Source organism: Equus asinus, chromosome 6, assembly GCF_041296235.1.
Source record: "Equus asinus isolate D_3611 breed Donkey chromosome 6, EquAss-T2T_v2, whole genome shotgun sequence".
In the NCBI taxonomy this organism is placed as follows: Eukaryota; Metazoa; Chordata; class Mammalia; order Perissodactyla; family Equidae; genus Equus; species Equus asinus.
In genome coordinates, this window is record NC_091795.1 from 86336465 (window position 1) to 86480643 (window position 144179).

Genomic DNA, 144179 nt, shown 5'->3' on the forward strand with positions numbered 1-144179 from the left:
GATGGTTTGATAGAAAAATTATATGCTTAGTGGAGCCAGCTATATTTTTATGTTGAGATCGGGAATGAGTTTATCAAGAACACTTGAAGGTAAAATGTGTCAGTTCACCTCCAGAGGGGAACCAAGACAAAGCAAAAGCAAACTACAGCTTGCAGACCCCACAACGAAAATTTTCTCCTGAAAGTGTCCCACTTGGCATCTTGCTACGAATGCAGCAGTGGTGGCATTGTACACATCTCCCATATAGACGCGTGAATATGTTTTCCACATTTTTTCTCTTTTTTTTATTAAGGTTATGAAAGTTAACATCCTTGTGAAATTACAGTTGTACATCGTTATTAGTCATGTTGTAGGTACACCACTTCACCCCTAGTGCCCTCCCCCCACCCCCCTTTCCCCTGGCAACCACCGATCAGTTCTCTTTGTCCATATGTTAACTACCACCTATGAGTGGAGTCATACAGAGTTCGTCTTTCTCTGTCTGGCTTATTTCACTCAACATAATACCCTCAAGGTCTATCCATGTTGTTGTGAATTGGGGCGACTTTGTCCTTTTTTATGGCTGAGTAGTAGTCCATTGTATATATATATACCACATCTTTATCCAGTCATCAGTTGCTGGGCACTTAGGTTGGTTCCATGACTTGGCTATTGTGAATAATGCGATGAACATAGGGGTGCATGGAACTTTTGGAATTGCTGATTTCAGGTTCTTAGGATAGATACCCTGTAGTGGGTTGGCTGGGACATAAGGTATTTCTATTCTTAACTTTTGGAGGAATCTCCATACTGTTTTCCATAGTGGCTGCACCAGTTTGCATTCCCACCAACAGTGTATGAGGGTTCCCTTTTCTCCACAGCCTCTCCAACATTTGTCACTCTTGGTTTTGGATATTTTTGCCATTCTAACAGGTGTAAGGTGATATCTTAGTGTAGTTTTGATTTGCATTTCCCTGATGATTAGTGATGATGAGCATCTTTTCATGTGTCTATTGGCCATCCGTATATCTTCTTTGGAGAAATGTCTGTTCATGTCCCCTGCCCATTTTGTAATTGGGTTGTTTGATTTTTTTATTGTTGAGCTGTGTGAGTTCTTTGTATATTATGGAGATTAACCCTTTGTCGGATAAATAACTTGTGAATATTTTTTCCCAATTAGTGGTCTGTTGTTTTGTTTCAATCCTGTTTTCCCTTGTCTTGAAGAAGCTCTTAAGTCTGATGAAGTCCCATTTGTTTATTCTTTCTATTGTTTCCCTCATGTGAGGGGTTATGGTGTCCGAAAAGATTCTTTTGAAGCTGATGTCAAAGAGTGTACTGCTGATATTCTCTTCTAGAAGACTGTTTCAGGCCTAATTTTTAGGTCTTTGATCCATTTTGAGTTTATTTTAGTAAATGGTGAAAAAGAATGGTTGATTTTCATTCTTTTACATGTGGCTGTCCAGTTTTCCCAGCACCATTTGTTGAAGAGACTTTCTTTCCTCCATTGTAGGCCCTCAGCTCCTTTGTCGAAGATTAGCTGTCCATAGATGTGTGGTTTTATTTCTGGGCTTTCAATTCTGTTCCGTTGATCTGTGCAGCTGTTTTTGTACCAGTACCATGCTGTTTTGATTACTGTAGCTTTGTAGTATGTTTTGAAGTCAGGGATTGTGATGCCTCCAGCTTTGTTGTTCTTTCTCAGGATTGCTTTAGCAATTCGGGGTCTTTTGTTGCCCCATATGAATTTTAGGATTCTTTGTTCAATTTCTGTAAAGAATGACATTGGAATTCTGATTGGGATAGCGTTGAATCTGTAGATTGCTTTGGGTAGTATGGACATTTTAACTATGTTTATTCTTCCAATCCATGTGCATGGAATGTCTTTCCATCGCTTTATGTCATCATCGATTTCTTTTAAGAAGGTCTTGTAGTTTTCGTTGTGTAGATCTTTCACTTGGTTAAATTTATCCCAAAGTATTTTATTCTTTTTGTTGCGATTGTGAATGGGATTGAGTTCTTGAGATCTTTTTCTGTTAGTTCATTGTTAGCATATAGAAATGCTACTGATTTATGTATGTTGATGTTATACCCTGCAACTTTGCTGTAGTTGTTGATTGTTTCTAATAGTTTTCTATGGATTCTTTGGGGTTTTCTATATATAAGATCATGTCGTCTGCAAACAGCGAGTTTTACTTCTTTGTTGCCTATTTGGATTCCTTTTATTTCTTTTTCCTGCCGAATTGCTCTGGCCAAAACCTCCAGTACTATGTTGAATAAGAGTGGTGAAAGTGGGCACCCTTGTCTTGTTCCTGTTCTGAGAGGGATGGGTTTCAGTTTTTGTCCGTTGAGTATGACGTTGGCTGTGGGTTTGTCATATATGGCCTTTATTATGTTGAGGTACTTTCCTTCTATACCTATTTTCTTGAGGGTTTTTATCATAAATGGATGTTGGATCTTGTCGAATGTTTTCTCTGCATCTATTGAGATGATCATGTGGTTTTTGTTTCTCATTTTGTTAATGTAGTGAATCACGTTGATTGACTTGCGAATGTTGAACCATCCCTGAGTCCCTGGTATAAATCCCACTTGATCATGGTGCATAATCTTTTTGATATATTGCTGTATTCAGTTTGCCAAAATTTTCTTGAGAATTTTTGCATCTATGTTCATCAGTGATATTGGCCTGTAGTTTTCCTTCTTTGTGTTGTCCTTGTCAGGTTTGGGGATCAGGGTGATGTTGGCTTCATAGAATGTATTAGGGAGTGCTCCATCTTCCTCTATTTTCTGGAATAGTTTGAGAAGGATAGGTATTAAATCTTCTTTGAATGTTTGGTAGAATTCTCCAGAGAAGCTGTCTGGTCCTGGACTCTTAGTTTTGGGGAGGTTTTTGATTACTGTTTCTATTTCTTTACTTGTGATTGGTCTATTCAGATCCTCTATTTCTTCCTGATTCAATTTGGGGAGGTTGTATGAGTCTAGGAATTTATCCATTTCTTCTAGGTTGTTCAATTTGTTGGCATATAGTTTTTCATAGTATTCTCTTATGCTCCTTTGTATTTCTTTGGTGTCTGTTATGATTTCTCCTCTCTCATTTCTAATTTTATTTATTTGAGACTTCTCTCTTTTTTTTTAGTGAGTCTGGCTAAGGGTTTGTCGATTTTGTTAATTTTTTCGAAGAACCAACTCTTTGTTTCATTGATCCTTTCTACTGTCTTTTTTGTTTCAATATCATTTATTTCTGCTCTAATTTTTATTATTTCCCTCCTTCTACTGACTTTGGGCTTTGTTCTTCTTTTTCTAATTCCATTAGGTGTCGTTTGAGGTTGTTTATGTAAGATTTTTCTTGCTTATTGAGGTGAGCCTGTATTGCAATGAATTTCCCTGTTAGGACTGCCTTTGCTGCGTCCCAAATCATTTGGTATGCTGTGTTTTCATTTTCATTTGTCTCCAGATAATATTTGAGTTCTTCTTTAATTTCTTCAATAATCCATTGTTTGTTCAGTAGCATGTTGGTTAGTCTCCACATTTTTGGCCTTTTCCCAGCTTTGTTTTTGTAGTTGATTTCTAGTTTCATAGCATTATGATCAGAAAAGATGCTTGATATTATTTCAACCCTCTTCAACTTATTGATTCTTGCTTTGTTTCCCAAGATATGGTCTATCCTTGAGAATGTTCCATGCGTGCTTGAGAAGAATGTGTAACCTGCTGTTTTTGGATGAAGTGTCCTATATATATCTATTAGGTCCATCTGATCTAATTTTTCATTTAATTCTATAATTTCCTTGTTGATTTTCTGTCTGGATGATCTGTCCATTGGTGTTAATGGGGTGTTGAGGTCCGCTACTATTATTGTATTGCTGTTGATGTCTCCTTTCAGTTTTGTTAATAGTTTCTTTACAAATTTTGGTGCTCCTGTGTTAGGTGCGTATATATTTATAAGTGTTATGTCATCTTGGTGGAGCGTCCCTTTTATCATTATATACTGCCCCTCTTTGTCTTTCTTTATCTCTTTTGCTTTGAAGTCTACTTTGTCTGATATAACTATGGCAACACCTGCTTTCTTTTGTTCATTATTAGCTTGGGGTATTGTCTTCCATCCCTTCACTTTGAGTCTGTGTTTGTCTTTGGGGCTGAGATGTGTTTCCTGGAGGCAGCATGTTGTTGGATCTCGTTCTTTGATCCATCCTGCCACTCTGTGTCTTTTGATTGGAGAGTTCAATCCATTCACATTTAGAGTGATTATTGAAATGCGGGGGCCTACTGTTGCCATTTTATCACTTGTTTTCTGGTTCTTTTGCATTTTGTCCTGATGGAGAGCTGCTACTTTGTGTTATTGTCCTTCTGCTTATCTCCTTTGTTCTGGATTTTGTAACCCCTTTCCTTTCTTTGATTTTTCAGGAATGAGGTCCTTCCTGATCATTTGAAGAGGAGGTTTTGTGGCGATGAACTCCCTTAACTTTTGTTTATCTGGGAACGTTTTTATTTCTCCATTGTATTTGAAGGATATTTTTGCTGGGTAGAGTATTCTTGGTTGCAGGTTTTTGTCCTTCAGAGTTTTGAATATTTCATTCCAATCTCTTGTAGCCTGTAAGGTCTCTCCTGAGAAATCTGCTGATAGCCTTATGGGGTTTCCTTTGTAAGTTATTTTCTTCTGCCTGGCTGCCCTTAGTATTTTCTCTTTGTCATTGACTTTTGCTAGTTTCACTACTGTATGCCTTGGCGTTGGTCTTCTTGAGTTAATAAAGTTTGGCGATCTATTGGCTTCTGTCCCATGAAGTTCCATCTCTCTTCCCAAGTTTGGAAAGTTCTCAGCTATTATTTCTTTGAACAGGCCTTCTGCCCCCTTCTCCTTCTCTTCTCCCTCTGGTATACCTATAATCCTTATGTTGCATCTCCTAATTGAGTCGGATAATTCTCGGAGAGTTTCTTCATTTCTTTTTAGTCTTAGTTCTCTCTCTTCCTCTGTCTGCATCATTTCTATATTCCTATCCTCCAAATTGCTAATTCTGTCCTCCATATTATCGACCCTGCTGTTCAGAGAGTCCAGATTTTTCTTAATCTCCTCCATTGTGTTCTTCATCTCCATTATTTCTAATTGGTTCTTCTTTATAGTGTCAAGCTCTTTTGTGACATAGCTCCTGAACTCATTGTCTATTTGAATTCTCTTTTAACTCGTTGAGTTTTTTAATAATGGCAATTTTGAAATCATCGTCATTTAGGTTATAGATTTTGTTGTCTTTGGGATTGTTTTCTGGGTGCTTATCATTTTCCTTCTGTTCTGGAGATTTAATATATTTTTTCATACTGCTTGATGGGCATGGATTTGTGCCTCCACATAGAGTTTAGTTGCTGCTTCCACTTGTTGTGACTGGTGGGGGGGGGGGGCAGCTGTTTAGACTGCACCAACCAGGAACCCTGTTAACTGTTACTGACTGGACCTGGACCCCTCCTTATAGTTAAAGTGGTCCTGTGGGGTCCCTCGTCGGTTGTGGGGGCAATCACAAGGGGGCCTCAGGCTGCTGGTGCCTACTGTTGCAGCCCACTTAGATGTGCTCCCTCCTTGTGGTCTGCAGCGGTGTTGTGGGCTTTCCCAGCAGCCAGGAGCAGGATCACCTATAATCGCTGCTTTGTCCCTAACAGAGCCCACAAGATCACACTTGTCCACTATAGGTCCCAGCAGAGCTATGGGTATCTTCTGCAGTCTGTCGTTAGCTCACCTAGCTGTGCTACTTTTGCCCGAGGGCCTTCCTGCCTTGCTGTTGCCAGTCGGGACCTCTCCACTAGTGCTGTGCAGAGGCTTTTGCTGAGGCTGCTGAAGGAAGCTGGAGTTCCGCCCTGGGCTACATAGCCATTTCACCGGAGCTCCACTCTGCCCCACTCCACTCTCACAGGATCTCTGGGAGCCCCTTGCCTCGTCTGGGACACGGCCAGAGTCCGTGGGCCTGGCGGTGGCTTGTACGCTGCTGCCTTGTTGGGAATTCTGCTCTAGGGAGCTTCCTGGTGTTCCGAATGCTGGGCGGGGCCTGCCAATGGTGAGCAGAGGCCCTCCCTGCTGGGGGCGTGTGGGACCCTGGAGTATCCCCCGGGGCCGCAGAGCTGGGTGTTGGAGCTCCACCCAGTCCCCAAGCACGTCCACAGGAAGTCCAGGCACCCCCTGCGCCGGAGACTGTGGGCCCAGCAGCAGCTGGCGGTCTGGTGCAGTGCCAGGGAATCCACCCGCCGGGAGCTTCTCTTTGTTCTGGATTCTGGGTGGGGCCTCCCAGCTAACGGCGAGCAGAGGCTTTCCCTGCCGGGGAGGTGCGGGACCCCGGAGCCTACCCCTGAGCTGCAGAGCCGGGCACTGGAGCTCCAACCCCGTCCCCAAGCACGTCCATGGGAAGTCCGGGCACCCCCTGCACCGACCCGTGCGCTGGAGACCGTGGGCCCAGCAGCAGCTTGCGGTCTGGTGCCGTGCTGGGGAATCCGCCCACTGGGAGCTCCCTTTGTCCTGGATTCTTGGCGTGGCCTCCCTGCTAATGGCGAGCAGAGGCTTTCCCTGCCTGGGAGGTGCGGGACCCTGGAGACTACCTCTGGGCCGCAGAGCTGGGCGCTGGACCTCCAACAGTGTCCCCAAGCTCGTCCACGGGAAGTCCCAGCTCCCCCTGCACCGACCCATGTGCTGGAGACCGTGGGCCCAGCAGCAGCTTGCGGTCTGGTGCCGTGCTGGGGAATCCGCCCACTGGGAGCTTCCCTTTGTTCTGGATTCTGGGTGGGGCCTCCCTGCTAATGGCGAGCAGAGGCCTTCCCTGCTGGTGGGTGCGGGACCCTGGGGATTCCCCCTGGGCTTAGGTGTAATCACGGGGGCCATGAGTAGGGCTCTTGTCACCTGTTTCCACCGTCGCTCCGCTGGTGAGTGCACACTCCCGCCCTTGGTGTGTGGCGATGCTGTGGGGGAGTCCGCTGGAAGAGAGCCTCCTGCAGGAACTAGGCTGTCCGGGGTTCGGGGGTCAGGGGTGGGAGTGTTTTCACCTATTTCCACCTCCTCCCGGGAGGAAGTCTATCCGCCTTCTGATGTATAGTAGCACGAGACTCTTAGGCGTCTTGAGATGCTATCTGGATATCCTTAGGTTGGCTCCCGCTTGGCCAGCTGAGAAGCTCCGCTGCTCCCAAAGGTGGCTTTTTTCCTCTCTGGCCGGAGTTACTGCCTCTTCTGCTTTCGTCAGGACTGTCCCTTGTTGTGGGGGTTCTTTTTATCCAGTTTTCAGTTTTCAGTCCACGGTGATTCTTCCTAAAATTGTTGTAACCTGGTTGTGTTTGTGGGAGGAGGCGAGTTCAGCGTCTGCTCACAGCACCATCTTGATGAGAACTCCTGTTTTACACATTTTTTAAAGGGAGAACATTATTTGGCTGCAATCTCACTTTTAGGAATACCTATTGCCACCCACCACCATCAAAATAAAGAGTGAACGATGAAAAGAGCATAGTAGTACGTGGGAGCATACTCGGTTTTTGGTAGTGGAAGGTGGTTTACTGATAACTGTATGGCTGTAGAACGTTTCAGAATCAGGGATGACTTCTGTGAGCTAGGTCTCACTTTGTTTCTGTATAGAAACTGAAATGGGAGTCTCATAAGAGATCCATCAGGTTTTCTTAGTTGTTATTGTTGGTTTAATTCTGTTGTTCTCAGTTGAAGATCATGCTAAGCAATGTTTAGATACTAACCAAACTGTTATTAGCCCTTTGCTAGTGATGGGATTACATCAGCATTTGAACACAGTCAGGACTCTGACCTGGTGGGGTTCCTTTTAGGGTTGGGGGGGGTGCAAAGGAGTTTGCCCACAACCCACAGCCAAGCCCAGTGGCCCAACAGGGCATTGTACTTCCCCTGGGGTGGGAATGAGGGGCCATCACTACCTCTGCTCACTACTTTATTCAAAGCAGGTTCGTCTCCTGGAAAAGGATACAGGCCTTAGACTTAACAGAGAACAGTCACAATGTGTTGATCCCAATCATTTCCCCCAAGGAAGGGGAAAAATTTGTGGTGGTTAAGGGGTCATTTTTCCAGTAGAGGGAAATCTGTTGTCACATAACACTTAACTGTCCTAATAAGTATGCCAAAATTGTTTGCCTTAAAACATTAATTTTCTTCCCTCTGCTAGTGCTAGAGAAAAACTTTAGTAGGTTATTTAGTGTATTTGATTCTAAAATTCAGGTAAAGATAGCATTGAAAGATAATTGTTTACCCTGTTTTTTAAAACATGAAGCAACTTCACCTTAAATGAGTAGGTGATAAATTTCACTATTCTGTCTCCCAAGTTTGACACTCCCTCCATGTTCCCAGAACACGTCTTAGGAGGTACTGATGCCCTCCTAAATCACAGAGTCCTGTTAGCCCCTCTAACTTCCATTAGGTTTTTATTATTCAACATTGTTGACTACCCAACCTTAAAAGTCACTCTTGGCTTTCAAAATATTTTATTGAGGTTTGCCTGTCGTTTTAATCTATTCTGCTTCCTTCTATAGATCTTTTCACCTACATGTACTTTGGTCCATACCATGCTGTATTCTGGTTTTGGCCCTCTTGTTTCACTTTCTCAACTTCACCACTATGAATGAGTGTAGCTGCAAAAGTTCTATCAAGTTCCAAGTGTTTCCAAGGCTTGTTAAACAACTCAAGAGTCCTGGGAGGCCCTTGTTCCCAAAATTGAGCTCATGGGAATGTGTGTTCTCCCTGGCATCTTTAGCATATTTGCTGTAACAGAAAGAGCGTGGCTTTAAGGATTTTCTGTTGGATTCAATACCCAGTTCACCCTCTGTGTAACTGTAAGCAAAAGTTTAATTCAATTCAACCAGTATATTTTGAGCATATGCTTTGTTCCAGGTGCAGGAGATGTAGTGATGGGCAAAACAGTAAAAAAAATTCCCTGGTCTCATTTTGGTGGGGGGTGAGAGATGATTTAAAATAAACTATACAGTAAGTGATAGAACTATGGAGAAATGGGAAACTAGAAAGGGGATTGGGGATTGGGCGGGTGGGGAGGGGTGCAGTTGTAAACGGTATCAGGAAAGGCCACACTTGATGGCTAAGTGAGGAAGAACATCCCAGGCAGAGGGACCTGCAGGAGCATGCTTGGTGTGTTCAAAGAAGAGCGAGTGTGAGTGAGTGGAGAGGGAGAAGAGTGGGGAGTGGTGGAAGGTGAGCTCAGAGAGGAATTGGCCACTGTAGGTCATTATGGTGACTGTTTCCTACTCTTAGTAGGGTGGGAAGCTACTGGATGGTTCTGCACAGATAAGAGTCCTGAAATGACTTAGGTACGACTTCTCTGAACCTGCTTTCTCATCTAGAGAAGGTCTGATAGCTCGCAGACTTGTAAACAATAAATGATAGAATTCATGTGCAGACTCTAGTGCAATGCCTAGCACATAAAAAAATCAGTAGATACTGTGAGGCAGGTTGTGTAGGGGAGTTGTTGAGAAATCAGATGTTGGATTCAAACTTGCTCTTAAATCTCCGTTCTGCCACTGATTTACCACATAAGTGTGGCTAATTTCACCTCTAAACTTTAATTTGCACAATAACTTCCTAAGATGAAGACCGTGTGTCCAGTGCTTAGCACAATGGCAGACTTGTAGTAAGTACTCAAAAGGATGCATCTGTATGTATGAAATACAAGCATGCCTTGGAGATGTGGGTTTGGTTCCATACTACTGCAATAAAGCCAATATTGCAATAAAGTGAGTCACACAAAACTTTTGGTTTCCTAGTGCATATAAAAGTTATGTTTATACTGTAGTCTATTAAGTATGAAATAGCATGTCTAGAAAAACAATGTACAGTTACACACCGCATAATGATGTTTTGGTCAACAATGGACTGCATGTATGACAGTGGTCCTAGAAGATTAGTACCATATAGCCTAGGTGTGTAGTAGGCTACACACATCTAGGTTTGTGTAAGCACACTCTATGACGTTTGCACAGTGACAGCATTGCCTAATGACACATTTCTTAGAACATATGCCTGTTAAGTGATGCATGACTGTACATACCTTAATTAAAAAATAATTTGCTAAAAATGCTAACCGTCAGCTGAGCCTTCAGCAAGTCAGGGTCTTTGTGCTGGTGGAGGTCTTGTAAAAAATGCAATATCTGTGAAACACAATACAATGCACAATCAAATACAGGGATGCCTGTATTTTAAAATATTACTTAAAAGAAAGTTTTAGTAAATTCTGTAAATTGACCATTCTCTCCTTTGATCACTTGGCAAATGGGCTTTCAATGAATTTGGAGAATGATCTGGTGAGTTGGCCTGCTTCCCTTCCTCTCCCTCCAGCATCTAGGACGTACCTCCATTACAGCTCGTGTTATATTGTATCTGTGTCCCTGTTAGTGGACAACGTGGAGATAAGGGCGGCTGCTCTTTGTTCCACCTACATCGCTTAGCACAGTGATCCACACGAAGCTGGAGAGGGGAGAGAGGGTGTTGTAAATGCTTACTGGATGAAACAATTTGTCTCCACTCCACAACTTTTACACTAATAGATTATTTTCAATATAAATTGGGTATCATCTCAATGTAGGGTATAGCACACCTACATTTAAAGGCTCTTGAAATATGAAACCAAGATATCCATCAATCAGTTGTACGTCTTCTTCCCTCTGGTGATGTCCTAAATCGCTCTGTTTTTCAGGCTGTGACTAATCGTTCACAGTCGTCATGGAACTTAGTTTGTTTTAAGTCTAATTGTTCCAATGTTCCTTGTAGGCAAATGATAGATTTGCCATTTTCAGAATTCCCTTTGCTTTCAGAGAAGGAATGTGTTGTAAATAAGCCCAAGAGTGGACCCAAAGAAAACATCGTATGTTTGCTTTTCTGAGGTTGCTTTGTTTTTCTATGAAAGTCGTGACTTCAAGTATGAGAAAATAATCTAGAAGTAAGATGAATGTTGCCAAATAACATGGAATTCAGGGACATGACAGAGGCAGCGTGGGGCTGGTGGAATGAGCACAAGATCTGGAGTCAGAAGATTGAAATTCAACGCCTAGCTCCAGCGAGCTATTACTCCCTCATCCTCGGAAATTTAACTGGGATCTGAGTTTCAGTTCCTGCATTTGTAAAATCAAGAAGATGCAAACCCCTGACCTGCACACTTCTTGGAGTTGTTCTTAGGATCAAGAGAGGTAACAGCCATGGAAGGGTTGGCAGCTGTAAAGCACTGCAAATATTATCATGAGAGGGTGTGTGAGCAAGGAATGCCTGGAGGAAGGACTGAAGAGGGAAAAGAAAAGTATTTGACCTGGAAACCAGAAAAAGAGTAACTGTTTCTGGTCTGTTAGAAAGGAGCTTTGTATCTGTCACCATTCAGTTATGTAGCTTAAAATCTGGACAAGGCATCAGGAAACCGGATTTCAATTTCTGGCCCTCCCACCAGTTGAGTGACATTGGTAAATAACTTTGCAAATGAGTGGCTGACCAGATTCCTTCTTGCTCTGACCTTCTGTGACTCTTAGTTTTGGTTAAACAGTTAATTATCTCTTGAAGAGAAAAATAATTTTAAAATCTACATATGTACCATTTAGTGACCATTTCTGATGCTCTTCATTCGTTTTGTAGATCCACGTTTCCATCTGTTACTATTTTTCTTCTGGAGAGGATGTCTTTTAACATTTTTTGCAGTGTGGTTCTGCTGCTGCTAAATTCTTTTGGCTTTTCAGTGTCTGAAATGTCTTTATTTAACCTTTGTTTTCAAAAGGTATTTTCCTTAGTTTGTCAGGGATTTTTTCAGTCTTACTTTTAAAGATGTTGTTCCACTGTCGTCTTGCACACAATGTTTGTACTAAGAAATTTGCTGTCATCCTTAACTTTGTTCTTTTGTAGGAATATCTTTTTTTTCCCCTTCTGGTGATTAAGTTTTCCTCTATCACTGGTTTTGAGCAATTGTTTATGATGTTCCTTGATTGCACATTTTTAAAAATGTACAATGTACATTTAAAAAATGTAGTTCCCTCCCCCCACCCCCGTGTTTGTTGTGCTTGGGGTTCCCTGACTTTGGATCTGTGGGTTTATAGACTTCATCAACTTTGGAAATTTTTTCAGCCATTATTTCTTCAAAGATTTCCTCTGCCTTTCGTCCCTCTCCTTTGGGGATCATGTCTGTGGCAAGATAAGGATAAGCTTCCTATTGTGAGATGATTTGAGATCGGCCTTGAGAATTAGACAGGATTTGAACTGGTGGAGTTGTGGGTAGAAGACTCGGTAACTTATTGAACATGAGGGGATCAAGAGAGCAAAGGACATCAAGATTTCCTGCCTGTGTGGCTAGGAGAATACTGGTGCCATTGGCAGAAATGAGGGATGAAAGAGAGGAAGTTTATTAAAGAGGAAGGTGTTGAGTCCATTCTTGGATGTGGCTGAGCCTCAGGTGCCTTTGGGACTTTTGAGGAGAGAGTCCCACAGGCAGAATAATTAATGTGGGTCTAGTGCCCAGGAGCAGGATTGGGACAGGAGACACAGATTTGGGAATTACCACTAGAGAGGTGGTAGCTGAAACCACACTAGAGACAGAGATGCTATACAAAGGTCCAAAGAAGGCCTAGTCAGACATTCCACTTCTAGCAATTTATTCTAGGGAAAGAATAATAATTTGCAACAATTCATAAATGGAGATTCATTGAAGCACTGTTTATAATTTAAAACAAGTAGAAACTAAACGTCCCACAATAGACAATTAGTTAAATAAATGGAATGTACAATGGAATACAGTATAGCCATTAAAAATGATGTATTAGAAGAATAGTTATAAGAGAAAAATGTTCTCTATACATTGAGTATAGAAAGCAAGTTACAAGACTGCAATGTACAGTGTGATCTCATTTTTAATAAAATGAATATGAATAATCAAGCACAGAAAAAGAGAACACCACATGGCTTATCTTTGGGGTAGTGTTATAGATGGTCTTTGTTTTCCTATTTTTGCTTATCTACATTTTCTAAATCCTCTACAGTAATATTACTTTTACAGTAAGGAAAAATCTACTCTAATTTTTTGAAAGCTGGCCTAGAAAAAAGCCTATGCATTTCCAGACTGTGTGGAGCGTGGAAAGTGGCAAAGGAAAACAGCAATTCATGTATAATCAAGATTACACACCAGCCCAGCAGGAAGGGCTGAACCTGGGGCACCTGCCAATAGTGGAGCCGTCTCAACTCTGAGAGAGGCCTTTGGATTTGGTAACCTGAGTTATTAGTGACCCCTCTTGAGAAGTGTGGTGGAGAGAAGGAGCAGAGAGGGCAGTCACTCCTTGGACCAAAACGTCTCATGACCATGTCCCTCAGCAAGGCCCGTTTTGGACAGGGTCGCGGCCCCATCACGACCTTCCCTGCTGGGCGGCCATTTTCTTGCACCTGCCCTTGCGGTGGGCCCCAGTCTAGGCCTGATGCAGGACATTGAGAACTCCCCCAGCGTGGCAGTTGCCTCTAGAGATTGTTAAACGCAGATTCCTGGGCCCAGTCCCAAACCATCTGAATTATCTGGGGTGGGGGCCCAGGAATGTGTTGTTTAAAAAGCCCCCCAGGTGATTCTTACCTACCAGTAGGCAGACAACCTCCGCATTAGGGCGCGTGTGCAACGGGCCTCCCTCCCTTAGGTTTCCTTTGCACACAGAGCCAGAGAGGACTGAACCTGCGAGTTTCTGTAAAAGCACGACTGGTGCTTTGGTCACGAGTCTGTCAGTCCAGGATGTGGAGAGAGTATCTCCTGGAATCCAGCTCACCACACGGCCTTGCATGTGTCCTGGGAGCCTTAGGGAGCGGGGCAGCGGTACCCAACCAGTGGCAAGAAAGCGTTCGGCTCCCTAGAGACAGCTTTCAGTCACCGTCCCACCCGGCCTGAGCTGAGAGCTGGTGCACTCCCGGCCTCACGGCGCCACGGCAAGAACAGAGAAATCAGCCTCCGCGGCTCTCCACCTCCGGAGCTGGAAAGCTGTTAGAAAGCGGTTAGGATTAGATCAGCCAGAGCGAGGGGCCTCTTCACGAGAGGCTGATCAGGATTCAGACACCAAAGGTTCCTCTTGAATCAAGAGAGGAGACCTCAAGTACCTATCTGTCGCATTATAAAAGATGTATAAATAAATTGCACTAGATCGTATTATGGTTTCCAATGATTTGCTAGTCCTCTCATAGAAGCCTTCTATTCCCCACCCACTGATAATCAGGCTGGGCCACGTGACATGCTTTGGCCAATCACACACAAGTGACTTGGACATAAGCCGCTTCCTTGCAGAAATGTTAAGATACCTTCGTGTGGTTCCGCCATCTCTCTCTTCTTTCCTTTGCTAGGAGACCAGCATGTCCCAGATTGGGGCTGCCCGGTAAGTCTGGGTACCAGAATGAAGGACATGTGAGAAGAGTTAACAGCTAACCTATGAAGGACACATGACAGAGGAAGAAATAAATCTGCGTTGTTAAAAGATCCTAAGATTTTGGAGTCATTAGTTATCATAGTGTAATCTAGCCAGAGCTGACTGATAAAGAAATAGTCTTTAGAATTGTAAAAAAAAAAAAAGTATTGAAGTGAATTTTAAAAGAAAGCTACCCATAATTTATTCCCTAGCCTAACCAAATAGTTTTAATTTTTACATGTGCCTACATGCCATTGTGCTGAAACAGACCATTGAACGTTATGTGGCTTCTCCTGAACTTCTTCAGAGAAGGAGCCTGGTGATGGAGGAGGACCAGCTTCCCCACTAGAGGAGGCCAGAGGAAAGGCCTGTCTGCGGAGCCAATGCCCAGCACAGAGCTGTCTGTTGTCAGGCAGTGAAGCGAAACTGAGCAAACCCAGTTCCTCAGCATCATTCAACTCTTGGAAAAAGTAACCCGAAGTTCTTTTCCTACCAACACTCTATCATGCCTGTATGCTATCCTGCCAAGGCAGGACTAAATATCAGTCCTGTTCTATGATCTTCCATTTCCTATGTCTCAGTCCCACCATAGACTCTGAACCTGCATGTGGTAAGGAATTCAGCAGAGAACAATGCAGGCATCAGCTCTGCCCTCCTGAAGCCTGCAGTCTAGTGGGGGTATAGAAATAAATATATTTAAGATACAAAATAATTGCAAATTAAATCCCACAAAAGAAACAAACAGGATGCTGAAATAGATCGGAAAGGCAGAGACAGTAGGAAAGAATCTATTTGAAACACGAGTTTTTCAAACTGCTGACTGAGAAACATTAGTGAATCATGAACTCTATTTAGATGTTCATGATCAGATCTTTCTTTTAAAAAATGAAATAGAACAGAATGGAGGTGAATGAACTAAAAGACATTAGCTGCATCACATGTGATAAGTATAAATACTGTTTCATGAAACTATCATTTCTGTTGTCTATATGAATTACATATTTATGTAGCTCCTGGCTCATAATATAAAAAGCAGTTGTTACAGTGGAGAGTGGTAAAAATAAGTTTGAAAAAACTAATGAAGATATGACCTCAGGAAGGCTGCTCTGAAGAAGACATTACATGGATGACCAATGAATTGGTTGATTTGATATTTTATCTAGTGAAAAATTTTAACTAGTGAAACTTAATACTCATGCTTAAACCTGTACAACGAAACAATACAAATTAATACCAATCTTTTATTAAAAGAAGCCAAGTTGCTATGAGTTGCTCTTTTCAAATATTAATTCTATTATTTTGCATAGAAATACATCTTGAGTTCTAAATGTTAATTAATAGTAGTAGGTCATTAACAGACCTCTTCAGAACTTATTGGCAATAATAAAAATATGCTACCTGTGTTTCAAAAATAGTCCTTTTCTTTTCCAGAGCAGCCAACGTTGCTTTCAACCTCGTCTCATTCTCAAGCAACTTGCATGTAGCTAAGAAGCTGGTTTTAAACAGTGGCACAGACATTCGAACATACAGTTTAGATTTAGTTCCCACGTTTTCTGCTGATTCTCGAAGATTTAATAGAATCATGACCACTCCACAATCATTACCATGTTAACCCGTACAGCAATTAAAAAATGCAGGCAGCAACGGAACTAGCAAGCCATTGAACACATTCATTTTTGTATATTTACTTGAGTTTTACTCAGGTGAATTAGCAAAAAGCCATACAGTAAGTAAGCATCCTATACTTTCCAGAAAAGACTTCCACCTTGGACTTGAGATGTTTTTGGGGGGAAAAAATTGTATTTGTTCTTCAAGTACTTGGTTGCACATTTTCTTTACCAGACTTAAGATGCCTTGGGACATTTTTTGGACAATATTTTCTCCAATCCATCCACAGAATCCAAGACATTTTCATCTTGTTCAGGGGTAGCTCTTTTGAACCCTTGGCCTCTTTGTCTAAAGTTAGAAACATATGTCTCTTTCAACAGAACGCTCAGAGAATATGCATATGTCAACATTTTTAAATATTTAAATGTGCAAGTGCATATATATTCCAGATACTGGGAACAGTGGTACTACTACAGCGGGGACAAGTGGAGTAGGGGTAGTTCTTTTCACTGTATATCTGTGGCAGATACCACAGATTAGCTCTGAACATCCATTCCAATCCAGTTTTCCTTTGCCTTCCTCATTGTAGACCTAAAAGCTCAAAACTTCCAAGTCTCCCTTGCAGCCAGGGGTGGCCATGTGATGTATTTCTGGCCAATGAGATATTGGCAGAAAATTACATTTTGCCCTTTGCTCTCGGGCTTCCCTCTTCCTTCAGCCCTAAATGGCAACACAATACTCAGAGGTCTAGCAGCCTTTGGGACAAAATCCACACACTAAGGGTGGCAAGGTGGGAGAAAACTGGTACCCTGAACAGCTCACAAGACTTACACTACAGCTGGAATCCTAATTAGATGAGAAAGATAACCATGCCAACACATTGAATCCTTTGCATATCAGAAGTGATGCAAAGCTCAAAGTATCCTAGCATTTGGTAGATGTTTTTGCCTTTCAATGTTTGGACCAAGTGCATGCATGACCTAGTCAAAAAATAAGAAAAAAATTAAAAACAATGCAAAGTATATGTAAGTCTTCATTATTTTTATTTCTTTCATTTTCTAATAGCTAAAAAAAATTGTTTGGCTTTTTCACTACCTAAATCTTTAGATTATCAAAAAAATTATTCTAGTTTTTTCCTTGAGCATGGCTAAAACCTGGGCCATACTCAAGACCAGCAGCCAATGAGGTAATGACACACCAGAAGCCCCTGGGGCCACTTGGACCCTTCTGCCAGAAAAGCTACCTTTGTTTTATTTTACAATCATTGGATCTCAGTGGTAAGAGTGTGAACTCTGTTGGGAAGAATTCCAGAGACACCAACTTATCAGACAATTTCCACCTCATTCAACATGGTGTAACACATATATGGGCATCTGGAATCATCTGAATTATTGGCAACTGTGACCAGCAACATTTGCCATGGGCTGAGATTTTTGATTTATTTTGAGCTCTTTGATACAATTCCCCCTAGTGGTACTCAGAGGAAAAAATTATAAAATTAAGGCAGCATTCTTAGTTGCAAACAGAACTCACTCCAGCTAGAATAAGCAGAAAAAGGATATATTAAGGGTATTATCAGCCCCACCACTAGCCCAAAGCACAAATGAAAAAGCCATCCATTCCTCATGATAACTCACTGCCATTTATTGAAATGGATTTCCAATTGTTATAATAAACATATAGTGACTGTGAATGTGAATAATGCACTCCCCAAGTGCAGCTCTGGATATTATGTGGCTCATATAACTTCTGGAAGGGGGTGAGAGTCAAGCTTGGAAGCCACACCAGTCATGAAACACTCCCAAACTATATTTCAGGCTCTAGGGACACCCACAGCTACTCCTGCTGGGCACAGACACCACAGCTCACTCTGCTTTCCTGGGCACTGGCACTCCAGCTGGATCCTCTCTGTGGCTGCTTTGGAAGCTAGATGTCTTCCCGCCCCTGTCAGAATGATGTCTGCAAAGTGCTTGCTTCTTCTAACCACTAGCTGCTGAAACAGAATTGCTGAGGCTCCTCTGATTGATGAAGTCTGGGTCACTTGCACATATCCTAGATGCAGGATATGCTGGGGAAGCAAGTTGCTGGATTCTACTTGGAGAGGTGCTGACTCGTGAGGTTGGAAATCCTCAGATTTAGTAAGGGTATTCAAAGACCCTGAGGATCATCCATAAAGCATGACAAGTGCCCCTGAGTGCTGGCAAATATTGTATTTAGCATTCCCTTCTCTCCTTGGTGTATCTTCTTTCAAACTTCTTAGTGTCCCCTTCCTATTATCATAAAATTGTAGCTTCTTCTAAGATCCTTCTGAATTGGTGAATCTCTCTGGGAGTTTCGAGGGACATTTTCTTTCACTATGACTATCTCTGCCCTAATAAATCACTCCCACTGATGCTGATGGAGTGTGTTGGTTCTGTGAGATGTGATGGGGTGAGAAAGTGAGAACCACTGCTCTAAGGGGATGAGAGCGGAGTGGGGTGTGGTAGGGTGGGGGAGAAGATGGAGGATGGGAAGTGGGTAGGCTAGGTGCCAGGCCACAAGGCGGGAACAAGCTTGTCCTCCAGGTTAGGGGGAAGGCTAGTGCGGTGGATGCATGGAGAACAGAACACAGTTCCAGGTTTGGTCAGTGCGGTAGACAAGGTGGCCATGAAAAGGAGTTTGAATTTTGCTGGAAGCGAAGTTGCAAGGTTTAAGAAGAGAAGTGATTTTAAGGTGTGGAGCATGGATTTTAAGGGCAATAGTCTGGAAGCAGGAAGACCAGAAAGGATCTGTTGCAACTGATGTTCATTACCCTGTTTTAAGATCCAGCTCAAATGTCACCTGCTTTTCGAAGCCTGCCTGATTTCCTCCGGCAGAGCCAGTCTCCCTTTCCTAAAGTCACCATGTTCCCTTGGACAGTCCACCATTTATGCTTCTTTCTCTCCCAGTAGGCAGTGAGTTCCTGGAGGGTCCCCTGAGCGCCTCCAGCCCTATGCTGCCATGATGGCTCTTCCGGAGAGGAAATGGGATGTAGGGAGAGCCTTTGAAGCTTCTGCGGGTACATGCTGTCCTTCCCGTTAACAGGGCTCTCTGGGGAATGTATGCTTGGCTTTCTATTCTCAGTAATATAAGTACAAATGTTTGAAGCTCGGCTGACAGCATTTCTATTCATGCTGCTAGAATCTGTGAGGCTTTTCTTTTTTTAACGGAGAGCCCATAGCAAAACTTGGGTTACTTGGCTGGGGAAAGGAATGCAGTGTGACGACCAAGATGAAAGCTCGCGGCAAGCACACCTGGACGAAGCGGGATCACAGAGGCCGGGGCCTCCTCAACGGGGATCCCGGGGGTCAGGCCCTGCGGGGGGAGGAGGGAGAATGGAGGAAGAGTAGCGGGTCGGACAGGCTGCGGCCATGGACAGGCCCAGGCCCTGGGTTCGAGAGAAGCAGAGCCGGGCTGGGAGGCGCCAGTGAAGCCCACCCAGACGAGGCCGGACGGGCGCCGCAGACATTCGGTTTCCGCCGCTGGAATGCGCGGACAGCGCTCCTTGTCCGCCCGGGGCGCTAGGGCGGGCTGGGTTCCCGAGTGGGCGCGGCCCAGGGTGGGCGGGGTTCCTGGGTGGGCGGGGCCCGAGGCCGCGGGACCTTTAAATCGGCCGCCGGGGTGCCGCGCGCAGGCCCGCGAGCGAGCGACGCCCAGACGACCCACACGGGAGCCGCCCCGAGCCCGCCATGCCGCGACCCTTCCCGGGACTGCTCCTGTTGCTCTGGCCGCTGCTGCTGCTGCCGCCGCCCGCCGCTCCCGGCCTCCCGGCGCGCCCCGGCTTCTGGAGGCTGGTGCCCCGCGGCCCATTGGGCAGCCCCGGGCGCCGCTCCGCTCCGGCCGCCCCCTCCGGCGCGCCGACTCTGGGGCCCGGTCAGCCCGGCGGGGCGCGCGGCGCAGGTACGGCCCAGGCGGCGCGGGAGAGGGACTCTAGGCCGAGAGGCCGCGAAGGGCACCCGGGAGGGACACCTGGCAGGAGGGAGGGGGAGATCCAGGGCCGGGGCCGGGAGGGAGCTGTAGGTGGGCAGGAGAATCTGGCATCGAATGAGGAGGGGAAACCTCGCTCGCCTGCCCAGGGATGTGTTCCCTCCATCCCAGCCTGAGCTAGACCGTGGTGAAGAGAAAGAATCCCTCCTGTTGAATCCCGTGGGGAAACTGAGGTCCAGAGAAGGAAGGGAGATGCTCGAGGTCACTCATAGTCAGGGCTAGAATTTGGGTCTCCCGAAGCTCCAAACCAGCCACTTCGCTCTGCAATTTGGGCGGGGAGGATAGGGCAGCTGTGGGAGCGCCTGGGCGCCTCCCAGCTCCCTGTCCCAGTCCCTACCTTTCGGTTCGGAAGAATAAACCCTTCCTGAGATTCTGCTTTTAGTTCTGGAAGTCACTCCATCTCCATCACCCCAGATCGCCGTGTGACCTTCTCTGCCTGACCCCAGCCCTCAGGTTGCCTCAGTCCCATCTGGGATCTAAGCCAGAACTGGAACTGGAAGGTCCAGGGTGGGGGTGTGAGGTCAGGAAAGAAACCTGAGGAGCCTCCCGGATGCCCCAGACCTGTCTTGTAACCATCCTGGTCTCACCCTCTGTTCTCCTGCCCCTGACCAGATGTTCTGCTTGAACTGATGGGCTTCAACTCCAGCCTGTGCTCTCTTCCATCCTCCAACACCCAAGACACTTTGGTCTTTGGTGAACAATTCCATTTCCCTTTTGGGTTAGTAGTTGGTTCCTGTGGTAGAACAAAGCTCCTGGAGCAGCAGAGCTGGAAGGTCATCTGACACAATCCCTAACAGCATGTGCAGGGAAACTGAGGCTTATAAAAGTGAAGGAACCCAGCAAATCAGTTTCAGAGCCTGGAGTAAAACTCAGGGTTCTGATAGCCCAAGCAAAGGTCTTTCCGCTGCTCCAAGCTACCAAGCTCTTAATATGGTTTACATAAGATTTTTATCTTAATTACCAAAAAGTCCAGCTTCAGTCTTGCTAAGGAGAGGCTGCACCAAACCATTTTCTTGGTGTCCTGTCTCATCTGGCCAGTGATGCTTCATGCCTGAGATTGATTTGTGTTGTCTATCCCTTCCTGCGCCTTTCTGAATAGTGCTGAGAAAGGGTACAAGGGATTCTTTCTTGCCCTAGCCCCTGCAGGCTGGATTTGAAATGATGGCAGCATTGTCATTGAGCTGGGAAGTGCCAGGATTCACGCGGGTTAAATTCTGCTTGTACCCAGCTGGTTGCTCCAGGCCAGGAGAAGGGGTAGGGGAAAGCTTTTCTTCTAAAAGTTAATCTTACCTCTGGTCCTGATGCTCCTCCCTCAGGGAAGGGACTGGGAGAGGGAGGAGAGATTCTGTATGGGGTGGCCATGTTCCCCTGAGCAGCACTGGTCCTTTATTACCTGGCATCGAAACCAATATTGAATGATAATCCTTTAATAAACACCACATTCCACCATTTTCCAAATTCCCTCCTTTTTGCAACCAGACATCACCAAGCTTTGCTGTGGGCTTTTATTTCTAGCAGGACTACCAGAAATTGGCGATATTGTGAGTATGGAAACATTTTAGGAAATTTGGATTCTCACTTTCTTGGTTTCTGAGACTCAGAGTGCTGCCATCTAATAAAGGAGAGTGAGATTCAGAAACAGATGTTGCAAAGGGGTCCGAATCAGGAAGTAACCAGATGCTCACAGAATTTCCTGCCATCCGGGTCAAGCCTCCTGTATTAGTTTTCCATTCCTCTGTAATAAATTACCATGAACTTAGTGGCTTAAACAACGCACATGGACTTGAGAGATCTGTAGATGAGAAGTCTGACATTAGTCTCATTGGGCTACAATTAAGGTGTCAGCAGGGCTGCATGCCTTTTGGAAGGATCTGGGGGAGAATCGGTTTCTTTGCCTTTTTCAGCTTCTAGAGGCTGCCCTCATTCCTTGGCTCATGGCATTTTCCCTCCGTTTGTCAAAGCCACCAAAGGCGGGTGGAGTCCTTCTCACATGTCATCACTCAGATCTCCTTTTCTGCCTCCCTCTTCCACTTTTAGGGGCCTTTGTAATTACATTGGACCCACCTGAATAATCCCGGATAACCTCCCCGTCTCAAGGTCTTTAACTTAATCACATCTGCAAAGTCTCCTTTGCCATGTAAAGTAGCATACTTACAGGTTCCGGGAGTTAGGACATGGACAGCTTTGGTGGGGTGGGGGTGGGGGTGCCCACCACACCCCCGTAGCCCCCCACGGAGGAGTCCGTGTGAAAAACCAACCAGACAAGGAAGGAATCATGCACATTTACTTATAAGACCACAACCTTGATATTGGTAAGGACACCATTTGGGTGTTAGTGAAAGCACTGTCAAATATGGGGTTCCTATTCACCATGCATTTTTTCTTTTACTCCAAATATGCAAAAATACTAGATCCATCTCCAGGAAGGATTTTCAGGATGGTTCTTCCTTGCTCCCGATGCATGGTAATCAGGGAAGAAATGAAATTCTAGAGTCGTTGTTTTAAAAAAAAGACAATTCCTTTTTTTTTTTAGATTGGTACCTGAGCTAAAACTGTTGCCAATCTTCTTTTTCTTCTTCTTCTTCTTCTTCCCAAAGCCCCGCGTTACCTAGTTGTAGATTCTAGTTGTGAATGTCTCTGGTTGTGCTGTGTGGGACGCCACCTCAGCATGGCTTGACGAGTGGTGCCATGTCTGCGCCCAGGATCCGAACCGGCGAAACCCTGGACCACCAAAGCAGAGCACGCAAACCTAACCACTCGGCCCTGGGAGTGGCTCCTAATTCTTTTGACTTAATTAAATACATGACATACAGCATATTTGAGGTTGATGGCTCAAAGTCAACAAGCAAGGTGTTTACCAGGTACATGAGATAATGTTGATTTTGTGGTGTAAAATGTTGCCTCAGAGAGAGGCAACCATGCACTGAAAAGCCCCTTTGGGCTGAGAGTCAGGAAACTCGGAGTCCCATCCATGTTCTACCACTTTCTAGATCTCACGCCTCCCTGAGACTCAGGTTTCTCACTTGTAGAATGGGCGTAAAAACAACCTCTGCACTTCTGACTTCACAGGGCTGTTGTGTTGGTACCCTGTGATCTCTAAAGTGTTATTGAAAGTAAGATTATTTATTTTATGAATTGAATACCTCCAGGAAGCAGGATAAAACCAAGAGGATAATTTCCAGGGTTTTTTTCTTTTCAAAAATTTTTTTCTATTTTATTTTTTATTGAGGTTATGATAGTTTACAACCTTGTGAAATTTCAGTTGTACATTATTATTTGTCAGTCATCTTATAGGTGCACCACTTCTCCCTTTGTGACCACCTCCCCCCTTCCCCTGGCGACCACTGATAATTTTCAGTTTTTTTAAGATTTTATTTTTCCTTTTTCTCCCCAAAGCCCCCTGGTACATAGTTGTATATTTTTAGTTGTGAGTCCTTCCAGCTGTGGCATGTGGGATGCCACTTCGACACGGCCTGATGAGCGGCACCGTGTCCGCGACCAGGATCCGAATTGGTGAAACCCCCGGCTGCTGAAGCGGAGTGTGCAAACTCAACCACTTGGCCACGGGGCCGGCCCCAGTTTTCAGTTTTTAAAAGAAAACTACAGAGGCATAATTCTTGTTCCACATAGGACTTTTTCTGTTATCAACTACTTAGCCTAGGAATTTATTTTCCATCCATCTTTCTTCACTACTCACTGAGCACATTGCCTTTTTAGAGTAGCATCAACTTCCAGCCCCCTATTAGGAAAGGAAAGAACCCTGATTCACACTTTGTGCTCAGGAATGATCTCATTTCCATTGTACAACGTGTGTGTGCGGCCCCTGCGTGTGCAAGGAGAGAAGGGGGAATGATTTGAAAAAGACGTGATAACTGGCTTCTCTCATAGCCAGTCCTGACTTTGGGATTTGGTTTTGCTGGCGAGGAGAGGGAGGAGTGTAGAATGAGACTGGGGGGAAAAGGATAAGAAGAAGAGATGAAAACAAAAGTTTACTGTGTTACTACAATGTGCCAGGTCCTTTTGTGGAGGAAAGATATGAGTTCCTTGAGGAAGCAGGAAATCTGGCTTATTGGCTTTTGTAGCCCCAGAGCTTAATACATGGTAGACCCTCAAAAACATATTTGGTGAATGACAAAATGAAAGAGAGCTGCCTGAGAGAGTTTGTCGGGGGGGGGGTGGGGGGGTAGGGGGGGTGGGGCGGGGCAGTAGGATAGATCCAGGTGGAAATCACTGCTTTTTAAAACAAGGCACACTCACAGAGTTGGAAGTAATCATGGATCTGATTAAGTTGTCGATCCTCTTTCTACTTTACACTAGCTCAGGCTATTTGGGCCCCAAAGTTCACGAAACATGAGTGAGTGACAGATGGCGGGAGAATTTAGGGCTGCTCTGGAACAGTTTTCTCCCCTTTGGAAGTGGAGTAAAAGAAAGAAGCCTCCAGAAGAGCACTATTGTGCCTCGCCTCAGACTCAGCCGCTGTCCGAGGGGTCTGGAAGGCCTTGTAGGGGAGTGTGAGTGAGGCTGCCCCAAGTTCACCTTTTACACTGTTCAGGACACTTTGTCCCATTGCCTCAGATGGTCGAGGTGCCCAGGAAAGGTCTGGAGTCCATTCATTCCTGGAAGTCAAGAGGAACCTTGGGGACAAACCCTTAAGCAGAAGGGTGAGGTTCTAAGTGAAATTCCAGGGCTCAGCAGCCTGTAGGTGAGATATTTGAGGAAACTGGGTGCCTCGATGTGAATTCTCACTAGGGAATTCTGAAGGCCTTGGTGTTTTCAACATCCAAGGGCAGGATGGTCTTCAGGAAGATAGCAGACAGTGGGGTATTTGGGGATGCTCCCCTGCCTGGCCTCTAATCCCTGAGCTCTCCAGTGTGAGGATTGCCCCATTTCTGATTGCTGTCTGATCATTGCTTAGTCTTTTCTGTTCCCCACACCCTTCTTTGCAGGTGTTTGCAAGAGCAGGCCGTTGGACTTGGTTTTTATCATCGACAGTTCTCGAAGCGTCAGGCCCCTGGAGTTCACCAAGGTGAAAACATTTGTCTCCCAGATAATCGACACTCTGGACATTGGGCCGGCGGACACGCGAGTGGCAGTGGTGAACTATGCTAGCACCGTGAAGATCGAGTTCCATCTCAACACCCACTCGGATAAGCAGTCCTTGAAACAGGCTGTGGCTCGAATCACACCCTTGTCTACAGGCACCATGTCGGGCCTGGCCATCCAGACAGCGATGGATGAAGCCTTCACAGTGGAGGCGGGAGCTCGGGTGCCCAGCTACAACATCCCGAAGGTGGCCATCATCGTGACAGACGGGAGGCCCCAGGACCAGGTGAACGAGGTGGCGGCTCGGGCCCGGGCGTCCGGTATTGAGCTCTACGCCGTGGGCGTGGACCGGGCAGACATGGAGTCCCTCAAGGTCATTGCCAGCGAACCCCTGGACGAGCACGTCTTCTACGTGGAGACCTATGGGGTCATTGAGAAACTTTCCTCTAGATTCCAGGAAACCTTTTGCGGTAAGTCTTTGCTTTCAGCTGAAAAGGAATGTTATATTCAGACGTTGTGTAGCCCTTAAAAAAAAGAGATTTATTTTTTATTTTTGGTAGAAATTTTATGGAAAATTTAAATATAAGCGATGCTTTTTTGTGTTTTTTACCAACTTAAACACATGTTGTTGGTTTAGAAATATTGAGCTGCCTTATGTATAACTTGGTTTGCTCATAAAATCTTCATGTTTGCATTAGAAATGCGAAGGTCTGGAAATATCCAGGATAAATGATCCTGCTGTTCCTTCATGGGGTCAGAAAAAAATAAAAATAAAAAACGCAAGACACCTCTCTTCTCCCCTCTGCCCACCACTACATTTTTTCCAGATATTTTCTTTAGCTTTACCATCTCTAGATTTAACAGAACTCGGCTTGTTTTCCTGCAGAAGACAGGGAGCTGTGTCTGTCCGTGGAAGGATCAGCTGGCCTGGATGCCAGCGTAACTGTCAGGCCGAGTGTCCGTTTAGTGAATACTCTAGTTTTCAGATTTGGCTCTTTCTCTGATTATTCTTTGTGGGGGCACAGCATTAGGAATCAGGGACGTGGGGATTTCAGTTCACTTGAGAACAGGAAGCAGGTTTTTTTTTTTAATCATTCTTTCATCCTTCTGCTCCTTTCTTCCTTTAGGATGGAGTTGGAATATGAACATGCTAATTTAATTAGAATTTTTTAGCATAAATTAGCCAAATCCATGAATATGAATTCATTCAAGGCTGATGTTTAGTTTTAGTCACTGATCAGAATTATGAATTTGTGGACTCATACTTTATTTTTATTTTTAAATTTTCTTATTTGTAATTTGTATCTGGCTACCTATGTTTATTCATGCTTTAATCTTTTATCATTTGGAGGTAATCTTTCAAAGCCCTCTATGGAATCATCCAAGTCAGTGTGGACAAATTTCTAGTCCTAGAGAGTTTTAAAACATAGGTCACTTTTGCTGTAGTATATCTATTCCACATTTATTTATTCAACACACATTTATTGATCCCTGATGATACAAAGACAAAGGTAGTCCCTCCCTACCTTCAAGCAACAGTCTAGGGGATGAGACAAACAAGTGAACCGATAATTATAACTGTAAATTTCAAGGAGACTTTATATCTAAATTAATGTGAAACTCAGCAGTCGCCGGTTTGTCAGGAAATGGGAGATGAAGTCTTGGTCTGGAGCAAAGTTTGACCTCATCTCAGCCAGACTTGGCAGGTCCCCTTGTCTTTCCTGTCCCAGAACACTGGGCCTTGACACGCCGTCATTGGCTTTGGTGGTATCTACGTAACATTCATTAGTTTCCCAAAAGAAAATGGCTTTCTTTCTCCCAGGAAACCCCCCTGTGCTTGTGGGTGAGAGCTTTTCCATAGAGATGGTGGTCTGTGGCAAAGTTGGGTCTCAAAGCTAGCACCTGGGTTGGGCTTGAAGGCCATAAAAGTAACAAGTGGTGAGTGGCAATCTTTTCCTTCTGGTACAAAAGACCTGCTTGTTCTGGGGGGAAAATGTCCTCTCTATGGAAAAAAGACTGAGGGGCAGCTTGTTGTAGTCAACGGGCTGGAAAGATCATTCCATGAAAGGGCCCTTCTTGGGAAAATATTAGCCTTGTCCTGTTGCCAAAGCAGTGGAGGCTGGGTTACCTGCCACGGGGGTGCCAGCCTCCTCCAACAGGCCTCCTTGGTTTCTCAGAAATGACTAAATTCATTGATTCTCCTTTCAAAACATGTCATAGGAAAAAAATCCAATGAGATGTAAACAGCTCCAGGAGTAAAAAGATGGGGATGCAGTTTAGCGAACGTAATCTCATCTATTTTGTTCTTCTTTTTCTTTTTATCTGTTTGTATATAGCATATGAGTTTACTCTCCTTGCAGACGTTAAAGGCTCTGAAGTTGCATACTATCCATTGGGGCTCCAGAACCCCTGCTGCATGTTTAGAAGGCAGCTACCCACGTAGCCCTCCACCATATGCATGTTCAAATATGTATTGCCGCCCGAGAGTGAGTGAGTTCCAGGCCTAGAGGGACACCTGAGGGTGAATTTTGTTTAGAATTCAAACTACAGAACCCTTGGAAACTGGATTCTGACTGCAGTGGGACAACTAGCTCATAGACCTTCAGGAAGCGCATTATTCTTCTCCTCATTTCTTAGAGTTGGGAAGCAAAAGTCTTTTTCTTGGGCAGATTGATAAGTTGAATAAAGTGTCAAGTTGCCTGACCCATGTGAGTGTTTGGCTTCAGGTCCAAATTCAAAATTCCCTTTCTCCTTTGAGAAAGTCAACAACAAGGCCTGTGATTTTAAATTAGTATCATTACTAGTTTAAGAGTGGTGTTTATTATTAATAAGCCAGGGGCAGAAATCAAATAGCCGATTTTTACAGTGAACTAAAGATCGAATCGGAGGGGAACCCGGAGAGCGATGCCTTTTCGACTTGGGAAAAAACTACCTGCAATGCTTCTTTCGTGTCGACACTGACTGTTGTAAACTTCTTGCACAGCTCCGGACCCGTGCATGCTTGGCACACACCAGTGCCAGCATGTATGTGTGAGTGACGGGGAAGGCAAGCACCATTGCGAGTGCAGCCAGGGCTATTCCCTGAATGCCGATGGGAAGACGTGTTCAGGTGAGGCCTCCTCAAGGGGTGGTGCTGACTAGAACTTATCTGGGGACTCACTCTCTACGTTTTGGACTCGCCTTATGTTTTTCTCCTAACTGCCTTTTGGCTGGTTTACTGTTGTCTAGCAACAATTTTTCTTGAAAAGAACACGAGGAGAAAAGTGAAATAATACACAAATCAGCCTATTACAAACTTACTACTAGTTTTAGAGAAAAAGGTTAGTAGGAAAAAGTGCTTACTGGCCCTTACTAGCCTTCCTTACTAGGAAGGGGGCCAAAACTCTTGGTCCTTTGGAGGATTTGGAATTTTTCCTGGATTTTATTTAATTAAATTCAAGCTACCCCTTTGTCTGTATGACCATAGATGCTCATGGAATCTGGGAGTGGAAGAAAATTTAGAGAGGTCCTCACTCTTCTGGTATATGAATGCTCACATAAAGTCAGTGAAGAATGGAAATTAGATCCACTTTTTTAAATCCTAGAGAAAGGTTTTGAGAGGAAGAAATCTTAGAGATCATTTAATTCAACCTACTGATTTTAGAGATAATGAAATTGAGACCCAAAGAAGGAAAAAGACTTACGTATGTCATGAGGTCTGTTAATGAAAGAGTCAAGACCAGGAAGTTGGTTCGCAACCTCTGGTTCAGTAGCCTTCCTCTTGTGCCAAGCTGCCCCATTTCATTAGAAGTGTGTGTGTGGGTGGGTGTGTGGCCTGTATTTATTCACCACATGTTTCCTATGTGTTCACACTGATAGCTATCGATAAGTGTGCTCTGAATACTCATGGATGTGAACACATCTGTGTGAACGAGAGAACTGGCTCCTATCATTGTGAGTGCTACGAGGGTTATACCTTAAATGAAGACAGGAAAACTTGTTCAGGTGAGTTTAACCTGTGGCGGAGGATTTTCTCTTTCTCCCTCCTTCCCTAGCCAGCGTTGGAGGGGGAGGTCACGTTGATGGGGAACTTGGTCTGTTTTCCTCTCTTGCCACCCTTGGACTTTTCCCATTTCTAAGTCTTATTAGAAAAGTTAGAAATGGCAGCATGTGTGTATCACGGCCCACATGTGTAGTGTGTTATTCATTTCCTTCTCTGTACCCAGCTAACAGGCCTTTCCAAATGCTAAAGTCAATTTAGTAAGTTAAGATCAAAGAACATTCCAGAAGATACTTACTACTTACAAAGGGAAAAACAGTAACTTCACAGTGGAGAAATCTGGCAGACGCCACTTTAACCAAGTGATCAAAGTTAACATCACCAGTAATGACATATAGTGACATTGTGTGTCTCCTGACATGACACAGTGAAGGCACAACAGCTCCTCTGTGGTATTCTTGCTAAAATTTCAGAATCCTGAGGAAACATTAGACAAACCCAGATTGAAAGACATACTACAAAATAATTTTCCAGTACTTTTCAAAAGTGTCAAAGTCATGAAAGACAAAGACAGACTGAGGAAATGTCCTAGATTGGAGGAGACTAAGGAAATGGGACAAGTTAATGCACTGTGTGATTCTGGATTGGACCCTGGACCAGAACAAGGACGTTAGTAATGGAACAACTGGCAAACTCTGAATGATTAGAGTAGTAGATTTGTAATGAATGAATCTGTGGATTCGTTAATAATATTGTATCAGTGTTAATTTCATTTCCTGGTTTTGATAATTATATGGTTATATAAGATGTTAACATTTGGGGAAACTGGGTGAAGTATAGTACTTTGTACTATTTTTGCCTCTTTTATAAGCCTGAAATTATTTCAAAATGAAAAGTTTAAAAATAAAAAATACTTAAAAAATATCATGTCAATGCAGAGAAAAGCTCACTGAATAAAAATTTGAGTCTTGAGTTCTGATGTTGGTCTGAATCAGTTGGTCTCCTTTGGACTCAGTTTCCTGATTTATAACAGGAGAGGGTACAACTATAATTTCTCAAAGCTGTATGTTTTTCTGAATCTTGTGTAATTAGCCTCAGCTCTTAGAATCCCTCTGATTCGGTACAAATACAATAAACCTAAAAGGAATACTTTAGAAAGTATTTACGAGATACTTAGATGATAAAAACTCAATGTAGATGATTTTGAAAAGGAGTTGGAGAAAGTAGAAGAATAATTATTGTGTGCGTAAGATTTTGTTTAACTCAGCTACTTCTAGTAAGAGTAAATATTACTGATGGCTTTGAATGGTTTCTAATAAGCTTTCCTCTTATATATTTCTATCCGCAAATAAGAAAATATCTATCTATAGGTAATAAAAGACTTCACACTTAATTTCTTTTCTCCTTGACTTTGGTTTGGCAGCTCAAGATCAATGTGCTTTTGGTACACACGGCTGTCAACACATTTGTGTGAATGACAGACCTGGGTCCCATCACTGTGAATGCTATCAGGGCTACACTCTGAATGAAGATAATAAAACGTGTTCAGGTAAGTCTTCACTCAACACATTCTTTCATACTTGGCTCTTTCTATTGCAGTGAAACCAACTTGCAATTCACAAGGCGAGAGATTCTTTTTTTTCTCCTTTTTTTAAAATTGAGGTTATGATAGTTTACAACATTGTGAAATTACAGTTGTATATTATTATTTGTCAGTCATCTTATGGGTGCGCCCCTTCACCCTTTGTTTCCACCCCCCACCCCCTTTCCCCCTAGTAACCACTAATCTGTTCTCTTTGTTTATCGTCCACATATGAGTGGAATCTTAGGGAGTTTGTCTTTCTCTATCTGGCTTATTTCATTTAACATAATACCCTCAAGGACCATCCATGTTGTTGTGAATGGGACGATTTTATCATTTTTTATGGCTGAATAGTATTCCATTGTATAAATATACGATGTCTTCTTTATCCAGTCATCAGTTGATGGGCGCTTAGGTTGCTTGCATGTCCTGGCTATTGTGAATAATGCTGCAATGAACATAGGGGTACATGAGTCTCTTTGAATTGCTGATTTTAAGTTCTTTGGATAGATACCCAGTAGTGGGATGGCTGGGTCATATGGTATTTCTATTTTTAATTTTTTGAGAAATCTCCATACTGTTTTCCATAGTCGCTGCACCAGTTTGCATTCCCACCAGTAGTGGATGAGGGTTCCTTTTTCTCTACAACCTCTCCAACATTTGTTATTTTGTTGTCTTGGTTATTATTGCCATTCTAACGGGCATAAGGTGAAATCTTAGTGTAGTTTTGATTTGTGTTTCCCTGATGATCGGTGATGATGAGCATCTTTTCATGTAAGGCGAGAGATTCTTAAAGGTAATTTAAAGAAATGGGCTTTAGACATTCTATGGTGCTGTCAGACCAAGGCTCACATTTCTCAGAGGGCAATGAGCTCATTAGATTTTGCGAACATCACTCACTTCAGAAAATTACTGGAAATGGGTAGGGAGTAGGGGATATGAGAAAAGTGAATTGAATGTAGGATCCCTATTCAGGAAAATTTTATAGCTCTGTACACTGGGGACTTGTAAAACAAATAGGAAACTTTGGAGGAAGCAGTTGGAGAGTAACTGGTGTGATAGGCTGAACTGATCTTTTTCCAATTAAAACTTGGCCTGGAACTTCTCTGTAGCGTTAATCTGAAAGCTGGATCGTTTAGTAAAGGGGACTTTGTAAATGACTGAATTAGATCTTCTAGTGAGTTTGAAGCAAGTCCTTCCTGACAGTTTCTAGATGACCAATCTTCAGTGAATCTGAGCCTACGCCTTGGGTAATAAGCGCATGCCAGTACTGCTAATCCTCATTAATTTGATTTAAACACACTGGCAGAGCAGGGTGATATTTATAATGTAAAAAGACTCCTAAGAGAAATTCCTAGCTTTCCAGGTGGTGTTTAGTTTGGCCTATTGAATATTTTCTAAGATTGTATGTGTATTTTCCTGTCTCTTGAGGAGATATATTATGTGACCTTTTCAAGAGAGATTAAGGGAAATGGCATATCACCAATTCTATTTTTTAAAAAAATGAAATTAATGAAAGAGTACTGAACACCTATTTTGTCCCCAGGACTGTGCTAAGCGCTGTGGAGCATATTTTCTGCCTCTCAGCCACTTACAGGCTGGGTGCAAAGAGAACCAACGCCTTAGGAAAGCAGAGACTAAGTAGCCAGGGGGAAGGACTGCCAGTAACTAAGGGCTGTGGAGGCAGGGGGGGTGGGACTGGAGATGGGCCTCAGGGGATGGGAAGGTTTAGGTGGAGGAGTTTAGATGGGGAAGGTTTAGATGGAGCACAGGCAAGGGGGTGGCTTCTGTTGTTTTGTTCAGGGGGTAAGACTAAATCAGCTAGGGTGGGAGGACTCAGGGCTGTGCTACTTAAACTGCTTACAAGGATCCCACTTAGTACTGTAAGCTGCCAAGAATGTTGAAGAGCTTGGGAAAGGAAACGAAAACAAATTTACATTTAAACTAACAGATATTATGGAACAAATGGAACATTTTATTAAAAAAACAACATAAAACATCAAAGAAGAGTTTCAATTAAGGCGGACTACTCCAGGCAATACCAGATACCAGGCAGGTACCCAACATTCTTCAATGCCTGCTGTATGCCATACACGAGTTTAGAGACAGTCACACAGCTAATGATCACAGAACCTTATGAAGAAACTGAGGCACAGACAGATTAAGTAACTTGCCCATGGTCACTTGGCTAGTGAGTAGCAGAGCCAGGATTTGAACACAGGCCCTTGCTCTGGTGGTTACGTATGCTGTTAAACGGTAAGCCATACTAAGCCATACTGTCTCACGGTGCAAAGCACCACAGAGCTAAGGGAGATAGAAGAGAAATACAAGAGAACCCACAGTGTTGATAGACTTTAAAGTAATAATGATTACTGTTCCCAAACTGAAGTATATAACATGGGTCAGAGCCCCCTAATGATCTGCTTTCCCCTTGCTGGGTAGTAGGAAGTCTTGTAAATTAAGTGTGGAGCCCCAGATCAGAGGCCGGGGGTGGACGCATGCCCAGCTGGTAATTCTAGAGTGGCTGCTAAGCTGGGATGAGGGAAAAATGAAACGTTCTGCTCTTAGACGTTTTACTGAGACAATCTGAATTGTAGTGATGAAGGGGGATGTCAGAGTTTAAGTTGGAAAGACACTTCATGGGTAGATTACAGAGGGCTTTGCATTTCACACAAAGCTAGTTTATAGGCAATGGTGAGCCATGGAAGGCTTTTGACCATGGATAACACTTGAGAGTTAGAGGGGAACAAATAAGCTGGTTTGGGCCCTGCAAAGGCAGAAGAACCTGTGTCTGCCAGGAAGCCTTTCTGGGTTTACTGAAGGAGCGTTGCTGTTTTCAGTTGTCCTGGGCCAGTTGGGTCATGGGACTAGAATGCCACTTTTCTCTGCTCCCCACTCAAATTTGGGCAAACTGTCTTCCTCTGTGAAATGTATTTACTTGTGGCAGGTGATAAATACTTCACCATCCAATTGTCCGCATCATCATCATCATCATCACCATTATTGGTTATTGTTTTTCTCTCTGTCTGCATGCGTGCATGTGTGTGCATATGTGTGCGGGTGTGTGTGTGCCCAGGTCACTGTTTTCTGCCCTACTTCTTGGGCCATGTAGTCCTTTTTGTGCAGCATCACACTTGGCTCTGTGTGCAAATAGGTCCCTGATAAGTTATTTATGGTGATGGCAACGCTGATCCACATATAGCTGGACACGTTGGAGGCACGGATGGTCAAGACTCAGTGCAGCCCCAGTGCTGCAGGTAGGGAAAAAAAGGCACCCCCAGATATCTACAAAAAACAAAAAAGGAAGGAGTGTACACAATACAAGGTGAGGCTAAAGGGATGTGAGATGTGGAGTGGAAAATAGACTTTTTCCTTCTGGAACATGAGAGACTTGTTGCTGACAACTGAGGGATTTCTTCTCTGCACTTTTTGGGACCAAAGTGAAGCTTTTTCTCCCAAAAGTCTGTGTTTAGCTTCCTGTTGTGATTTGTGAATATTTTTTCCTTGCGCCCTTCCTGGTTAGTTCGTAACAGGTGCGCTCTGGGCTCTCACGGCTGCCAGCACCTGTGTGTGAGTGACGGGGCAGCGTCCTACCACTGCGAATGTTACCCAGGCTTCACCTTGAATGAGGACAAGAAGACGTGTTCAGGTAAAGACTGTCCCTTTAAGCCTATTTCGTTTGGTGGGGAAATCTTCTAGGAGTAGCTTTCCTCTCTCCAAGTCTGAAGCACAGTTCTAAGGCTTTCTCCGGGTCAGAATCCTGGAGTCGTTCCCAGCTGTCTTCAGAAGGAAGCCATTCTACTCCTCCTCCAGGCATTCTTCCCTCTGTGATCTGATTCCATCCTTTCTCAGTGGGTTTTTCTTGCTAATTTCGGTCTCTTCTTATCTGAGTCGGGTTTTTTTTGTTGTGGTGATAAAATACACACAACATACAATTTGGCATTGTAACCATTTTAAGTGTACAGTTTGGTGGCATTAAGTACATTCACGTTGTTGTGCAACCATCACCACTATCCATCTCCAGAACTTTTTTATTATCCTAAAGTAAAGCTCTGTGCCCATTAAACAGTAACACTCCATTACCCTCTGTCCCTGTGCCTGGGAGCCACTCTTCTTCAATCTGTCCCTACATTTGCCCCCAGGTTCCCTCCTTCTCCCCAAGTCCTGTGGTCCAGCCACCTGGACTATTTGAATTCCGGGAGCATGCCCTGCAAGCTCCTGTTTCCATCCTTTGCTGTGATCCACTTCCCTCACCACTTTTACTTGTCAAAATCAAGAACCATATCCTTGCCAACGTTTGGTTTTGTTGGATTAAATTTTTGTCAATCTAGTGGATGTAAAGAAGTATCTCCCCATTGTCTTTATTTTTCCATTTCCTGGTTACCAGTGAGGTTAAGCATCTCTTCTTATGTTTATTGGTCATTTGAGTTTCTTATTTGGAAATGCTATTTATGCTGTTTTTGTATTTTCCTATTGGGTTATTTGTATTTTTCTTATGGATTCATAGGAACTCTTCACATTTATGGATATAAATTCTGTGTTGTTCTTATGTGTTACAGATATCTTCTCGTAGATTGTGTTTATCTTTACTTCTTAAATGATGTCTCTGTAACAAAATTCATGATATTTTAATTCTTAAGTAGTGCAGGTTTTTTAAATTTATTTTTATTTTTAGTAGTGTTTATTTTTATTATGCTTTATAACTTACATAAGTGTTCTATAAACTACTTTGCATGAATCAAATATTACCAAATAATGTTTGTTTGTTTCTTTTCTAATTTCCAGGGCTAGTTCAGCTTTCACCCCCTCTACCAGAGTTCCCCTTATCCTTCTATTGAACCTTATCCTCTCTTTCAGCGCCAGACACCTTGTGTGGTGGTGGTTACTTGTGTGTGTTCCTTCAATCATTCCTTCATCCATTCAATATATATAGCACCTACTGTGCTCTAGGCACTAGGTATTCAGTTGTGAACAAAACATGTACGGTCTTTGCTAACGGTATAGGGGAGAAGGACAAGTCAAAAGCAAAGTTATAAGTTAATAAGAGCAATGATAGAAACGAACAAGGTCCTGAGAGAATGGGAGTTGAAGGAACCTACTTCAGGTCGGGAGTGGAAGAAGAGACATTTGAGACTCGTGGATCAGCCGTAGTTAGGTTGAGACTGGAGTGCTGGGAAAAGAGGGAGGGAGAGCCATGCCACGTCCTGTGTGGTGGCTTTAACGGGGAGAGGAAGTGAAAGGCAGCTGGTATGATGGAAGCACGATCAGCCGGGGGAAGTGTGGTGTAAGATAGTTTGGAGAGTTAGGCAGGGGCCAAACCATGCTGATCTTCTGGCTTAAGGGAAAGGAGTTTATTTTTTATACTTCGGGAAATGGGAAGTCATTGGAGGGTTTTAAGCAGTGGAGTAACATAATTCTGTTTATATTTTTAAAAGTCACTCTAGCTGCTGTATGAAGAGCAGACTGGAGAGGATGAAGAGCAGAATGGGGAGAAGAGTTTGGAGGCTATTGCAGTGGTCCAGGCTTGGGTTAGGATGGTGACAACGGTGATAGAAGTAAACGGATTCAATGAAGGAGGTAGAATGAACGGGGCTTGGTGATATATTGGACATGGGGGATAAGGCAGGGGAGGAATAAGCATGGCTTTCATATTTCAGACTTGAGCAACGAGGAGGATGGGGTGTCTTTATTGAGGTGAGGAAGACTGAGGGTGGAGCAGATTTGAGGGAGAAAAGTCAGGGGCTGAGTTTTGGACTCATGTTATGCTCCTGCAGATTGTAAACCCCAACCCCCAAGGGCAGTAGGTTTTGTCTGTATTCCCAGCATCTACCATAACACCCCACGGTTACTCAGTGGATATTTCTTCACTCAAAGTAAAGTATGGATCAGTTTCTTGGGGAGGGTGGGTCTAAGAAGGAGCAGCTTCCTTTTAGAATTTGAATTCGTCTGGCTACCGTCACTCTACCTAAGTGTTCAATCTTCAGAAATATCAGTCTTGGGCATTTTTTCTTCTCCTGGAAGCTGGGGAATCCAGCATGATTATAATGGTTTAGGCTCTGACCTCATTTGTTTAGCCATTCACTTACTGATTTGCTCAGCAAGTATTCATGGAGCTACTGTTCTATGTCGAGTATCCTATTAGGTCCTGAGGAAGGAACGGGAGACAATGAATGTTTTGTCATTTGCAGGGCACAAGTCTTGCACTTCTTTTGTTAAAATTACTCCTACATATTTTATTCTTTTTGATGCTATTGTGAGTGGATCCATCTCTCAACTTTCAATTGTGCTACATTCCAGTTTTCCAATTTTCTATGTTTTAATTAGAATATCCCACTGAGGCCCCTGCCCTCACAGGGTTTATAGTCTATCAGGCAAGACAGACACTAGAAAAGTCTCTAATGTATCCATTTTATCCTCTGTACAGGGATGCTGGGCATGTCCTTGATATTCAGTAGATACTTTCTGGCATACTGACTGATTGAGATGGGATTTGAGCTGGTTGTCCCCAAAAGGTTCAACAGGATTTGGATAGATAGATTATATTCAATCAAGTGAATTTACAGTCTAAGTGCTGTATCATATCTTTATAGAATGTGGGAGAAAATGTAGGTGCAAAGGACCACTTCCTGTCCTCAGGCAACAGTGCTGGAAGATTGTGCAGACATTAGTACGACTCAGTTGGAAGATTGTTCCTCAGTCTGCAGACCTGGGAAGTTACTCTTACTTCTGTCGGGCAACTTTCGGGGCTCTGGTATTGAGTAGGAATAACTGCACTGAATTAGAGAAAGCAATGGGAGTCAGCATTATCATTCTCCCAGCTTCTTTGCTTAAATGTCAAGAACACCTAAATTTTTGGTTTCAAAGTATTTATGAGTGAGAACTAGAAATCTCAATTCAAACCATTCAATAGACTAGTAGTCTGTATAGGAAATCAGGGATTATCTAGTTTTAATCCTTGAAATATTTGGCTGCACAAATAGAGGACTGTTTTCCTCATTTTCATTTCTCAGTGAGGACACAGTATCACAAGGTTAATTGATTTAGCTCTACATTCTTGGCTTCCCCCTACACCATCTTTTTAAAAATTTACTTCGTATCATGGAACATTTCAATGACAAAAGTAAAGGAAATAATATAATGACCATCACCCAGGTTTGACAACTGTAATCTTTTCCCAGCATCTCCTAATACAATTTCTTCTGTGACATTAACATTCCAAAGTATTTTCTCCTCTTTCTGTGTATTCTTATATGCTTTTACCTCTCAGAAAAATGCACTTAGGTAAGTGTCAAAAATGGAAATATTGGGACTGGCCCCGTGGCCGAGTGGTTAAGTTCTCGTGCTCCACTGCAGGCGACCCAGTGTTTCGTTGGTTCGGATCCTGGGCGCAGACATGGCACTGCTCATCAAACCATGCTGAGGCAGCATCCCACATGCCACAACTGGAAGGACCCACAATGAAGAATATACAACTGTGTACTGGGGGACTTTGGGGAGAAAAAGGAAAAAAATAAAATCTTTAAAAAAAATAAAAAAAAAAAAGTGGAAATATTAAGGGCCAGCCCCGGTGACCCAGTGGTTAAGTTCGGTGTGCTCCACTTTGGTGGCCTGGGTTCAGTTTCTGGGTGCAGACCTACACCACTCTTCCGTCAGTGGCCATGCTGTGGTGGCAGCTTACATACAAAAAGAGGAAGGTTGCAGCAGATGTTAGCTTAGGGCAAATCTTCGTCGGGGGGGAAAAAAGGGAAAGATCGAATCATAGATTTCCTGATTTGCTATGATGTCTAATTAGCTATCACATTTTGTGTACTGTCATTGTCATCAGCCATTGAAGAAGCGCGAAGACTCATCTCCACAGAAACAGCTTGTGGGTGTGAAGCCACACTGGCATTCCAGGATAAGGTCAGCTCCTATCTGCAGAGGCTGAACACCAAACATATCCTTTCTGGAAGGTTTTCTGCTTCTCCTTGAAGCCAACTAGGTACTATAATTGAGCCAAACATTTTAGGATATTCCACAGGATAAGACCCATGTTAAGTTTTAAGATGAGCAATAGTATTACACAGCTTTTATTTTTCAAATTGAGTTCTTTTAAAATGTTTTAATAGACCATTGCACCCATTTAATACTTACATGTAAAAGCTGCCCAGCTATTTCTTTCTCGTGCTTTTCCATGGCAGTACATGCTCCTAACTGAGCTCTCAGTAACACATGGAGCTATTATGCTGATTCCTCCATGTGGCCTTCTTAGTTCAGAATCTGTACTGTACAGAAGGAGTCAGCTGATTGGTGGGGTGTGACAGCTCAGATGACACATAATTATACACTTTGGCTACCCACGTGGTCAAAAAGCAGATTTCAAAATATAACATGGTACCATCTCAGAAACTTTCAAAATCAGTTCTTTAGTCAAAGGAGTAATTTAGGAAAAGTACTTTTTCTTAGCACAGCTCAAGTTAACAATACTGTTCCTAGGGACTTTAGAAGAGTGCCAAATTGTGATGGGGACACCCTAGGAGTAGCAGAGACTTTCGGGGGGTACACAGAATATTTTAAAGGAATCTGTTTTCAAATCCTTCACTTCCTTAAATTGATCTGCCTAAAATGCTACTTGGGGTCAGCTGGCATTCTTTTCGCATCTCTCACTTCAGGACCACCATTCTCCTAACTTTAAACATGAAAGGCATACCTGCCACATAGCCTGAGTCTTACCAAGGTGAATTTCTTGGAAAAGTACAATCTCCAGAGAGCCAAACAAAGGGACAATTCAACAGTTTTTTTATTCAAGCCTTCATAAACACTGCTCCCCTATTCTGTCCCATTAAGATATCTTTCCAATTAAATTTTACCTTTTATTTTTAATGATTTTATGTCAAAATTTGTAATTTGTTTGTTGTTCGGATCAATTATGTGTTCATCATAGTTGTAATGGTAACTCAATCCAGATGATTTAAAAAAAAATTTAGGGCCTTCATGGTCAAGAAAAATTAATTTAAAGGTAATTTCAATATAAATGTGTATGTGCTTGTTAATGTATAGTTTACTTCAGAGAAGTACAATGGCGTGCTCAAGAAAAGATTTCCAAGATTCAAATCACAATAAAATTCTGAGGAGAAAGTAGAAAGGAAATAGAAATTCATGGAAATACAAATTCCTTTATTTTAAATATTTTATTTTAGAAGAATGATAGTAGGTATCAATTCAGTATGTTATTAATATTACACAGGACATATTTGAAAGACATTTAAATTTTACTTTAAAGATTCAATATTTATAATGTAGCAGAAATTGCACATTTTGTAACTAAAGCTTATGAAAACTAAATATAATTTAAATATGCATGACATCACTTATTTGTCAAAATTATTTTAGAGGATTTATGAGCAAAAATGTTTGAAGACCACTGCTTTATATCGTGCTCTCTAAAGAATAGAATTTCTGGAGTTTTAGATTAAATGAGACTTTTGGGACAAAACAATTTCACTCTTTTTCTTTATTTACAATAGAAAGTAATTATTTTCTTTTATCTTGTTTTGAGGTGTTTGAAAGTATGTTTATGTTTTCTAATGTCTGAAAATAAATGGTGTTGGCCTTAACAACTAGCCACTTGATGACATTTTGGAGAAGCTGCAAGCAAATGAATACGGACAAATACATCGTTAAATTGCTCAATTTTTTCACCTGGAAATATGGAGAGCTTGGTGTATTTAATACTTTTGCATACTCCAATGTTCCTGCTAATAATTTGCCAATACAAATGCTTGAATATTACTGGATAAGTAGTATGAGGATCTTCTGGAGAATCAGCACCATTTTTCTAAGGAAATAAATGTCCAGATCCTTATTAAGAACAAACTTTAGTGTCTCTAAGCTCTGACTGTGAAATGGTTGGTAGAAATAGAATGAGAAGTATAATGTTTCTTTCCTTCTTTACTAATTGAGCCATTTTATTTTTAAATGTTCATATTAGTAAGATAACCCTACTTACAATGGGAACTTTTGATCTATTTTCTTTTGATAGTATTTATAGAATAAACCAGTCTTATTACTGAGAGTGTAAATTATACAAAGTATTTACACATACAAAAATTCATATAATTAAACTGAGATGAATATCATTTAGAAATGTTTGCTTAACATTTTTGTTTTTTTACTAGAGTATTATTGAAGCTGTGATCAGGGGTTGTAATACACATATCTAAAAATAGTGAATACAGATCAAGTGAACATCACATTGCCATTTTTAATTCATTTTGATGTTACAAAGAAAAACACAACTAAAGACTTTAGTTGTGAATTAAGAGTGTTATAACCTTTTACAAAGGACAAAAAAGCCTAAATTGACTTTATTGTTTTACTTTAAGATCCTATCAATAAAATTATATATTTATAAATATTGCTGTAACAAGTGACAAAACCTAATGTTGTCTTTTGAAATGTTAGTGATAAGCCTAACCTTTTTTCACTTATATATATGATACACATAATTTTTTTGAGCTTTAAAGCCTATAACTTTTAGAAGAAAATAGTCCTTTAAATTGTGTACTAGTCAATTCTTTTGGTTTGTATGGTCTTTAGTATAATAAAAAAGTTAATATCTTTACATATTATTGTCATGCCTTTTTTTGGTGACATATCAATTTTGTCTATTAACATATTTCCTTAAACTGAATTAACAATTATTCTGAATATATAACAGCTTCTTGTCAAAGGACAAAATGTTGTGACTCTTCCTATAATTTAACCTCATGCTGTTAAGGTTAAAAATGTAAGTTTAGGTTAAATAGAAAGGCTTTAATCAAGAATGTTGTTGGAGAGGGAATAAAACAAAATTATCTAAATTTAGATGAAATAATGATGAGGGTACATTAATATATGCACCTGAGAAGCAAATATAACCTACAGAAGTAAACCCAGAAAACGGTAAAAAGTCTAAAATATAAACTTTAAAAGGAAGAAATGAAAAATACATCAAGGCAGTATATATTATATGAAACATATATTGTTATTTCTTAACATTTTTGAAAAGACATGACATAGAGTAGTATTATTTTCCAAACTTAATTCGAGCACAGAATCAGTCATACACATTAATATATCACAGAGAAATGGTGCTACAGAAGGAATACATGAGAGCTCACGGGCAAGAACTAGGGAGAGGTATTTAAAGAGATGACTTTTTAACAGTGTGACCATCAGTAACTAGCTTCAGCTAATCAGGTCTTAAACCTGACCAGTTGATTGCAATCCCCTGGCTTAGATAATACTGATTTGTTTTATGAATCCAGTATAGGGAGCCCATGAGCAGGTGCCAACATATTTTAGGAATTTACAGTTTGGTGCTGAAAAAACAGATACACATACATTTGAAAAGAAAGAAATATATTATCTGAACGGGACGGGGGTTAAGTTTGGAAAGAATTTCTCAGGGAGACCTGATTTGTGTGTTTGGCTAGGCACATTGGCCAAGAGGATATGTAATCATAGGATATGTAGAATAGTCTTGGAGTGGTAGGATGCAGAAAGCATATTGTTTTGCCTAGAGTAGGGACACCATAGTAAAGACATTTTAGGGTCGAAGGAACATCTGCTTTTAGCTGGGGTTTAGGTTTCAGAGGAAAGGCACTAGGATCATTTCAATTCTTGAGTGTGTTGGGTGAGGCACATAGACTCAGGTCAAAAGATCTGAACATCTGCCCGGGTTGGAGAAAGAAGCTACCACTGCATAAAGTCTATGCCAGATTATACAAATCAAGTGGTAGCCACAGAATATGGTAAAAGGAAAAACCAGAGAGAAATAAAAAATCGGTGAGACTAAACAATTTCATGGGAGTTCCTGCCCTGTGCCTAAAATTGTGGTGATTTGTAACTCTCCAAGCTTTCAAAAAGAACAAAGGAAAAATGAAGAAAGAAATAAGGTAGTAAAAGAAGAGAATATTCAACAGGCGAGAAAATAACGAACACCCTCAATCAGTATTTAAAAATGGAAGGCTATGCCCCAATGGCAGTTACATGCTGTAATAGCCCAAAGCTCATACATGTTCTTTTTATAAGGACCCTTAGGCTGCAGTAACAGCTTAAACTGTTAAAAAGTTATGAAACAAACATCATAAACACAATCTCCTGTCCCCAAACTGCTCTGAGGGTTCTCCAACTCCCAAAGGCGCATGGGAAGGTTTGTAAGCACTGAAAACGCACGTTTGCTCTTTCTTTAGGCCGACGGCGCCAGCTTACCAAATACAGTAAATGACTTTTCCCTTTCAACAATGTTGGGACTTCGGGGCTTCCAAAATACCCAGTATTTGTGACCTCATTTGAATGGGCGCCTGTCCTGAGTTCATACTGACACCGCAGGCAAGTTCCATCTGCATCATTCCAGGTGTGGCGTGTACGCCGAGCCCGCTAGCACTGAGGCGACCCGGCCCCAGGCGAAGGGCAAAAGAGCCCAGAAGCGAAGAGACCACATCCAGCCACACTTTCGGCCCTGCAACCACCGCTCCTTTAATGTCGCCGACGTCCGCGCAGGCGCACGAAACCCGGAGCCCGTGCGAGGGCGACACCGGAAGTGCCCACGGCGCCCCGGATGCGACCGCGCGGCGGCGGTTGCCTGGGCGACGGGAGCATCTAAGAGCCGCTGATACTCACGGTTGCTGACTGAAAAGAAGTTTCCTGTTGCGGGGCCTTGACGGCTGGGGTCGTCCTCTCGGGGTTCCCAGGATGTTCTTTTACCTGAGCAAGAAAGTGAGTTTCTCTGGGGTCTCCCCCGCTTCTCCTCCGTTCTCGCGTCCTGCGGGCGATGCCCGCATCCTGCCGGGGAAGCCCGGCGCCTGATCGCGGCTTTGCCATCCTGCCTCCAACCAGCCTCGGACCTCTTCCAGCCGATCTCCCAGTCTCACATAGTTCTTGGCGAGAGTGGGGTACCCCTCTCGGACGACTGTCTCCCATTCCTGCCCCAGGCTACGTCGCTTTGGGGGGGCCACCAGGACAGATCACTGCGTCCTTCCGTCTCTTTCCTCCTCCACCTGTTGCTGATCCAAGTGACTTAAATTCTTTGGATCATCACGGGCCGCTGGGCAAGAGAAAAGTAATAACGAAAGGGTAGCCGAAATGTTGTGTGTGGAAAGGCGTGTGGACTGATGGTATGCATTTATTCCTCCCTCCCTCCTTCTCCCCTTGAGAAATTCATCAGGTGACTCCCGCGTTGGGTTCCTCTGCAGTCACTGCCCGTCTCTCCTGTCTGCTTCTTTCTCTCTCCCATCCGCTTTCTTCCTCCGCAGATGGTAGGGCCGGGCACTTCAGGGAACTGTTGCCATATCATAACAGCTCACACTTCGGTAAGGGTGACCGTTTTTCTTCTTGGGAGATTTTCTTCAGCCTTCATCTCCTGTAAACTCACTCCTGAACTCCTTCGTGAAAAGCTGTGAGAGTCGCTGTGGTTGCTTTTCAGATTGCCATTCCCAATAACGTGAAGCTGAAATGCATATCTTGGAACAAGGACCAAGGATTCATAGCGTGTGGTGGTGAAGATGGATTGCTGAAAGTTTTGAAATTAGAGACACAGACAGGTAAATGAGTGCAAGCCCAGATGTTTGAACTTGATGGGAAATTGGCTTGTGTCATTTGTTCAAAGGTGTTTGCTTATGGTATTTGTCATTATGCAATTCTAATTCTTTTAAAAGGAAAAAAGCAAAATCGCCATCATCTTGTGATATTTTTCCAGATTATTTTTGCAATAAAGTTCAAAGAGTATTGAATGTAAACATCAGACGGCTTTTGCTGAAGTTATGGAAAGGGAAAAAGAATGAAGAATGAAAATTAAGTCACTGTGTTGTGCTCTGTCTCTTTGTTGTGCTGTATTGTTAGGAGTCTAATCCTAATCCTGCCAATCAGTGTGTTAGTAAGGTCACAAAATCTCATATTTTGGCTGATTATTTACAGGCCTAACTCATCCTTTCCACTTAATAGATGTTTTAATGATTATACACCTGATGCCCAGGAACAGAAAACCGGATTAAAAAAAAAATTTTTTTTATGAATAAGTCTCCTGTCTTTATAGTTTAATTTCTATTCTTCTAGTTCTCTGGAATCGGAGCAAATAGTTTCACATTTCTTTAGCATCCCTGGTGTTGCTCTGGATTGGAGATCTACATAATCCTCCATCTAAATTGTAGATCTAGATAAGGAGATGGGGGTTGGAATCTCAGCTCTGCCCTAAGACCGCTGAATGGCTTTCAGCAAGTTGCTGAATATCTTTGGGCTTTGGTTCACTCTTGTTAGGTGAGAGGTTCAACTAAATTACAGTTTGAATTCCTTACAGTATTGCTTCTCAAACTTTATCAGGCATGAAATCATCTGAAGAGATTGTTAAAGTGGACTTCGGGGCTCCAGCCCCAGCGTAGACCTGGGATGGGGTCTGAGAGGTTGCATTTCTAGTGATGCTAGTGTTGCTTGGTTCTCAGGTTCGTAGCACTGCTTTACAGTTTTGAATGCGGTACGGATCATAAATATTTACTGAGCATTTTTTTTGTAGGGGGTGTTTAACCTTCACGGTCTCATTTGACTTTACAGTAATCTTGAGCGGTCAGTACTCCAGATGAGAAAGCTGAGGCTCTGCTCAGTTAACTTGCCCAAGGTCACACAGCCAGTAAGTGGCAGAGCTGCCATTTGAAACTAAGTCTGTCTCATTTTTAAGTCCTCGTTTGTAACCATTACACAGAGGGCTCGGTGGACAGCCTAAGCAAAGAGAAAATAATTGTTTTCATGTGCTAGATTAATTATATGAATAAAAGGCAGGTTTGGAGGGTAGATACTTATGTACCAATTAGAGTTTGGCTTCTGATGTTTATAATTTAATCTTTCAATGCTTTAATTTTCTTAACTGTGTTAAAAGAAAATAATTTTTCTCTCCATTATGTTTCTCAAATATATGTGTATATATTCATGTTTTTTATTTTGCTTAAAATATGTAGCAAGTTTTAGTTACATTAAGAAATGCATTCATTATGTAAAACATTGAAGGCTTTTCCAAAAAAATTTGCTTTTTTCCGTGCTTTACGCTTTTGATGAAGTGTAGGGTATTCTTTGAAATTAGTGAGCAAGATGGAAAATAAATTCTTGAGAGGTTTGGAAAATGGAGTAAATGATTTGTTTGGAACTTATTAAATGTAAGTCATTTGAGAGAGATAAATACGAGAAATATGGCTGGAAGATTCTACAAAAGTGAGTGTATTGTATCTAATAATAATAATGATGTGGCAGATCCCTCCAGTAGCACATTTTTACTATTAAAACAACCATATCTTGTATCTAAATCTTTGCATGAACCTTTAACTACATTCTAGGATAAATTTCTAGAAATGGGATTCCCTGGCTCAGAGGGAATGTACATTTATAAAGGTTCTTAACATCTCTAGCCAAAGTCCTCCTCTGGAAGTTTGCACTAATTTGCATTCCCAGGGGCAGCATTCCCAGTTTTCACTCCCTTGCCTTAGAAGGAACGGAACTAGAGCCAGCCTTTGCCCCCATCTTATTACATCCAGTTAAATCGGGAGGTGGGTAACTCTTCTTATCTACAGGCCAACTGCCACGTGTTTTGCTGGAGCCCCCTGCTCTCACCTTCTCAGGGACCTGGCTACTAACTTATCCTCTCTCTCTTCTTTCAGCATCTGTCTTCTTCCTCCCTCGTCTCTCTCCCTCACCAGTGACTTTTGTGTTCCACATCTAATGGAAAGCCTCTTTTGGTTCTTATCAGCTTTTGACCTTTGCTTCTGTCTTGAAACATTATTTTTCAAGACAAAAGGAGAATTCTGATGCTTTAAATTCTTGCTGTAAAGCATATTACTCCTGCACCCCCTTCCTCTCTAGTAAATTCTCAGTCTCTTGACTAGGCTCTCTTTCTCTTCTTTGGAATTTCTAGGAACTTGGTTCTGGGCTCCCTCTCCATTTTACATGCTCTCTAGACATATTCTTTCATTACCATGGCTTTAAATGCCATCTGTGGGGTGATGACTCCTAAACTTATATCTCCAGGCCAGTCCTGATTTTTCAGACTTGGATGTCTCCGCTGGAGTCTTTCACAGGCGTCTCCTACTTGCTGTGTCTAAAGCTAACTCTTAATCTTCTCCCAACTATCTTCTTTCAGTTATCTCCATTTCAGTAAATACCTTAATTTCACCCATTTGCTCAAGCTGGATAACCCCTCTTTCCCTCCCTTAATATCACTGTCATCAATGACCCCATTCCTGTGCCTACCACTCCTGCCTCATCATATGCCATTCTCCCCTAGTTCAACCACATAGGCCTTTTGGTTTGTGAAAGACTTTAAACTTCTACCCCAGGGCTTTTGCACTTGCTGTTTCCTAGCTTGCAATTCTTCCCCCCACCTTTCCCTACTTCACTTGGCTATCTCCAGTTTATCCCTCAGTCAGCTTGAATATTATTTCTTCAGAAAGCCTTCCCTGGTTCTCCTTTCTTCCAATTTAAATTAATCCTCCTCTGTTATTATCTCTCATAATGCCTTTACTTCCCCAGTTTATAATTATATATATAAGCATAATATATATTTTTGTGTGTATATATTTAATATATGTCCCTTTCTTAGACTATAAGCTCTCTGAGGGGAGAGGCCTTAACTATTTTGTTCATCATTTTATATCCAGAACCTTCCACAGCGCATAGCACAATGTAGGCATTCAATAAATATTTATTGAATGAATGAATATAAGATTTTGCAAAATCTAGTAAAAACTAGTTTCCAGAGTTTTTGCTTTTTGATCCCTCTTATGCTTCCGAGTCTTTAATCTATGTATCATAAATATTTTTGTGATCTTTTGGGAAGGAATAAGTAGCAGTAATAATTACTAACATATTTAATGTAATGAATGGTGTTCTTTTATACATTTTACTTTATTTTACCAGCATAATATCTTTGCAAGGAGGTATGTATTAATGTCCATGTTTCCATTGTGAAAAAAATGGATGAGATTAAGGCATCCTTGAAAGAAATTGTCTTCCAAGAATAGGAACTTTTTTCAAAAAAGCTCGAAATGTCAAAATCTTATAATCTGTCAGTTTTATATATTTGCCATAGTATTTTTTGTTTTTCTAGATGATGCAAAATTGAGAGGTCTTGCAGCCCCTAGTAACCTTTCTATGAATCAGACTCTTGAAGGTCATAGTGGTGAGTCATGTAATTTTTAAAATCATATTTGAATAGTATTATCTTTAAGTATTTAGAAACCATCTACTTAATGCAGAAATGCCAACATTTTAAATAATGGTAATGTTTCAAATAATCATTTCTATTGAACCATAATTAATACAGTCTAGAGTCATTCAACAACTTTTACATGATTTAGCAACATTTTCAATATAAAGGACATTTTTTTGACAATTGATGAATACGGACTGTGAGTTAGATGATAACATTGTGTCAGTGTTAAATTTCCTAATTTGTAATATGGTTATCAAAGACAATGCCTTATTCTCAGGAGATAGATACTGAAGTATTTAGGGATTAAAAAAACAAAAAATTAATCAGTTCATATAACCCAGAGGTTTAAGAGAGGCTCAAGAGTGTGTTACTAACAGAATGAAGATCAAGGGGGTGGGGAAGAGAGATTAGGGGACATATCAACCCAAATCAAACAACTCCCCTCTGCCCCCCAAAAATCCTAAGTACTTAGTATGTTGCAGTCCTTTGGGCATTATAATCCTTGGGAGTCAGGCCTGTTGGGTAAATCCTACTTACATTTGTTTCTGTCATCAGCTACATGGCACCTCTTGCAGCTGACCAATAGGTGCCTTTGCTGGCATGAAATGGGAGCAAACTGAAAGATAGTATTATGCATTGTTGTAGAAAACGAATGATAATAGTAACTGGATCCTATGAATATTTTTGAGTAAGTTAAAGACTGGTTAGTTGCACAGGAACTGTACTGATTTTAACATGCTCTTGGTATTTATTGTAAAAATCTAAATTTGAAGTTAATTGTACCCTTTTTTTAGTTTCTAAATTGTTTTTTTATTTTTTAGGTTCTGTTCAAGTGGTAACATGGAATGAACAATATCAGAAGTTGACTACCAGTGATCAAAATGGGCTTATCATTGTGTGGATGTTATATAAAGGTGCGTTAGGAGAGCTTATTTACTCTTTCACAGATTAGGGTCTGGATTACAGTGTTTGAATAGGGAAATAACATCTTCAAAATAGACGTCTTTTAACCAGCAACAGGAGTTCATCCTAACTGCACAGGGATAATATTTCTGGATTTCTTGCTGCCTCCTTTTCACTTTAACTTCATTTCCTTTGAACTGTGAGCTGCGTTGAGAAAGTGAATTAGGTGACTGTTGCTTATCTCCAAAGGGAACTTAGACTCTTACTAGAATAGTTTCTGCTTGAGATAGCTCTTTTTATCCAGGTTTCCAAAAAGAACTGGTTTCCATGTTGTCAGTGGCTGGAGTTAGCTCAGTAGATAACAACATTTATTAAGAAGTCAAGGCCATGGTTAATTTCCTTTATTGAGTCAGTTCACTTCCTTTTCTTTCATGGATGCAGATTTATCTCAGCTGTGACTCCTGGCTCACAGTTATGCCTTTTGCCCACAAGAGAGAGAAAGTGAGAGAAGCATTAATATAGATGCATCACTATTACCAGAAAAATAACTCATAGTACATGTTTCCCTGAGGCCTATAGCCATTATCTTCAAATGAAAGGGTACCTTAGTTCATGTGTGTTGTTTTGAAAATATTCAGGGTATACCATTTACAATTCTTCTTCTTTTTCTTTTTCTTTTTTTTTTTTTTGTGATGAAGATTGGCCCTGAGCTAACATCTGTTGCCAATCTTCCTCTTTTTGCTTGAGGAAGATTGTCATTGAGCTAACATCTGTGCCAGTCTTCCTCTATTTTTTTATGTGGGATGCTGCCACAGCATGGCCCAATGAGTGATGTGTAGGTCTGCGCCCAGGATCCGAACCTGTGGACCCTGGGCTGCCAAAGTGGAGTGCATGAACACAAGTACGACGCCACTGGGTCAGCCCCCATTTACAAGTTCTTAATTACAAAATATACTGAGCACATGAATTAATTTTTTTAATGTTGATGCGTGTGTGTGTGTGTGTGTGTGTGTGTGTGTAGGGAGCAGAATGTGAAGTACAGGAGATGACAGTAAACTTTGTCTTCTTTTTATTTCTTTTTTTAAGGTAGATCTTCTCTGGGCCTCAGTCCTGACTCTGATGATACCCTGCTCTGACTAGTTATTCCAGATGATATGGTTATTGGTTTAGCTGCAGGCCAGAGATCCCTATATCAGAACGGAGTAAAGCTTTTAAAAACAACCACAAAACAAAATAGCCTTGTGATTTGCTTCACGTCTGTTACACAGTGAGACAGGCCACATCTCACTCCAGCCCTGTGCACAGCAAGAATGGTTTTGTCACTCAGCACTAATGATATGCTGTCACTAATGTGTTATGAAAAGTTTTAAATTTTTTTCAAGTTTTTACTGAATGTGCTTTTATTTAATATGCTTATAATTAATCATTAGTTTATGCATAAATATAAAGTTATTGTGGTGGTTCTGAATTTTCCTTGGTTATTATCTGAAGTGTGTTCAAGAGGGAAAAGTTAAGCTTTAAGAAAAGTTCATTTTAGCCCTCTAAAAGCAAATGAAGTTTTATTTTTTAATTGACAGAAAGAAAGGAAGAAACAGAGAGAGGAGGAGAAAGAGAGAAAAAGAGAGAGAAAAAAAGATGGGCATTTATTGTGTTTTCTGTGATAATCTTTGAAGCAATCATTAGTCGGCCTAAGTTAATTTTTCATTTTGTTTAAGTTGGATTTGAAAGTTATAGGGCTTAATGTCTCAGGTTGTAGAAAACAGCAATTTTTCTCCCACAGTGGAGTTTATGGAATATTTTCAGCTCTTACCTACCATTTAACAGATGTGAAAGTTTTGACTTGTACTTTTTTTTTATTTGTGAAAATAGGCTCTTGGTATGAAGAGATGATCAACAATAGAAATAAATCAGTGGTTCGAAGTATGAGCTGGAATGCTGACGGGCAGAAGATCTGCATTGTCTATGAAGACGGGGCTGTGATAGTCGGTTCGGTGGACGGTAATGCACTGACTGCACCGCGCTGAGTGCACAGAACGAAGATCGAGACTTAGCTGACATTTTTATCATTAGGAATTTAAATTAATTATATGTTGGCATCCTGACAGAAAAATAAACATAAAAAAAGAAAACTTCTGATATACAATTTGATGACATTCCAGAGCCATTTAAGTCTATTCAAGGGGAAATATCTATTTTTTAAAAATTTCCTACATTGGCACTGAAAAAAAGTGAATTAACTTTTCGGTATTATTTTAAATATGTCCACCTAATTATATAATTTATCTTTATACTTGTTAGCCTGAATAAATATGTAGATTTTAGTTTCAAAAAGTATATAGAGTTATAACAATCTCTGGTCCTTTTTTAATAGAGTTAAGTATGTCATTGTTATTTGTGTTTTGTAGCCTTAAAACCTGTTTTTAAAATTCTAGAACATAGATAAATCTGGGTCTTCTGAGAGCCTGGACCTTTGTTTTAATGAAAAGTCTGTATATAGAGAAATAATTTAAGATCCTTTTCTTTTCTTTTTTTTGATATAACTTTGTGTAATCCATGAATGTTTCTGAGAGCCACAAAGTCACAAGCTGTAGTCCTCGGCAGTGGGTACAGCAATGAAAAGTGTTCCAGACCTAATTCAGGAGAGATGGATCAGTAACAGAGCAATTACGGTGCCTGGAGCTCAGTGCCTCAATACACGGAGATGTTTGCGAAGCTGGGAGGGGTCAGATCGGAGGGGAGGTGGAGGGCTTGGCCTTCCACGGTGTCTGCTTTTGAATTAGGGGGCAAAGCAGAAAGGAGAAGTGTGCATTCAGTTATGTTCTGCATGTTTGAAAATGGGAATGAGGGACTTCTTTTGTGAAAGCTTTTGTTTTCTTTTCAAAGTGGAAGATGAGTTCATCGGCTAATCGGCAGTGAGGTCCTGGGTCAGAGTTTAGAAGAGAAGGGGGAAGGTTTGAAACAGCTGCTGTTTCAAATGTTTAGGAGGGCGTTTGGCACAGAGTAGATGCCTTGCAAATATTTATTGACTGAATGAGGTGAACAAATGCCTGAATGCTGTGAAGAATGTGAGAGCTCTTTAGGGAGACAAAGACTTTTAGAGCAGTTGCTGGAGGATCATGACCTTGAACTTTTAATGGAATAATTATGTTTTATGTTTTGTTTTAGGGAATCGTATTTGGGGAAAAGACCTGAAGGGTATTCAGTTATGCCATGTAGCCTGGTCTGCGGATAGTAAAGTCTTACTCTTTGGAATGGCAAATGGAGAAATACACATTTATGATAATCAAGGAAACTTTATAGTAAGTAGTTATATATATCCATTAGTTTTATTTATATAATTTATATGATAATTTTAAATATCACTCATATGTATACACATTTATTATGATGGTTTGTGTAATCAAGAAAGTCTTCAATTTAGGTTTTTTCCCAATTATCTAAGTTTTTTTCTTAGTTAAAAAAAACTTCTGGGTTGCTTCAAGGTAAATGAATGTAACATTTAGAGTATAGCTTTTTGTCTGATTTTCTGGAGGCTGGCCTGGACAAGAGTTCAGTGTATGGAAGCTGAGGGATGATGAGTAGGTTGAAGTGCAGTTCAGTCTTTGTGTCTTCTAATCCCACAGCTGAAGTTTACCTGAGGTAGCAAAGATGTTTGTGTAGCAAGCGACTACAGGTTGTTTGTAAAAAGAAGGGAAGACGAACAGTGAGGGAGAAAAATCAGGTCCTGGAAAGAAGGCAGGCAGAGAAGGCTCAGGTGGCATAATCGCAAGGAAAATGCTGGCTTTGCAAGATTCCCCTATGGGAGATCTCTGATCTTCCTTAGGGGGCAGTTTTGGTTTTAGTGAGAGTTAGGGCATTACACAAATCCACCCATTGGCGGAAGTGATAAAAGCCAACTTTTATCTGACATTTGCTATTTTCAAAGTACTTTCATGTATCTCTTGTTATTTGAGTCTCATAAAAACTCTGAGTGTTTCTTTTTATCCTCATTTTGCAAATGGGGAAAACGGAAACTCAGGTGAAGTGGTTTGTTCGGGGTTGGTAAACTAGTGAGTGATGGAGCTTGCGTTGGAAACGAGATTTTTAAAATTCCATTTCAGTGTTCTTTCTACAAAACTCCATTCATACTGATCTATTTAGAAATATAAAATATTAACCTAACTAATTTTATTTAGATGAAAATGAAACTGAATTGTTTGGTGAACGTCACCGGAGCCATCAGTATTGCGGGAATTCATTGGTACCATGGCACCGAAGGCTACGTGGAGCCAGATTGTCCTTGCCTTGCTATTTGTTTTGACAATGGGAGATGCCAAATAATGAGACATGAGAATGACCAAAGTATGTAATTTTCCTTTAATGTGGAGAATTTAAAAAAATATTTAAACATTGTTCTTAAGGTTAGAAAGCTCTCTAGGCTAAGTATTTCACCACAGTTACCTCCTTTTTTCTTCTTGACCAGATCCTGTTCTGATTGATACTGGCATGTATGTGGTGAGTATCCAGTGGAACCACACTGGCAGCGTGCTAGCTGTGGCAGGCTCCCAGAAGGCCGTCGCTCAGGATAAAGATGTAAACACTGTGCAATTTTACACTCCATTTGGTGAGGTAAACATATTAAAGATTTTATCTTTCTTTCCATTTAAATATGCAGTGAGTAAGGTAGGGGAAAAAAGAATGGAGGAAAAGGTAGAAACTTGTCACTATTTTTTAGGGACATTTTGAGTAAAAATGAGGCATCAGGTGCATGTCTTTGAATAACATCTTCATATTGTAAGTCTTCGTAGTTGTTTTTTATCATGGAATTTATCTTATAATCTGTACTTTTAGAAAAACAGATGTTTCACATAAGAAATCGCTATGGAGTAGTATTTAGAATATTTTCTCCATGATCTGAATGTGCATCTCTTTTCACAGCTGGCTTTTGAGTTGTTTTTAAGTGTCATTTGTTGTTTCAGATTAATTTTTATGATTTTTAATGTGATATATTAAACACATAGATACTAAGTGTACCTATCTGTCTGTCCTTCCCCCAAACTTCTAATGGTTTCAGTTTGTTGTGGAGTAATCAATTATTTTAAGAAAATCTGTCTTAATAATTAATCTAGGTGATGCTACCTTAAAATATAAGCATTGTTTTCATAAATTCATGTATCTTTCTCGATAGTATTAATTTAATTTTTAAGGAATTTTTTTGAGGTGGCATTGGAAAATATCAAGTAGGAGAATTGATATATTGTGATTTCTAAAGATTTTAGAAAATGAGAACTTATTAATAACTAAGCTTAATAAATTTGTGCCTGTTTTATCTTCTAACCCTAGACTATATTCAGTCCCTTTTGGATAATACTCTGTTGGTTTTTATGAACTCACCATAGACTTCAAGAATCTATATTTTTGGCTACACAAAAGCCTTCACCAGTTATTTTAATATTAACATTTTTAATATATTTTACTAATTTCTGTAAGGATAAGAAATGGTGTCAGCTGATGCTTTTGAATCGATCTCTCAGTTCCCCACTAGAATGTGCTGTAAGGAACAGGTGTTCTCTGTACATTGTCAGCTAACAATAGTCGGGTAGTTGTAAAAGCTAAGGAAAAGCAAAAGCAGAGTTCTAAAGGTTCCTAAATAGTTAAAAATTTGAATTGTAGTTATTTCGATGTTTATAGCCTCCTCCTTAATTCATGTTCTTTATTGGTTATTTTTGTTTGTTGCCATCGGCTTATTTATCATTATATTGTTTAATCTGTTTATTTTTGTTAGTTCAGCCTTTTCCAAGTAGAAGAACATGGATTCTAAGGCCTATTTGCGTTAGCTTGCAAAGCAATGTGTTATGTGTTAAATTAAAAACTGTAAGTAGTTTTGGTGTGGCTGTAATTTAAAGTATCGAGCTTAGTTTCTCTGAGTATATTCGTCACTTAATATTTTTTGAATGAATATCTGGGGGATTTATTTTTGGATGTAGGTTATTGTTGAGATAGGGGCGATAACTTGGAAGGAAGTTATCTGAAGATTTAAACCTAGGGATTCGCTTTTGCTCCTGAGGGCTGGCGTCTTCTGCTTTTACACCGTGCTCTTCGCCGTGGCAGGGGGTTGTGGTCAGGTTGAGCTGTCTTTGGCTTTGAATTCCGTTTCCACAGTGTAGTTGGACTTAGAGAAGCTATTTAATTTCTGAGACTCAGTTTACTTATTTTCTGAAATAAAGGTAATACCTCACAGTGCTGTTGTAAAAATTAAAGAAGATAACAATGAGAAAATGCCCGCCACAGAGCTCAGTGCGTGCTTCCTACAAGGCGGTTTTCTCTCCTCGTTGCTGCCACCACCTGGCTGGTTTGCGGCGTTGGGAGGTGGCCTTGTTCTCCCCACAGTGTGGGTTGTCAGTACCAGGAGCGCTGTTGTGAGCTCCAGCTTGTTCCCGCTGGTTTCATACAGGCAACAGGACAGATAGAACGACCCTCCCAGGTTTGTTTTTTCCCCATTGATTTCCTTGGAACAATGGAGTTTAATACATTAAATTTGATTTTAGAGCATAGCTGCTTAAGAACAAGGGATACTAGTACAACTTATTAAAATTCTTGGAATTATAGTGTTGTGTCAAATAAGTACAGATTAAAAATGCTTTCCTTTTATGGCCACATTAAAAAAGTCTTTGCGTTCATTTATTCACTCATGAATTTAGCCATAAAATGTACTACGTTTGTATATAAAGAAATTAATTTGAATGCATGATACATTTATTTAGTTAATACCTGTTTACCAAGCAGTCTATTAAGGGATAGGGAGATAAATGTGAATATAATATACTTAGTGCTCTCAAGTAGCTCACTGTCTAAATTCTCCGGAACCACAGAGGGAGGGAAGATGGCAGGAAGTACTTTCTGAATTGTATCTTGGAGGATGAATAGAAGTACTCCAGGAGAACAAGGAACATAGGCCAGGGGAGGCCAGGGGAAGGGAAAGGAGGATTTCAGGCAGAAAGGATGTTCTGTGGGCCAAAGGTGTGGGGGCCTGGTAGTTCCCTCGTGAGTGAGAACACAGTAATTATGGCTAAATAGTTGGGTATTGAGCCAAAGAGTTTAGTTTTGGGTCAGATGGGAAAAGGCATTGATTACTCTGCTAAAGAATGTATTGGTGGGGAGCTCTTGATTTTTTAAAATTATTGAACATTTTTTAAAGTAGGGTAGCATATATGATCGGATTTGTGTTCCAGAAAGCTAATCATGACAGTAGAATGGAGCTGAGTTTGCGGGTAGAGGGTGGGAATGAGGAAAGAGATGAAGGTAAAGCTTGCAGTTAGGAGGCTATTCCCATAGTTGAGTCAGGGAAGGAGGCAGCCATCGTGGAGGATAGACAGGAGTGGAAGCAGTCGGATGTGGTGGCTGGTTGCTGTGGGGCGAGAAAGGGAGAGGCAAGGCCTGAAGATTCAGATTACTGCTGCAGTCATTCATTGATTCCACAATTTTTACAACTCTAAAATTGGGATGCATTTCCTTATCAAAGTGGTCCTGTTTTAATTAGCAATGTGTTTTTTTTTTCTTAGTAGTACGTAAAAATAAAGATGCATATTTACATCTCTGACATCTTAGATTTAACGAAATTCTATACTGAATTCTTTGGCTATAGTTTGTAAATTTCTCCTATCATGTGTATGTTTTTCATTATAAAAATTCAAGGAAAATGATTTTGAAGTGAGTAGCAACCTTTCACAAAATAATTTTCATACCACTTTTGATCTCTGTGAAGTGGTTGGTGGGAATTTGTATTTTATTTAATTGTGATACTTTAGGTTCAATATAATTGTTTTTTCAGCATCTAGGTACTTTGAAGGTTCCTGGAAAGCATATGTCTGCACTATCTTGGGAAGGAGGTGGACTGAAAATTGCACTAGCTGTTGATTCTTTCATCTATTTTGCAAATATTCGACCTGATTATAAGGTGAGTGATATGAGCAGGTGTGAAGAAGAAAAAAAAGGAAGCTATTTTTTGTGGAATAATTTTGTTATATCTCACAGTATACTATCTGTTCCTCGCATATATTCATGGCTGCTTTGTTTTAGAAACTAGCTGAAAGGAAGCTTTCTTAATGTGAAGACCTTAGGACTAGTAAACTTTTCTAGGATACTATATAAAATTAGTAAAATTACTCCAACAGTCAGGGTCTCAGGAAACAGATGGCCCACTCAAAGGAATAATTGAAGAGGATTGATGACGGGTTTATTACAGAGGTATGGGCAGGATTAAGTGGACCAGCAAGGGATGACAAAGCAAGCACCCAGGGACTAGCAGCAGTGGGCAAGGTAAGGAAATGTGGGACCCCACGAGAGCTGTGGCTGCGCAGGGGGGGCTACCCTGCAGCAGCACAGCCACTGCCAGCTGGCCAGGCAGAGACAGATGGGGGAATAAATACTTCAGTCCATCTCTCTACCTGCTGGTGCCTTCCAGTTGGCCAAACCTAACTGGAAACCAGAAGGCAAGGTAGCCCAGGTAATGGAGTTCATAGAGGTCAGCCTGCAGGGCACAGAGCAGGTTAGAGAAGGGCAGAGAATGGATCAGAAGGGGAAAATGAGAATAAGCAGCACAATAACTAATAATATTTTGTCTTAGACTTAATGTTTGATCCAAAACAAGCTCTGAAGTATGAGATTGGTAAACTACTAAGGATATTTGTTATGAAAAACTTCTATATCTAATTTGTAAAGGGCAAAGCACCTTGGAGACGTGAGGGGTTCTAGGACCAGGGTGGGGAAAATACGAGATAAGCCTGGAGCATCTTACAGTGCCAGAAAGTAAGGAAGTGCTCAGAAAACAAAAGCATGGGGCCGTGTCAAAGGCACAAGGGAGCCCACTTGAAAGAGCTCCCAATGGCCAAAGCTGGAACAGTTTGAGCAACAAAATAAATGTTGTTACATTGGATTGTAACCCACATTATAAAATAATTGTCCATGAGTACAAACTGATAGAAATTACTTAAATAAATGAGGAGAAGAAACCAATCTTCCTTAGAGAATTAGGCTAATTTACTTAGACACCACCCTCCCCAGGAGGTGGAGTGTGGTTCCCCTGTTCCCCTAACTGGGGTGTGGGCTGCATTTAGTGACTTGTTTCTAAAGAGTAGCATATGGAATGGGGAAAAAAAGAGAAGAGCACTTCACTTCTTTGGTGGTCTTCCTAAAAACTAATAATCCCAATCTAAGCATGAGAAAAGCAGCAGATAAACCCAAATTGAGGGACAGTCTACGAAATACCTGAGCAATACTCTTCAAAACTGTCAAGGCCATCAAAAACAAGGAAAGACTGAGAAACTGTCACAGCCCGAAAGAGCATAAGGAGACATGACGACTAAATATAACGTAACCAAGTGGGATTCTGGGGTGGAAAAATGACGTTAGGGAAGAACTAATGAAATCCAAGTAAAGGATGGTGCTTAGTTTGTAGTAAGGTAGCAGTGTTGGTTCCTTAATTGTGACAAATGTATGGTGGTAACGAAAGATATTAACAGTGGGGGAAAATGACTAAGAAGTATAGGGAACTCTGTACTCTTTACAGCTTTTATGTAAATCTAAAGTTATTTTAAAGGGAAAAGTTTATTTTAAAAGGTAATCACTGGATAGAAAGTAAACAGGTAATCACGGGATAAAAAGTAAACAAGGCTTACTTTGAATACTAAACACAGTTATAATAATATTGACACAATATTGGTTTATTCAAAATTACTTATAAATATGTTGGGAGAGGGAAAGCTGTAAGTGTTTAACTCACTAGTCAATACACGTGCGATATGGAGATAAATACCAAAACAGTCAAAACAGTGCAGCTAAAAGAGTTGTCAGTGGCTGCCCCAGGGAGGAAATTAGGCAGCGGGGTCTGCATTTTGTTTTTGATTTAAATAAGCCATGTAGAATTATTTGACCATAAACTATGTGGGTCTGTTACTCTGATAAAAACAAATATAAAAAATGTGGGTGGGGGAGAAAAGGCAAAGCATCTGCTTTTGAATTTTGGCTTGGGGACCCAGAACTCAACTTTGACAGGGGACACTCTTCCTGTGTCCCCCGTGCAGCTATTATTGACTATTGAAAAATCTGAAATTTTCACTGCTGAAGCTTAAATCTTACAAACTGAAATAAGGAAAGTTAAACAAACTAAACTTATTTTTGCAGTGCATTCTTTGTTCTATAACTGTCTGTATTACTCTTAGATTTTTTGTTATTTTAGTGAGAAAAGGTATTAAGCTGAGTGTTTGGTCCTTCTGTCTTCCATTTCTGAAGAATATATTTTCTCAGCACCAATAAACCACACATCTGAAATATTTCTGGAGTAAAAATATAATAATGTGAGTTTTCTTTCCCAATGTAAATGTCCCTTTTCCCTTTCTTTTTCTCTCCCTTCTTCCCTCTTTCTGTTCTCTCCCTTTCCCCCTTCCTTTCTTCCTAGTGGGGTTATTGCTCAAATACTGTAGTTTATGCTTATACCAGACCCGATCGTCCCGAGTACTGTGTTGTCTTTTGGGATACGAAAAACAATGAGAAATATGTTAAGTATGTGAAGAGTCTCATTTCTATTACTACGTGTGGAGATTTCTGCATTTTGGCTACGAAAGCCGATGAAAATCACCCTCAGGTAGGTGTTTGTTGCTGTCTTGAAACTTAGATGGATTAGCTACTTGGCAGAATTGGGCTTTTGTTATTATCTTCCAAGCATCGCCCCCATACTGGCAGGTACAGCAAAGTATTGGGTCTTTTGGCCACAGCTGTCTGGACCTCTGTTTTGGAAAACTGTGTGACTCCAGTGGTTCTGTGTCCCCTGGATTTTTTCTCCCATCAGCTAATCGATTGGCAGTTCATATTGACCAGTTCCGTACTAAAGCTTTTTGTCTTCTAAATATACTTAAAATACCAGATTCCTTTTCCAAGTTAAAATTCCAAGCAAAAATGAATATCCAGATGTCTAGTATAAATGCTCAAGAAATTACGTAACAATAACCATTATAACACTGGGTAGCTTTGACATTGAGAAATATACTTTTATTTGGAGTTACATTGCTTTAAAAATCAGTCTTATAGCATAAAATAAATAATATACATAATGCCTTTTTAAAAAGTATGCTAATGATTTAAATATTTGCAGAAGCATATAAATTTTTCAAAAAAGGACTACCATTGTCTTTGGCTGTGTTGTAAATTATTTTATTTCATTGAGAAGTATAGAGTTTTGGTTTAAGGCGGCCATTTGAACAGCCACATTTGGCTCTGTTCTCTCCTGAAACTCCCTAAAACAACAGTAAAGGTATTTTTTAAAAAGTCATCAGCCCATAGGGACCAGAGAGGGAGAGGAAATGGCAGCATAGTTTTGAAAGTTGGAGAGGAGGTGGATTATGGTAATTACCATAGCAGACCTCAGAAAGCTAAATCCTAAGTCATCAGTGGAGAAAGCAAAGAAGCAACCAATTTATATCACAGAATCCCAAAGAGACACGAGACTTGATGGTACTTGGGAGAGAAAGAAACAAACAGGAAAGCAATTTGAAAGTACCAGAGATTATGCAGGAAGGAGAAAACATTAAAAGAAAAAAAAAAAAAAGTGGGGCTGGCCTGGTGGCATAGTAGTTAAGTTCACATGCTCCACTTTGGTGGCCCGGGGTTTGCAGGTTCGGAATCCGGGTGCAGACCTACAACACTGCTCATCAAGCCATGCTGTGGTGACGTCCCATGTACCAAATAAAGGAAGATTGGTGCAGATGTTAGCTTAGGGCCAGTCTTCCTCACCAAAAAAAAGCATATAAAGAAGCAGGTTCCTAGATCCTCTTCCTTCTACTGAGCCTCTAGGCAACTGCCCTTCTACCACCGGGGGAGACTGGGGTTCACTCTCCAGAGAGGACAAAAAGAGTCTCTGCACTGGTGGGCACCGAGCATATGTAAGGGTAGAGGAAATCTGTGGAAAACAAGGCAGTTCAGTGAAAAGTTGACAACTCAGTGTCCCCCTGTCATCTTTCCCACTTGGTTCCCAGAACACTGGCAGCTGAGCATATAGCTCTCAGGTAGAAGACTGGAAGAGTCCTTTCTGGAGAATCTGACCAGTTCAAGAGAAGAGACCTCTAAAAGCACTCATGTTGGGACTCCCCAAGGAAGCATCCCCCCGGCCCATTCCTGTGAAAACCAGAGTCAGCGAGGCCCACCCGCAAACACAGAGATTCCAGACAGCTTTGTAGTGGCACACTCAATACGCATGTAGACAAGGGTTTTCAGACAATTGAACAGACACACGCCGAAAATAAACACCAGGAGAAAAGAGCTGGGAGGAAGCAGAGACTATGCAGAAGAACACTGCAGAAGAATCATCATTTCAAATGATCTTCAGAGAGTTAAGAGATATTACATCCATAAAACAAGAACAGGATACTATAGAAAAGGAAGTTTTTGGAAATTACAAATACGATACCGATAAAAGATTTGGCAGAGGGGTCAGCCCCGTGGCCTAGTGGTTAAGTTTGCGTGCTCCGCTTTGGCGGCCCAGGATTTCACCGGTTTTGGATCCTGGGCACGGACTTGGCACCTCTTGTCAGGCCACGTTGAGGTAGCGTCCCACATGCCACAACTAGCAGGACCCACAACTAAAATATACAGCTATGTACTGGGGGGATTTGGGGAGAAAAAGGAAAAATAAAATCTTAAAAGAAAAAAAATTTGGCTGAAGAGTTGGAAGATAAAATGAGGGAAAACTATAAAGTGTAGTAAAAAGACAAGGAAATGGAAAATAGGAGTGAAAAGATAAGAAAATTAGAGGAGCAATCCTGGAGGTTGAGCGTTTGAATAATAGTTCTAAAAAGAATAAACAGGCAAAATGGAGGAGAGCAATTCTGAAAGAAAAAAAAATTCAAGAAAATTTCCCTTGAGTTTCTAGATTGAAAGTGACTAGCTCAGTGAATAAAAATATTTCCACATCAAGGCACATCATTGTGAAATTTCAAAACACTGGGGCTAAAAGAAGATCCTGCAAGCTTTCACAGAGGAATACATTCATAGGGTCAGGTCTGTAATGGCATTTGGCTTGTCAACTGCAGCACTTTGAAGAATTGCTTTCAGAATTTTGAAGGAAAATGATTTCCCATCTTGAATTCCGTATCTTAAGCAATCTACTAATTAAACTGAAGACAGAATAAAGACATTTTTAGATGTACAAGGTCACCGAAAATTTACCTTTCAAGCTTTCTTATCTTAGAAAGTTACTTCAGGATATGGTCTTACCAAAAGGAGGAAGAAACCAAGAAAGAGGAAGAAACAGGATAACCCAACAGCGGTTGTGCACATGCCTAGGGAGTTACCAGATGAGAGCAGGTCACGTGGTTCCAAAAGAAATTCAAGATGAAATTAATAGAATACTTAATATGATTAACATTTGAGGGGAAACATACATAACTGGGGAGTAACTGGGGACTTGAGTTAGTAATAAATACAGAGAAAACTAAGCAAAGAGAAAAAGACAATTGCCAACTACAGGGAAAGCAAAGTGAGCTTGAAAGGAGAATAAATCATGTTATACTTGACTCAGCTGTGAGTAGCATTTACAAAGTCCAAATGATGTACTCATGGGATTTTTTCTTGCTGAGGAAAATTGGCCCTGAGCTAACATCTGTGCCAGTCTCCCTCTATTTTGTATATGGAATGCTGCCACAGCATGGCTTGATGAGCGGTGTGTAGGTCCATGCCCGGGATCCAAACTTGCAAACCCTGGGCTGCTAAAGCAGAACATGCGATCTTAACCACTACGCCACTGGGCCAGCCCTGGATTTTGTTTTTAATTAAAAAAACTTTTAATTGAAGTATAATAAAGTTATTAAACCCTAAATTAGGATCTAAGAAAATTACAAGTGGAAGGATGGAGAGACAGAGGTATATTCCTGTGTGATGGGGGTTGGGGAAAGGGGGATGAAAGAAAGCCACATACTTACCTTTGTTAGTGGGAAGTCGAAAGATAGTGCCCCAAATTGAAACAAAACAAAACAAGAAGTAGCATTATAAACATGTTACTTAGCTTGGTAGAGGTAAGTATCAAAAGGATGAATTAAAGGACCTGAAAGCAATTACTCCAGGAGGCAGGAAATGGGAAGTTAGAGGGGACTTCTGTTCTTAGTAAGAAGTCTTCTGGAACTGTTTGATTCTTTAAACTATGAGCCTGTAAATGATAAGTAGATTTTAAAAATACAAGTCATTTGTGGTGGTCTGTGGCAGTAAATAAGCTTATTTTAAATAGAAGAGTAAATTATGATATTTTAGTATAATTTTTGTTATTTAGTTTATGAAATTAAGCAAGTTTTACTTGAGATGCTGAAAAGAGAAAAAGTCTATATGTAAGCAGTGCATAGAGAATTGGTTTATTTGAAATCATTATGCTAATCAGTAAAATGTCTAAGTAAAATAGTTATTTTTAGTACAAGATATAAAAAAGGTGACAGTAAGAAAAACAAAATTATCACTTTAGGGTAATGTGATGTTAAATGTGCATTTGCTTGATTATTTTTCCTAATGTTAATCATTGATAATTATTTGTGTGTGTGTTAACCAATGGGCATTTTAAGTCATTTTCACTAGGTTGGATTATGTTTTTTCTGAATTAACTGAATTTTTCTGAATTTCTCGTGTCATTTATGTATTGCTTCAAAGGAGGAGAACGAGATGGAATCATTTGGTGCAACGGTAACAAATTGTTAGCTCTTATTTAGCTGGTTATAGGATAAAACTGAGTTTTGAGGTCATCAGGAATTTTAGAAGTATAAATAATGACAAGTAGCCAGTGTGCTTATGTTTCTTAAGTGGCCTCTTGAAAACCACAGTGTTCCATTATGTTGAGAAATCAGCCTTGGTTTAATTTGAATTCATATTTCTTTGTTTTTAATGCTGTAGATTATATTTGCCTACTGTTCTTTGCACTGAACAATTTTATCACTTCTTTCCCAGTTAGTGACACTTGAAAAAGCGATAAGCATGATGTGTTAGCATTGTTTCCCTTGTTGTACATAAGCAGGAGTTCTCATGCTTTTTGTCTTATTTGTTCACAGTTTGTGCTAGTTCTTTGTAATTCTATTGGCACACCCTTGGATCCCAAATACATTGATATTGGTAAGGAAATGTTAATATTTATTCCCTCTTTAATCAAGTTTTATTTATAAAACTAATTTAAAAACCTAGCAATGGTATTATTAATTAGAGGTATTCTCTAAAACAACAATGAGCATACTTCTTGTTTTGCCAGGTTCAGTACCAGTTTATGCCTATTGTCATGATAAAATTATTAATAACTCTCAATTTTTTCAGAAGTATCCTGTTTAATACAATAAATTATAGGGTTACTCTATCTAAAATCCACAATAGTCTCACAACTGCCATACTGCCATCATTCGCTTTAAATGGGAAATATAATTGTACAGGAATTGGTATGCAAAGTAATGATCAGTGTGTAATAAACTAAGGATTATAGAAAGAATTTTGCCCTTAAACCACTTTTATTATTAATAAACTGCTTGTAAATACCTCTCTTCCATAAAAAACACTTTAGCTGCTTGTAAAAGTGAGTTTGCCCTTTCCAGATTTTTCTAATGAAATCAGTCTATTAATAGGGGCAACTTTAAAAAATTCCTGACTTTTTGTTTTCAGAAGACATTTGTTACTTTAGATTTACCATTTCCCCTGTCCAATAGCTATGAAAGTAACATTAAAAAATTCCAAATCTTATTCTGTTTTGTTAAAACTCATTATCAAATATTTTGTTGCCATTTCACCATAACTCCCAAAAGTAATAATGGTTTTCTTATAAACCATATGAGTAGTTTATTGAATATGGTATTTGAAAAATTGTTAGATTTCAAAAATTGAAAACCCATTGAATTATTTTCTGAATCTGAGAATTAGTCTTTTTTGCCTCAGATTTCACATTCGACCTTAACAATCAAATGTTAGTGTCTGCCTTCTCGGTATTTGTATTTTGCTAAGCTCTTTGGGTGATACAAGCAAATGTGAGAAAGACTTACTGGCCTCAAGGATTTTATGCTCCAGGGTCTTGGTAACTCACTTCTATTTATTGAAACTTTTCAGCTTCATGTTCATTGTTACATAGGTATGTTTATATGTTACTTTATATTTACATACGTACATACATGTTAGTGTTCCTTTTTAAAAGGCTTTGCTTAAAATTATTACAGATGCTTGTCACATGAATACCTATTTATTAGAAACAGCAGTCTTTAAGGGAGTAATTCTGTCAGTCTTCAGATTATATGCTTTTTCTTTTAATATCAGAAGTTTTAACATAGCATCATAATGATGATAGGGTTAGCCTCAGAGTAATTTTGGTCACAGGTAGTCTATGTTTTAGTAAAGCCAGATGTAAATCCTTCGCCTTTGTAAAATGGCAAATGCTTGAGGGCATGATTATTTGTATTTTGAGTCTTGAAACTTATTTTTGCAGTCTCGCTGACTGAAATTTTAACAAACCGTTCTTTCATTGGTCTGCAGTAAACTCAGCCAAAGACTCAACATTTTTGTTTCATACATATCCTGTAAAATTCCTTTTTTATTTTTCTATGTCAAATTTTCACGAGGACTGGAGGCTAAAGTAAAAAAAGCGCGTAACTGATATTGTTCTGGAAAGTGTAGTTTTTGTTTTGTCATCTACTTTTCCTCCAGACAATCTCTATGGAAACTTTTAAAAAGAACTTTATGCATTATTAGAGAAGTTTAGCTGTGGGACTCTGTCGTATGGGACGTGTAGGAGTTCGGTACCCGTTTTTGTGCTCTTCCTTTGAGCCCTCGGAATACCTTTGATATGCTCCTGTCCAAAGCACTTATCTGCACTGTGGTTATTGATTTTCTTGTCCATCTTCCCCACAAGATTTTGAGCTGCTTAAAGATTGGTGCCTTATTCATTTCTGTATCCCCACTGCCTAATGTTGTCCTTGCCGCATAATGAATGTTGATTGAACGTATGAAAATGCTTAATCCATTACTTATGCAAACCATCAGTCAGTATATACTTTTTCAAGTGCTATACTGGGAGTGCCAAGAAATTAATTATGACATTTTTTGTAGGATATTTAAACAAATAGTTAAAATATAGTTCATCCGTGGAACAATGACTGTGGCTCCCTGGCTGTGTGCTCGGCTTGTGCTGGGTGCTGGATAAGTAGATATTGGTGCAGGGGATTGTTAGGGGCATCTTTTCTGCTTAGAGAAGATTTCATTGGCACTGAGTTTTGAAGGCTAAGTATTTCTTCAAGTGACATCTTAGGGAGATAAAACAGCATTTACAGAGGAGTGAAGGCATGGAAAGTGCCTGAAAAGTGCCGGGTGCCCGTGCTGCACCCGTCCTGGTGGGCGTGCAGCTTTCTGGTGCCGGCCTGCAACACATGCACCGAGTCTTCCATACACTCCAGAGAGAGGCGAGGTGATGAAAACATTTCAGAGCAATTTGAGTTTACCAGCTCTTTAAAGGGCTGAGAAATGAATAAGTAGGAAAGTGGGGGAACATTCCAGATGTAGATGTGTATTTCAGGCCTCAACATTAAAATATTACAAGCAGCCTTTACTTATACGTGAATTCCTAGATTGTTTTAAATTATTTGACATCCTTGCTTGGCTAGTAACTACTATGTATTGGCGTTACAAAGTTCAATTAATGAAAGCATAATTACTTTCTTAAAAAATTTTCTAGATATTTTGAATTTTTTCTTTCCAGATATTGATTGAATTGTTGAGAAGGATGTGGAGGGCTTTTGTCCTGGTTGTGTTTTGTCCCTAAAATAGTCTATCTGTTAAAAATTTGGTCTTGTAACTTTTTCCTAGAGGCTTGGTTCTAGGAAACTAAGCACTAATCCACCTGGATGGGATGGATCTTTTAATAAAGATGTAGCATAATTTATGTAGATAGGATTATCTACCCCTGTTTGTATTTGCTTTTTGTATTGACTAGTGGATTTATTTCTGCTTTTATTGTAAAAACCTATGTAGGTAAGAAAAGTAAAAGCAGTAACAGCAACCACACCTAACGCTTACTAACCCTTAATGAGAGGCAGTATGCCTTGGTGGTTAAGAGCACAGATTCTGGAACCAGATTACTGGGTTTGTGTTCCAATCTTCTACCACTTTCTAGCCGTCAGCTTTAGCAAGTTCTTTAACCATTCCATCTTTCAGTGTCTGCATCTGCTGAATGGGGATAATAGTGCCTACCTCACAGGGTGGTTGTGGGTTAATATATGGATTATACAATAATATAATTATATAATTATAATGAATATAACTATTAAAATATATGCCTGACATATTTTTAAAAAATTAAATAAATATTGGCTTTTAAAAGTATTATTATTAAGCATTGATTCTATGCCAGCACTGTAAGTGCTTTATATTTATTATTTATTTATTTATTATATATTTATTATTTTTTATCCTTAAAGCGGCTCCATGAGCTTGGTATTATTATTATATTCAATTTGCAGTAAGTGAACTGAGGTTCCGAGAGAATAAGCACGGAGTTTATCTAAGGCCGCAGAGTTAGCAAGTGCCTGTGATTAGCATCCAACGAGTCTGACTCTTACTGTGAACCATTATCATTTTAATTTTGAATTAATCAGGCTGATGATAAACTCTTGTGATTGTTTAATATCTATCAAAAAGGAAGGAACATGAGTATATTTTATAATTGTAGGTAAACAATGGTTATAAAAATGCTTTTATGTAAAAAGGAAAATGATATTTTATTAGAAAGCAGTTAAAGTTGTGAACTTACTTTAATTCACGCTAAGGCCATGGTAGTTACCAGCATCGGAGTATCCATGGTAGAATTAGCTGAATATTTAGCAAGTGTCTTATGATTTAGTAGAGACAGAGTCAGAGAAAGCTGATGGAAGCCTGGGCCTGGTGCTGATTCCTCGGCTCGGGGCTCCCCAGGGTTGGCCGCCCTCCAGGATTGGCTTTCAACCAGTCGTTCCTCACGGGAAAGCCTTCTAGCTCCCTCTAGAGTTCGGTCATAGTACACATTTTGAATAGAAAAATCTTGAAAATTGTAATGAAAAAAAGTTTTTTAGTATGAGTCAACTACTATACAGAGCTATTTAGAATATAAAAATTCTTGAATTTGAATCCCTGAGTTGTTAATCTACTCAATTAACAGCATACCGTCAGTCTAGTTTCTAATTCTTTGTTCAGTTTCTGTCTCTTATTGCCTTAAATGTCCTTTATTTGGACTATGGCAAGAACTCCATAAATGGTAGCTGCTATTAACACCAGTACTTTATTCTGGCCATATTAATGATCCTTTTGCACAATTTTATAAATAGAAAAATGACTTTTGCACCGTTTTAATTGTTCATGAATTTAGAAAACAAGTACCAAAATGATCTTTTATGAAGGAGTTCCTTTGTTTTTATGTGCCTCGTGTGGGAGTGTTTATTTTTGTTGTTTATTTTGTGTTCTGTGACCTTGGCAAGTTATTTTACTTCTTTAATCCTCCATTTCTTTGTCTGTAAGATGGATTTGATGAGACTACTTCATAAAAGAGTACACAGTAGGAGCTTAATTAAGTGTTCTCTAAAAAATGGAACAGATGAAAAAAAGTTATATGTTTAGGAGAATATACTCCTAAATTAGGAAGGAACTTTGGAGAATTTTCTTTTCTACATTAATGAGGAATTATAAGCCATATGGTATCAGAGGAAAGGATAAAGGCCTGAACTGAGCAGTAATAGGAGGAAGGGATGGAATTTTATTTATCCATTCATTAGTTAATGGACGTTTGTGCTGTTTCTGCTTTTTGGCTATTGTGAATAATGCTGTTATCAACATTTGGTTTGAGTTTTTCAGTGAACATGTGTTATTTTCTCTTGAGTATGTACCTAGGAGTGGAATTGCTGTGGCATATGGCAACTCCATATTTAACATTTTGAGTAACTGACAAGCTGTTTTTCCAAGTGGATGCACCACTTTACATTCCTACCCTTTCTCCACGTCCTTTCCAGTACTCGCGTGTCTGACTTCTTGAGTCTGGCCATCCTAGTGGGTGTGAAGTGGTATCTCATTGTGGTTTTGATTTGCATTCCCCTGATGGCTAACGATGTTGAACATCTTTTCATTTGCTTCTTGGCCATTTGTATATCTTCACCGGAGAAATGTCTATTTAGATCCTTTGCCCATTTACTATTTGGGTTATTTGTCTTTTTATTATTGAGTTATAAGAGTTCTTTACATATTCTAGTTAGAATTCCTTATCACCTGTATGATTTACAAATATTTTCTTCCATTCTTGGATTGTCTTTTCATTTTTTTTTAAAGATTTTATTTTTTTTCCTTTTTCTCCCCAAAGCCCCCCGGTACATAGTTGCATATTTTTAATTGTGAGTCCTTCCAGTTGTGGCATGTGGGATGCCGCCTCACCATGGCTTGATGAGTGGTGCCATGTCCATGCCCAGGATCCAAACTGGTGAAACCCTAGGCTGCCGAAGTGGAGCTCGAGAACTTAACCAGCCATGGGGCTGGCCCCTTTTTCATTTTTTTTGATGATGTCCTTTGAAACAAATGTTTTTGATTTTGGTGAAGTCCAACTTATCTACTTTTTCTTTTGTTGCTTATGCTTTTGGTGTCATATCTAAGAAATTATTGCCTAACTCAACGTCGCAAAGATTTACTCCTATCTTCTAAGAGTTCTATAGTTTTAGCTTTTACATTTAGGTTTTTGATCCATTTTGATTTAATATTTTTGTATGATCCTACAAGTTTTTGATTCTTTTCTGAATTCAGAGACTCTGTGTGGTGTGTATTTTCTGTAAAATGAGGGGTTGGACTCAGTGATCATTGAAGTCCTTTGCAGCACAAACATTCTGTGATTCTGTGTAACTGCAACCTAATTGTTTTAATATTCTTTTTAATAGTACCATTATTTGTTGCGATGACCAAAACCCATGTGATAGCAGCTTCGAAAGAAGCGTTTTATACCTGGCAATATCGTGTGGCAAAGAAGCTCACAGCACTGGAAATTAATCAGATCACACGGTCTCGAAAAGAAGGGAGAGAAAGGTATATCTTTTGATGCATATTTTTTAGTAGCACAACCATATCACATTTAAATCAGACATGGTTAATTATAAGTTGCAATGCTTGGGAACCACAAATTGTTTTGATTACTAGAAATATTTTCCCATTTATTTGAATACCTTTCAAATTTATCTGTTTAAATTTATCAAAACAAAAATGAGGTAGCGTGGTGCAATAAAATAAAGTCCTTAGAGATATAGACTGGAGAGCTCTGTTTTTATGAGGAAATGGCTATTCTTACTCATCCACCCCCACCATATTAGGGTTATTATGCTGTACTGATATATGATTATTCACCTGAGTTCTGAATGTCTATCCAAAGCTTCCTTCCCCTGGGATAGTGGTGGAGGTCTTTTCAGGAGGGTGGGATGATTCTAGTATCGATCGCCATAGGAGAAGCAGGTCCTTAGACACAGGTATGGAGGAGGGCTTTAGGTGGGGTGAACTGGCCACTTGGCTTCTTTCTCTTGTCCTAGATTCCAGGGAGTCTGGGGTTGGAACTCTTTCCAGTGAGTGGGGGTAAAGTGGGTTCTACCATCTAGAGAGCTGAGTTGCCAGGATGGAGGGATTCCCTACAGTAAGTCTCAGTGTACATTTGCATTTACTGTGTTGTCTAAGTTATATTGTCTCTGCTAGTGATGTCTATGTTTGTTGTCCTTTTGTTGTTATCCTGAGCCTTTAAGGATTTTGCTCAGTGTTTTAATCTAATGATTCTTAATGAGGGCATAGGCCTGTGTTGGTGGAGGTGGGCAGCGGGAATCGTGTCAGAAATCCCAGGTTCCTTTTCAAATCATCTTCCCTCGTGCATGCTTGAGATCCTAGTGCAATCCACCCTTCCCTTTCAGACTCACTCATCTACTAAGATAGGAGATATGTCTCCAGTAAAAGTATTTTGGATATGTGAATTCCTGTGCAAGCAGAAAAAATAAAACCATTGAAAAGTACTCCATCTTGTCCTCTCAATAGCTCTGTAGGACGAAATGGAAAGAGTCTTTGGCCTCTGTGAGAACAGCATGTGGCACTGGTAGTGCCAATAAGCAAGAGGCCTGCGGTCTGCAGGGGGAAGGTGGCTCTTAGGGCAAAGTTGGGACAGGAAAGTCTAGCCTTTCCATAGAGTGAGTGTCCTCCATGAGCCAGCTAAAGACATTCTGGCTTTTGTTTAAATAAAGAAGTCAGCATTTCCTTATATTTCTACCCGGGATATACTTACTAGTTTTAATGACTTAAGGCAGGGTCTCTCTGGACTTGGGTTTCCTCATCTGTAAAATATGGTGGATAATGGTGGTCACAGCCAACATTGATTGAATGCTTCTTATGTTTCACAGAGAGGAAACTGAGGCACACAAGCTTAAATTATTTGTCAGAGGTCAGCTGCTGATAAGTAGAGATGGGACATAAGGCCAGGTTCATCTGACTCTGAAGCACTTTACTCGCCTTTCTTGTAGTATCCTACTTGTTTTGAGAGAAGGAGGTGGGTCAGATAATCACTTGAGAGGCCTCCTATTCTAACCTTTGACTTGTATTTTGTGGTAACTAAGTAGAACTAGTAATTGGATACACTTAATAGAAATGTATTAAAATACAGAAATGCCGTACCTCTAAATTGGTGCACCTTTCTTCATTTAATACATTCCTAGTGAATTTATTTAACATTCAATCTCCTTATTACATTGATGAAAGCACATTTATGATTTCAACTTAATGACAAAATTTCATGGTATTATAAAGATAGAAAATGGCGTGATTTTTCTGTGACCATATTGCAGCTACAATTTCTTCAACTTTTATCTATCAGTCTCTGTGCTTACGTGTTTTACAAACATCATTTTGTTTATGCTTCTCAAAAACCCTGTGAAAGGGTATTGTTGTTCTTATTTCACAGATAGACAAATTGTGGCTCAGAGAAGTTCAGTATCTAGCCAAGGGCCTCATTGCTGATCTGTGGTGTATCTTCCCTATTTGCCTCCGTTCATTTTATATTTTTTTCAGCAAACATTATAGACACCTGTCAATGTGTGGCACTGTGCTAGGCACTGGAGATACAGTCTTTGCCTCCAGGAAACTCATGACCTAGTGGGAGAAAAGAGTAAACTAGCAGTGATACTGTGATGTGAATAAGCATCATGGTAAGGGTATCAGAGACGGCGGAAGTCCAAAAGTGGTACATCATCATAGCACAGTACTCGTAGGGAGGGATCCTTTACTTCAGAACAAAAATTCTATTAATTAGAGCTTCCCAAATACATTTAGGTTTTACCTTTATGTTTTACATTGATAAAAGGGAAATTATGGAGAAACAGCAAAGAACCTTACTGTATTAGAAGTTACTCCCGGGGCCGGCCCTGTGGCTGAGTGGTTAAGTTTGCACACTACGCTTCAGTGGCCTGGGGTTTCGCTGGTTTGGATCCTGGGCGCGGACCTAGGACCACCTATCAAGCTGTGCTGAGGTGGCGTCCCACATAGCACAACCAGAAGGACCTACAACTAGAATATGCACTGGGGGGCTTTGGGGAGAAAAAGAAGAAGAAGAAGAAAAAGAAGATTGGCAACAGATGTTAGCTCAGGTACCAATCTTTAAAAAAGAAAAAAGAGGAAGTTACTCCTGACTGATGACTTTGGAGAGTAAGGTAAAATATCTCTTGGGACTTAATGAAATTCATTGGAAATATATGATTGAGTGTTCAAATATATTTTTGGCACAGCCTTCAGGAGCATATTACTTGCATAACTGGTAAATACCTGGTAGTTTCTACCTTTATAAGACTGAGCCGTGTCAAGAACTCTTTAAAATAATCAGGATATTTATATTAAGTAAATTAATTATTCATTGGTCTCATCCAAGCCTTTAATTGTTCTAGAGATTATGAAATAGTGTAAACCTTACTTATTCTTTCTTTGAAATTCTGATCTTTCTTTTCAGAATTTTTCATGTTGATGATACTCCTTCTGGATCAGTGGATGGGGTGCTTGATTATAGTAAAGCCATTCAAGTAGGTGATTTTATTTTTTGCTAGCATATGTTAATATCTATAGATTTGGAAACACTGTAATTTTATTTTGTGACCTAGAAAAGAATTTGTTTCCAGTGAATAGCATGTTATTCTATTAATTAAAATTTTTTTTTCTATTCTGAAAATCTTCCTCTAGATCTGCTGGGTTTTTTTCTTTTGATTTTTAAAAACATTTTATTTTGAAATAATTATAGGCTCAAAGGAAGTTGCAAAAATAGCACATAGAATCTCTACTCAGCTTCCTTCAATGGTGACATCTTATGTAACTGTAGTATAATATCAAAATCAGGAAATTGACATTGGTATGATACTGTTAACTAGACTTCGACCTTATTCCTCATTCAGTTTTCACTAGTTTTTACACGTGTGTGTGCATGAGTGCGTGTGTGTAGTTTTATGTAATTTTGTCACCATAAAGGAACTTGCCTCTTGCTACTTCTTCATTTTTGCACCCACTCTCCACCCCCATCCCTGTCTGCTGGCAACCACTAGTTTGTTTCCATTTCTATAGTTTTGTCACTTTGAGAATGTTTTATGAATGGAATAATATAGTATGTAACCTTTTGCGATGGGCTTTTTTTCACTAAGCATAATGCTCTTGAGATCCATCTGGATTGTTGCAGTGCCATCTCCCCTTCCTCCTTTTGGCATGTGCTGCCAATCTGTCCATCTTCTGCCATCTGTTCATCTTTTATGACTAAGCTCGGGTTTATGCCTCCTTGCCCATTTTGGTATAAGTTAGATGCTCCTTCCTCTGTGCTCTCGTAACTCCTGTGTGTACCTCTACTGTTATCCTACTGTACTGTATTTAGGGGTTCAGTTTCTGTCTAACCCCAGTAGACTTCTGAGTAATCCTTGAAAGTAATTTCATCCAAGTATCTCTGGTGCTTAGCTCAGTGTCTGGCATATAGTAGATGCTCAGTAAGGAAATGTTTGTTATGCTAATAACGATATTGAAGTGTTCTTAGTGAATTGCAGACTACCTTATACCAGATTAGTCATTCAATAAATATTTGTTAAAGAATAACAACTGATTTATTTTAGGGCACAAGGGATCCAATTTGTGCCATAACGGCATCTGATAAGACATTGATTGTGGTAAGTTGTAAAGGAAAAGCTTATTTATGAATAATAATTGTATAAATTATAAAAATAGAGTAAAGCAATATGTTTTGGATTTTAATATCATCTGTGGGCACCTCAGGTTTTCCTAAGCCCAACATAAGAAATAAGAAAGTTTAAAGATTGCCTCACAAATTGTTAAGCATTTGCGAAAACAGCTGTTTATGAAAGCAGTAGATTGGGGACCAACTGAGGAGTTTGACACGGGATTGAATGAGCCCTTTCAAGGGTTGGCAGATGTGGAGCAGATCGGATGGTGGGAGTAGATCTTAGAAAGTTTCCCCCTCTGTTTTCGTATTGGCCTGCTATTTTGTATTGGAGAAAGTGCTTTGGCTCATCTGCTTTCGTAAGACTTAGAATGAAGAGGTGGTGTGTTTGCTGCCCAGTAAAATAAAGAAGCCCTTGGCAAATTTTTGCTGATCTTTTAAAATGAAATCAATGTTATAGTGTCTTTTCTTGAGCTCTGACATTTGAAAATATTAATATTAGGGATAAATGTTTACTTTAATATAGTAATGCTAGTGGAGTTGTTGAATTTGAATTATGTAAACAGAGCCTTAATAGCATATATTTCCAATCCTAGTTACATTCTTTACCCATTAGTTAATTTTATGGGGGAAAGAAACCTTAAGAACATAGTATTCATTTCTCCTCACTGAGTGAATTTGGTGTATGTTTTAAGCAGTTTTTCTTAGGTCTATGGAGGTTCTTGTTTTCTTTTTAGAGTCTTTGCTAGGATTTTTTGTTGTGTTAGTTGTGTTTCTGTTATTTGCAGGAAAAAAACACATGAAACTCAGATCAATCACAAAAATTGAGATAATTTCTAAATGACAGAGTCTACCTATAAGAAATACACTCAAATTGTTTTAGTATCAGCCAAAAGTTTTAATGGAGAACATATCTTCTGCATTTAAAACTGCTTTCCACTGTTGAAATGTAAACAGTTTTTAGAACCATTATTTTTCAATTTTTTTAAGCCACAAGACCCCCTTTTTTTAAAAACAAAATCGTATTTCACACCCGAATATTAAATCTTTTAAAGCCCATACCTCCCTTTTATACATTAAAAAATATCTCCCCCCTTCCCCTCCCCCCATCCTTTCTGGTAGGCCCATCTTGAGACTCATGCTGCAAAAGCAGGGCTGCTCTGATTGAAGGTTAGAGAGGGGAAGCGTGGCTGAGTGCAGCCTTCCACTTCCTCACGTTGCCCGTGTCTGTGGCCTAAGGCACAGAAGACTTTGCACCACAGCTCTCTCCTATCTGTTGTACTAACTCTTGATCTGTCAGCCTTGAGGCTGGCGCAGCGTTGCATAGAAACTTAGATTCTGTTTTATTTTTAAACACATTAATATTTATTGTGTCACTGCTTTCTGGTCATCTCCCTTTGCCACAACTAGTATCAGATAGACGGCTATAGGCTAAAAACATAGACGTAGACTTTCAGTAACGACTGTTTTGTGTGGTGATCTTATATTGGTTTTTCATATATATGAAATTTAATTCAATAAGTGCTTTATATTATATTTTAGCTTTTAATGTATTCTGAGTATTAACCTAGACAACAGCCGTAAATAACCCTAGATATTTCTTCCTTGTGATGTAAGAATTTGTGTATTATTAAAGAGCTAGGTTTCTGAATTCTCTCTTGAATGTTACATGAAAAAAATTAGATCACCTCCAGCTGCTTTAAAAAGGCTTTTAGTTAAATTAGGAGATAAATATGTACTCAGTAACATGATTCAATATCAGAATTGGGAATTTGCCATGACACCACCACTTTGGTTTTGAAACAAATGTATGAACATATAGAGAGACCTGTAGTTATAATTTAGTATTATTATGGTAAATATGTTTTAGTAATCAAAAGTAATTTCCATAGGGTCGTGAATCTGGCACCATTCAGAGATATAGTCTTCCTAATGTTGGTTTGATTCAAAAATATTCCCTTAACTGTCGAGCCTACCAGTTATCCTTGAATTGCAACTCTAGGTAAGTCTAGAAACTCTCCTTATGTAGATGTTAGATTTTGAAGTTATCAACTGGGGTTTTTGGATTTGTGTAATAAATACAAAAACGTGTGTTTGTTCTACGTTTGTCTTACAGTTCAGTGTGGTTTTACTGTACTATATTTGTATTTAAATATTTGTATTTACCATACTGAATTTAGTGTAAATGTCTTTCTCTAATTGGGCCAAATAGAGTAATTCTAGTGTAATGTTTTAAGTTATTTGCATACCAGTTGCTTTAATTCTTTTGGATACTTTTTCCTCACGAGGTCGCAAAATGAAGAGTAGTCCGTGTTATCCATCAAGTTTATGAAAAGTTTTTAAAGCCATTTATTTATTTAAAGCCATTTCTACCTTATTCCCTGGTTCTGATGAACTGATTTTGAAGAAAATGGTTATAGGTACTTATATTCATGATCACTGGTAGTAATTTTACAATTTCTCCCCTCTCCAATGTCATTCTTGGTAGTCGTCTTGCTATCATAGACATCTCAGGGGTCCTCACTTTCTTTGACTTGGATGCCCGAGTAACAGACAGCACAGGACAGCAAGTCATTGGCGAGTTGTTAAAATTGGAGCGAAAAGATGTTTGGGATATGAAGTGGGCCAAAGATAATCCTGATTTGTTTGCAATGATGGAGAAGACAAGAATGTATGTTTTCAGAAACTTGGATCCTGAGGTAAAAACAAGATCATTAACAGTACATAACTAATAAGCCAAATATCAAAACCTGGGTATTTTGCCTTTGTTTCTTCAAGAGGTTTGTTGATGTTGGCTGCATGAATTTCTGAAAATAAACAGAAACATTTCTGTGGAATTTAAAAATATTTAGTTTTAAGTGGGAAAAATATTCATCCTTTAAATATTCTCTGCTTTCTCTGAAAGGCAATTCCTAAGTGTTTATCTGTTCTTTTTAAAAAATGGAACCGTGGTCACTAACTGTATGGCCTTTTATTTTTTCCCATTGTCAAAGTTAAAAAGAAGTGAAAATGAGTGGTCTTATTTACCAGAATTGTGTAAAACAATGTAACCAAAAAAATGTGGTTTTGAAATTGCCTTGTCGTTTCCTTCTCTTCTGCCTGTCTGTTCACCTGATTCTGTGTCTACCTTGTCTTATATTTACATGCACTTGTCAACCTACAAAAACAGGGACGAGTTTAAGAGCAACGCGTTTATTTGGGATCAAAGAATTGCAATTTGGGGAGCACAGATTTAGGCAGAAACCCGAATAATGTCCTGATTACGGGAGAGGCGCTCACTTTGATATTCTTATGAGTGTGCAAGTCTGGACTGTGATTAATCTACTTTCTCTGGAGTATCAGGAAGTCCCTTTCTCATGAATTTTAAAGTTATATTTTGATTTTCTACTTGTGGCTCACATCAGCTAATTTTTTTTTTTTTTTTAAAGATTTTATTTTTTCCTTTTTCTCCCCAAAGCCCCCCGGTACATAGTTGTGTATTCTTCGTTGTGGGTTCTTCTAGTTGTGGCATGTGGGACGCTGCCTCAGCGTGGTCTGATGAGCAGTGCCATGTCCGCGCCCAGGATTCGAACTAACGAAACACTGGGCCGCCTGCAGCAGAGTGCACGAACTTAACCACTCAGCCACGGGGACAGCCCCATCACATCAGCTAATTTTAAGAACCTGAATTTTCCTGTCACTTAGTCTGCTCTGGATCAACTGTTAATTGCTGTGTTTAGGAAATTCAAAATAATTTGAGTGGTAGCCTAATCAAAACCTCATTAAGAAGATAAATCTTTTAAACCATTTTTGAATTATTAATGGATTTTGACTTTGGAATTTTCTGAACTCCTGCTATACTCCACTAGTGTATATAATAAGAGAGAAGTTGATAAATGCTTTATGTCATTAATTGATTTTTGTTTGAATCTGTAGTTTCCTTCTTGGGAAGAAATTGCATGCTTGGGCCCTTGAGCTGCCAAAGATTTTCTGTAGTAATTTATTTAGTGGTAAACTATTTGCCCCTTTAATATGCTAAATTATTTTCACATTTCCCCATTTGAGCCCTACTCAAGATCTTTGGGTTGGTCAATGACCTGATGTAAACTGCTCTCAAAGGCTTTGTTAAAGCCTTTAGGCGTCTTAAGGGTCTTTGTAATTCTTAGACCCCGAGTAATGTTCAAAGGAAAGGCATTCATTCAGGGCTGCTGCATATGACCTGTAAGCACAGGCTTCTTTCAAGGGTCCAAGGGAAGTTCGACCCTTGCCACAAAACAAGGGTGGAAATTTGACAGGTAACCGCAGGATAACCTTGAGGATGGCAGTAGAATACTTTTGGAATGTTAGGGTCCTTTTTCCATCCTTTGGCTGCACGTGCGCAAAGTCAGAAATCATGTGGTTGGAGAAGTGAGGGTGCTTGTTATGCCTCCTGCTCACATGTGGGTTGTACACATGGCCCGTCTAGTACCAAGGGAAATCTTTCCTGTGGAAAGGGTTCCTTAAGTAGTTTTAACAGAACAGCCTTCTTTTTTTATTTGAGTTTGTTTTCTGGCTTGGCAAGTACTTCAATTTCTATTAGATTTAGAGCTAGATGAATTTCTTACAGCCTTACCACTGATTGGGTTTCTTTATAAACCCCGTTGTGCTGACCTTTTTATTCATGAGGACACTGCTGGCTGTGGTCCCTGCTTGGTTAGTTACTCTGCTATCCATTCCTCTAACTGCTTATTGACTGATCCTCTAAGGACATCCTCTGCAAAACAGAACTTACTGGAGCTCCTTCAAGACATAGTGTTCTGTATTATTATTCAGGAGATAAGCTGTTGTTTGACAGTTAATACTGAATGTATTTTTATCCACTTGAGTGTTATTGTGAATTTTAAATTCATACCTTTAAGTTGTAAACTTTTCTGCAGATCGTATGTGAGAAAAGGGTGCCATTTGTGTGCAAAGTTCTAATTCACTGATAAAGCACATTTTCTGTGAGAATTTGGAAATGTGTTTAATGTTGATATTCCTTGCTTGATCATTTTCATCTCCAGTGACCCTCTCAAGGTACTGATTCAGCTCTTCTATTCCTTTTCTTGCATCTTCCCTCTCATTGGTACTACTATTTCATATTCCTTTCATAGCTAATATTTTCATCAATCAGCCTCTCATTTTTGTATATTTGCTTCTTTTCCAAACAGAGGATTTCCAAACTTTTGAATATGTACCTTCATACATGCATACTTACTTATTTAGATATTATATACATGACCTATCATATTAATGTAAGTCCATTATGAATTATGTCCCTAAAGTAGAAATTTTAAAGAAATGAGAAAAAGATGAATTTTAACAGGAATAAATAAATTTTCTTTTAAAATGTCATGCTCATTGTTATGGTTCATGCTGCCATTATCTGGTGTCTCAAGCAGAGCACACACTTTAGAGAGAGGAATTGTTAACAGTGAATACAAGTTCCATGGTTCAAATAGTCTACTTGAAATTTTTATTTTTTAACTGGCTTTTTGTCAGACCTGGTTAGAATGGCACTGTTTTCACTTTGTTCTGTGGCTGACCCAAGAATTTGTGCTAGGGGTAGGAGAGGTGATGATTCTGCCTTTTCTTATTTGCTTGGGCTTGCGTTACCAATATTTCATTTAATTTGCAAATTCTTTGCAGGACGCTTTTTAAACCTCTCATCCAATTTGTGAAGGTTAGGTAAAATTAGATAAGATAATCTCTAAATCCACTTAATTTTGTAGTACCAACTTCAGTATGTCACAATATGCTAAGATTGATTGGCTAAGTTAGGGGCACAGGATACCTGATATGTTGTGTGGGTACTGAGACCTTCTGACTTGTGTACTAGAGGACCAGTGTTTCTTAGGGTAGTATGATTAGTAAAGATTTAAGAACTTTTTTAATAAAAATACATATCTTGCATACTGCTTAGGTGAGTGCACCCTGCTTGTAGACCACTAGTCTAAAACTTCAGATTCAATTGAAATGTGGATTGATATCTAGTGAATTTTGGAAAATAAAGAAATTTAGTTGAGATCATTGAAGAAGAAGTTGAATTTTGAAAATCTGAATTACATAAATATTTGTATATTTATTTATATGCCAATAATCATAGATTATTTTGGAAACTCTCAGTTTTGGTCTCTCTCTCCACCTTTCTTTTTCTTCTTTTCTCTTTGTTTTTGGTATTATGTTTTATCTACAGATCATCTTTTATGATTTTTATTTTTTGACTATCTTGCTTTGTTGTGTTATCTAGCCAAAAAAAGAAAATTTTCTGATAAACATTTTTATACAGGTATACTTTGTTCATGTGTAGTATCAAAGTAATCAAAGTATATGAAAGGCCTCTGTAATTTATAAGAAATATTTTATTATCTATGCTTTCTTTTTGAATTAAATTTTGTTCTGATTCTTTCTGTGTGTTCGTTGCTCATAAAAACATATTATTTATCTTTATGTAATATAACCTTTTTTTGTTGAGGAAAAAAGGGATTTTATAAAATTTCCTCATATAATTTGACTATTTTAATCAACAATTTCTACTTTTTAAAAGAAAGTGTATATTTTTAAATGCAAATAAACACATATAATGTGCGTACATGAGCCTCCTTCTTAAACTTAGACATAATAAACTCTAAATATGATTCAATTTTTACCTACTATTTTCATCTTTTTGGTATCTTCCAATTTGATATGTTATTTCATTTGGATTTTGGTAATGTCTGTTTCATTATGATACACATATACACACATTTTTAAAAATTGCATCCTAGTATTATTTCCATTACCACAACATTATCCTATTCTTTTTACAGTATTCTTGGAGGTAATAAGTTTACTGGGAGTTTCTTTCTTTTTGTTTATATAATATGTATACCTGTCTTTTCTACTAAGGATTTAGGGTAGCTACTTTACATTATAATATACATCTACTATACTTTATTTCTACAAGCCTGTATAACACTAGGATAAGAGACAGACATATAACAGACTCATGTATGTACATATTGGCAAGTTAAATCTTCTTATGTAGGAAATCTGTCAGGCACACCCTTTGGCTAATGTTACAGAGGACGGAGTTCTCGGTGTGGTACAGGACTTCTTTGACATATGTACTTAGATACAAATACAGTGTTTGCCACTTTTATTAAGAATTAAATTTAATGTCAAATGACATGAATAAGAATTATCCAGCTGTATAAGGCATTTTGGGATTAATTGGGAAAATTTGGACTGATATTAGATGCTATTAGGGAATTATTTTTGATTAGGTAAAGTATGGTAATAGTAATGTGGCCATGAAAGAGAACTCCTTATCTTTTAGAGATATGTACTGAGATATTTAGGGGCGAAATATCATGATGTCCATAAATTCACTTTATTTACTTTAAAATACTTCAGCCAAAAAAGTTGACTGAAGGATAAATAGCAAAATGTTAATAATTATTTAGATGATGGATATATGAGTGTTAATGACATTCTCTCTACTATTTGGTTGGTTTGAAAATTTTTATAATAAAATTTAAAATCATGATATATTAAAGGAAGGAAAATTTTGTACAATTAAATATAACATTTGTTTTTGTCCTTAAAGGAACCCATTCAGACGTCTGGATATATTTGTAACTTTGAGGATTTAGAAATTAAATCTGTTCTTTTGGATGAGATATTAAAGGTAATTCTTAAAAAACAATTCTATTTCTCTTCTGGCTTGACCGGGATTCAGTTTTGCACCGACAGGATAGCGTCCCAGCCAGGAGTCAGGTGAACCTGGGTCCAGCCCTGGTCTGTCACTTACTTGTGCAGCCTTTAGACAGGTTCCTTCACCTTTGTGACCTTCATTTTCCTTTCCTGTTTACGAGCCTCAGTTTTTACCTCTATAAAACGTGGGTAATAATAGTACCTGTCAGATAGGGTTGTTATTTTATAAGATAATGTGTGAAAGGCACTTAGCACAGGGCTACGGCCAAGAGCTCGAAGTACGGTAGCTGGTTGTTGTTGTCATTGTTTTTAGATTAATAACAAAGACATAGTGAAGAAATAGTTGATAATTTAGTCTTCTTCTGTTTCTAGGATATTTGAGTAACTTTTTGTTTCGAGGTCCACTTTCCTTTCATTGTTTTTGTTTTAGATTTTATAAAGTAATACATTTCTGGGGCCGGCCCTGTGGCTTAGTGGTTAAGTTGGAAGCATTTCACTTTGGTGGCCTGGGTTCATGGGTTTGGATCCTGGGTGTGGATCCACATAGAAAGTAGAGGAAGACTGGCACAGATGTTAGCTCAGGGCTAGTCTTCCTCAGGAAAAAAAAAGAAAGAAAGAAAAAAAATAATCCATTTCTGATTTCAGATATCTTTTTGAACCCCTACATTGGCCTTCATTGATCATTCTTTGGGAATTTTTTTCTCTAAGAATACATTGAGAGCAATTTTACTTTCATTTTATCTAAAGCATTTGCTTTTCCATGTACTATGTTTTTTAGGGGAGGAATTGGGATTTTAAATTTCTAGACATTAGTTGCAGTTTGTAGCATGGTCTGATATGTAAATTGCAGCCTTTTTATTATGAACCAGTTCTTTCCTATGTCATGACCACCCTGCAGTAGCAGGATGGGCCCACACCCAAAATTTGGTTTGGATGTCAAGAGTGATGACCCTACAGACACATCGAAAGGGTGTACAAAGGTTTGTTTCTTACACGATGAGGCTTTTGGGGGAGAAAGGGCAGGCATCTCAAGCTGATCCAGAAATGGTTTGAGAGATAAGGGAAAGGAGGGTGGCTTTGGGTTTTTTTGGTAGTTAGAGGGTGGGCTGGGGTGAGGGTTTCCACGGGTAGGGGCTGGTGTAGTTTGAAATTCCTGCTGATGCCAAAGGATGCAGCACCTGGGCTTTCTTGTCAGCTTGCCCAGAGGTGAGGCAGAGGGGAGGGGCAGGCTTAACAGCTGTCAGCAGTGGAACATCAGCAGTGAAGTCTGAGGCTTTGCTGCAATCTAGGGTTATATAATCCCCAAATTTGACCACTTGGCTCCTCTCTGTGTGGCTAGCACTTCTGCAAAGAGTAAAGGAAAAGATCTAGTCCTTATTTAAGGTATAAGAATTAAACTTGTAAAAGAATTAAACTTGTTTCATCGGCAGTTATTGTCCTTTTTGATTTGAATATAGTAACATCAGAGAATAGTCTCTTCCCCTTTTCCTCTCCTATGAATCAAGATAAATCCTTTTGCCCTCCTCTTTCCTAAAAGATTTATGGTTTGGGAATACCTTTAGAAGATGTGCTTTTGTCAATATCTTTTTAAAAAAACAAAGCCATAGGTGGGTAGAGTCAAAATAAAGTAGCTGCAATACCTTGTCTATTTTTATGTATTATTGATTGATAGAGAGTGAGTGTCTTGAAGCCCCAGCATCTACAAGGGTCTGATACACGTAGCTGGTTCTCAGAAGGTGTTTGTCAAGTTGATTTTTAAAAAATGAATAGTGACTTTATTGCTTTTAAAAAAGTGATACATTGTTATTATATAGAATTCAAGCAGTACAGAAAAGTGCTGAAAATAAAGTAAAAAAACCCATACCACCCCAAATCCCACAACTCAGATATTTTAATCATTAACATTGGATAAACATGAGAACATCGTTTCATACAGCTGTAAGCTGTATGTGGAAAGATAGATTTGATAGATTAGATAAATGAACAGAAGTAATTTTATAAAAATGGCATCATTGGACAGTCTGCTTTGTTTTTCCTCCTCCTTTTTTTTTTGGTGAGGAAGATTGACCCTGAGCTAACATCTGTTGTCAGTCTTCCTCGCCTTGCCTGAGCAAGATTGTCCCTGGGCCAACATCAGTGCCAATCTTCCTCTACTTTGTATATGGGATACCACCACAGCACAGCCCAATGAGTGGTGTGTAGGTCCGTACCCAGGACCTGAACCTGCGAACCCTGGGCTACAGAAGCAGATCATGTGAACTTAAGTACTGTGCCACCAGGCTGGCCCGTACAACCTATGTTTTTAGTATTAAATTTAATTTTAATTTAATAACCTGAAAGTGAATTTAAAGGAATTATAGGACTTTAGATAGCTTTTTTTTTCACCGCAAACAATATCATTTTTCTGGGTTAAGAAAAAACTTATGAAAAACTAAGAGGTTATCACTTTAAAACTACATTTTAATTTTTAACAGTATGGATTCTCCACTCTAAAAGGTGACATTCTTACATTTTCTCCCTCTTTCTCTCCTCTTTTTGGCCATATTATTATTTCTACATTGTCAAGATTTAGAATATTTATATTTTGTTTTGTAACCCCAGTTTCTAGTTGAATATCTTATGTTTAAATGAAAGCTGTTGCCAGTCTTTCCACTTTTCTCTGTATATGAGGTCTTAATTTTGATTAATCTTTTAGTTGGCTGGATTTCATCATCATAGTTTCTTTCGAAAAAGGCTCATAGATGCTGATTACCTTAAGTTTCGGAATGCTTGAGAATGCCTGTGGTGTTGTTGCTTTGATGATTGTATTGACTTTTATAAAGTGTTTTAAAATATATATATTTAAATTGGTTAGGTGTACTTTGATATTCTTGGTACCCCGGGCACATTTTATGGATATGTAATACTGGGCTAAAGAATATCTACAGTACTGTAGCCCAATTTACTGGCAGAGGTTGTTAAACTGTAAGGGAAACCAAGTTCTCCTTGACAGTTTTGTTATCTGACTTACTACGTGCAAAACTGTTAAGAAAAGAATATTGTTGTACCTTGCTTCCCTCTGGGACCTTATCGACCCAGGAAGTATTTAGCTGAACTGTAGATTCCCTTCAGCATACAGTTTTAGGAAATAACGAGTGTCGTACGCTAAAACTAATACAATGTTATATGCCAACTATATTTCAATAGAAAGGGGAAAAAAAGAAAGAACTTGAGACATTTCCTGGAGGACTAGAGAAGAAGGAATGCAAAAGGAAAAGGAAGGGAATTAACATTTACTAAGTCACCTTCATGAGAGGCATCAATGTGTCATTTGTCGTTATGTATTATTGTTCGTTTGTTCTTACAACTGTGCCTGGTAGATAGTACACGGACCTCACTTAGATAAGAAGCCTCTTAGTGGGTGAAATGATTTATCCAAAGTTCATGTGTTCATTGACTCAGCAAATGTTTATTGAGAGCCCATAAAACACAGTTCCTGGCCTGAAGCGGAGTTGTTGGGGAGATAGACGAGAAATTCAGCAACCAGAAAAGGGTTGGGGGTGCTGTGGTTCTGGGTGTATTTCTTCCAAGGTCGGAAGCAAGAGAGCATTGGGTCGCTTCTGAGACTGCGAATAACTGAATCGCACAGCTACGCCTTGTGCTAAATGTTTGATATGTGTTATCATGTTTAGTCCTCACAACTCTAGGAAGTAAGCTGGATTATTACCTCCATTTTTTCAGATGGAGAATCTGAAGCCCGGAGAGATAAGCTAAATTGCCAGGGACACCCAGTTAGCAGTAGGCAAAGGCGTGATTTGACTGGCTGGCTTCGAAGCTGGTGTGTGTAATTAGTAGCACCGGCAGAAATGAGGGAGGGCCTCAGGTTACAAGGGGCCTTGTATGCCTGGCTGTGGAGTTTGGACTGCATCCTGGAATTAGTGCAGAGTGAAGCAGGAAAGTGACATGATTGGGTTTACATTTTCGGAAGATGTCCCTGGCTGCTTGGGTGGGCAGGTTCTAGAAAGAGTTGTCACATAGGCAGCAAGCCATGGAATTAGGATTTCAGCTTAGATCTGTTTGAATCCAGACCTCACGCTCTTTCCATATTACTGCCTCCTTTGTACCCAGGAGTAGCCTAAGAACTTTTCAGTTTGTAGAAACAGTGGTTTAGTTGCAAGGTGAGGAGAAGATGCATGCAGCTCAGTTCACCCTTTTGGAGAACTTTGTTCTCTGGGAGCCATTGCCCTCTTACACATTGGGGCTCTAGTTTTCTTGTATGCTTCATTTTTCCAATATGTAGGATATCCGTGAGTTCATTGTAACTGCTTCTTTCCTTTCTTTGGTCATTGGCTAGCTCTTTCCTGCAAGACTGGCCTCCAATTTTTGGGTTTTTTTTTGCCAGCCTGCTAAATTACAAAAGGGAAGCAGTGATGACAACTAGCCCTTTTTCTTTTCTTTTACCAGTTTGTCTGCTGCCCAACAGCATATGGAGCAACAGTTTCACTGGCCCTGGCAGGGAAAGAGGAGATTAAGGAGTGAGTGGATAGAGGCCCTGCCCATGAGTTTTCTGCTCCAGTGGAGGCCGGAAGGGAGTAGCGCCTGGGGAACAGGGCATTTGAGCTGAGGGAAACAAGGCCACATTCCTGTAAGGGACCTCTGCCACCACTGTCCCCTTTCCCATAGGCAGCCCGAGAGCCTCAGGAGGGACTTCACTTGTGGGTGTTTGCTGATAACTCAAGAGACCCGCACATGGGAATTTCTCTTCTTCCCACTTTTGCTTACGATATGATGCAGTAGTTTTTGTTTTGTTTCACTGTAAAAAAAATAAACACATACTCTAAAGGCAACTATTAGAATTTCTTTCTTTCCATCTTTACTTTTAGAATCCAGAACATCCAAATAAGGATTATATAATTAACTTTGAGATTCGGTCCCTGCGAGATAGTCGAGCATTGATTGAGAAGGTTGGAATTGAAGATGCATCTCAATTCATAGAGGACAATCCACATCCCCGACTCTGGTATTTAAAAAAAATCCTCTCAAAACGTCAGGTATATGCTTGTAACATCTCGGCTCTGTCGGTCCTGCTCTCGTACTGGCCTCCTGATGGGATTAGACCTCTGGTCATGCACTTCTTTTTAAAATATAGAAATTCATTTTAGATTTGGAAGTACTCAACGTAAGCATACTATTATATGAAAAATGCTTAAATGTGTGAAAATAATCACTTCCCACCATGTTTCACTAGAAACAATGGGTATAATAATTGAATTTTGATTCAAGCCTTGTTCAAGCCATTTGCAATAGGCTTTTCCGTTTCTGTTTTTAATAAAGGCGCCTACTGGCTGAAGCAGCTCTTCAGAAGCTAGATTTGCACACTGCGGAGCAAGCATTTGTGCGCTGCAAAGATTACCAAGGCATTAAGTTTGTGAAGCACCTGGGCAATCTACAGAGTGAGTCCATGAAGCAGGCTGAAGTGGCTGCTTACTTTGGCAGATTCGAAGAGGCTGAGAGAATGTATCTTGATATGGACAGAAGGTGAGAAAAGAGGGTGCAGTCATCTGGAGCACCTCTAGAGCTTGTGATTTGGTTACAAGTGAGGAATGTAAAATAGACGAAATACATTTCTTTTAGAAAATAATTTCAGTTTGGATTACAACCTAGATATTCTACATGATTCTCGTTAATTTATGTTTTGTCAATTGGGGGCAGCTTTCTTCTCCATGGCTGGCCATGAGAGATTTTTTTTCATTTGGTAGGAAAAAATCATATGACTACAGAGAATGGGGGCTCTTATTTATTACACAGCTCATTATTTGGGTTCTCTTTTTTGGTTTAGGCTGTTATTTAATGTTGAGTTCTCAAGGAGCATGAAAAAAATCAAAGGTATTTAGGGGTTGAGTTTTATTCTTTACATTTCATTTTTATTTGCATAAAATAATGCATGAACTTCATTTCAGCTCTAAACATTATGTCTCATTTTCATTAATATTATTTGTAATTCCAGGAGATCCCTGGTACAACTTAAACCCTGAAAAGAAAAATAAAATCAAACCTGTGTTTATAGGTTTGGTTTTGAAATAAACCTGATCATGTCTAACAAATTGATGAAATAGTTATTATTTAAATCATTATTTTACTAAGTGAATTGCAAGTCCAGGAAAATAAAAGGCAGGAAACTGTTCCTTTTCCCTATTCCAGGTTCTCCCCATTGCCTCTTCCCTGCTCAGGCTAAGTTTCTAAAATGTTTGGAGAGTTACCGTGACTGTCTTTTCACTGCTGAGTATTCTCGGTACCCTAGAATTGAACCTAGCACATAGTAGGTGCTTGATAAATATTTGTTAGATGAATGAATGGGTGAACAAATGAATGAATGGATGCTATTATTTGTAGAGATCTTGCTATTGGCCTCCGGCTGAAATTGGGAGATTGGTTTAGAGTACTCCAACTCCTGAAAACTGGATCTGGTGATGCGGATGACAGTCTCCTTGAACAAGCTCACAATGCCATTGGAGACTACTTCGCTGATCGACAAAAGTGGTAGGTTACCTATCTGGACCACCTCATCCATTCCTCCAGCTTAAAATGTTGCTGCCTGAGTACTTCCCTGTGAAATAATGCTAGAGAAATGAGGACCGTCCTCCTCGATCCTAAAATTCAAATAGCTCTAGATTCACACTGGAGAGCAAGAGATCCCTCAAGTGGTTAGATGAGTGTTGTAAAACCGTGGAGTTTCCAAATGCACAAAACTTGCACTTCACTCTGGGCAGCTTTCTACTGTTTGAGACCACACTGTGCAATTCTAAGACATTAGATGATTTATTTCTGAAGAATGTAAAAAAAGTATTTTGTATTTGCTTATTTTGTTGTTATAGATTATTTTCAGAAATCATTGGTTTTATTCTTAAGTTTTCATTTTGATCAATATACTTATGTCAGTGTTTGGAAGAACGACTGTAGGTCAGATTAAAACTATTTCTTAAGAATAGTCAAAGAATGTTGCAACTAAAATATGCTACACATTCTTTAGATTTTTTTTTTTTTCAATTTAAATGCTTCAAAGACATTCTGTAACTGAAGATGATGACTAGAGTATACTAGTACTGGTAATTCTGATGAAGGAACATTTTTGGTGAAAGCGCTCATTTATCAGGAGATTCACATTAGTGTTTGAAAGTTTTCATTCTTTCTCTCCATAGGTTGAATGCTGTACAATATTATGTACAAGGCCGGAACCAGGAGCGCTTAGCGGAATGTTACTACATGTTAGAAGATTATGAGGGGTTGGAGAATCTTGCCAATTCACTTCCAGAACACCACAAGTTGCTTCCAGTAGGTATTGCACATTTTAGTTTTTGGAGTTGTTAGGTTACTTTATAAGGTATTTTAATGTTATGATCAGGAAATGTCCTCTGCAACAAAGAAAGTTAAAAATTACTCTATAATCTTACAGTTCCTTAGACATGGAATGATGCTTTTAATTATTAAAACAATCTATCAGTATTACAGAGTGCTTGAAAATGGAAGGAAGAATCAGTCCTGTTCCGACTACTTTAACATGATCACAGTCTTGTGCAGTCTCATCAGTTTTATAAAATCGCTTTTAAAGGTTAGCAGAGGGCCAGGCCGGTGACGTAGTGGTGAAGTTCACACGCTCTGCGTGGGCGGGCCGGGGTTCGTGGGGCCAGGGTTCCCAGGTGTGGACTATCCACCACTCATCAAGCCATGCTGTGGTGGCATCCCATATATAAAATAGAGGAAGATTGGCACAGATTTTAGCTCAGGGACAATCTTCCTCAGGAAAAAAAAAGTTAACTGAACCCATGAGATATTTACAGATGAAATGATATGTTGTCAGAGATTTGCTTCAGAATAATCCAGGGTGGGTCTGGGGAGTAGTGTGTGTATGTGTACATTTGAAATTTACTATAAAAAAAGTTTTAAGAGATAGCTTGACTTTTATTAGGTTATATTACCAGTAAAGTATTTAATGTTAAGAAAGAAATGAAAAGCAGAGTTCTCTGTAGTTCCTTTTGAATGTTCTTTTAAAGGCTTTTTAAATTAATTGTCGAATAATGTATGAGTTTGTATTTTATTTATCTGAAGTGTAAATCACTGAGCTGTCCAATACCTATAGAGTCAGCAGCTGTCAACTGCAGGGTCTGGACATATATCAGTGGTGAGTTCTGCCACAAAAATTTTGTCTATTAAGTATAGAATTCTGATAATTCCGTTTTCTCTGTCATGAATTACAGCAGTTATCCCCGTAACAATGGCATGTTCATGCACCGTGTTCTCAGTCCTGTGTGTTTTCTTGAGTAGGAAGGAAATTAAATTACTTATATACTAGTAATTATGAAACTACTTATAACCCTGGGTGTGGGGACAGTGTATCACACGTACATATATATTCATAGGACAAAGATGTTAGGAAATTACACCAGAATATTGAGAGAGGTTTCTTATGGGCAGTAAGATTATGAGTAGCTTTACTTTTTCATATTTTCCAATTTTTTTCCCATAATAATGTATTACTTTATAATCAGAAAAATAAAAGCATTGCTGTCTAAAAGGATAACAAGATACAAAATGTACTTTTATGCTAGTTTCCCAAAATCTTTTAGAAGTCGGGGTGGGGAGAAAAACTCTGGCCAATTCGATATCCAGAAAGAAAAAAAATTGATTTTCTGAAAATGGAGAATACAGCCAAACGAGTATGACTGGTTTTTGTGTGGCTCCCTCTCCCTGCTGCCACCCTCCAAGGCGGCTCTGTTTTGTGTCTAGCTTCCTGAACTAATGAATGGCCAGCTTGTCTGGGGCATTTCTTTATAGAAGTATTTGAGCTCTGTGAATGCGAGGTTTCCTTAAGCCTCTAATTGATGATTGAATATTCTGTCAATTGCCTTAAAGGTTTTTCCACCCGCTAGTGGGGGGTTTGTTTTGGAGCTTGCTATTTCTATAAACTAGCAACTGAACTGAAAGAAGAAAAGAGGGCAGTATCTTCAGGACCAGGTTAAAAATCAGATGCGTGGTGTGAGCTGGTGAAGCCCTAGTTTTATAGATGGTGATACCTCAGCATCCTTTCTGGTTTGTAGCCTCTGCCCCTATGTCCATTGAAAAGGACAATCACAGTAACCACCAGTAAATTTAATATCCATATGTCCCTATGGAGTTTTGTAAATTAAAATATAAGTGATTTCCTTGGTCTGTGAAATCTGATAGTATTGTTTTGTACTTACAGGAAATAGCACAAATGTTTGTGAGAGTTGGAATGTGTGAACAAGCAGTGACTGCATTTTTGAAATGTAATCAGCCAAAGGCAGCAGTAGATACCTGTGTGCATCTCAACCAAGTAAGGAACTGGAAATTAGAGTCACCATGGTCAGCCTTTAAAGATTGTTGCCAATATAAGGGTTGGACGGCTTGAGACGAAGTTTGTGAAAGGAGCCAGATATTCTTTTACTTAGTTGAGGACAAGAAAATGGAGTTTGCACTTACCTCTTGAAGTGCTACCATTAAGGGTGACCCACTAACTCCATATGGGAACATGAAGAAACCTGTGCCTTTAGTCTGGCAAGTTTTTGTGTGGAAGTAATTTCATAATTTTCTGCATTTTATTAGGGTTGGGTTTTGTTTCCAAAGAAGGACCAGTTAATGGTCATTGCAAGAGGAAGGAATTGAGTTACTTTTATCACTATTTATTTTGGCAAATCTATTTTCCTTTCCCTTTATAGAAAACGAATATTTGATATTTTTAAGAGCTGAGATTTAACTAAAAGTATAGAATTGTTGTTGAAATTGTTGACAATCATTGTATTCTTTTAAGTGTTTTCTTAAAGTATTTTGTAAAGCTCCATTTGCTTTATAAAAATAACTTTTAAATGTTAAATCTGATAGGACATTTTATTAACTGAAGTTATGTATTTTGTATTACTATAAACAAATATATCTTTTTCTCATTCATAGTTTGTACAAAATTAGAATTATAAGATGAATGTGATTATAAACTTTGAAGCTTTCCTTTTCAGATGTACTTCTTAAGCAAATCAAAGTCTTAGATCATTTAGTCATTTAGACACATATTTAACTTAGAAAACTTATAATTGCTCTGATTTTAATTTAAGTGATTTTTAAAAACATATCGGTTTTTAATTTTGGCACAGTGTTATCTATTATTGTAAAGTGTTATCTATTATTGTAAGTTTTATTTTGTGAATTTTATGACATGTGACTGTAAATGCCTGGGTAACTGAATGGTATTATTTTTTCCCCAGTGGAACAAAGCTGTTGAATTGGCTAAAAATCATAGTATGAAAGAAATTGGATCCCTTTTAGCGAGGTATGCATCTCATTTATTGGAAAAGAATAAAACTCTTGATGCCATAGAACTCTACCGGAAAGCCAATTACTTTTATGATGCTGCTAAACTGATGTTTAAGGTAATGTAATAATCTTGGTGAGTATTTAGTTTGTTCTAGTTACTAGTGTTTTCTTATATACTAAAGAATACATTTTCCATTTTCTTTGGAAACAAATATTTATTATAGCAAAACCCCTCTGGTTTTATTACTACTATAACTATGCATTGTCTTAGTATTCTTACCTTTTACAAACAGGGCTATTTATTAATAGTAGCACCTTTTGATAGCTAAACAGTTGTATATATGCTTAACACTGAAGTTAACAAAGAATTATAGAATTTTCAGGGACCATAAAATACAAATTCTCTTACCTGGGAATTAAATCTTGTTGATAGTAGAATTTTGAGTTCTTTAAATGTATGTTTTAAAGACATTACACTTCTCATAATATGCATTTGGAGGAAAAATGACCAGTATAGTATTAATGTATTCCAATTTTACATTCTATTCTATTCTTTTCCCATTTGATTTAATGAAAAAGGAAAAATTTCCCTCAGAATCATCTAAATACATTAAACTTTCTGAAGGATGTACCATGTTAAAGCACTCTTATTGTTGTGTACTTGGAACATTATTTTTAAAATCTCTTTGTTATGGAAAATACTGCCCATTCTGTGAAAGTTTTCTTTATTCTGACTTGGTTATTTAACTGTATCTGTTATTTTCTATGATTGTTAAGAGTTCTAACTCCAAGAGCTAAATACTAAGGAAAAAACTACATACCTATCAATACTAAGGAAAAGAAATGGGTTTTAAAATATTTATCATAAATAGGTGGTTTTTGTATTCCATCCTGACTTTACTCCTTTTTTTTAGAGACTCAAATTTCAGAAATGATTATATTTATACAAATGTAGACTAATAAATATCTTCCCCAAATCTTTAAATGTTTACAGATTGCAGATGAAGAGGCAAAGAAAAGAACTAAACCTTTACGTGTGAAGAAGCTGTATGTCCTGTCAGCGTTACTAATAGAGCAATACCACGAACAGATGAAGAATGCCCAGCGAGGGAAAGTTAAAGGGAAGGGTTCAGAGGTAAACGACATTAAATCATCTGAAGTATTTAAGAAAAAAGCCTATCAAGCTTCTCTTTATGGACAGGTCATTTAATTTGCTTGTTTGCATTTATTTTCTTAAATGATATGAGAAAGAGGAATGACTGTTTTGGAATTAGTGCTCAAATTTAGAAATCTCTACTTGGAAATAGTGAAAATTATACTTTCTGCAAGACTAATCTGTTGTCTTTGTTTTAATTATTTCCTTCTTAGTAAATCCTTTCTAATCAGTGAGTTTTAAAAACTTTCCTAGAATATGTGTATTATTTGATGTATAAATGAATTATTCTCTTACTAACTTAAAGTTTAATCAATTCATTTTAAAATTTGATCATACCACAGGGAGAATCCTTTCACAATGCATGTCTATCAAATTGCCACGATGTATGCTTTAAATATCTTATAATTTTATTTGTCAGTTATACCTCAATAAAGCTGAAGAAAAAAGTGTGATCATGGCAGTTTAACAAAATATGAATTATATTGGAGTAATTAAGTCTGTAGTGACAGTCTTGTGATGATAAAATCTGCTAATCTGGATATTTCACTGTATAACAGTTTCAGGAGCTCTCTTCACTGGAAGGACCATTGTTAGAGTCGCGCTGACAGAAAGTGTGGGTCTGCTTTCCTTGTAGGCCACTTCCGCTTTGGCTGGTTTGCTGGAAGAGGAAGTTCTGTCCACAGCAAGTCGCTTCACAGACAATGCTTGGAGAGGGGCTGAGGCTTACCACTTCTTCATCCTGGCCCAGAGGCAGCTCTACGAGGGCTACGTGGACACTGCGCTGAAGACAGGTGGGCTGTTCCCTAACGCGGAGAATTGACTCAAAATTACAGGCGGAAATGAAGGGCCAGCTCCCTCTATATGCTCTTAAATTAATTTCAAGAACACTTTTTTCTATGGATTTATTTTTATATGTTTGAGATTTGCTATCTATAATTTGTTTTGTGCATTCCCCTTTTTGAAGTTCTTATTTTTTAATACAGAGAAAGCAATACATATGGTTCACAGAAAAACCAGGAATTTGAAATAAGCAAAAAGAACATTTACAGCGTTCACTATTCTATCCATTCAAAGTCAAACACTTAATAGCCCAGTCCATATCCTTTTGAGTGTGTGTATATAAATAATTTGTTTTTTTTACAGTATTGGGAATATGGCAGGTCATACTTTTGTGTACTTTTTAAAAAACATAATATGTTGCAAAATATTTCCATATCAGTAGATAGATTTCTATAGCATGTAACTTTTTTTATAAAAATGATACTTATGTAACAATTTTAACCAAAACAGAAAAAAATACAAAGAAAAAAGTAAAATAATCTAATAATTTGGAAAATATATCTTAAAAACTTGGAGGTAATCATTGCTAACATTTGGGTGAACTTCTTTTTAGACTTTATCCACGTGTATAAAATTGTATACAGTTTGACTTAATGTAGCATCATACGATATACGTTGTTCAGGAGCTTGCTTTTTACCCTCGACAGTTATCTTTGCAGTTATCTTTCCAAGTTGGTAAACATAGATCTGTGTCATCATTTTTATTGCTACATAATATGCCATTGTATTTATATACTATAATTTATAGAAGCTTATTTACATGCAGTATCAGCATCTTCATTTCTGGATTAATGATATTCTAGAGTTCAGATATATTAACTCCAAAAGAGCATAATTATGAGAATTATGTTTTAAACCAAAGCATATGAAAGACTAAACCATTATAGTGCTTTCAGATGGGCATAACAGCAGTGCAGGCGCTGTCACCCTCCATCCTGGCCTTCCCGTGTCACATTGGTTGGGCCACTGTGAAATCACCAATCAGTTGCTCGTGTCATCACCAACATACATCACACCCTAATATATCCTCAATCTATATCATAATGGCATGATCTTTAAGAGAAATCTTTTAGAGAAATTCTTTTATTTGAGTGTTTCTGGCATTCTATAGCGATGGTTTTTCTTTTTTCATTATTTTTGTAAGAGTTCTTTAGAGATTATACCCTCAGCCAATGTATTGATTTTCCTTAGAATTTATAAGTTATAATTATTTATCCTCTCTAAGCTTCAGTTTCTTTTTGTGAAAAGTGGGGATGATAGTATCTCCTTCACAGGGTTGTTTTAAGGATTAAGTGAGAAATTCATGAAAAGAAAATTCACTTATTACAGCGCCTGACATTGTGAGCCCTCAAGAAGTGGTAGCCACGATGATGATATTAATAGTGGTTTTATACAGTCCTATAAATCCGTCTTTTACTTTATATATTTCACTTAGGGGTCCTGCTCAGGAAGTTCTTCACTGGAAGGTTATTAAATATTATGTTTTATTATAACTTCTTAGTTACCCTAAATACATTTATTAAAACCTTATTCTTTCCCCACAGATTGGAAATTCTACCTCCATGAAACTAAATTTACACATATTCTTAATCTCTTCTTAGACTGTTATTTTCTAGTCACGAGTTTCTGTGTCAGTACTGCCCTCTTACTTACCTTACTTTTACATTTTAATATTTTGACTTTCACTTCCTTCATTACTCTTCTTTTTTTTTTTAAAGATTTTTTTTATTTTTTCCTTTTTCTCCCCAAAGGCCCCCCCCCCCCGGTACATAGTTGTATATTCTTCGTTGTGGGTCCTTCTAGTTGTGGCATGTGGGACGCCGCCTCAGCGTGGTCTGATGAGCAGTGCCATGTCCGTGCCCAGGATTCGAACCAACGAAACACTGGGCCGCCTGCAGCGGAGCGCACGAACTTAACCACTCGGCCACGGGGCCAGCCCCCTTCATTACTCTTCTTTTTGAAAAAAATTTGGGGGGCTGGCCCCCTGGCCGAGTGGTTAAGTTCGTGCGCTCCGCTGCAGGCGGCCCAGTGTTTCGTTGGTTCGAATCCTGGGCACGGACATGGCACTGCTCATCAGACCACGCTGAGGCGGCGTCCCACATGCCACAACTAGAAGGACCCACAACGAAGAATATACAACTATGTACCGGGGGGGGGGGGGGCTTTGGGGAGAAAAAGGAAAAAATAAAAAAAATCTTTAAAAAAAAAAATTGGGGGTATTCTCTTGCATTTCTTCATCCAGATTAACTTTAGAATCTTTTTTTAGTCTGGAAGGTGTTTCAATGAAGTCCCATTGGGTTTTGAATTGGGATTGCATTAATTTAATGTGTTATTAATGGGATCATTGATATGTTTACAATATTGAGTTTTCTCATCCAGAAACATCAATTTTTTAAAACTATATATTTGTCTTCTCTCTAGAGTTCTGTAGTTTTCTTCTTGTATACTCTGAATATTTCTTTTGCAGTTTCTTTCTATTTTTGTTGTCATTAGCAATGGGACTATAAATTTCTTTTTCAAATTGTTTATTAGTTATACATAGGAATCATTTTTATTTTTATGTGTTTACTTTATAACTGACCATTTAATTTTAACTGATTTATATACAAATTATTCACTGTTTAAAATAGTTGTATTTTATATAATTTATGCACAATTTCTAGACTTATAAGATAAATTAGACCTTTAACTTGAGATTCTCCACCTACTGGGTGAAGATATCCACATACTTCAATATTCTTGTCAGTGATAAAATGATCTGAAACAATGTATGCCCTGTAAATTATTGCCTATGAACCTATGAAATTAGAGGGTATTATTTATTGTAACTGAATGAATGAATTTTTGGTAAATTTCTTCCATTGAACTTTGTTGTAAATACTTGACCCAGTTTACAGGAATCGAATTGTAAAATATATGAATATATTGTTTTAAATTACTTTATGAAATGCCCAATATACTGTAACAAGATATTTTTAAGATTGTAAGGTCTAGAGAAGGAAAAAGATACAATTTGGTTACCAATCTGATATTAATTCTACAGTGCATTTTTAGGAAAGAGATTATATCTCCAGTATAGAAAAATTAAAAATAAGATGTGGTTAGCTGTCAAAATAAATTGTCTGAACTGACAACTTAGAGGCTCATTTTCACTTCTTTTTTCTCAACATTCTATTGTTTCAATAAGACAAACAGAAAAGCAATAATCTGTTCAAAGAAACACAAATAGAAAACATATGATTTTATAACTTTTTTTTTTACAAAAGGGAGCAAGATATTGTCTTGAGAATTATGACTAACACAGTATAATATTAATTTACTTTTTCTGGAATGCCACAGAAATTTCTAACATGTTTATATGGAACAAAAGATGCGTGTTTCGACGCCAGATTTCTTTGTCTGTGTGTATGTGCATGATGTGGTGGTGGTGATTTTTGTAGGACCAGAGCTGTTGGCTGGCATTACAGAACCCTGGAAATCACGTAGCCTGCTTCCTCCCACTAGTGCTGCCATCTCCCGCAGTGGTTTGCTTTCAGTGTGCTAAGGTTCACGTGGGTTAAACTACCGCAGCTGGCATGGATTCTCTCCCATGTATGTTCATGGTATCATGATTACTTTTCAAAATCCACGTTGTCTTCTCTTTCCCAGCTCTTCACCTGAGAGACTATGAAGACATCATCCCTGCCGTTGAGATCTACTCTCTGTTAGCACTCTGTGCGTGTGCCAGCAGAGCTTTTGGTACTTGTTCAAAAGCTTTTATTAAACTCGAATCTTTAGAGACCCTCAGTTCAGAACAGAAACAGCAATATGAAGATCTTGCTCTAGAAATCTTCACCAAACATACTCCAAAAGATAACAGAAAATCGGAGCTGGACAACCTTCTTGAAGGGTATGCTAATTTTAATTAGTAGATGTCACTCTACCTTATTAGAAGCTTGGATTTCTATATGTATAATAGTGCATAGTAATTATTAAAGCGCTAAATTTTGAAGTAATTTACCTTAACATTTTACCCTATTTTATTTAGTCTTACAAGCATATTAATGCTTTATTTTCTCATTGTAAGAAAAGTTTTAATTTGGAGTTTACCTTGAAATCTTTTTCATTCTTCAGTTTTTAAAGTGTAAGAAATAAAGTTTTAAGTCATTAGAGGTTTCAAAGTATAATTAAATTGTTTTTCCTCTTATTTTTACAGAGGGGAAGGGAAACTGCCAACATGTGTTGCCACAGGAAGCCCAATCACCGAATATCAGTTCTGGATGTGCAGTGTATGCAAGCACTGTGTGCTGGCTCAGGAGATCAGTAACTATAGCTTCTGTCCCTTATGCCACAGTTCAGTGGGATAAAGAAGTGACAAACTGCGTAAAATTGTGAAATATATGTAGCAAATATATATAGCTGTAACTGTATATATAATAAGGTTGACTTCCATATGTTTTTATAAATATATATAGACTTCCATATGTTTTTATATATATATAATTTTGTGTAAAAATACAACTGTGAAATGATGCTGGTTTTCAATAAAACATGTGGAAATCAACCTTATTTTCTGTCTGTCTGTCTATCTTGTGGTTGGTTACATGATGCTATGGAAATACTCCGAATGGGAAATTTTTTCTCACACTGTCAAGGTTACTAATTCCTTAAAAAATCTTGGTGGGGGCGGGGACAGGGGAAGTATAAGAGTGGGGCAAAGTTGAGTTTAGGGAATTGATATAACCTGTATTAGAAGGAGGTTAAACAACTATAAGACTGAAATGAGCTCTAACTCTTGCTGTATTTAATTAAATAAGTTGTGGAATGTCTTCTCTATTTCATTTTCAGAAGTGAAGAGAAGGCATTTTGAGACATTTTCTACATTGTTTCTAATAGCTTTATTTTTTATATAGCTTTTCCTTTGTTATCTACCCTTTTAGTCTCATCTAAGAGATGGCATTTGGCATTTACTCTTCGTGTTATTGTGCAGAAAACTTGGCTCTATATCAATTTATACAAAACATCCATTTTCTAGTTACAGTTTCAGTTGAAACATTGCCACCAAGCTGGACCCTTGAATAAGCAGCTCTCGGGCTGTAGGGAGTGATTCTTTCTTGATACGCATCTGTTTTGACTTATTATCATTATTTAAAAAAGAACAAATTGTAATCAGTAATTGGTAATTTCTTACCTGTTTTATGTAGCTAATAATGTTCTCCATTTATTTCTAATGAACTTACATCTTCTCATTTTGTGGCTGCAGACCAGACTCTAGCACAATTTCATCAAGATTATTTGCTGAAGTTTGGCTCATGTTTAGTGGAGGCAATAAATAAAGAGAAATATGCAACATTGTTATTGCAGCTGCAATACTTAGGTCAGTTAACTCTCTCAATGTGATATGATTTTGGTCTTTTAGAGACAAATTAAGCCTGTTGCAGACTGAGAATAGTGAGCTATGAGAAGAGGTTTAGAGCCTACATGAGTTTATGACAGCGGGCTCATGTGCCTAAATAAAATGAGATCAGAAGTCTTAGAAGTCTCTGTCTGTGTTTGTGTGCCTTGTGGGAAGTTACCTTGATATAATAGCAGCCTCACTACCAAGCAAGCCATTCTAGAGGTCGTGGAACAGAAAGGGTTATAAACCAAATGAGGATGCTCAAACTGCATTGTTTATTGAATCAATTTGAAACATGCAGTAAGGAACAAGGAGAAAGTGAACACTATTAGGATAAGGTGCCAGTGGGGTAGAAAGATTATAGTATCTGAATCCTCATTTATATATTTTTCTTATCTCCTGGTTGTCTACCTCATCAGCTTCTCCCTGATAGTGTGATTATGAGGAGGACCAGAGTTGAGGTTGGAGCCAGGGGACCCAATCAGATGGAATGTGTCACAGGCCAGTGATGCACACTTGCTCTATAGTAGAAGCTCTGGGGCAAGTACACCTGGCCACAGCTTTGGGTTGCTGAATTAGCCTGCTCAGCAGTCATGGATTCGATTGTGTTTCCTGGGCAGAGGACGGGTCAGAGTAAGTGTCACAATGGGTAATTGAATCAAGACCTCATACATATTGAGTGCTTTATCAGTTGCATTATATTTAGTGTGTCATGAATATTTACTTCCTTGGTTGCCTTTTGTATTTTCAGTGCCTCATCAATATTAGGTATGGTCACACATATATGCTCTATTTATTTTGTCTAACATGTCTCATAAGTTTCGTATCTAAGTTTAACACAGTGAATTTCATCTATCTCATTTGTCTTTTTCTATGCCAGAATAGGATATTGCCCTGAATCAGAAATAATATCCTAGCAAAGAGATCAGTCCTAGGGAATATATCTCCTGTTTCAGGTCTTACCTTCAAGTCTTTGGTCCATTGTGCGTCTATTTTTGTGTATGGAGAAAGATAATGGTCAACTTTCATTCTTTTGCATGTGGCTGCCCAGTTTTCCCAACACCGTTTATTGAAAAGGCTTTCCTTTCTCCATTGTATGTTCTTGGCCCCTTTGTTGAAGATTAGCTCTCTGTAGATGTGTGGTTTTATTTCTGGGCCTTCAGTTCTGTTCCATTGATCTGTGTGCCTGTTTTTGTACCAGTACCCTGCTGTTTTGATTACTATAGCTTTGGAGCATATTTTGAAGTCTGGGATTGCGATACTACCAGCTTTGTTCTTGTTTCTCAGGATTGCTCTGGCTATTTGGGGTCTTTTGTTGCCCCATATGAATTTTAAGATTTTTTGTTCTATTTCTGTGAAGAATGTCATTGGGATTCTGATTGGGATTGCATTGAATCTGTAGATAGCTTTAGGTAGTATGGACATTTCAACTATGTTTATTCTTCTGATCCATCTGCATGGAATATCTTTCCATTTCTTTATGTCATTATCTATTTCTTTCACTAATGTCTTATAGTTTTCCTTGTATAGGTCTTTTGCCTCCTTGGATAAGTTTATTCTTAGATATTTTTTCTTTTTGTTGCGATTGTAAATGGGATTATATTCTTGAGTTCTCATTCTGTTAGTTCGTTATTGGAGTATATAAACGCCACTGATTTTTGCAGTTGACTTTATATCCTGCAACTTTGCTGTAGTTGTTGATTATTCTAATAGTTTTCTGATGGATTCTTTAGGGTTTTCCATATATAAAATCATGTCATCAGCAAACAATGGGAGTTTCACTTCTTCATTGCCTATTTGGATTCATATTATTTCTTTTTCATGCCTAATTGCTCTGGCCAATACCTCTAGTACTATGTTGGATGGGAGTGGTAAGAGTGGGCACCCTTGTCTTGTTCCTGTCCTCAGAGGGATGGCTTTCAGTTTATCCCCATTGTGTATGATGTTGGCTATGGGTTTGTCATATGCAGCCTTTATTATGTTGAGGTACTTTCCTTCCTTACCCATTTTATTGAGAGTTTTTATCATGAGTGGATGTTGGATCTTGTCAAATGCTTTCTCTGCATCTATTGGGATTATCATGTGGTTTTTGTTCCTCATTTTGTTAATGTGGTGTATCAACTGATTGATTTGCCAATGTTGAACCATCCCTGTGTCCCTGGTATGAATCCCACTTGATCATGGTGTATGATCTTTTTAATGTATCGCTGTATTTGATTTGCCAATATTTTGTTGAGGATTTTTGCATCTATGTTCATCTGCGATATTAGCCTGGAATTTTCCTTCTTTGTGTTGTCCTTGTCTGGCTTTGGTATCAGGGTGATGTTGACCTTGTAGAATGTATTAGGAATTTTTCCATCTTCCTCAATTTTTTGGAAGAGTTTGAGAAGGATAGGTAATAAATCTTCTTTGAATGTTTGGTAGAATTTTCCAGAGAAGCCATCTTGTCCTGGACTTTTATTTTTTGGGATATTTTTGATTATTGTTTCAATCTCTTTACTTGTGATTTGTCTATTCAGCTTCTCTATTTCTTCTTGATTCAGTTTTGGGAGGTTGTAAGAGTCTAAGTATTTATCCATTTCTTCAAGATTGTCCAGTTTGTTGGCATATGGTTTTTCATATATTCTCTTATAATCTTTTGTGTTTCTGTAGTATCTGTTGTAAGTTCTCCTCTTTCATTTCTAATTTTATTTATTTGAGCTTTCTCTGTTTTTTTCTTAGTGAGTCTGGCTAAGAGTTTGTCAATTTTGTCTATCTTCTCAAAGAACCAGCTCCTTGTTTCTTTGATCCTTTCTACAGTCTTTTTTGTTTCAATTTCATTTATTTCTGCTCTAATTTTTATTATTTCCCTCCTTCTGCTGAGTTTGGGCTTTGTTTGTTCTTCTTTTTCTAATTCTGTTAGGTGTAGTTTAAGATTGCTTATTTGAACTTTTTCTTGTTTGTTAATGTGGGCCTGTATTGCTATAAATTTCCCTCTTAGGACTGCTTTTGCTGCATCCCATATGAGTTGGTATGGTGTGTTCTCGTTCTCATTTGTCTCCAGATATTTTTTGATTTCTCCCTTAATTTCTTTGATGATCCATTGGTTGGTCAGTAGCATGTTGTTTGGTCTCCACATTTTGTTCCTTTCTCAGCTTTTTTCTTGTTATTGATTTCTAGTTTCATAGCATTATGGTCATAAAAGATACTTTATGTGATTTCAATCTTCTTAAATTTATTGAGATTTGCCTTGTTTCCCAATTTATGGTCTATCCTTGAGAATGTTCTATGTGCACTTGGGAAGAATTTATATTCCTCTGTTTGTGGATGGAGAGTTCTATATCTATCTATTAAGTCCATCTGGTCTAATTTTTCATTTAATTCCATTATGTCCTTGTTGACTTTTTGTCTGGATGATCTATCCAGATTATCCAGATGTATGTAGGGTATTGAGGTCCTCTACTGTTATTGTGTTGTCATTGGTATCTCCTTTTAGGTTTGTTAGTAGTTACTTTATGTACTTTGGTGCTTCTGTGTTGGGTGCATATGTATTTATAAGTGTTATATCTTATTGGCGGAGTGTCCCTTTTATCAGTATATACTGCCCCTTTGTCCCTCTTTACTTGTTTTGTCTTGAGGTCTACCTTGTCTGATATAAGTAAGGCAATACCTGCTTTCTTTTGTCTGCTGTTAGCTTAGAATATTGTCTTCCATCCCTTCACTCTAAGCCTGTGTTTGTTTTTGGAGCTGAGATGTGTTTCCTGGAGGCAGCACGTTGTTTGGTCTTGTTCTTTAATCCGTCTTGCCACTCTGTGTCTTTTGATTGGAGAATTCAGTCCATTTACATTTAGAGTAATTATTGATATATGAGGGCTTAATACTGCCATCTTATTGCTCATTTTCCAGTTCTTCTGCATTTCCTTTGTTTCTCATCCCATGTGTGTTTCCAACGACCAGTTTGATTAGGTAGTTTTCTATGGTGGTTTTCTTCATTTTCTCCTTGCTTATCATATATGCATCTGTTCTAATTGTTCAGTGGTTACCATTAGGTTTGTATAAAAAATCTCAAGGATGAGATAGAGCATTTTCTGATAACTTTTATTTCCTTAGACTATGCTGATTCTGTCCCTTTCCTCTTCCCCTTTTAAGTTATTTATAGCATATCTTATTCTATCTTGTGTTGTGAATTTGTGGTTAAAATGATGGGATTATTTTTATTTTGTTGTTTTCCTTTTCTTTATCATTAATGTTAAATTTGAGTGTTGACTAACCTGATCTGATAGAGAGCTGCCATTTTCTGATTATTGCCTTCCTATTCATCAACTTGCTCAGGGCTTTGTAGCCCTTTTCCTATTTTTTTTTTTTTTTTTCAGGTATGAAGGCCTTCTTGAGGATTTCTTGTAGGGGTATCTTGTGGTGATGAACTCCCTTAGCTTTTGTTTATCTGGGAAAGTTTTTATTTCTCTGTCATATCTGAAGGATATTTTTGCTGGATAGCATATTCTTGGCTGAAAGTTTTTGTCTTTCAGAATTTTGAATATATCATTTCACTCTCTCCTAGCCTGTAAGGTTTCTGCTGAAAGCCTGATAGGGGTTCCTTTGTAAGTTATTTTCTTCTGCCTTGCTGCCCTTAGTATTTTTTCTTTGTCATTGACTTTTGCCAGCTTTACTACTATGTGTCTTGCAGTAGGTCTTTTTACATTGATGAAATTAGGAGATCTGCTGGCTTCACTCACTTCTGTTTCTAGGTCTTTTCCCAGGTTTGGGAAGTTCTCAGCTATTATTTTTTGAACAAGCTTTCTGCTCCATTCTCCTTCTCTCCCCCGTGTTGAATACCTATAATCTTTATGTTGCATTTCCTAATTGAGTCAGATATTTCTCTGAGAATTTATTTCTTTTTAGTCTTAGTTCTCTTTTCTCCTCCATCTGAAGCATTTCTATATTACTATCTTCTAAATTGCTAATTCTGTCCTCCATATTCTCAGCTCTGTTGTTTAGGGAATCCAGATTTTTCTTAATCTCATCCATTGTGTTTTTCATCTCCCACAATTCTGATTGGTTCTTCTTTATAGTTTCAATCTCTTGTAAAGAAGCTCCTGAATTCATTGATTTGTCTGTGTTTTCTTGTAACTCATTGAGTTTTTTATGATAACTATTTTGAATTCTTTGTCATTTAGGTTATGAATTTCTGTGTCTTCAGGATTGGTTTCTGGGTACTTGTCACTTTCCTTCTGGGCTGGAGATTTAATATACTTTTTCATACTGCTTGGTGGCATGGATTTTTGCCTCCATGTAGTTATTATCTGGCCACAGCTTCCACCTGCCACCACTGGGTGGGGATCAGGCACTGTGTATGCTGGGTCCAGCACCATCCAGGGCTCTTTAGCTCCAGCTGCTGACTTCTTTTCTGTCTGTGTGATGCTCTGACTGATGACAGATCTGGGGTGCTGGGCAGGGGAGGGTGCTTTTGTTCACTTGCACTTCCCCCGCCTCTGTTATTCTCTCTGTGTGCAGCTTTGAGCGATCATAGAACTAGAGTGCTGGGCGGGGGATGGGGAGCCTTCTTACACCTGTGCACCTTTCCTGGCCCCCATCTCTCTCTCTCTGCTTGGCACTCTGGGTGATCCCAGAGACTTGTGTGCCTTTCCCAGATGCTTCCTCCATCTCTGTGGGGTGCTCTGGGCGATTGTAGGACTAGAGTCTGGGCAGGGGAAGGGGCGCCTTCTTACACCTGCACACCTTTCCCAGCCCCTCCCTCTCTCTCTGCTCAGCACTCTGGGTGATCCTGGAGACCTGCACACCTTTCCTAGCTGCTGCCTCTCTCTCCCCACTGCGCTCTGGGCAATCATGGAGCTGGAGTGCTGGGTCGGGGAAGGGGCACCTTCTTTCACCTGTGCACCCTTCCCAGCCCCCACCTCTCTCCCACCTCGGCACACTGGGTGATCATGGAGACCTGTGCACCTTTCCCAGATGCCACTTCTCTCTCTGCTTGGCACTCTGGGTGATCAGAGGGCTGGAGTGCTGGGTGGGGGAGGGGCACCCTCTTTCTTCTGCGCAATCCCAGCATTCTCCCTGTGCCCTCACCAACTGCTCTCCTGGAGTGCTAGTTTGATGGAGACACCCCTACAAGAGCTTAGTCTCCTCTATGTGTGGGGCTTTCTCTTGGGCTGTGAGGGAACTTGGAGAGCAATGGTATTCCTGCAGAGGGCCAACCCTCCCCCCTTTACTCTCACAGCTGGGTACTGTCCTGAGGTCGTTGACTGCCATTGGGAAGAGAAAAGTCCCCCTTACCAGATTCCACTTCCTTCAGAGAATCCAGCCCCACCACCTTCAGATGTATGGATGCATGGGTCTCTCAGACGTCTTTTGTGTTGCATGAATCTCCTCTGTTGGTGTATGAACGTCTTTTTGGTTGTACCTTAGAAGGAGGAGTTCAAGAGGAGAGCTCACTCTGCCATGAGGCTGACATCTGGAATATATCTCCTGTTGAATTTAACTACAAATTTCTATAAGACTTTCTATTTTCAGGAATGAAACTGTTCTCTGCTTCATTAATGAAAGAGAAATTTTCAAGGATGTAGGGTGAAGGGTTCCTGCAGGACTGCATATTCAGAGTTGTGATTCTTGGTCCCTGGTCTAATGCCTGAACATCTCTTCTTTCTCTTTCCCTTTCCCATCTCAGGAATCAGCTGAGAACATAAAGTTAAATTGCCATTCCTCTAGCCCTTACTGTGACTTGTTGATTACACTCCCATTTGCTTCAATTCCAAAATCAGCTGTTGACTCCTCAGGCCTTTCCTAACATTTTTTGTGAACTCTCTTGGAGCCATCTCATTTGGCACTGATTCCATGCTGCCTGAGCCCTTGAATTTTTCCATAAACTAGTTATTTCAGATAGATTCTGAATTGCTGTCACTACTTCTTGTTCAGTTTAATCCAGAAACCAAAATCTCTAAAAACAAACTCTCTTGTAGACCTAATTGTCACATACATATATGTGTATATACATGTGTGTACGTGTGTGCATGTATATATATACGTGTGTATATATGCACACACACACTACACATACCTGTATGTACATACATATGCACAGACATATATGTGTATATACATGTGTGCACGTGTGTGCATGTATATATATACGTGTGTATATATGCACACACACTACACATACCTGTATGTACATACATATGCACAGACATATATGTGTATATACATGTGTGTACGTGTGTGCATGTATATATATACGTGTGTATATATGCACACACACACTACACATACCTGTATGTACATACATATGCACAGACATATATGTGTATATACATGTGTGCACGTGTGTGCATGTATATATATACGTGTGTATATATGCACACACACACTACACATACCTGTATGTACATACATATGCACAGACATATATGTGTATATACATGTGTGCACGTGTGTGCATGTATATATATACGTGTGTATATATGCACACACACACTACACATACCTGTATGTACATACATATGCACAGACATATATGTGTATATACATGTGTGTACGTGTGTGCATGTATATATATACGTGTGTATATATGCACACACACACTACACATACCTGTATGTACATACATATGCACAGACATATATGTGTATATACATGTGTGCACGTGTGTGCATGTATATATATACGTGTGTATATATGCACACACACACTACACATACCTGTATGTACATACATATGCACAGACATATATGTGTATATACATGTGTGTACGTGTGTGCATGTATATATATACGTGTGTATATATGCACACACACACACTACACATACCTGTATGTACATACATATGCACAGACATATATGTGTATATACATGTGTGCACGTGTGTGCATGTATATATATACGTGTGTATATATGCACACACACACTACACATACCTGTATGTACATACATATGCACAGACATATATGTGTATATACATGTGTGCACGTGTGTGCATGTATATATATACGTGTGTATATATGCACACACACACTACACATACCTGTATGTACATACATATGCACAGACATATATGTGTATATACATGTGTGCACGTGTGTGCATGTGTATATATACGTGTGTATATATGCACACACACACTACACATACCTGTATGTACATACATATGCACAGACATATATGTGTATATACATGTGTGCACGTGTGTGCATGTATATATATACGTGTGTATATATGCACACACACACTACACATACCTGTATGTACATACATATGCACAGACATATATTTTCTACTATTGTAAAAGCTTATGACTGTTTGGGATTTATATCTGTGAAAGTTTTAGTGATCTGCCATAATGTCTTGGGGACCTTTGTCTTGCTTGAAAATGGTACTAGAGAAAGATCCACAGTATGAATTTACCCTGTTGGTTTTATTTAACATGAAGGGAATTTCAGGATAACACCAGCAACAAACTCTCCCCTGATGAAAGTGGCAAAGAGAAGCAAAATTGTCTATATATAACAAATACTTGGAGAGAAGTTGGATGGACAGAATGAGGTAATATATTGAAGACAGTATAATGAAACAGTTATGTTGTTTTCTTCTTGTGATAAACATGAACTGACTTCCTTTAAGTAATGCTGAGTTGTTCTTTATCATAAAACTTGGCCTGAATTATGTTTCAAAGGAGCATGGTAGGCCAAAGTCTTGAGTTGAGAGAACCGGCTGATAAAGCTATCCTGATAAGCAGTGTGCCTCACAAGCAACATAGCATGACTGACCTGCTGTCATGCACAAATGCTAAGTTCATTATACATTTTCTTTTTTTTTGCTAAAGTACACATTGAAATTATCTTTTGGTATTCCAATAGCTGAGATCATAGGTTTTATGTGGCATTAGGTAAAAATATATATATATATGAAAATAATAAATATTGAAGTAAAAATGACTTGTGTCTAACCTGTTTCATTTACCTACAACTTATGGATAACATGGTATTTCTTTTGTTTTGACTTAAATATTTTGGTGGGGGTTGGTTAGGAGGGTGTTGGGCTTCACAGTGGATAAGGGGAGAAAGGGACAGGAGATACAAGAGATGTACAATAGCATTTTTGCTACCAAACAGGAAAAACAACTACTTATAAAGGCATTAGGCAAATGTCAGATGACTGGAGTTTGCAGTGAATTATTCCTTAGAGGCCACACAGAGTTCTCATGTAGAAATGGGGAAAATTATGTTACCACGTCTTTTTTTTTTTTTTTTTTGAGGAAGATCGGCCCTGAGCTAACTACTGCCAATCTTCCTCTTTTTGCTGAAGACTGGCCCTGAGCTAACATCCATGCCCATCGTCCTCTACTTTATATGTGGGATGCCTACCACAGCATGGCTTTTGCCAAGTGGTGCCATACCTGCACCTGGGATCCAAACTGGTAAACCCTGGGCCGCCGAGAAGTGGAACGTGCGAACTTAACTGCTGTGCCACTGGGCCGGCCCCTGCGTTACCACTCTTTTAAGAGAAAATCAAGAGTACTTATTTGATGATTTTATAGCTCTAGGGTATTGCTCCTAAGTTTCCAAAATGAAAATAGCAATATTATATTGCCCCCTACTGTCTATTCCTATGATTATTTTCTCATTTCATTTTTTTCTTCTTTAAGAAATTCATTTAGTGTTCTTTGAATATAAAAGTAACATGTTCATGGTAGAAAATTTCAAAAATATGTACAGATGAGAAAATAAAAAGTCTTAATAACCTTTTTAGAAACAAAAGGCATTAATTTATATTTTAGTTGAATTTAGGAGAAGAAAAAACAGGTGAAACTGAAGAAATTCAAGTACTGTAAGTGTTCTTCATAACAAGACCTATTCTTAAGAGATTTCTCTAAAATTAAAAAGAAAAAGTGGACATTAACAGGCTTGGAGTTATTATTTAACTATTCATTTCTTATTTGGCATAGTTTAAATTTCTAGTTAGAAAAATTTAGCAGAATTTAGAGAAAAATGAGATACTTCTACACACCCACTATAAATGCTAAATTAAAACTGACAAGTGAAGGAGCCAGCCTCATGGCTGAGTGGTTAAGTTCACGCACTCTGCTCTGGCAGCCTGCGGTTTGCCAGTTTGGATCCTGGGCATGGACCTACACACCATTCATCAAGCCACGCTGTGGTAGCATCCATACATAAAAGAGCTAGAATGACCTACAACTAGAATATACATCAATGTACTGTGGCTTTGGGGAGGAAAAAAAAAAGAGGAAGAGCGGCAATCGATGTTAGCTGGTGGCCCATCTTCCTCACCAAAACAAACAAACAAACCTGACAAGTACTGGTGAGGATTTGGAGCAACTGAAATCCTTGTTCATTACTGGTGGAACTGTAAAATAGTACACCCACTCTGGAAAAGCTGAGTTTTAGAAGTTCTCTCTATATTCTGGAATTCTCTCTCTATATGCTCTATATAAAAATGTGTGTGTGTGTGTGTGTGTGTGTGTGTGTAATTTTTTTAAAACTGCTCCAGTCAACAAAAGGGAAGCTTTACTGAGGCCTCAGGGCCATGGTGCTCAGGCAGGAGGCTACCCTGTGGGGGGAGGAGGAGCCTGTGGAGGGACCTTATTTAACTTTTTTTTGGGGTGCAGATTGTTGGTGTGGCAGTTGACAGCATGGGGTTGCAATTGAGCATAACACTTTTAGCAGATCACCTTGTTGCGGTTCTACTTCTGGGTGGGCTGGTGGAGGGAAGGCTTGGTGATGCCATCCCACAGGCAGAGCACCAAGTGCAGATGGAGTTCATGGAAGATGGCATGAGAGTTGGAGAGGGGCAGCAACTGAGCCTGGCCCCAGCACCTCAGTTTCAGGGCAGGGCCCTCCAGTGTCCTACAGACCAGAGCTTCTCAAGAGATGGAGACACCATGTCAGAATCCCCTGTGTGTTCTCTGAGTAGGTGGACACACTAGGCCAGCCTGCCTCACAGAAGTTCCATCTCTGCATTGCCCGCCCTTATCAGATACGTGATTTGCAGGCATTTTCTCCCATTCTCTGGGTTGTCCTTTTACTGTGTTGATACTCTTTTGATGCACAAAAGTTTTTAATTTTCACGAAGTCCTGTTTATTTAGTTTTCTGTGCCTTTGGTGTTATATCCCAGAAACTGCCAAATCCAATGTCATGAAGCTTTTGTCTTAAGTTTCTCTTTTAAGAATTTTACATTTTTAGCTCGTATGCTTAGGTCTTTAATCCATTTTGAGTTAATGTTTTTATATATTTAGGTCTAACTTCATTCTTTTACATGTGGATATCCTGTTTTCCTAGCACTGTTTATTGAAAAGACTGTCTTTATGTTGATACCACACTGTTTTGATTACTGTAGCTTTGTAGTAAGTTTTGAAAGCAGGAAGTGTGAGTCCTCCAACGTTGTCCTTTTTCAAGATTGTTTTGGCTATTTGGGATTCCCTGAAATTCCATATGAATTTTAAGATGGATTTTTTCTATTTCTGTAAAAACATCATTGGGATTTTGATAGGGATTCTATTGAATCTGTAGATTGCGTTGGCATGAACAAAGGACGCTTTTTTTATGTCTAATTTCAGCAATGTTTTGTAGTTTTCATTGTACAAGTCTTTCACCTCCTTGGTTAATTCCTAACTGTTTTATTCTTTTTGATGCTCTTGTAAATAGAATTGTTTTCCTAATCTCCTCTCTGGATTGTTCATTTTACATAATTTTTTGTTGAATTAAACATATTGTAGTTAATAAATTTCTATCTGGATTTCTTTTTGGCATAAACAGCCAAAGAATGTAAACTAACATCATAGATCACAGATTGTCAACAATTGAAATCCGGTTTAATTAACCCGTACATTATTTCAGACGTTCCAAAATGAGAAGTTTGCAATCTAGGGGTTTTGGAGTAAATAAATAGTAGGGTTTGAATTCCGACTCTGGACCGTGGGACAAGTAAGCTCATGGGATTTCAACACAAACTGTCTCAGAGTAACCACAGCCTACACAAAACATCCTCTGTTGGGTATTTTGCCGAGGGCGGACACTAGAACTGCAGTGAGTCCCCAGGCCAAGCGGCCATTCATAAACAAACCAAGGCTTCTTCCGCTTCCGGCACAGCCAGCCGCTCCCCGCCTCCAGTATCTGTAACAAAGGACAAGCTCCTCGTAACATGAGACCACGGACCTGGAAACCACTTTACGACCATCGATCTACTGCTTTCTTGGGGAACGGAGCAGGCGGGACCAGCCGTAGTAACAAAACTGCGCTTCCTAAGAGCGTGTCCAAGCTTTCCAGGACCGCAGGATATCTTCGCCGGCAGCGTGGTATTGATCTCGCGAGACGACGGGTGCTCCGAAGGCACAAACTTCTCCCTGCACTAGCGCCGAGGTTTTTCTGTCAAGTTAAATTCCGGGGTGCGGAAGTGGGTCTGTTGTGCCGCCTCTAATCTATCAGAAGTCAATCTTCTTTCTACATGTCAGGGTAGGCCTCCGGCTGCTATGGAAGGGCAGCAAGGGCAACAAAGCCACGCAACCCTAGCACTCGCCCAGGCTCATTTCGAGAAGGGCGAGTATGCGGAAGCCGAGGCGCTGTACTCCGCTTACATTCGCCGGTGCCTCTCTGCGGGTTCGGTAGGAGCGGCGCCCGGGAAGTAAGTATCGCGAGAAATAGGGGCGGCGGCGTCTCCCCAAGGGGGGAGGCGGGGGTCCTCCAGCCTCTCTGCTCGCCGCTGGGAGTTCACGGGCGCCGAGGACGGAGCGGGCAGGTGTCTTCCCAGTAAGGCGGTGACGGGCGCCTCCCTCCGGGACGCCGGCTGGCCCCACCCCGGTGTCCTCCTCCTCTGTTACTCCCTCTCGGATCCTGAGACTTTTAGAGCGGATAGGGCTTCTCCACCTGTGCTTTTTGCATGTGGGATCTGGGGACCCGGTGAGGCGAGGGGACGCGAGTGGTGCCACGCGGGCACGCGGTGCCGCGATTCCAGCCACAGCATCGCAACGGTGTTTTGGTTTGTTTTTCACTTATGAAAAAAAAAGTAAATATATGGAAAATAGTGTAATGAACCCCCGGGTAACCGTCACGCGCCCTGAGTATTATCTCCCCCAGACTATTACTCATCCATGGAAGTCTCAGAGAGCATTGCTAAATAGTAAGGAGTCTTAAAAAGACATAACCGTAGTATCATTATTATCATATAATTTCTTCATATCAAATACCTAGTCAGTGTTGGAACTTTCCTGATTAATCAATAAAGTTTATTTTGTTTGGTTGGTTGGTTTTTAGCAGTTGGTTCAAGGCAGAATGCACAGCAGGTCTCAATCTATCAGGCTCCCCTTGTTTTTTTTTCCCTTGCAGTTTCTTTGTTGAGGAAACCGAGTGGTGTGTCCTGAGAACTCCCCATATTTGGATTTGCTGAATTCATCTCCCTGACATCATTTAATATGGTCCCCTGTGCCCTACATTGCTTGTGAGTTGGTAGTTAAATCTTGAGGTTTGCTCCAAGTCAGATCCAGTGTTATGGCAAGAATACTTCATGTGTGGTGGTGTGTACTTCCACCAGGAGGCACGTGATGTCTTTTTGTGTTGTTAGCATCCTCACCTCTAGGACCTGCTCGTCCAAACTATCTTGAGTTTATGCCTGGATGTGTAGCATTTGTTGTTACTCCAAGTTTTGCCTTCGTTGTTCTTGTTGATGGTGTGGACTGGACCAGGATGAGACACGAAAGAACAGACCAGGGTTAAATGAACAGCTTTTCTGACAGTTTCGAGTTGTCTGCACCATCACCCTCTCCCCTCAAAGATTTGGTTTTTTTGACAGGATGCCAGCTTGTCTTTTGTATGAGGCTTAAGATTCCTATCCTGTTTGTTAAACTCATGTGGAATTAAACTAGGAAAATAAAATTGTTTTCTCATTTCAATAATACACCAGAATAATAGTTAATTGAAATTTCTGAACAGGCAATAAGATGGCACCACCATCCCCCCCCCACCCGCCACCCCCTGGCCAAAAAAAGTAGTCAGTATAGAATGTAGTTTTCCATCCTTGTTTCAAGCTCGAAGAATAGTCTTATCTAATAGATTTCAAAAAGTATTCATTAGCAACAGGTGTATTGATGCCATCTAGTTTTGTTACTCCTCCTTTGCGCATCTCGGTGTCCCAGCACAAATGTGTGTCTGTAGCAAATGTAGTTTCTCCCCCTTAGCAGCACAGAAGAGATCTGCATGATTTCGTAGAAGGGAGCTCTGTATGCCCGAATGGACCTTTTTATTCCCTTATAGTTCTGAAATTCTTCTAGGAACTCATGGATTGAAACCGAATTCTGTCATTTCAAACTTTTTCCTTAAATGTATCTTTTGGAGTTTAAATTTAATTTTTGAAATATTGGGTCACTGAATCATTTTGAAACAGTATTTGCAATCTTTGAATGCCTGCCACTCTGAATGGTTTATAACATTTTCTTTTAATATCCAAAAGTACAGCCTAGCCATAAACCTAATTTCCAAATTTTTTTTTGCTAAAGTTTGAAAATGCTAAAAATACACATTTGGATTAGGTTAAATTCCATTATGATAAATACTATCATTACAAAATCTCACTATTACAACAAAATAATTTTGGCTTCAACTTTTAGCCCATGCCTTTAAAATAGGAAACAATTTCCACATGAAAAATAGGCTTTCAGAATTTGTTGTAATGAGATCTAAATCTAAATCAAACATTCTACGATCCTCTGAATATAAGAAATTTCTAAGAAGTTTAGAAACTTAATGACTAAAACCTTACTGGAGTCCTGAGGCTGCATTTTTCTTAAAACTCCTTGCTGGGAGTGGTTCACCTACTGTCATAACAGAGAGAGATGAATGGAGCGTGCCCTCCTGTTCTGTAGGTTCTGACACTGGTGCCAGTGGCATTCAGAAGCGTCCTGTACCCAGTCTCTCTCAGTCGTAGCTTGCAGAAACAGAATTTTCTAAAGCTGCAGTGGCTTCTCTCCATTGTGAGCAAACTTAGACTTCAAGGAGACCTCTAGGCTCTGAGTAGCTCCTATGGCAGCAGTAGTTACAGTCACTGTTGGAGATCTCAAGGATCAAGATGTTAAGAGAAGTAATTTTAATCACACTCACGGCAGTCACACTATACTTTGCACTATGGGGTATAACAAAGAAATGACAGATGAGTTTAACGTGCATCTTCCCCGTTTGGCTCCAATTTGAGAGTCCCTTTAGAAAAAAAGAAAAGAAAACAGAATCATCTCTGACAAGAGCAGAGCCCATTAAAGTTCTCTGTGCAAACGATTCCCCAAGCAGGGGCTGGGGAGAGGGCTTGACCTGTTGAGCTCATGGCCCGTCGGAGCTGCCTGGGAGTCCAACCCGGCACAGGAAAGTCCACTCCCTTAAAGCTCCTGGGGCAGCCTCTGGAGCCCTCAGGTGCGGGACCGATTCTGCACACAGGACCACCAGAGTGGACCGGAGCCTTGACGGCCTCGAGCAGGCAGTCAGTCTGGCCTTGGGGAGCATCCCAGCCACGGCTGGAGGGAGGGCATCTGTCTCCAGAGAGCACTCGCTGGGGATCAGCCTGTTGAATTTTCACTTAGGGTTAACTTGTGTTTCTTTATTGTTGGAAAATGATTTCAGATCTCATTGTTCTGAGCTCACTTAACAGATGTGAGAATAAACTTGATGACTCACTTTGTGACCTGTCTGTAGAGAACTTGGACTTTGGGCTGGCTTTCTCTCCTTGGTCGATATGGATCTGATCTGTCGTCTTTGCCCTCCTGGCATGTGCTTAGAAAATGAACGATCATTTTAATATTATATTGAGCTAACAAGTTGGCAGTGAACTTGGGCTTTGAACAAGCTGTAAAATGAATGTGCTTTCCGGGTTGACGCTGTAGGGCTACAGAATCCTACAAAAGTACGTAATGGGATTAAACAAAAATTGATTCCACAGCTTTGTTTCTCTGCATTTTGTTTCTTCCACTTGATTTTTCAGTGTCAATACTGCATGTTATCGGCTGTGAAGTTTGACAACACCCAAAAGAGAATGAAAGTGGAAATGAGAATTTGGTAACAGGGTGTTTTTTAATGTGAACTTTTTGTTTATAGTAAATGCAGCCCTGAGGATTTGGCTACTGCATATAACAACAGGGGGCAAATCAAATACTTCAGGGTTGATTTTGATGAAGCCATGGATGACTACACATCTGCCATAGAAGTCCAACCCGATTTTGAGGTTCCATATTACAACAGAGGGTTGATATTGTATAGGCTAGGTAAGATTTTTTTTTTCTTTTGTCCTTGACGATGTTCTGTTAATTCAGAGCTCTCAAATGTTGTAAAACTAATGTAGCCATCATCAAGTCATAAAGTTATGTGAAATTTAGGTTTAGAGCCTGGGACAAAGGAAGTGTCCCTGTGTTTATTTTAGGCTTTCGACAGGCGGTACAGACCACAACGGAGCACGGGTGGGAATTGCACCCACCCCATGAGGGTGACCCCGTTACTTTGAGCCCGTGCGTTCCCAGCTTCAAAATGAGGCTCATGCTGGTGCTCACCTGTGGAACTTTTCTGAGTTAAAATCTTTGAAGGGTCACAACACAATACAAAGTGAAGAGGTTTGAGATCCTTTGATTAAAGAGGCTGTAGATACTGTTTCACATTTAAAGTGTTAAAAAGAAAATGAATTTCCTGTTTCTTAATTTTACTGTAATTATGTAAAACAGATGATATCATTTTGTTGGTATTTTCTGTTTCTATGCTATTTACCTTTTAAATCTCAATAGATAAACTCGTAGCTAATTTTATGTATTATTCTGTAAAGGTACACGAAATTACTTTGATATACACATCTCTGTATCATTATAAAGAGAAAAAAAATTCCTTTACTAGGAGTGATTGAAAGCTTGTAAATATAGAAGCAGAAGTATAGATCCAAACTTTGCTATGAATAACATATAGAAATATTCAGCTTTTTTCCTCTTTTCCATTTTTTGGGTTCTGGTACAGGATACTTTGATGATGCTTTGGAAGATTTCAAGAAGGTATTAGGCTTAAATCCTGGATTTCAAGATGCTACTTTGAGCTTAAAACAGACTCTTTTGGACAAAGAAGAAAAACAAAGAAGAAATTACTAAAAAAAAAAATTATTGAAAATTTTAACTTAATTGAAATATTAACTCAAGATCTTTACACCTGGTATTTAATTGTCTCTAATTTAGGTGTTGAGCTGTTTTGATTTATATTTATGAAAAAGAGATTCATGCATTAACACTGAAAGTTAAATAATGTATATAGGAAGCGAATTTCAGATTGAGAAACTATGTTGTATAGGTGTGCTTTTATAAAGTGTAAATAAGTAATAGCAATGTATAATTGTGTATTATTACAGTAAAATAAAGAAATGTGTGGCATTTTCTTCAGTAAAACTATTCTTTTGCTATTTTTTTATTCCCAACTTTTTATTTAAATATTTTACATCCACAGAAGAATTGAAGTATAATATAATAAACACATAAACTTTTCACTTAGAGTCACCAGTTGTTAATATTGTACCACATTTGCTTTTTCTTTATATTTAAATATAACTTTTTTTCTGAACCACTTGAAAATAAGTTGCAGATACCACAATATTTCATCCCTAAATATTTCAGCCTACATCTTCTAAGAACAGAGACATCCTCCTTTATAACCACAATACCATTATAATAACTAATAAAACATGTAATTCTATAATATCATCCACATTCAGCCCATATTCAAATTTCCCCAACTGTTTCCAAAATGTCTTGTGTAGATTTTTATTTCTGGTTCTGGAGGCAATCAAGTTACATTGCATTTTGTTGTTATGTCTCTTTGCATTCTTTTAATCTAGAATAGTCCCTTGCCCATTTTCTCCCCATGGCATTCGCTTTGAGAGCAAAGTTATTTTCTATAGCTAGGCTAGAGAGACATAACATGGGGGCTTAAAAAGGAACACGTGTCCCACAGAGAGCAATTTGAAAGAATTCAGCTTACATTTGATTTTCTCTAGTAATCCTCGATAAGATAGATTAAGATTTAAATACTGAACATAGTCTTCTGCCTCTGGATAATGACAATAATTATTGTCATCATCAACATTTGCTGACAATTTACTATAAGCCAGGCACTACTAATCTTTAATAAGTTGGGAATGGGATGGGGTGGATAGAGAGGTGAGGCACTGAAGGAAAGTGCTTAGTAAATATAAAGGTTTTAAGAAATCTATTTTATTTAAAGGTTTTAAAAAATCTGTTTTATTTAGGTGCTGCCAACAAATGAGTTAGGCTATGATGAAGCGATCAAGAACTGGGGAAGAATTTGAAGGGAAGACAAGCCCAAGCCAGCCATGTCTCATCTACAGTTTTTTGTTTTTATTGTTGAGGTTTGGCCTTCAGAGATACAGATCCTGCATCTCAGGATCTGTCCAACTAGTTTGTTATTGCTGTGGAAAAACTGTTCTGGGGTGGAAGTTACCCTAATCGGGAGAAAGGAGAGTGAGTTTGCCCAGAGTCTCCAGAGGTAGGCGCAGAGTGACTTCTATGGCCTCAGATGCCGTCACCATCATCAGCCTGATGGGTTTTTTTAAGTGATGTCATGAATTCGAGGAAGTAATTGCCGTGTGTGTAGTTCATAAATAGTATCTGGCAGAACACATGGAGAATTTGGGCTGCAGGTGAATTAATATTAAAAGGAAATGAAGTCTGGAAGGAAACTGAAAGTCTATATTTCTGGGATTATTCACATTTTCCTGTATGACTTATCTTTCCATTTGTTGGACATGTCTTTAAAAGAATTTATAAAACTGCATTAAAATGTAGAAAAATCCCTCTTAAGAAAACTGTTTTTTTTTTTTTTTTTAGAAAAGCAGGGTCCCTAGACCTTGGGAAAGCTTAAAGCCGTTCTACCCAGAAAACGAAATACTTAAAAAATGCTTCAATAACTTTACTTTCTTTTAGCTCATATTCTTTTCTCTTTATTCTTGACTGGGATCAGGTGTAATGTGAAAAAAAAGTCAAAAAATTTCATTTGGTTGGTTGAGTTTTATTCAACGTTTTTTCTTCCTTTGTCAGAAAAAAAAAGTCGCTGAAGTTCAGAATCGGCACTTGCTGATTTGGAACCAGGCACGTGTTTTTCTCAAGTTACTGGAAATAACTAAAGAATAATATATTTTCCTCATTTATCTTCTTCAAAACTTAGACATTACACATTCAGATTCTAAATTTCTGGTTGACTAAATAGTTCCTTTGCTGTGTGCCTTAGAGAGAGTATTTTGTGTTTGCTGTCGTTCACATTTCCCACATTTCAGTATTTGTTGAGCTCTCTCCTTTTTCCCAAATGATACTGTTTTCCAGTTTTTCTCTCTGCAAAAACAAGGCAGAAAATTGTGGTTTGTTACAAGGTTTGTCCTCCACAAAGTAAGGTAAGAGATAAATGGATTTAAGTTATTTTTGAGCTTAGAAAATTACTCAAGCATGGAGCTCTTTTTTTTTTTCTGAAATCTGTGACTGAATGAAGCCTATGGATTGACTTTATGATAGCAAACTACAGTCCAGCTGGTAGATTAGCAAACTAAATTTCCAAGTCAGCTTTTAATCATCTGTTTGCCCTTTTCTAGATTTTTCCTGGTTTTTCTGCCTTTCACTGGCTCTCTACCCTCCCAACGCTCTGCATAGTTTGGCCCCCTGCCGTTTTGCGTGTCTGAAGTCTTTCTCAGTGGGCGTGATATATTTCAACCCTGCCACTCAGGGCAAATCAATTCAGCATTTACTCTGATCCTCCTCTCAGCATCGCCATCTTTGCCAAGTCTATAATCTCCTTAGAAATTTAACTCTAAGTTTCAAATAATTAAACCTATATCTTGCTTAACAGCTTTAATTTGTCCCTGAAAATGCTTCTGAGACGTGAAAAGCCATTAAGTGAAAAAAATTTACATTAATTTTGATCGGAAAAATTATGAATTGCATTTTAGCCTAAGCTACCCAAATACTTTTCACAGACAGAAAAATATATCAATTGAGCAATGAAAACAAATTTATGTAATAATTTGAAATTATGTAATTACATATACAACAGTTACATAAATTGGAATGGCATGAACGCTTACCATACATAGTAATGTTTTTCTTCTTTCTGCACCACTAAAAAAACCCCAGCTTTATTGAGATACAATTCACGTATCATACAATTTACTCATTTAAAGTGTACAATTCAATTGTTTTTAAGTATTTTCAGTTTCTGTACCATTTTTAAAACCAATTTTTGAAACTTTTTGGGTCTCATGGTCCTCTTGCATGCAAACTACACTGAATGAAGTTATAACACAGAAAAACACTTTTGGGCATAGTAAGCATGAGAATGCTCCAGAACACCGCCGCACACGCATAGCCGCTGGACGGTCCTGAGACGCTGCCGCTTCCGGTCCCGTCCCAGCGAGCGCACGGGTCTAGTTCGGTTCACGTGCTGGTTTCCGGCTGTAGACTCGTGTCGAGTACGGGGGAGAGTCCGGCTCTGCCTGAGGCTGACGTTGAAATTTGACTTCTTACAGCGTATTTACTGGATGTGTTTGAGTGAACAGGTTGTTATTTAAAAAAACGAATTGTTGACAAACATGCCATAACTTTTCAAGAGCCTAGTGAAGAGCTAACTGAGCAGCTGCTACATGAGCTCAGTGTGCAATTTTCACGGCTGCTAGATAAATTCACGTGGTGTTTTCTGTATTTCTCAAAAATGTGACAGTAAATTATAGGAGAGGGATTCCAATTTAAAATGGCATTTGGTCAGAAAGAGAGAGAGATTTGTTAAATTTCACATCTAATGTTAGGAGACTGCAAAAAACGCCCTTTCATTCTTTACAAAAAAGAAAGATGGATGAGAAATACAATTTAATTTTTTTTTTTTGAAAAACGAAGCAATTGATAACATTAAAAAACATAGTTTACACTTTTAAAAATCACAAGAAGATAAAAGGACACATCCATGTAGCAAAAGGCAAATGGTGAGAAACCCCAAACCTACAAGGAAGCCCAACAAGCAGAAATTGACCTGTGAACGTGTATATAACACTGAAGAAGAGCACAGCAGTATAAACCCAGTTTCTATCTGTCAGCATGCAATTATGCATACAACAGTACAGTGAAGAAAGTCTTATTTTTTCACAGAGGAGGAAGCTGAGGCTAAGAAATTCAGTAACTTGCCCAAAGTTATCTCTAAAATTCATATAAACATTCGAAACGGCAGTTAGTATCAATTGATTTTTTTGTTGCTGAATCAACGCAAAGCAGATATGTGAATTTTTTTTTTTTTGTCTGGATACAAAGTTTAAATTGCTCATAAAATTTTTAGTACCCATCAAGGGAGAGTACCAAAACAATATAAAAATATATTTAGTTGTTATAACGGAACATTATTGCAATTCTAGAATTGCTTGTTGGTAATTTTCCTGCCTGATTGAAAACAGACACAAAAGATGGTGAAAAGTAGATTAATGTTAAGAGCAAACTCCATTTGGAAAATTGAAAGCTGCAGCTGCCAATATGTAAATTCGTATCTTATGTTAAGAAAACGCATCCAACATTTATAAATAAGACAAAAGGAGGATTGCATGTCCTTTCAACATCGTGCTGAGCACAGCCCGGCAGATCCGCCCGGGGACCGTTTCATTCTCTAGGGGCTGCATCTTTTTTTGGTTTTCTCTTCGCTCTCGCTTAGGGCCCAGACTCTGTGAGATTACATGTAACCTGCAGATTTCTGTCCAGAGAAGAGGCAAATGATTTCTGTCTGGTAGAAATGATAATCCCAAAGTTTATGGTTTGATTGCCCTGGAGGATATCAACTGGTTTTGATTCTAAACTAGTAACTTTATCCCCAAATTCCTTCCTCATTGACCATAAATGCTCAGTTCCTCCGCTGCTTTTTTACCGTCCTGGTTGTTCTCTCATTGATGAGTTAGATAAACACTTGCCATGTGTTCACTCTGTATTTTATGAGTCAAGCTTAACTTTTAAAAATTGATATTGTGACACTTCTATTGAAAAAACAAAAACAACTTGAATAGAGTTTATCATTTTATAGTCACTTATTTCTTGTAGGAGTAAGAGAGAAGGGAGACTGAAAATTTCCTATGGCCTGTTTATTTAAAATATTCAATAATTCTTCTTCGGATGATGTGGAGGTTTAATTGAGTGAAGCAAAGTATAGGGAAGACCTTCACCTTGAATTCAAACACATCTAAGTACTCCTTTTAAAAGTAGACACCAACTGCAGAAGAGAATACTGTAAAAAGTGAGAGTTCCCTGGTTAAGGCCCTTCTCCATTCTCACTCTGCATGGGTAGCCACTGTTAACTTTATATCCATCCTTGCAGACTTTTTTCTATGTACAAATACATAGACACATGTATGTCCAGTCGGCTCTTGGTATCCCCAGTTCCACATCTGCTGATTCAACCAACCAATGGAAAGGCCCATGATGGTTGCGTCTGTAATGAATATGTACAGACTTTTTTCCACGTCTTTATTCCCTAGGCAATACAGCCTAACAACTGTTTACGTAGCATTAGGCGTTGTAAGTTATCTAGAGATGATTTAAGGTATACAGAAAGATGTGTGTAGGTTATATGCATTTTATATAAAGGACTTGAGTATGTGTGAACTTTGGTATATGTGGGGCTCCTGGAACCAATCCCCCACAGATACCCAGGGACGACAGTATATGCATGGAATTACAGTATACCTGTCATTATTCAGTAACAAGCCATTTATTATCTTGAACACTCTTGTGAAAACATAGAATCTACCTCATTCTGCTTAGACCCATGATTTTAAAAACCACATTAAAAATGCTTGCCAATTTTTTGTTATAAAATTAATACATACATATGGTAATAAAAATTAAAACGGTGCAGGAGGTATACATAAAGAGTAAGATCCCTTTCTCCTCCACATTCCCCTCCAGAGGCAACCACTTTTAACCAGAACAACTAGAAACAAAGGGCCTCACTTTTCCTATGCCCCGCAGTCTCATCTGTAAAAATTGTTTTAGTTCTTTCCACCACCTTTGTGGCTTTATGCCTTCGCAGTTTTGACTGGTTTGTAGTGAGAATACTTCCCACCATATCCTTTTGGCACCACATTTGTTTGAATCTATTTCCACTTCGTTAGAGCGCTCTTTTTAAGGTTAAGGAGTTGCAAGAGCGCACACTTAACACGTCCCAACTGAGCCTGTGTCCCCCACGCTGCTGTGGTGTCTGCCAGACTCCTTGCATCCCAGGGCCCCTGGCCGCCGACAGCGGGGTTCTAACCTCCGCACAGACCCAGAGTCCAGCAATGTCCACGTCCTTCTCCTCTGCGACACCGCAGGCCAGGATGGCGCCCCCTCTGTTTTGCAGCTCTCTCGACTAGTCTCCCACGTTGGCCCTCACCCCCAAAAGTCAGCTTCAGCCCAGCCATGGAGTGAGGGTTTGAAAGTGCGCGATGGCTGCTCTCATGGCTGAGTGGAAGCAGAGTTCTCATGATGGCCGAGGACTTGGCACTTGCTGCTCCCTCCCTGCACCCCTCACCCCATGACCTGAACCCCTCCTTCAGGCCTTTGCTTGTCTGTCACCTTATGATGGCCATCCTCTGACCACCCCATTTAAATGCAAATCCCAGTCATACTCCTCATCTCACTTTTCCTCTATCAGCCCACACCTTGTGCTTATTCCTTTTGCCTGCCTGGCTCCCCCACCACACCCCTCCCCACTCCCCCCTCACCAAGCATCTGCAGGGCAGGGATTTTGGTCTGTTTTGTTCACTGCTGGATCATGGGCACCCAGAACAGTGCCTGGCATGTAGAAGGGAGTCAAATATGGCATGGATAAATGACTTAGTTATCATAATCTGCCAATTAACTTGCTATTTAGATCCTGCAGAGTCATCACTGGCTGTTAGGGTGGGGTGGACAAGTGTTTGATCCCTTGATTCTCAGCTGATCTGGAGAAAGGGCCCCTATTTATAGTTGTTTTTGTTTTATTTTAAAATAGCTCACCGTTCTAGTTTAATTGAGAGGAAGAAAGCCCTCTAAAAGGCAAGGTCAGATTCAGCAGGACTTTATGTTTTATTATGGTTTCATAACAGGTACCTTTTATGGGTTGAATGGTGTCCCCCAAAAAGATATGTTGAAGTCTTAACCACCACGACCTCAGAATGTGGCCCTATTAGGGAATGGGCTTGTTGCAGATGTAATTAGTTAAGAGGAGGTCATACAGGAATGGAGCAGTCCCTTAATCCAATATGGCTGCTGTCCTTATAAGAAGGAAATTTGGATGCACACAGATGCAGGGAAGAAGCCATGTGAAGATGGAGGCAGAGATTGGAGTGATGCCACCACAAGCCAAGGGATGCCTGGGGCCACCGGAAGCTGGTAGAGGCCAGGAAGGATCCTCCCCTAGAGTCTTCAGAGGGAAGGTGTCCCTGCTGACACCTTGATTTCAGACTTCTAGTTTCTAGAATTGTGAGACAATAAATTTCTGTTCTTATAAGCCACCCAGGTTGTGTACTTTGTTATGACAGCCTTGGGAAACTAAGACAGTACCCAATAAATATTAGCTCAGTTTCCAAATGACAGGCCTTTGCACATATGACTTCCTGTTCTTGCACCCACAAAGGCCGCTCTGTGGAAAAAGGGGTGAACATTTTGTTAGAACAAGCCTATAAACTAAAGATGTCCAAGGGAGAGGGGTGGGAGAGCTGTTATTTCCCTACTTAGTCATGACCCTGACTCCATCAAGAGAGGGCCCCATGACTATGCACTCTACAAAACACACTGGTTTGCCCTGGCTGCCTGTTGAGAAGCTCATAACCACCCCGTGTGCCTTCAAGACACTCAATTCTTGGAGGACCGAGGCTCCTCTGGCTTGAGACTGGAAAAGAAAAGTGGGAGTCCCTGCAGACTGCCAAACGACAAGCCATTACAAGCCAGGTGAGACGCCATCCAAGTTGGCTGAGCCGGCAGGATTGGGAGCTGTCAGTGGGGCTCGCAGAACAATAATCATTTCCATCATGAAGACCAGTGCCAGTAGACTTATTGGAATTGGAACAGCTTCTTGAATGGGGAGGGTGGAGTGGAGGGCGAATGGAGTGGGGTACCTGCACGTGGAGCCCCAAGCCTCAATCTGTCACTGACGCCAGCACGTGACAATGGCCAGTGTCTGCCTCTCTACCCTTGTTATTCTCACTCCCACCTCCCTGCTGCTGCTCACGGTGTTCTCTCCCAGAATACCCTCTTTCCCTCATTTATTTAAGTCCTGCCCAATCTTCAACTTCCAACAATTACCATTAACCCTGCCCTGCCAATATCAGGCCAAACTCATCTCCTTATTCCCCAATTTTCCATTATGGTCTAGATGGAGCACCTTTGCTACTGAATGTGGTCCACAGCTCAGCAGCACTGGCATCACCTGGAAGTTTGTCAGAAATGCAGACTGTCGGCCCTACACTAGACCTACTGAATCAGAAGTTACATTTTCATGAGCTCCCCTTGCGGTTCATCTGCACCCTCAGGTGTGGGCAGCACTGGTCTGTGTCGCTGGTGCTCAGAGTGTGGTCTCTGAACCAGCAGCACCAGCATCACCCGGAACTTGTCGGAATGCAACATTTGGGCCCCACCCCAGACCCACTGACCCTGACGCCCTGGAGGAGGGCCCAGTCTTCTGTGTCTAAGGAGCCCTCCAGGAGACTGATATACACTGAAGTTTGAGAACAACTTGTCCATGTCATTCAGCCCAGCATCTAATTATGCTGTTTCATTTCCTGTGTGTGTCTCCCCTTCAAGCTGGGGACCCTAAGGACAGGAGCCATGTTTTTGTCTGTCTCCCTGGCACTTAGCCCAGGTCTAAGCATACAGTGATTGATGTCAAGGGTAACTGATCAGTGTCTCCTCCCCCCATCGGTTCTACTCAAGAGTGTGGGGGCCCAGGAGAAGGGGAGAGGAGGAAAGAGAGATGCAGGGAGACTTCCCTTTGTTTTCCTGAGTCTCTCAAGGGTTTGAGGTTTTTATGAGGGGTGTTATGTTTCCTCTCTCAAATTGGAGACCAAATTGGTACCATGTAATTTTGCACAATGGGTAATATCGAGTTATCACGTCGGGGGTCGACTTGATTCAGAATTTTGATTCCAATAGTTTTATGTGGGTTTTCCTCCCTGGAAAATATCATTGCTATTGAGTAAATAAAGCAATGCTGGCTAACTGTTCCTTTTTCTGAATCAATAAGTCCGTCATCTGGGCAAGTGGTGGTGGCTAGCTCTTCTGGCTTACAATATCAGCGAGAAGGGTTTTCAGACATGACTAATGTATAGCCTCCTCAGGCTTCCTACCCATGGACTCTCATAAAACACTGCTGTGTTCCATCATCATCAATCACCACCCCAGCCAGCAGCCCCTGGCTGGGGAGCAGAATGTCCCCGCCTCAAGTGCTCGTCCTCCTTGGGCTGGCTGCTAGCTTTCAAATTTCTAGACATAATTCCTTTTGAATTGCTTAATGGGCATATAATTTTAATCAGAGTCATATGACACTTGAGCTGGAAGGAACTTGAGAAATCATCTACTTCTTTATTTTTATTTCATTTTATTTATTTAAAAGACTATTTTTTAGACAAGTTTTAGGTTTACAGCAAAATTGAGAGGAAGGTACAGAGATTTCCCATTTACTTTCTACCTCTACACATGTATAACCTCCCCCATGATCACTATCACTCACCAGAATGGGACATTTTTACCAAAGATGAACCTATATTGACACATCATAATCACCCGAAGTCCATAGTTTATCTTAGGGTTCACTCTTCGTAGTGTACATTCTATGGGTTTGGACAAATGTATGATGACATACAGATCTTCCTTGACTTATGGTGGGGTTCTGTCCCAATGAACCCATCATAAGTTGAAAATATCATAAGTCAAAAATGCATTCAATACACCTAACCTGCTGGACATCATAGCTTAGCCCAGCCTACCTTAAACATACTCAGAACACTTAGATAAGCATACAGTTGGGCAAAATCATCTAACACAAAGCCTATTTTATAATAAAGTGTTGACTGTCTTGTGTAACGTATTGAATACTGTACTGAAAGTGAACAACAGAATGGTTGGATCTGTACAGAACGGTGGTAAGTGTGTTGGTTGTTTACCCTTGTGATGCTGTGGTTGACTGGGAGCTGCGGCTGCTGCCACTGCCCAGCATCCCGAGAGAGGATCGTACCTCATATTGCTAGGCTGGGAAAAGATCAAAATTCAAAAGTCGAAGTATGGTTTCTACTGAAGGTGTATCGCTTTTGCACCATCAGAAAATTGAAAAATTGTAAGTCAAACCATTGCAAGTTGAGGACTGCCTGTATATCCATTGTTCTAACATCATACAGAGTATTTTCACTGCCCTAAAAAATCTGTGCTCTGCCTGTTCACCTCCCTCAACACTCCCACTCCATACTCCTTACTTGTAGACAGACTGGAGAAGGTTCTGGTCTAAAGGTTATGCAGTTGGTTAACAACAGAACTATGACTGGATCAGCCCTTCTGAACTCTTGGCTGAAGAGTAACAGTGATTTCCAGTTAGTGAAGTGCCTCCGTTTATACTTATTCCCATTAATCCTGACACCAAACCTCTACCTGCTTTATGACCCAATTCTTTGCCCAGGACCATCCTCCAGAACAGGAGCCCCCAGGCCAAGCCCTGAGGGAGAGAGGACACCCCAAGGCACAGGTAAGTTGTGGGGCCCTAGTTGAGAGCTTCAGGAAAGGGAGCTGGTATAAAGAACTTGGGAGAAGAGAGGGGAAGGGGGCATATACGGTGTTTCCACCCACTTAAAAGCTGGTTATAATTTGACTTGAGAGTCTGGGAAGGAAAACAGTAAATTCACATGAAACCAGAGGTACAAAGGAAGGCAACCTAGTGAGAGTAAGGTTGGGGACTAGTTAGAGAGTCTTCCAATAGGGCAAATGCCCACCATCTTCCATGTGTTCTCATTTAAGCCTCATGCTATCCCTTCAAGACTGACATTATTTTTATTTTACCAAAGGGACGAGTCTAGTCTGTGCTCAGTCAGTCTAGGCTTAAATTAGGCTGGAGTCAAAGTTTCTAGAGAGTCCCAGATTATTCTTTTTCTCACACCTAAGCTCCCTCTAGGGTGACCAACTTGTCCCACTTTGCTCAGGACTTTCTGGGTTTTGAGATTGGAAGTCCAGCATCTGGGGAACTGCTTCAGTCTGGGGTGAACCTAGCTCCTCCCTCTTTTTGCCTCTAGAGGACAGATGTTCTTGACTGAAGCACCCCTGGCCCCCACAGGTCCCCGTCAGGCCTGCTTTGCTCAGCTGATTGTGCTTGGCTCCAGCGTAGGCGGCTGGCTCCCTGGTTCTGGGGTAAAGGTGGGATAGGGTCCACAGCCCCAAGCTGGCTCTGCTCGGCCAGCTCCCATCACACTTCATTTCACTGTGGAATGCTGGTCACCACCAGGAGAGTGCTGTCTGCCTGCTTCTCCTTTACCCCAGACTAAGAGGTTGACAAACAAGAAGGCAAGTGACTCAGCCATCAGAGAAGCCAATCCCTGCTGTTTCCACTTTGGGACAAATTTAGGTGCAAGGATCAAAAGCTTATTCAGAATCAGCTCAAGTCAAGAGGGACATTATTTTAAGGATACGAGTTTCATGGGATCCAAGAACGAGCTGTGGGAGCAGGCTCGGGGACAGGGAGAGTGTGGGAGAGGCAGTTCCCTGCCAGTCCTCCCCAGCCCAGCCTCACTGGTGTCTTGAGGGGTCCAGTAAATAGCACTGGGGTTTGAACCAACTGCTAATGCAGACAGGTGGATTTAGAGAGAACACTGGGCTTCTTTGGGAGAAGGACTGGGTTGGAGGATACAGCTTAGAGAGAGTGAAATGCTTCCCCAACAACAGAGCCTTAGAATGAGGACAACTTACCTACCCACCACCACACCGCCACGTATGGGGAGGGCGGGAGTGGCTGCAGCACCCAGGTAAGGCCTTGGTGAGGATGAAAGGAGAAGCATAGACCCTGAAAGAGGCTACTCCCAGGGAAGTCAGGGAAGAGAGGAAGTGGCCTGGCTCTGCAGCGTGGTTCTTTATCCCACTAACCAGGGAAGTCACTCTCCCGTGGGTGGGGGAGAGAGATAGATAACGGGGTGGAGAGGTGGGGTGATGCTGCTAGTAGAGCTCCATCCATTTGGAAGGAGGGACCAGGATTAGGGGGGCTAAGCCCTTCTCTCTCCCAGGAGTCCAGCTCCGATAGCCTTGGTTCTCAGCCTCCATCCACACTGAGGCAGGTTCTCAAGCTTAGAGACCCCTTCCCTTTTCAGGAAGGCTCTGGATGGCTCCTTCCTTGCTAAAGCCTTTCTCACTCTCCTCAGAGCTATTTTCCCTTCTCTGAGGACTTAATACCAATCAGTTTATACCCACTACTTAGGGCCTTTTGCTTTTTAAAGGAGTTCAAGTTTTAGTCGGTGATTACGTGCAAATCCCATGTTCTTAGGGGCCTTTTAAGGGTCTCCTTTAGGTAGGTCAATACTTGCACTTAAACTGTGTTCTTTCTTTTCTTCGATGCTCTTGGTGTTTCTAAAATCCTGATAGTGAACAGGAGGCCTGAGGTCCACAATGGGCAGAAGCCAGCATCTTAAAGCCTTTGTGGCCCAGCTGGGGTCCCTGCCCCAGTAGGGACTTCTGAGGCCAGGGCTCTTTATCACCAAAGCCAAGAGCTACACCTCCACCCACCCCACCCTGGCCCTTACAGCTAACCAACTCATGATGCTCAACTAGGTTAACAAGATGGACCACCCATTTTTATAGTGAGAAACATTGCCCTTCTGAGATGCTTACATGGGCCAGGAAAGAGTGTGGTCTGAGTTGAGGGCTCTGTCCATTACAGCATGATCTGGAAAGGAGACAAGCTCCATAACTGGGCCTGAGGGGAATGTTCTTACCACCCTCCTCCAAGACGGCTTCAGGACTGGCCAGGAAGGGCCCCACAACAATAGGCCTCCATCGAAGGCCATTAGGTCCCATGTGCAGGAGGAAGGAGCCGAGCCAAAGATAATCTCTAGAGTCAGGGTGTGTTCTGGGAACTCCCAGAGTTGAGTTAAATATTGACCCCTGGGGGTGAAGATGGTCACGTGGGCATCACTGGAAAACCCTTGTATGTGGAGAAGTGGGAAATGGGGCTTAGCAAATAGTGCCATGGAGAACATGGCTGTGTTCCTAACGGGTTAGGCAGATTCTCAAGAAAGTGGTGACAGACTGACTGGAGCTGTTGGAAGTGCTCATCGAGAACTGAGAGTTTCTGGGCAGCTTTCTCCTGCGCTAACGGACTCTGGGATGCGATAACTATCCTTGTCCCTCTGTTTCTTCCTTGCTAATAGGAAACCAGACAACATGGCTGAGGTCATTCATCTCCTTTTATAAAACAAATTCTAAGGCAACAAGCCTGGTAGGTCTCTGCTGTGGAGTGCTGAGAATTCTCCCTTGTTTAAGGAAAGGAACAAATCCCTGAAATGGAACACTATTGGCAGGACAGCAGCTTGATTAAGTGCATTCATTGTATTTGAAATCAGTTGTCATTCATGGAATGACATACAGGTCATCTTGGATAGTGCTGGCGCAGTGGCCACCACTGTGACGAGGAAGCAGTTAGCCCAGTCAGGACCACAGCCAGGAGCTTCGGCTGCTGCTCTCTGAGGAGGAGAAAGGCAGGGTCTCAGGGTTGGCAGGGGTCTCAAGTGGCACGCTTTCTGAAATTCCCCCTCAGATCTCGACCTTCTTGCTAGCAGGCACATCACCCCCATAGTCACTGAATCCAGGCTATATGGTAAAGTGTACTTTCCTGGCCTGAGTTCAAGGTGGATGTGGGCTGGGGGAGTCACTGAGGCAGGAAGACTAAGATTTCTTGGCTCATATGGACTTTCGTTTAGGACTTCCTTCTTCTAGAAGGAAAACTAGCCTTGTTAAATGTTTCATAAAATGCCTGAAAATTAGCATAGCCAGACAGTAGACAAGCTTGATGGGTGAGAGCCAGGTGGTTTTGGCCAAAGAGCCTTTATAAATCACCCAGATCTGCATGCAAGGCCTCTTCAAGCAAGAGTTCCCTGGGCTGAGATAACAAAATGGGACCAGCCTAGGTGTAGCTGTGATACACAGAGTGCTGGTCAGAGAGCTCTGCAGAAAGGTCAGTTTGCAGTTTGGTCAGGACTTGAGGCAGCTCCCAGAAAACTGGGTTCATTTGGAGTGCCAAAGGGGAGAGGTGGAGATGTTTATGGCAGGACTGTTGGGCAGAGCTTCTCGGTGTCACTACTATACAGTGTGGTGAGGGTTGGCTCTCGCCTCCTCCTCTCTCTTCCTCAGGAGAGCACTGGCCTGGACAATGCCCATTAGGGTCAATAGGCACTATTTGTAAGCAGACTTGGGTCAGGCAGTGTACATACACTTGAGAACAGAAGTGGGGAGTGGTGGAGACTCCCTAATAGGAAGTTAACACATTGGATGCTTTATCAACATTTTGAAAATCTTCAGTGACCTTAATGAGGTTCAAGCCCCCATCTTGCAGAAAAGGTAGTGAGGTTCAAAAAAGAGAAATGATTGGTCCAGGCCATACAGCTAGTAACTGGTTAACCAGAGGATCAGCTAGAGGTCCAACTTACACCAGGATGCCTCCTGCCATACTTAATCTGAGTTATTAGTTACCACATGTTGGACATGACCTCTGGACATTGATGCCAAGTCACCAAGCAGCATGTGTGAGCCAAATCTCTTCCCCCAAACCTAGGAAAACCAGGTTATCCCAAAAACTTGGGGCCTGGGGCTCACAGGGACTTCACTTAGTGTCCCCAAACTGTCCGTATTTGGGACTCTGGGAGTCTAGATTCCTGTTCGGTCTCTCTGGTTCTCCGAGAGCTCACCTCTTAGGGTCCAGATGCCACATGCTTCACCACCAGCCTCTTGACCAAGGAAGGGTACAGGATTCTCTCACTTAGGAGACAGAACAGGATAAAAGTCTATCTCCAACAGGTTACTCTCTTTCTTGCAGCTGCCAGGAAGAACTTGGAGACAAACAAGCTGTGAGGCATTCTGCAGAAATCTTGCGTCCATGAGCACCTGCCTTCAGTCCATTCTGGCCCCTTCTTACACATGAGGAAGCCTGCACAGAGCCGGAGACAATGTCAGCGCTGCAGCCATGTCTTGAGACTGCTGGAAAGTCAGGGGAAGATCCTGATTGAGACACTCCAAAGAAGGGGTGAAAAACTCTTTCAGTAGGCTCAGGTGACACTAAGATCCACTGGGACACTGGGTTCCCCACTTTAGGGGTCTCGCTCTACCATATGAGATGTCCTTATAGAATCTTGGACTATTATATTGGGTAGGATTGGGGTTCTGGTTCTGCCCTCTCAGCTTCTAGTTGAGGGTACTTGCCCATTTACAGTGATGTTCCACTGGGACCTGCCATCAAATTCTGGTGACACTGACACCCAACACTTGTCCAGGAGTAATTCTGCTGTGGCATCCTCATAGCTTCTCAGTTCCACCTCAAAGACCATGCTCTGATGGCTGACTCATGGTGGTCATTTCTCTGTTGTAGAACTCAGTGAAGGACTCATCTTAGGACGGGAATTATTTGGTGTGCTCATGGAGAAGTTTCTTCTTCTGCCCTCCTGCCCCCAGAATACACAACACAATACCCTTACCTTTAGCTACCCTTGTCTGGATCTCTAGTGTCTGAGTGCCCCTCCTAGAGCCTGCTGAATGAGAATGTCAAGCCTTGGGAATAGGTAGAAATGCTCAAGGAAAGTTCTCTCTCAGCCCACCAGCCGTCCACTGACATCTGATCTAGGACTGCAGCACCAATGAGCCATCTCCTGGTGGCAGAACAGCTTGCTTCCTTGGCCTGCCCACTTGGGTTAGTGTTTCTTTAACCGAGTAGCAGCAGAATAGTACTAGCTTAGGACAAGAGTGGAGGCTAGAGCAGGCCCTTTGGTTTGTGGAGTTGCAGAGCAAAAGAGGACTCAAGGGAACTCTTTGCTTCATGGACAAGGGGGCCTGAAGACCAGCGAGGGGAAGGGACTTCACCAAGGTCTCATCTGCTGAATGGCAGAACCAAGAAAGTTGGGTTTTGAGTCCAGTACAGACAGCCTACTGCAGAGATTTATTCTATTAGCCTTTTCCGTTGGTTGGTGGGCTATATTCTTGATGGACCATGATCTAGTCATGTGATCATTTGTTTTTAGCAACATCATTTAGTCTTCTAAAGAAGAGGGTCTGTCAATATAACTCCAATTTATATTATACCTCCAATATGGATAAGTATCTGCTAAGGAATAAGATAAAATATAGCTCAAAAAGAAAAAAAAGCCAAACTGTGGAAATTGAAGCATTCTGATGTTGTAAGGCCCTTCCACAAACTGTTCTTCAGTGTTTCCTTCCATAGTCAGATTGGATCCCCTGTGGATGGGGGTGTTGTTAATAGTGGGGCTACGCTCAGGGACACAGCTGACCTTCATTCAGAGACTGGCCATCTTACCTGTAGTCAGGATTTCTTGTGATTGTGGGCCAGCCCTTCACAGTAAGGGTTTCCTTCTCATAAATGACATCATTTTCATATACAACATAATCACCTTCAAACTAAATAACCCAAGATTTTAGAGTGTACTGAGAACATGGGGCTGAGGAAGAATACCATCTAACCTGTTCTAAGAACTGGAAGGAACAGCTGGCCCTTTTGCCTTACTTATCCTCAAGGAGGTACCACAGCTGGTGATGCTAAACTGGAAGAAGGCTTGGTTCCTGCTAGACATTCTTAGTTGGAAAGTGTGATTCTTCAGCATGGCCTTGCTCATGTCAGTGGAAGGGTCAGTGGCCATCATGGTGGAGATGGCCACAGTCCCACTGGGGAAGCACACCAGGACACAACTACAGTTTTCACAACCATTCTTGCTCCCAACCATACTTGCAGCAAGGCCTGTCCCCGACTTTATCTGGAAGTCTGTGACTGGACTTGGACTGAGTGTCTATGCTTCTTCAAGGTAGTATTGGCTCGCTACCTCAGGTCTTCTCACTGGTGACCTCAGACAGATTCGGGTTATACTTAGGCCCATGAGTAGGTGATTGACAAATACTGGACTTTACTCATTTTGACATACTTTGAGTTGTTGAATGCCAAGACTGAGTGCTACCAGAGGCAAAGATCATGGGCCCAGCCTTCAAGGAAATCATTGAGAAGGGAAAATAAGGACAAACAATTAAGGACAAATAAGCAATCTAAGGTAGAATATGGTTGTGACTCTCTGATTATGAGAGTCTAATGGAAGAAGAGGGAAGGAAGAATCAGAAAGGCTTTGTAGAAGAGGCAGCATTTGAAACAGGCTCTGAAGACTGAGATTTCACACAGGAAGAGGTGGGATAATTTTCATGAGGAAGGTATGGAAGGGATATGAGGAGAATTCGAGCTGTGACAGTTTGGTTCATCTTCCCCAGAGGGGTAGAGAGATCAGTGAGTCTGGAAAGGGATTCCTCCAAGACAGACACTCAAGGCCTTCTTTACTCAGGATGGGAGCAGATGCTGTAGATTTAGAGGAGAGCCAGCAGTGGGCCTGAATACAGGGCTGAAAGAGGAAATGAGGCAGCGTGGAGATCATGGGTCAAATAGGACACAAGGCTGTTGGAGGCCAAGGAGACCTCAACAAGCAGGAGATCACATGAGTGGAGAGCCCAGAGGCCTGTTTACTCACCAATGAAGTCTGAGGAGGGATAAATACACCCCGTGGAGAAGGTTTCTAAAGTATCTGCCTTCTTTGGAGCCATCTCAAACTAGGCTCATATCATCTGGAGGGAAAGATCCTGAGACCCACCCCACAGCCGGGTTCAGCTTCCTCGCCAGAAGCTAAGGCCCAACAGTCTTCACCACAAGAGGCGGATTTGGCAATTCCTGCCTTTTGGGCCCAGGACCTCCAAGAGTTGCCTGCTTGCCTAGGGAACTGGCATCTGCAAGCTACTTCTTTCTACTTCTAGGGGTTAGAACGGCATACTACACACCAAAACACAGGCACTCCTCAGGAACCCTGCTATCGACTTGTTTTAGACACACAGGACATTGTCTCCATGACAGCACTCAGATGGGGATTGCCTAAGCCTGCACCTCACTGCCTTGAAGCAACCTTCAGATTCTGGCTACTTCCTTGTCTCTGACACGACAATGTACCCTCTTGTGATTGATGGCCCCAGGACAGTACCCATACAGCTTCTCCTTGTCCTCCTTGGCTCATCAGCTTAACTGCTCTCAGGACCCACCTCAGAGAACACCCCTGGGAAAAGAGCTGTGCTGTCAACAGCAAACAGGTGGAGGTATGTGTTAGGAGGACGCCAGCAAGGGGTCCTGCCCCAGGACTCAGGTGCTGGTGTCTCAGGTAGAGCTCACAACAGGAGAACAAGCCAGTCACCGGGATGGCCAAGCACAGGTTCTCACTGTCGCAGGTGCCAGTGGCCTGTGGAAGTTCTGTGGAGTGGGCAGAACGGGTAGATCGGACTGAGGTTGGGGTAAGATTCTCCTTGTTCATTACCTAGCCCTGGCCCAGTGACACTGAAGAAGCCTTGTTGGGGTCCTGTTCCTTCCCAAGCATCTATTTGTCATCATGCTCTTTGGTCCTTTTACTTCTCCCCAGAACTCTAGTGAGAAGGCCCTTAAGTGAGAAAGTTTGGTCTTAACCAAAAGGACTAATTTTGTGGGAAATCAGGAGGAGAGCTGGATTTGGGGGAAGTAGCAGTGGCACTATTCTCAAGTCACATCTTGCTTTGCATCTGGGAGGGGAGTTTCCCAAATCTTATACCCGTGTTCTACTTCTGCAATGGGATAGGGCACAGTTCCCATCCCTAATTTCACCAACCGTTCATCAGGGAAGAGAGCTCCAAATGTGAAAGTGAAGAGTCTTGTCTCAGGAACTATATGTGTTGGGAAGTTCTCATCTATTGCAGATCTGTGGTTGACTGGCAACAATGCCCCCTGACCTCCCTCAGTTGAGTCCTAAGAGCTATGAGGGTCTCATTTTCTCTTTTTATGAGAGGAGTAGAAAGGACTAAGGTATCTATGTCCTTCTATAATCTTCTCCCCTCTCATCTGAAAGCTGCTCTTGTTTCTTGGAGGTTAATCAGTCAGTCCTTTTTCAGCCAGTGACTCAAGATCGAGGCAGAATGGGGATAAAGGAGGGACGGCATCAGTGAGAGCCTGTTTGGGAGGATAAGCTCATTCAGAGTGCTTGAAGGCAGTCTGGTATCACTGTTCAAGTCTCCGCCATCCTTGATACACATGACCAGGAAAATACTAGTCTTCCCATTCCAGGTAAGAGTTAACTTGAATTTACCTAACCCTGTCCCTTTGCATATTGGCTTAAGTAACAGCTGAACATAAAAATACTCAGATGTGGGGACCAGCTGCCATCTGCCCCTTTCTAGACCATGAGCTCATGGCGGTCAAGGGTTCTTATTACTGTGGTCTCTTCATAGGACCTAAAAGTTATGCCATCACTTGAGAATTTGAATGATAGTTCTGAAAGATACTACATATGGTCTGTCTGGGCTTTAATTGGATGATGGACTAGAAAGAGGATCTTTTGAAGCTTTGATTTCTCCTGAGCCTTCCTAAGGGCTGAGGGCCTGGTTGGGCCACCAGCTTTGACACTATTTCTGTGCCCAAGGCAACAGCAGGGAGCCAGCTGGCTGTAGTGATTGCATACCGCCTACCTACCTTTAGGCTTGTGTTCCTTCACCTTCAATACTCTATTTTCTTCCCTCAAATCTAATCAAATCTTCCTTTTAGGAAAGAATCTAGTTCATGGCTGATAAGGACTAAGTACTAAGGGACTGCATTCCATGTAAACATCAAGTTTGGCTTACATCCATAGAACGAACGAATGAATGAAGTACTTTCCATTCCTGGAGCCCCAGCATTCTAACTGGTGTTCCTCGTGCTTCCCATACCCATTCAGGTGCGCTCACCTCCATGGAGCTCTCTTCACAGAGACTCTCCCTCAGGGTCCATGGGAAACAGGAACACGGGACAGCTGTAGGAGGTCTCTTCACCAGGTTCCACGAGCCCAGACACCTTTATGTTCACACTGAGGGAAAACCATTTATTGTACTGCAAGAAGGTCAAGAAAGCTCTCAAGCCCCAGGGAAGACTTGGTGAGAGCTAAGTGGAGTGGTCCGGCCAAGTCCCACATGTCTTGTTGGGATGAGATACAAATCTCTTGTTAGTAGACAGACGGGTGGAGGCGTGACGGGCAGGAGCAGTAGGATAGAACAGAGCAGGCAGACGAGCAGGGAAGAGCTTCAGGATTTAGAGATCTGATGTCGAATCTCCCCTGTTCCGTTCAAAAACTCCTGGCAGCTCTCTGTATCCTCAGATTCCCAAACCCTGTGTCCAGGCCGCACTGGGGCTCCCATCTGGCCTCCCACCACACTTACATTGTAATCTGGCCAATGGCTTTGTCATCACGTCTGAGGCTCCTTCCCTGATTGCTCTCACCTGGAACATTGTCAGTCTACCCTGAACCTCACCTGAGCAAAGGCTCCCGCGGGCTGCCTCATCTACACTCCTACGGTGTTTGGCCTCCATCAGTCATCCGGCAGACGCAGTGTGGGAGGACGAACTGGGAATGAAGCAAGTGGTTCCAGTTCTGGCCTTGTTTCCTCAGCTGTGTAAGCCACAGTGACTAGAAGTGGGACCCGGCTTTTCCTTGTCCACTCTACAAAGCAGCTCTGCTCCTTAAGGCTTTGCAGGTTGGCCTTGGCAGGGCGCAGGTGGAACCGTGGTCTCTGCTCTCAAACACAAGAGGACTCTGCAGCGGGGAAAAGCGCTCGTGCCAGGTTGAGGCAGAGCATGTCCAGGAGGGAATGCTGGAGCCCCAAACGGCCTCAGCGCCGAGGGCAGGGCCTGGGTGTTCTTCCACACTGTCCCATGGTGTTGTTTGAGTTTGAGACTTGGATTCTTGTTTCTTGGGGCAGTTGACCAAGTGCCCCTCAGAAGCATCCTCACCTGGTTGACCACATGACAGCCCAGCACAGAGGCCTGGAACACAGGCTTTCCCCAGAAGTCTGCAGACAGCACAGCACCACAGTGGGAGGCTGGCTTCCCGCCCTCGGCATCCCTCCCACTGGGATGACTAGGGGCAATGCTCAGGGCTGACTCCAGGGGAACAGACCAGGGGCTTCCTCATGGGGGCAGGGGAGGGCAGGGAGATGGATGGAAGGATAGGCATTGCCCAGCTGGAAGGCAGGCTGTGGTGGGAGGCCCCTCCATTCACTATTAACCCGGCCCCCCTTGCCAGGCCAGTCTTGCCTGGTTGGTCAGGGTGGGTGGAGTAGGGGACAGGAGCTTGCTCTGGGACATGGAGCCATAAGAACCCAAACAAGTTTTGTGTCCCCTCTCATCAAGTTCTAGGCGGAAGGCCTTGTCGTTCAGAAAGGTCCAGGACAGCCTCATCTGGAAGATCCTTGGAGACGACTGCTCTCCACGAAGCCTGGGAGGACTCCGTGGAGGGTCAGTTAGGGAACGCGGGGCCTGTCCCTGCTAGCCGTGTGGGAACTCCACGTGGGCACTTCTATCCAATCCTTCACGGACCTGGGCGCAGAGAGAGGCCGGCTTGGGCGCCCCCGAGCCCCGGCCATGGCCAGAACAGGAGCAACAAGGACGGCCTGCGGTAGAGAAGGCGGTGGGCTGGGCGGCAGAGGAGGAAGGGGCAGGGGAGGCAGAGGGAGCTGGGCCACCTACTGGAGAACATGGTGACCGGGGTGGAGGTGCGAGGACCCGGGCGGGCGAGGGGCGTAAAGGGCTGCGCTCCCTCCCGGCGCTGCAGCCAGCGGCGGGGAGGGCTGCGGGGGTGGGGGGGGGGGAGATCGCCGCGGGGAGGTCCCGGGGGCAGGTGGCGCCGCGGGCCGCCGCGCCCTGGGGTGTAGCGCCCCAGGGAGGCGCGGGGCTGCTTGGCGGCGCAGCCACCTCTCTGCTCCCCGCGTCCGGGGAGCCCGGGACAGAGACCGGAGCGGTCAAGCCATTTTTACCTCTAGGGACCTAAGACCTGAGAACTTCCTTCCGTTCAAGCTCATCAGGACTGTGTGTGTCAAGGCCCCTGGACCTAATGGAAGGTCGGGGAAGAAATCCCTGCCTTAACTCCTCCTACGGTTCTGGGAGCCCTTCAAGGCTCTGCTCCAGATGGAGTTCATGGTTCCGGGGGAGGTTTGTGTTCTAAGGATTCTTGGATCCACCTCTTAAGAAAAGAAGAAAGCCTATATCAATCCATTGCAACATATGATTTAGGCACAAAAATACGTAAAACAAATGCACAGCTTAAGAAATAATTATAAAGCCAACACATCGTGCTCTTGATCACTTGCAAGAACACTGTTCGTGTCCCAGAAGCCTCCCAGCCCTCCTCCCCAGGGACCTGATTTAGTCACTTAGCCTGTTTTCCTGGTTTTAACACAGCTTTTGCAAACTGTTCCCATTCTCATGAATGTGTAGGTTGTTTGCAATATCTAGATGTTATACATAATGCTGAGACAAACATTCATCCTTTAGGATGATGTCCTTAGGATAAATTCCCAGCTGGGGACTTTTCGGCCGACGGACATCTTACAGTTGTGCATGGCTTGACGATGGGGATACATTCTGAGAAATGTGTGGCTAGGTGATTCTGTCATCGTGCAAACATCATAGAGTGTACTTACACAGACATAGATGGTATAGTCTACCACATACGTAGGCTATGTGGCGCTAATCTCATGGGACCACTGTCATATATGCAGTCCGTCATTGACTGAAATGTCATTATATGGTGTGTGATTGTATTTTCAAAGTTCTTGGAATACATTGCCACATTTTTTCCCCCAACGAGTTTTGCCAATTTACATACCCATCAACAATTGAATTCGATAAGTCCCTGGGAAGAAAGAGTAAGTCCACATGTAAGTCCCAGTTTCAACACATCCTTGCCAGCATTGGGTTTTTAAGAGCTGCACCCCATCCAGGTGCAGACTTAGTCTTAGACTAAACACATCTAAGACTTGTCTCAGTCTGCATCTCTCTGACATTAGGAAGGCACAACATCCCTATCTGTCTGCTTGCTAGTTGGAGCATCTTCCAATTGTCTATACAAATTGTCCATTCACCTCTTGAGAGGTTGATGTTTTTCTTACCAACCTGGATGCATTCTTTATGTAGTAGAGATAGTTGCCCTTTGACATTTTTGTGTCAGAGACTTAGAGCTGAGTGAGACTGGAGTTCATTTGGTCTGGGTGGCTCCCCAAGAGATATGTCCTTGACCTAACCCCCAGAACCTGTGAGTGTGACCTTATTTGGAAAGAGAATCTTTGCAGCTATAATTAAGTTAAGGATTTTGAGATGAAGAGATCATCCTGGATTATCTGGGTGGAACCTAAATCCAGTGACAAGTGTCCTTTTAAGAGAAAAGCAGAGGAAGATTGAGACAGAGGAGAAGGCCATGTGAAGATGGGGGCCAATTTGGAGTGGTGCAGCCATAAGCCAAGGAATGCCAGGAGCCACCAGAAGCTGGAGGATGCAAGGAAGGATCCTCTGCTAGAGCCTCTGAGGGAGTGTGGTCCTACCAACTCCTGATGTCATATTTCTGGCCTCCAGGACTATGAGAGGATACATTTCTGTTATTTTGAGCCACAAGTTTGTTACAGCAGCCCTAGGGAACAAACACACCCCTCATTTTACAGATGAGAAGGACATGAGCTGGGGCAGGGCTTGCTGGGCTCTCCCGGGCTAGCGACTGGGTGGGGCATGTCCCCCCAGGTGCTGCTGTGGTGTATGAGTGGGTCTTCCTAGGGAAACCTAAGGTTGTAGGAAATGGAGTATGAGGATCTGGGCTCCAGCTCTGGCTCTGCCACTTACTGATTCTGTGGTCTGGACAAGTTACTCTTCTGTGTGGGCCTCCGTTGCCCCACTGCTGTCTGAATTGCATAGAGTGGCAGCTGGATGGCATCTCCTCTGGGGTCCCTTGAGTCTGTGACATGTGCAGACTGGCTTTACCCCACTGATTCTTTACAGGTGTCTTTACCTCTTTGGGGTGGTGGCTACTTGCTCAGAAGTTGCACCGTATTTTTCCTTCTGTCCTATGGATACTTTGACTGTCACGCATGCCTGTGGATCGGCAGGAGGGGTTTGGGACACACAGCCAGCTCTATAAGGTATGAAGTCCGAAGACGCTGAGTTCTTGGCCAGGGCAAGAAGAAAAGACATGGATTTCTAAGGGCTGGGTCTCTGGGTGTGACCTCGTTGAAGAATTACATAAGGATCTAGAGTGATGTTGTCCCATTTGGTAGACACTAACATGTGTGGCTACTGAACGCTTGATGTGGCACTACGGCTGCTGAGAAACTGAACTTTTAATTTTATTTGAATTAATTTAACTTAAAAAATAGTTCAGTTACTGGAAAAGTTTAAAGGGTGTTTGGAACAACAAATTTACATTTAAAGTATGTGAAGCTATTTTCCCACCTGTAAAGTTTATGAAGTCTAAATACAGATCAAGTATTTTTGATGAAAATTTAGTGTCCAAAGCGAGATGTGCTGTAAGTGTTAAATATATACCAGATTTTGGAGATTTGGTACCAATAAAAGAATGTAAAATATCTCATGAATAATTTTTTATGTTGACTCTGTGTCAAAATGATAGCGTATTTGGATATATTGGATCATATTAAATACGATTAAACTTAATTGCACCTGCTTCTGCCACTTACTGGCTCCGTGGCTCTGGGCATCTCCCCTAAGCCCTCAGGGCCTGATTTCCCTCATCTAAAGTCATTGAGTTGATAGACCCTCTGGGCGTGTCCCAGGCTGCCACCAGCTCTGTGGCTGGAGGGCTGATGGTGACATTTGGAGGGAGGGTGGTCTCCAGCCACACAGGGAGGCTGGGCCTTGGGCAGGGGCGGAGCCCCCAGCCCAACAGGAATGCCCCGATTTCCCCCAGCAGAAGGGTCCAGGGGTCTCACCAGGGCTTGGAACTCAGATTTCCTCAACGCCTGCTGCCTGAGGAAGTGGATGCTTGGCCAGTTTGTTCCCTCCACAGCAGTGACAACCACATCTTTTAACTTTCGGGAGCCCTCCCTTCCTCTCTGCTGAGTGCTTCTGAGCCTGGCTGTGGCTGGGCCTCCTCCCCTGTTCCCCGTCCCTGGGCTCCAGGGCTCTGCCTTGGGCCAGCCCCACGAGGAGAGAGCAGAGGGGAACTGCCCTGCTCTTCTCTGGGTTTTTCCAGCTTTCTCGGGGCAGCTGGAGGGGTCGGGGATGGGGCAGTGGTGCAGAGAGCCTCTAGGAAGGATAATTGGGGTTCCTGGTGGAATGCAGGGTGGGATCAACGTGGACTTGACCCTGAGGCAGTCAGTGAGTGGCCCCGGCAGCTTATGTGGGGGGTGCGTGACCAGGGCTGTGTGAGGTCATGGCCAGGAGGCTCTGCAAAGGGCAGAGGAAGTGGATGCCTTCTCTGATCTTCCATGATGACTGAATTCTGTGTGAAGCTGTCAGACATGTGCAGTAGAACTGAGGCTAAAGTCAGAGCCGCCCACTACCCAGCACCTGCTCCGGGAAAGGCTGGTGTGGGGTGCTTGCCATACACTGTATCTGAGAATCGTCTCGGTAACACTGTGAAGCGGTTCTTTTAAAAACCTATTTTAGATAAGAGGAAACACGTCTATAGGAGTTAATTGATTTGCCCAAGACCGTAGAGCAGGTTTAGAGCGGAGGCAGGATTTGAACCCAGCCCTGTCTGACGTCGAGGCTCAGGGTCTTGAAGGTTGCTCACAATGACCAGAGGGCCTCTGAGCGGTGAATACCCGCAGAAGTGGTTTACTGTAACCCCACGGACCCCCGACTGCAGGGATGGGGCGCGTGAATCCGGGCAGACGCAGGGGCTTCCTTGTCCTGGTGCGGAGCCAGGCCGGGAGCCCAGGTCGCTATCGGGTTCCCTCTGCTCCCCGACGCTGGGCCTGCTGGGGGGGGGGGTCTGGGGGTCCTGCCGCGTGTGTTCCTCCGGGGACGGAACAAAAGGGGCAGCGCGACTGTACAGTCTGCACGAGCGGTGTCAATGTGAGGGCGAAGCCGCCCCACTCTCGTGCATGGCTTTGTTCTTTAAACAGCTGTGCAGGCAGCTGGATGGCCCTGTGAAGGGGAGGAGACCTTGCTGTCCCTCCTAGGACCTGGGGTCTCCACTTGGAGTCCAGAGGATGTGGGAGTCAAATCTGACACAGCCACGGGCTCATGGGGCATCTTCCTTCTCTCCTGCTCTGCCGCGGGGCGTGAGAGTGCCATTTTCTTGATGACCACTGGGTGTCGCCCTCGCCCCACGAGTGGGCCTACCTTTCTCAGTCGGAGGCTCCTTGAGGGCTGACTGTGTGCTGGCCTGTGATGGGTGCTGGGAAGATACGTCCCCTTGTCTGGCTCTGTTCTGAAGGCGGGGGCCCGGGTGGGCCAGAGATAGCACTGTTGCTCCCTGAAAGCACAAGCTGTTAGTAGGCAACGCCAGGAATTTATTGGGATTGTTCAACAGAATGCTTTTCTGAGGAGGTCTCGACCGTGTGGTCCCTGGGGCTTACCCATTTACGACGTTTCCAGGGCTCCTGGAGTCAGGCTGGGACTTTTTCACCCTCCCGTGTCAAAGCTCCCTATCCCCGGGGCTTGGGAGTGTTGGCAGCTCTGCCTATGATCTCATTGGAGGGATGGAGTAGCCTCGAAGCTCTAGTCAGGCCAGGGGCTGCTGAGCCGTTGACTGCCCTGGTGCCCGAGGAGCACAAGGCTGTCCTCAGGACCCCCACCACGTGCTGGGGGCAGTGGGAAGGGACCGCCAGCCCCATGCCATAGACTGAGGGTCAGATGGAGGCGTGCCCTGCTCAGGGTCACTCAGCTCGTCAGGGCCGAGGTCCCCTCTGGTGCAGTTCCATCCCCGAAAGGTGCCTGTAATGGGTTGAATTGTGTCCCTAAATTCACGTGTGGGAGTCCTCACCCCCTGCACTCAGCATGTGACCTTATTTGGAAATAAGGCTGCTGCAGATGTCGTCAGTTAAGATGAGGTCATACTGGACTGGAGAGGCCCCCCAATCCAGTATGACGGGGTCCTTATCAAAGGGGGGAATTTGGACGCAGACAAGCACGCGGGGAGAACGCCGTGTGCAGGTGAAGGCAGAGGTCGGGGTGATGCTTCTACAAGCGGGTGATGTCAAAGATGCCAACAAACCCCAGAAGCCGGGGGAGCGGCCTGACCAGATTGTCCCCACCGCCCCCAGAAGGAAGCAACTCTGCTGACGCCTGATCTCGGACTTCTGGCCTCCAGAACTGGAGACAGTAAACTTCTGTAAAGTTTTTGGGGCTTTGTTACAGCACCCTAGCACACGCATACAGTGCCCAAGTCTGGGTGGCTGTTTCGGATCCTCGGTTGGTCCCTCTGGGCCTCTAACTGCGATCGGCTGGCTCTTGTCCTTTGTCTCCTTATTTGCCCCGCTGGCTGAACAAATCTTCTTTCTCTCCCCAGTTCTTCCCAGCCTCATATTGGGCCCCTTGCTCCAAAATGACCCACCCTGTATCAGTCCCCCACAGAATCCATTCTTTCAGGAAAGTTGAATTCTACCAGAAGGCAGCAGGAAAGCAATCTGATTAAGCTGATTCATACTAAGGGGTGAGTGACTAACACCTAGGTATGTGATTCCCAGGGAAAGGCCTCACTTAGTTCTCCTAGGGGTACTTACGTGTTCAAGAGGAGTTTGTTAATTCCTAAAGGGGACCCTTTGTTGAATGAAGAATAATTTTGTCATGCGAGTGCCCCCAAGTAATTGATTAAACATGTTGTGTGTTTTCCTTATGATGGGGGACAGAGTCCTGGAGCCTGTGTCTGTGCTGCTGACCTG

At 40.9% G+C, this 144179-nt stretch overlaps 3 protein-coding genes across 4 annotated transcripts; all 3 read left to right on the plus strand.

Moving 5' to 3' along the window:
- Window positions 1–19548: 19548 nt before the first annotated feature.
- Window positions 19549–40256, plus strand: MATN3 (matrilin 3). Its single transcript, XM_014848176.3, has 8 exons — window positions 19549–19881; window positions 24915–25481; window positions 27995–28120; window positions 28870–28995; window positions 30414–30539; window positions 34096–34221; window positions 38398–38508; window positions 40180–40256. Exons 1-8 carry the CDS (start codon window positions 19671–19673, stop codon window positions 40233–40235), a joined length of 1449 nt encoding a protein of 482 aa, XP_014703662.1. The 5' UTR covers window positions 19549–19670; the 3' UTR covers window positions 40236–40256.
- Window positions 40257–43150: 2894 nt separating this feature from the next.
- Window positions 43151–99391, plus strand: WDR35 (WD repeat domain 35). 2 transcript variants are annotated; one of them, XM_044771987.2, is made up of 28 exons: window positions 43151–43313; window positions 44020–44137; window positions 47680–47751; window positions 48606–48698; window positions 50557–50685; window positions 51853–51986; window positions 52863–53028; window positions 53150–53295; window positions 56498–56623; window positions 59123–59308; window positions 63349–63381; window positions 63744–63804; window positions 69603–69747; window positions 72686–72755; window positions 73821–73874; window positions 75778–75887; window positions 76374–76584; window positions 81471–81551; window positions 86440–86576; window positions 86891–87094; window positions 87950–88096; window positions 88756–88888; window positions 90798–90908; window positions 91831–91995; window positions 92874–93014; window positions 93670–93826; window positions 97524–97764; window positions 98071–99391. In XM_044771987.2, exons 1-28 carry the CDS (start codon window positions 43290–43292, stop codon window positions 98219–98221), a joined length of 3546 nt encoding a protein of 1181 aa, XP_044627922.2. In that variant the 5' UTR covers window positions 43151–43289; the 3' UTR covers window positions 98222–99391. The 2 variants fall into 2 exon arrangements, with proteins under 2 accessions (XP_044627922.2, XP_014703527.3); XM_014848041.3 differs by lacking the exon at window positions 63349–63381.
- An 11949-nt stretch (window positions 99392–111340) lies between these two features.
- On the plus strand, window positions 111341–116651 carry TTC32 (tetratricopeptide repeat domain 32). The gene is made up of 3 exons (XM_014848044.3): window positions 111341–111880; window positions 115330–115496; window positions 116230–116651. The coding sequence occupies exons 1-3, from the start codon at window positions 111729–111731 to the stop codon at window positions 116355–116357; spliced, it is 447 nt and encodes a 148-aa protein (XP_014703530.1). The 5' UTR covers window positions 111341–111728; the 3' UTR covers window positions 116358–116651.
- Window positions 116652–144179: the final 27528 nt, after the last annotated feature.

Bases quoted from the DNA above. Each gene is read 5' to 3' on its own strand.
- MATN3 (XM_014848176.3), top strand. From the start codon at position 19,671: ATGCCGCGACCCTTCCCGGGACTGCTCCTGTTGCTCTGGCCGCTGCTG. The intron at 25,482-27,994 runs GTAAGTCTTTGC...CTTCTTGCACAG, and splicing joins ATTCCAGGAAACCTTTTGCG to CTCCGGACCCGTGCATGCTT. The intron at 28,996-30,413 runs GTGAGTTTAACC...TTGGTTTGGCAG, and splicing joins AGACAGGAAAACTTGTTCAG to CTCAAGATCAATGTGCTTTT.
- WDR35 (XM_044771987.2), top strand. From the start codon at position 43,290: ATGTTCTTTTACCTGAGCAAGAAA. The intron at 72,756-73,820 runs GTAGGTGATTTT...GATTTATTTTAG, and splicing joins ATTATAGTAAAGCCATTCAA to GGCACAAGGGATCCAATTTG. The intron at 76,585-81,470 runs GTAAAAACAAGA...TTGTCCTTAAAG, and splicing joins TCAGAAACTTGGATCCTGAG to GAACCCATTCAGACGTCTGG.
- TTC32 (XM_014848044.3), top strand. From the start codon at position 111,729: ATGGAAGGGCAGCAAGGGCAACAAAGCCACGCAACCCTAGCACTCGCC. The intron at 111,881-115,329 runs GTAAGTATCGCG...TTTTGTTTATAG, and splicing joins GTAGGAGCGGCGCCCGGGAA to TAAATGCAGCCCTGAGGATT. The intron at 115,497-116,229 runs GTAAGATTTTTT...GTTCTGGTACAG, and splicing joins GTTGATATTGTATAGGCTAG to GATACTTTGATGATGCTTTG.